Source organism: Gambusia affinis, linkage group LG20 (genome assembly GCF_019740435.1).
Source record: "Gambusia affinis linkage group LG20, SWU_Gaff_1.0, whole genome shotgun sequence".
Taxonomy (NCBI): Eukaryota; Metazoa; Chordata; class Actinopteri; order Cyprinodontiformes; family Poeciliidae; genus Gambusia; species Gambusia affinis.
Window position 1 is genome coordinate 13428539 of NC_057887.1, and position 139841 is coordinate 13568379.

General features: G+C 37.8%; 14 protein-coding genes across 37 annotated transcripts; 9 read left to right on the forward strand and 5 right to left on the reverse strand.

Annotated features, from left to right (window-relative positions):
• Nucleotides 1–1399: 1399 nt before the first annotated feature.
• LOC122822694 (receptor activity-modifying protein 1-like) lies at nucleotides 1400–7883 on the forward strand. The gene is made up of 5 exons (XM_044101509.1): nucleotides 1400–1511; nucleotides 1690–1722; nucleotides 2542–2652; nucleotides 2868–3021; nucleotides 5365–7883. Exons 1-5 carry the CDS (start codon nucleotides 1475–1477, stop codon nucleotides 5597–5599), a joined length of 570 nt encoding a protein of 189 aa, XP_043957444.1. The 5' UTR covers nucleotides 1400–1474; the 3' UTR covers nucleotides 5600–7883.
• Nucleotides 7884–8616: 733 nt separating this feature from the next.
• LOC122822693 (UDP-glucuronosyltransferase 2A3-like) lies at nucleotides 8617–13418 on the reverse strand. Its single transcript, XM_044101508.1, has 2 exons — nucleotides 13279–13418; nucleotides 8617–11834 (listed from the first exon to the last, which is right to left on the reverse strand). The coding sequence occupies exon 2, from the start codon at nucleotides 11823–11825 to the stop codon at nucleotides 10227–10229; it is 1599 nt and encodes a 532-aa protein (XP_043957443.1). The 5' UTR covers nucleotides 11826–11834; nucleotides 13279–13418; the 3' UTR covers nucleotides 8617–10226.
• Nucleotides 13419–13956: 538 nt separating this feature from the next.
• LOC122822695 (endonuclease domain-containing 1 protein-like) lies at nucleotides 13957–18219 on the forward strand. Of its 9 annotated transcripts, none has more exons than XM_044101515.1 (4): nucleotides 13958–14213; nucleotides 15074–15149; nucleotides 15258–15412; nucleotides 16849–18219. In XM_044101515.1, exons 2-4 carry the CDS (start codon nucleotides 15137–15139, stop codon nucleotides 17455–17457), a joined length of 777 nt encoding a protein of 258 aa, XP_043957450.1. In that variant the 5' UTR covers nucleotides 13958–14213; nucleotides 15074–15136; the 3' UTR covers nucleotides 17458–18219. The 9 variants fall into 9 exon arrangements, with proteins under 9 accessions (XP_043957446.1, XP_043957450.1, XP_043957453.1 ...); XM_044101516.1 differs by having other exon boundaries at nucleotides 13974–14053; XM_044101511.1 differs by having other exon boundaries at nucleotides 13957–14213; nucleotides 15074–15412.
• Nucleotides 18220–18663: 444 nt separating this feature from the next.
• Nucleotides 18664–19679, reverse strand: LOC122822696 (DELTA-stichotoxin-Hcr4a-like). The gene is made up of 3 exons (XM_044101521.1): nucleotides 19530–19679; nucleotides 19311–19436; nucleotides 18664–19212 (listed from the first exon to the last, which is right to left on the reverse strand). The coding sequence occupies exons 2-3, from the start codon at nucleotides 19412–19414 to the stop codon at nucleotides 18762–18764; spliced, it is 555 nt and encodes a 184-aa protein (XP_043957456.1). The 5' UTR covers nucleotides 19415–19436; nucleotides 19530–19679; the 3' UTR covers nucleotides 18664–18761.
• A 351-nt stretch (nucleotides 19680–20030) lies between these two features.
• On the reverse strand, nucleotides 20031–21541 carry LOC122822697 (DELTA-stichotoxin-Hmg2b-like). The gene is made up of 3 exons (XM_044101522.1): nucleotides 21427–21541; nucleotides 21116–21227; nucleotides 20031–20584 (listed from the first exon to the last, which is right to left on the reverse strand). The coding sequence occupies exons 2-3, from the start codon at nucleotides 21217–21219 to the stop codon at nucleotides 20155–20157; spliced, it is 534 nt and encodes a 177-aa protein (XP_043957457.1). The 5' UTR covers nucleotides 21220–21227; nucleotides 21427–21541; the 3' UTR covers nucleotides 20031–20154.
• A 2951-nt stretch (nucleotides 21542–24492) lies between these two features.
• plaub (plasminogen activator, urokinase b) lies at nucleotides 24493–29387 on the reverse strand. The gene is made up of 11 exons (XM_044101959.1): nucleotides 29259–29387; nucleotides 29122–29182; nucleotides 28946–29050; nucleotides 28717–28876; nucleotides 27154–27251; nucleotides 26922–26963; nucleotides 26624–26822; nucleotides 26392–26543; nucleotides 26118–26258; nucleotides 25301–25449; nucleotides 24493–25216 (listed from the first exon to the last, which is right to left on the reverse strand). Exons 1-11 carry the CDS (start codon nucleotides 29364–29366, stop codon nucleotides 25022–25024), a joined length of 1410 nt encoding a protein of 469 aa, XP_043957894.1. The 5' UTR covers nucleotides 29367–29387; the 3' UTR covers nucleotides 24493–25021.
• Nucleotides 29388–32699: 3312 nt separating this feature from the next.
• Nucleotides 32700–44635, forward strand: hid1b (HID1 domain containing b). Of its 2 annotated transcripts, none has more exons than XM_044103705.1 (19): nucleotides 32700–32827; nucleotides 33844–33993; nucleotides 35343–35513; nucleotides 36863–36985; nucleotides 39675–39781; nucleotides 40229–40345; nucleotides 40801–41029; nucleotides 41314–41370; nucleotides 41455–41595; nucleotides 41676–41766; nucleotides 41893–42044; nucleotides 42310–42388; nucleotides 42459–42623; nucleotides 42700–42924; nucleotides 43577–43725; nucleotides 43798–43878; nucleotides 43968–44059; nucleotides 44237–44395; nucleotides 44481–44635. In XM_044103705.1, exons 1-19 carry the CDS (start codon nucleotides 32798–32800, stop codon nucleotides 44542–44544), a joined length of 2382 nt encoding a protein of 793 aa, XP_043959640.1. In that variant the 5' UTR covers nucleotides 32700–32797; the 3' UTR covers nucleotides 44545–44635. The 2 variants fall into 2 exon arrangements, with proteins under 2 accessions (XP_043959640.1, XP_043959639.1); XM_044103704.1 differs by having other exon boundaries at nucleotides 32811–32926.
• Nucleotides 44636–45532: 897 nt separating this feature from the next.
• Nucleotides 45533–53857, forward strand: LOC122823754 (Usher syndrome type-1G protein homolog). 3 transcript variants are annotated; one of them, XM_044103707.1, is made up of 4 exons: nucleotides 45533–45603; nucleotides 46321–46629; nucleotides 50058–50505; nucleotides 51666–53857. In XM_044103707.1, exons 2-4 carry the CDS (start codon nucleotides 46466–46468, stop codon nucleotides 52485–52487), a joined length of 1434 nt encoding a protein of 477 aa, XP_043959642.1. In that variant the 5' UTR covers nucleotides 45533–45603; nucleotides 46321–46465; the 3' UTR covers nucleotides 52488–53857. The 3 variants fall into 3 exon arrangements, with proteins under 3 accessions (XP_043959642.1, XP_043959643.1, XP_043959641.1); XM_044103708.1 differs by having other exon boundaries at nucleotides 45535–45603; nucleotides 46354–46629; XM_044103706.1 differs by having other exon boundaries at nucleotides 45543–45603; nucleotides 45727–46629.
• A 496-nt stretch (nucleotides 53858–54353) lies between these two features.
• On the forward strand, nucleotides 54354–65487 carry fads6 (fatty acid desaturase 6). Its single transcript, XM_044103709.1, has 6 exons — nucleotides 54354–54646; nucleotides 57693–57859; nucleotides 59254–59434; nucleotides 59593–59780; nucleotides 63357–63536; nucleotides 63743–65487. Exons 1-6 carry the CDS (start codon nucleotides 54391–54393, stop codon nucleotides 63890–63892), a joined length of 1122 nt encoding a protein of 373 aa, XP_043959644.1. The 5' UTR covers nucleotides 54354–54390; the 3' UTR covers nucleotides 63893–65487.
• A 1485-nt stretch (nucleotides 65488–66972) lies between these two features.
• Nucleotides 66973–72987, forward strand: trim16 (tripartite motif containing 16). Its single transcript, XM_044103710.1, has 6 exons — nucleotides 66973–67820; nucleotides 69456–69551; nucleotides 69824–70057; nucleotides 70996–71167; nucleotides 71412–71507; nucleotides 72189–72987. Exons 1-6 carry the CDS (start codon nucleotides 67137–67139, stop codon nucleotides 72797–72799), a joined length of 1893 nt encoding a protein of 630 aa, XP_043959645.1. The 5' UTR covers nucleotides 66973–67136; the 3' UTR covers nucleotides 72800–72987.
• Nucleotides 72988–74221: 1234 nt separating this feature from the next.
• tvp23b (trans-golgi network vesicle protein 23 homolog B (S. cerevisiae)) lies at nucleotides 74222–79874 on the forward strand. The gene is made up of 7 exons (XM_044103711.1): nucleotides 74222–74319; nucleotides 75292–75365; nucleotides 76295–76439; nucleotides 77330–77419; nucleotides 77593–77718; nucleotides 79083–79211; nucleotides 79297–79874. Exons 1-7 carry the CDS (start codon nucleotides 74308–74310, stop codon nucleotides 79321–79323), a joined length of 603 nt encoding a protein of 200 aa, XP_043959646.1. The 5' UTR covers nucleotides 74222–74307; the 3' UTR covers nucleotides 79324–79874.
• A 1251-nt stretch (nucleotides 79875–81125) lies between these two features.
• Nucleotides 81126–103456, forward strand: exoc7 (exocyst complex component 7). 12 transcript variants are annotated; one of them, XM_044103712.1, is made up of 22 exons: nucleotides 81143–81359; nucleotides 81512–81577; nucleotides 82356–82540; nucleotides 82614–82719; nucleotides 83230–83452; nucleotides 85410–85577; nucleotides 85861–85872; nucleotides 88242–88334; nucleotides 90069–90137; nucleotides 96920–97065; nucleotides 97821–97973; nucleotides 98045–98143; nucleotides 98243–98305; nucleotides 99027–99093; nucleotides 100312–100350; nucleotides 100474–100536; nucleotides 100614–100734; nucleotides 100844–100939; nucleotides 101023–101086; nucleotides 102342–102383; nucleotides 102472–102605; nucleotides 103204–103456. In XM_044103712.1, the coding sequence occupies exons 1-22, from the start codon at nucleotides 81282–81284 to the stop codon at nucleotides 103304–103306; spliced, it is 2190 nt and encodes a 729-aa protein (XP_043959647.1). In that variant the 5' UTR covers nucleotides 81143–81281; the 3' UTR covers nucleotides 103307–103456. The 12 variants fall into 12 exon arrangements, with proteins under 12 accessions (XP_043959658.1, XP_043959647.1, XP_043959649.1 ...); XM_044103714.1 differs by lacking the exon at nucleotides 100312–100350; XM_044103715.1 differs by lacking the exon at nucleotides 90069–90137.
• A 6899-nt stretch (nucleotides 103457–110355) lies between these two features.
• Nucleotides 110356–113809, reverse strand: LOC122823760 (galanin receptor 2a). Its single transcript, XM_044103725.1, has 2 exons — nucleotides 113384–113809; nucleotides 110356–111679 (listed from the first exon to the last, which is right to left on the reverse strand). Exons 1-2 carry the CDS (start codon nucleotides 113722–113724, stop codon nucleotides 111010–111012), a joined length of 1011 nt encoding a protein of 336 aa, XP_043959660.1. The 5' UTR covers nucleotides 113725–113809; the 3' UTR covers nucleotides 110356–111009.
• Nucleotides 113810–134195: 20386 nt separating this feature from the next.
• Nucleotides 134196–137794, forward strand: LOC122823761. 2 transcript variants are annotated; one of them, XM_044103726.1, is made up of 7 exons: nucleotides 134196–134238; nucleotides 134482–134639; nucleotides 135569–135654; nucleotides 135788–136113; nucleotides 136186–136351; nucleotides 136431–136555; nucleotides 136932–137794. In XM_044103726.1, exons 4-7 carry the CDS (start codon nucleotides 135964–135966, stop codon nucleotides 137178–137180), a joined length of 690 nt encoding a protein of 229 aa, XP_043959661.1. In that variant the 5' UTR covers nucleotides 134196–134238; nucleotides 134482–134639; nucleotides 135569–135654; nucleotides 135788–135963; the 3' UTR covers nucleotides 137181–137794. The 2 variants fall into 2 exon arrangements, with proteins under 2 accessions (XP_043959661.1, XP_043959662.1); XM_044103727.1 differs by lacking the exon at nucleotides 134196–134238 and having other exon boundaries at nucleotides 134347–134643.
• Nucleotides 137795–139841: the final 2047 nt, after the last annotated feature.

A 139841-nucleotide genomic window follows, 5' to 3' on the forward strand; every position in this document is an offset into this window, starting at 1 on the left:
AATTTGCCAGATGTTCACAAACCAACCTTAGTGTGAACAAATTCTCATTCTATTTTTGTGCATCATTACCACATTTTGTGAGAACAAACTCAGCTAATAGTAAACAACAGATTGTAGCTAGGATACTATTGTCAACACTCTTTGTGTCCGTAAACATCTGTCAGCAAGCTGTGAACCAGTGAGTGGCAGAGAGCAGTTTCCTGTCTCATGGGCAGACATGAAAATAGAGGCCTTTACAATAGGCTTTGACGTGCTGTGCATTAAAAACCGCAAAGCACAGGAAGTTGTCGTACTTCTGGCACAGAGAAGAGGCATATGATTTTGTAAACATATGATTTACAAAATTATAACTTTCAATAAAATTGTAATTTTTTGCAAATCCACAAAATGAGCCTGCGCTGATAAAACTCCGTCATGCATGTTCTGCTGCAGATGTCCACACAAAAACTGTTTTGTGCTAGATGTTTGTGATAAACCAGCTGCAGGTTTGAGTCTCTTCTTCTTCACGTCGCAGGGAAATAAAAAAGGAAACTAATTAGGAGAACTTTCAGTAAGAATTTTAGAAGCGGCAGGAAATTGCAGTTTCGGCTGTAATTTACGGAAACATCAAGATAACAGCAACATCACTTGTGTATATCAGAACTCTTTGATGTACTGGTGTATAAACAAAGAAGCTCTCTTGTGTTTGCTAAGCAAAACTATAAAGGTTGTGTTATAAATCATCCAGTCATATGCTCTGGAAAATTGCATTTATTGATTTGAATTTGCTGGCAAAGCAAAGAGAAAGTGATTACCTCCAAACCCCTTGAATATTAACCCTTTAACTGCCGGTGCCCCGATTGACAGAGGGTAAGTCACCATTACCCATTGGCCTGCATGTGACAGTATTTGAGGTGACAATTAAAGGGTTAACTGTTTCTGTCATAAGTAGAGGTTTGAATTTTAGGAGGTGGAGACCAGACTTCAATGGACACTTCTCAGACTGCAAGAAGATTTCAACAACTGATAAAAATGGAATATTTTAGCATTAGTTTTTCTTATGTGTACATATTTAGGTTGAGGTTAAGCAAGCATTTATTTGGTTTATGAGTTGGGAGCACAAAAAGAAACTACAAGTTTAATAAATTGGTTAGTGTTGACATAACTTTATGGTTACCTAACTATTTTAGTTGCCATATTTGCAGCTGTAATTCAGAGAAAGCATTCAGGTTTTTGGGTAACTAGTCATGTTGTTTTGGTTCTGCTACCAGTGTCAACATCTTTTATTTATTCTTTAATTTTGTCTGTTTATTGGTATTTTTCCAAAAACAAGGCTATGGCATGCTTGTGTACACCAGCAGCGAGCAGAGCCAAGATAAAGGGGGCTGGGTTGTTTGACAAACATACCAAAGGACTGAGGCATTTAGCCTCAGTGTCTCCTTAGGTCACAGATCGACCTCAAAGATTCTTGCTGCTTGGATCATCTCTGGCCACCATGATCTCCTACCTTCTCTTACCTGTCGTCATTCTCCGTAAGCGTATGATTTAACAACACTGGTTAGGATTGCATACCCTGATTTTTTTGCATGTTTGTTTAGCTTCTTATAACAGGAGTTAGTTGGGGTTTTTTTCTCCCTTTGGGGTAGGCACTTATAAAAGGTAAAAATATTAATATGGATGATGTTTAGAACTTAACTTGTGTGTTTGCAGGTGTTGCCGTGTCACAACAAGTCACCATTACCGGTGAGCTGAATAACCAAACATTCAGTGTCTTCACACATTGCCTTCTATGCTTTGGTTTGAATTGCTCAAAGATTTTTCAATATGCTATTAATTATATTGATTAACTGCTGTTTCCATCTGAGAACAGCAGATGAAGTTTCTATTTTTTTTTTGTCTTGGAAACAATAAATAAATTGGATCATTAGCTGCTTAATATAATGAAAGCAGTTAATGATTCTAATAATTGTGAATCAATTCCCTTTTTTTCCTTTATAAAATAAAGTAAGTTGGTTTAATGTGCTGGTAGAACATTACAACGTTCTGTTTCTAATGGACTGTGGAAAATTTATCTTAATCAAGGCAATTCAATTTTGACTCAGATTTCAACAGCACAGATTGGAATATTATCTAAAAATGAATATTGGAAAAAAAATGAAAAAGAAAAAGATGGCAAAAAAATGCATTAGGAAATTCAATTTGTTCAGACACTGCTATTGAAACTATTCGTTTTCTTTATTACTCAGAGCTTATGAGCATTTTGCTTTATCAAATAAGTTGACAAAATATGCTGATTATTATAAAAATGAAACTTCTCCATCTCTAGTTAGTGAGTTTAATTTACAAAAAGGTCACAGAAGAAAAAGTATTTCTCTGAACGTTTATCTTCAGTAAAGTTAGATAAAGAAAAATCTCCTTGCAAAAGCAAGGAAAATGACTGTGATCAGCCTAAAGAAGATACATTTTAAAGATAAGCCAAAGAAAGCCCAGACAAAGAGCAAAGCAAATTATTTTAGCAAGACATATAATTACTGCTCAGTAAAGCAAAATTATTTCTTTCAGGTACAACAAACCCAAACAATAAGGCAACGGATTTGTACAAAGACAAGCTGAAAGACATTGAGGATGAACTGGAAAAGACCAACACATCTTTAATTATCACAGAGGATAATGGTGAGTAGAGGACCGTTAAGGACAATCTCACTTTAATGAATTAAAATATTAGCAATAAAAGGTCACCAAGCTTGACCTTTCAAAAGACTGCAGGATATCCTCCAAATCATCCAGCAAAATGTTCATTCTTTGGTGCAGTTTTGAGCACTTTAAATTAACCTATGGCTATCTGATTGGCAAGAGTATGTCTGTAATAGTTTTTTGTTTTCCTGCAGAACATTTCCAGGACCAAGAGAATGAAATGCCATTTAAACACTGCCACCGGGGTGAGCTGATACAGCTCTTTCACCAGTACTGTGGTAAACGTTTTCATGCAGAAATGCATGGTATCCACAAAAATGACTGGTGTGTCCTGAAACACATTATCAGGTATGTCAAAAGAGTTTTGAGTCCTTTCATAGATATTTATTTCCACCTACTCAATGACACCTATGTCGGTCCATGCCATGGAGACTAAACAAAAACAATGCTTGAACATTGTTTTTTGTTGTTGTTGTTGTTGTTGTTATTTTTGCAAAAAAATTGTAATATTTTGTTGTTAAAATTGGCTTTAATTCTCAGTTTATTTTATGTAATTTTCTAGGTGAATACACAATTGGCAATTACAAAATGGTTTTGTTGTTTGTATTTTTGAATTTACCCCTTCCTCATATAAACAACAGAAAATCTTGAAATGTCTTTGTCCATGCAAAAGTAAGAAGACATGTCATAGTGACTGCCAAATTTGTATATATCTGTGTATCTGCAGATGCTGAATTTGGCATAGTCAATTTGACTATCTCAAATTTGCACATATACAGTACAGTATATGGGTTTGGATCATATTTCACAACCACAACAAGCACTCAAACCTCCTACATCTTATGAGTTGTTCCACGGAGATTATGTGCCTCGTATGCTTTCAGGTCTGCACCTAATTCTGCTGATCGACATATTTCTCAGCTCTGACATGCAGCATAGAAGGATAGTATTTCTTCACCTGGTGTTCACCAGCAGGCTTGCTGCAGCAGCTACTGTTTGTTGTGCTTTGTATTACGTCACAGTTGGTGTGAAATCTCTTGTTACTCCTAGCAGGTGACAGTTTTATTGGTCCGAGGAGGATCAGGATTGTAATACTGATAAATTGACTTTGATCCCCCACACATTTTGTGTCTGGACCTTTCAATTGATTGCGTAAAAAAAACAACAAAAAAAACATGTGTAAATCACAGAATTTAAAGATGATCCCAAAGGGATCTACTACAAAATAACACAGATATGGACCATACATTTGAAGTTGATGTTCATCTAACTTCAGCATCTTTATACTCTAAGAGCACCACAATCTTATTCACCCCCACCTCAGCATTCGGCCATGCAGTTTCTGCTCCAATTCAAGCTGTCTACCATCCTTTATAATTTGTTAGCAGCATTTTTGGCCCCTTCAAAAATCACAACAACAAAACACTTCACTGTTCAAAGTTACAATAAACTGAAGTAAGAGAGGTAACTGCAAACAGGCATGCTCATTATATGCAAAAAAACATTGACTGTGGTTTTGCTAGATATTTCCAGTATTTACACCTTTTTAAATTCACAAATATATTCAAATTTATTGAAACTGAAAAGCGTAGAGTAGCTACATGTTGAGAGACAAACACTCAAACTCAAGACATCGTGAACTGCAAAATCCTTCTCAGTTTATTCACAGCTGGTTTGTGGAAAGAGCTAACAACTATGCAATTCAACCATAATTCAAATTTGTTGGAACTTTTACCCAGGAATTGTGAAAGGACTGGACACTCATAAAGTGGACTGAAAGTACTGGTGTGGGTGTTCATGGAGCTTTGGTTTGTTGGTTCAGTTCTACTGGGAAATATCCATCATTAGAACTGAGTCTAAGGAAGTTCCTCCTCTTCCTGCTTAACAAATAGTTTCCTCCTTCAGTCACCCAGCCCCCAGTTTCAATCTTCTGCTCTGTTTATGCACCATCAGGAAATAGCTTAACCACAGCAGTTTTAGTTATGCTTGCTGTGCCACAATATCATAGAGCTTCATGGTTTAGTTGAGAAGTTTCAGTTGTTGAGATATAACATAAGTGTCTCAACAGAAAGCTAAATCAGTCCAAGTAGTCAGAAAAGCATCTATGAGGGTTAATGTTAATTTAGTGCTGTCCCAAAACAGACACAGTATCCATTCATTGTCCATCGCTGCATAGACCATTCATACACTCAGGCCCAAGGATAATTTAGAGGAGCCAATTCACTTAACGGTCTCATTTTAAATCTGTGGAAGGAAGGTGCCTTACCCAAAAAGTAAACAACTTTCTCCATGCAACCGCTTAATGAATACATGCATATATAAATACGTTTTAATTCTGATGGCCTTTCCAGTTTATAGAAATAAACTGGAAAGTTTCTAAAAATAAACTGGAGAAAAAAAAAATCACGTTTTCTACAGCAAAAACTTTTTTGTTTTTTGCGGTGCTCTGTCATTTCTATTTGTGCCATGTCTTTTCTTTAAATTTTGGTTTGTCTTTTTGAATATTTTGGTATATAACCATCATATGTTCTTCTGTTCTACTTTTTTGTAGCTAAACATGCAACACCTGCTGGAAAGCAACAAGCCTGTTTTTTTCCTGTCACACCATGGACACAGAGAATTTCTATTCTGTTCCCTTATTATTAATAAAATACCCATCTAACACAATAATTAATTTTTTATCTGCTGCAGAATCTACAACAATTTGACGGTATGTGTGGAGCTTGTGACTGGGTTATCTGACTGCTATTTTCCAAATACTGATGTCCAAGACTTCTTCGTCTACATCCACTCCACCTACTTCCAGAACTGCACGGAGATAGAAGAGCTGCTCAAAGATGCCCCTACCAGCCTGGTGGTGGCACTCACCATCATCGAAGTGAGCTTTATCCCTGTCCTGGTTTGTCTGGTACTTTGGAAAAGTTAGGAACTTACTGGCCCATATTAATAAAAAAATGACTTAGCTTTGAACATTTTGGCCACCAAAGCTTTAGGCTGAAGATTCTTTGATTCATGGATTCATTTCTGCAAAAAAGTGTGCTGTGTAAAATGTCTTACAGGAGCAGATGGATGAAAAGAAAAAAGAATACTTTAGCTCTCCTGGTTTTATCTAAAACATAATTACTTTCTGCTTTTTAAAAAGTATATGAAGCAACATCTCAGAATCTGTTTTGCTTTTAAGGCTGAATGATTAACGTGATGCATAAGTATTATTTTTAAAACAGTCTTATTGAAGTATCAAGACCACACACTAAGCAATAAAAGCAACATTAAAAATACTAATTCTCATAAACAAATACTTTCTGAAAATGATGAAAAATTTTAAATTTTTGATTTATAAAAAACAAGTAAAGACTGATATTTTCTATATGTATCACTAGAGGGTGCTCACTCACTTATTTGAGTCCATGCTATACAGTTTTAACAGTTTTAAAGCTACATATACAAGTCCATTTAAGCATTATTGACATGTCTGAATTTATGTTGACAAAAACAATACAAAAGCTGTAAAAAAAAAAAAAAATCCAGTTATGGAGAAAATATCCCTAACTTACCATGTGTGAAGCATTCAATAGCAGATATGTAAAGGTTCTCCAAGTAATTTTCAATTTCTCATTTTATTTACAAATTTTTTTATTTTTTTTGTTTTTCTGAGTAGCTTTTAAAACTTGAACCTGATGTTCCTGTGCAATTTATTCTAAATAATTTGGAAAGGCTCAATCTTCCCCACCCTAGAGAGAAAATAAAGAGGATAGTCAAAGTCTAATTCAGCTTTTTTGTCAATGTGCTTTACATGCTGGACAAACAGCCAAATTAAAATTTTGATGCTAATGGACGATTGGTGTAACAAACATCAATGATATCTGAAATAAAGCACCATAGCAACAAATAGGAAGTAAGGGTTAAAATCAGAACAGTAATAATCAGAGGAAATTCTGCAGTTGTTGTCAGGCAGTATTTATATTTAGGTCGGTTTAGACTGCTCTTTGAATTTAAAGGTCAGGAAACAACCTGAACCATATATTCTTAACCTCAAAAACCCGACGGACCCACCGGTGGAACCTCTAGGGTTCTAGAGGTTAAGCCCGAGGAGTAACATGAGTAAACGCAAAAAATACAAACACTGTAAAACTCATTAAACAAACATTTGTATGTTTAATGAGTTGTCCTCTTGAAAATATTCTCCAATTTGTGGCTATCAGGGAAAAGGATATCTGTGTTTTAGTGCCCTCTCTTGTTTTCTGCTTTAGTGAACAATAACGAAGTATAATGAAGTATGCATTGCAAAAATCCTCTAAATCTTTTGGACTTCTTTATATTTTTTTGCTGTTTATGTAATGTCAAGGGTAAATGATACATATTTCTTTTAATTCTTTACAAATGACAATTTGAAAAGTGTGGCAAGCATTTGTATTAAACCCTGTTTACTATGATATCTCTGAATAAAATCCAGTGCATTCCCAAACGTACGGTTTAGGAATGTGTTTATTTCAGCAGACACATGTAATTTGGTAGGATAGATGGCTGGTATAAATAGGAAAAGACAACCAGAGATGATGTTCATTTTTCAGCAGGGCAGAGCTCCTGAACACATAGCCCGGGGTACAACTGAGCTTAATGATGAAGTCTTAATCATTAGCTAGAATGGCCACATCAAAGTTCAGGCTTAAATCTGACGGAGGTCATGCTGTTTCGCAATGAAAAAAAAATGGGTGAAAGATTTCTGTATCAACTGTATTACTTTCTACAAAGTTTTGACTTGGAAGCCCAAATGCCACACTTTTTTTGTGTACATAATCAACTGGAAAGTCTTGTAATTTAGATTGTTTTGTTCCCTGAAATAAGTTCAGTCTATTGAAACTATGATAACTCCATGTTACTCCAAATTAGTGTTTTACACATGTATTTTTACCTACCTAAAAGCTCCGATTAAAGTCTAAGTATTCGACTAATCTTTTTAGTTAAAAAGAAAAACTTAGAAGCAAAAAGAGACAAACGTAAATGCATACAAACAAATTAGCATGGCAGAATAGTGTTGATCAATTTCTTCTCTGAACCAGAAACAGTACAGTCACACACTGACAACCTCAGCCTTGCTAAACAACACTGTAAGTAAATCTTGCATCAAATCTTTGAAAGTCGAATGTAAAAAGACAAATTCATTGTAAACTATTGCTGTTTTCTTTTTGAAAATAAAACATACAAAATTATTTCATTTTGTTTTATTGTTGATGTGCAATGTGAAAATTGTGTCAAGTTCCTGCTGGTGACAAAAGATGAAACTGATCAAATGAGCACACTCTAAATCTGATAAATAAAATTATATTTATTATATTAAAGCAGGTCAGGTTCAAACAACCACAATTTCCATTTTCACACCTATGCTTCTCTGAGATGCACTGTCCATCAAAGCTTTGGATTTCTGGTGGCTAAAAATTTATCGAGTCATCAGGGACACATAGCTGACCAAGATAAGAACCTTTCATCAATAGTGTTTTTTTGTTTATGTAGACGATATGTAACAACAGCAGTTGTTGCTTGAACAGCACCTAGCCCCTGTTTCAGCTCTCCCAAAACAACCTAATTTGATCTATTTACACTCTATCTTGAAAATGTGTTTTGGTGGGTTTTCCAAAAATATATACTAATATGCTGAGGAGGTAATTCGGTCAGGTAAACAAGGTGTAATGGAGCAGGAGCACATCTAAAAGAACTCAGTTTTGATGACACCTGATGTGAAATGGGACACTGCCACCTTCTGGATAAAATTAATAAAACGTACTTCAAAATTAAAGGCAGAGAAGCAGGTGCTCTTATTAATACTATAAAAATGACAGTTTATTTCAACATTAACGTGATTGAACTTTTTGATACCTAAAGTTACAACAGGACTAAAAACATTAGGAATTAAATAGATATATAAATAAAGACACAGACAGCAAATCTGATTTGTTTCTGTTTTATGTCAATGCTTAAATGTCAGGCATATATTGTTGATGGTGAGTATGCTGTAAAACAGTTACAAAATTACACTATAAAGAATTGCACAGTTTTTATTTAATGAATGTATTAAGTATTACCAGCTTGCTCACAATTTGATTAATAAAGTAAATCACTTAAAACATCAAGGCAGCTGTGACTGTACAATAATACTGTCATTGATTGTAAAGCAAATGTTTCTAACACAGAATTAAGTAGCATTTGTTAGTGGATTGTTATGGAACTGCATCAGTAGTTACAGTTCCATAACTTATGGTCAGTAGTTATGGACAGTAGTCCATATAGTTACAGTTTCATAACTGCAACTACTGTTGCGAAAGAGTTTCTGCAACAGCAGTTATATAATAACTAGTGTTGTAGTTATGGAACTGCAACAGTAGTTCCATACTACTGTTGCAGTACTGGACATGACATTTCCCCATGACACTGTAGTAAAATGTCAGTACAAGACATTCTAATGCAGGGAAAATTTGTCAGTTTTAGGTGTTTACAATTCAGGAGATAGCTGGTCATTCAAGTTTGTTCAAGTTCAGTGTACAAAAAGAAAAGAACACAACAGATTAAATTCTGCCCGTGTTTGTAAAACACTGGTCCAGAAGTGTTGTAGTTCAAATTGGTGCAACTTGTTCGACGATGTTCTCTTCTAAGAGAAAAGGTTTTCTCTTTCAACCAATTCAAACAAGTCGTAGTTCTTCAATGTTTTTCTTTTTGTCCTCTCATGAAATCCATTATTTAATATGCTAAACAAAGCCTGCAAGAGGTTTTGAGTGCTTTCTAAATTTCCTGAACATTTCACAGTCTAAACGTTTGACAAATTCGCTGAGATCTGACAGTATTTTTTCTGATGAACATTTGATTCCAATTTTTATAACACCATAGCGATATCAAACAGCAGTTACATTGGCCCAACAATGAAGCAGTGGGGAACAGGCACTAATAGTAGACAAAATTGGAGAGGGCTGACAGGAAGTGGAAAAAAGTAAAATGAATGAATAAATGGGTGGGGGGATCCTGTTCACTTACTTGCCAGTTTTTATTTGTGTGGGGCATAGAAGATATCGCACTCATTGCTGCCCAATCAAACCTCACTGGAGATTTGTGCGAGCTCTGCCAACTTTGGAATAATTATTCTGGAAATTGCCCTACAAGTCTTCATTATTGGGCATAAACAATTGCTTCTCCAAGGTCATTGTTCTTTTCTACCTTGCCTATGTTAAAACTCCCTGGATGCTCTAGAGCAGCAAAATGCCACATTTTTGGCTGTCAATAAGATGATAACTGACTACAGAAGTTCATTTCATTTCTATGATGTTCTACTGCTTCTCTCCCTACAATAAGAAACAATAAATAATGACATTCTTGGATCTATTGTGAGATTTTGCATATTTGAGAATTGATTCAATCATTTTAGTATTTGCCTAAAATACTAAAATAATTTTTAGTAGATAATTTTTATATGGGAAACCTGGAAATGCAAAAGTGTATTCTTACGTTAGTTACATCACTGATCCAAGTCAAGTTAAATAAACAGCCTTCTGTTTCAGACCTCTGACTTACTCTTGCTTAGATTTTCTCTTCCTGCTCAACTGAAAGCAGAGGAATCGTATGAAACCTACCACAGCAGCTGTCAGCATCATAAAAATTGCCAACAAGAAGACAAAAACATCCACAGAATAATAAGAATACCAAGGCATCTTATAAGACTCTGTTCGTAAATGTGCCGCTCCTTTGTGCCTCATAACAAACTCTATCCAGTACACTGCAGTATCCAAAGGATGCATTGGCTTATCCCGATGAAGTGTGGACAGGCGCTTCATGTTCTTTCTGTAGGAGGGATTGTTAATGACATTTTGCACTGCTTCCAGGAAGTTCTGTCGCGTGAGCTGTGTTGCATCCACCATCCTCGCTGCTCCTCGCGCTTCCAGTCTCAGGATGTTTTCAAACTGGTCAAACAGAAGGGGGATGCCGATGATGGGCACTCCATGGTAGATGGACTCGTAGACACCGTTAGTGCCGCCGTGGGCCACAAAAGCTTTAGTCTTTGGATGACCCAACAGGTCGTTCTGTGGCATCCACTTAACCAAAAGGGTATTGTTGCCTAAGTTGCTGGGTCGCTCACCAACATGCCTCCATATGACTTTCTGAGGAAGCTGGGCAAAAGCAGCAGCTATTTCTGAGGTGATGTCTGTTGGCAGACCTTTAACCAGTGTACCCAGAGACATCAGGAGAACACCATGCTCACCTGAACTCTGAACAAACTCTTCCAGCTCTTTGGATAAAGGCTTGGATGGCTTGCACTGAAATCCACCAATGTAGGCAATATTTGGCATAGTAGGCCTGGGGAATTCAAAGACAAAGTCTACCCTCATGAGCCAGATGTCTGCACCTTGAAGAAGGTGATAAAACTTCACGTCAGGACCAAAGTACTTGTACACCAGTCTATCATAGTGAGGGCACACAATAAACTTGTCAATGCATGTGTTTAGGAAATAGAACAATGTATTTTTGGTTCTTTCGATAAATGTCATCTTGTCGGTCACAGCGTGTGCGGAAGTTGGAACATATGAAGTTGGAGAAGGAGCCACAACAAAATGGCCTTCTCCACTGGTGATCCATCTCACATTATAAACTATTGGCAGCTTTAGTTCATGAGCCACCAGAACTCCAACAGGTAAACCTGGATCAACCAGGACCACATCAAACTGAGTATCCCGAATACTCTGCATGAGAGTCTTGTTTTCAAACATTTCCACTCCCAATAAGCTGGCCTGTTTGTGAATGTCTGACAGTGCATTCAGCATCTCCCAGTAAAACTTAACAAAACCAGTTAATGAACCTTCCTTCTTTATTTCCAGCATTTTTATGAGAAAGTTCACAAAGAAGTCCTCCTTTTCAATGACGATGGCCTGTGGCAGTGTGACAGTAATGGTGCGATAATGTGGCGCTGATTCTTTGACATACCAACTAGTCGCTGTTCGAACAACAGTGACCTCATGGCCCTTAGCATGAAGGTTTTGGATCAGTAGGTTCATGTTGACCCAGTGGCTGCCATCCACTGGGAACACCATAATCTTCCCTGCCTGGACACTGGTACCAGTGAGGAGGAGCACACTCAGCACCAGAAAAAGAGACACTCCTTGAAGACTCCCCATTGAAAAGCCCTGAAGAAGATAGTCACATATTAGAATTTAGAGAAAGCATACCACAGTGAATGTACAGTTTTAAACATTAATCCTTTAGCAAAGAAGACAGAAGAAGACGTTCCTTCTGTTTGTGCTACTTGAAAGTGTTAAGGTAAAAAGAGAAAGACATTTAAGGGTGTTTGACTAACCAGCCTCAAAGTGTTACAGCAAAGATGTCTTTGTGCTTATCAATTATTCTATAATCACTAATGTATTTATATTTGTATAAAATGTGATAGATCAACACAAAATATTACATAACTGAAGTTGAACAAAAAGAATTAATCATTTTTCATTTTTTCCCAAGACAAAAAAAGTGGCAAGAGTGTGTCTCTAGTCCTATTTACTCTAATACCTCCAAATACAATTGCATACAATTACATCTGTGCAATTATATCAGTAATAATTCAGCTGTTCAATGAGTGCTTCAGATGTGTAGAGAACACTTGTGAACAAACAGCATCATGTGGCCCTTTTCCACTAGCCCCTAGTCAGTGTAGCTCAACTCAGCTCTCTATGGGTTAAAGGGGTTTTCCATTAATAATGTCTACATGTCACCGGCTTTTTTTAGAACCTGCTTCGCTGCAGAGTTCATGCAGAGTCGGGCTGAAAAGGTGGCATCAGAAGACTGTCAGTCACTGATTGGCCAGGTGTGCAAAGGTGATAGAAACATTCCCCCACAGACCATCAGACAAAAAGTCTAGGGGGCTGAATACAAATAGAAACCAACTTTTTAGACCGTAATCCCACTGAAATACATTAAAGCTTTTGGTGTTTGGTATAATAAAATACGGAAAATTTCAAGTGGTATGAATACGGTACTTTTTAAAAGCACTGCACAAATTAGTCAAAACTAACAGTGTATAATATATTAAATGAACAATTACACTGTAGAACTGAGAAAGATCAATGGACATCTGGAAATTATTAGAATGCTTTTTTTTTTTTTTTGCTGTGCATGAGAAACATTTTAGTAGTGTAGGAATGCATGGTTTTCCTTAACCTTGACTCCTACGTACAAAGCTCAGCTGCAGTTTTTCAAACCCTTCAGACATACTTGTACCAAGAAAGTTGCAGTTCTAATTTTGTTTCAGTGTGAGTTTCAAAATCCGGATTTTTACACAAAACAGACATAGCTTTGAGGTTGTATGTGGCACATAATCTAAGGAAACACACAATAGTTGCTCAATAAATCAAAGTCCAGTGGAACACATGTTCTCACTAATGCTTGGTGTTAGTTTAGTCTCTAATCTCAAAATCTGTCCTCAAGAAACTTGATATGAAACTATTACATTTAAAACAATTAGATTTTTTCTGTGTGCAGGTCTGATCTTCAGAAAGTTAGAAAGAGGAAACTCTATCCTGAATCTCATCTGTTGTAGGAGTAATGTTAACATGCTGTAAAGAAAGTGTTGTATCCTACCTCGCAGCTTTAAAACACCAGAGGAAATGTACGTGTTGTTCTCTCAGGACAAAAAGGTCTCAGAGCCTGTGTTATGCAGAATTTAAGTCCTGATTATTGTGTTACATAAGAAATGTGGGAGGGGTATGTGAGGACTGGACTTCAAGTTCATCTCTGTGAGTTTGAATTCGAGGAAAAGAAAACATTCCGCCAAGAGCAACCGCCCACCAAGTATCAAAGGCTCACAAAAAAAGCAGATTCCATAATAATGCTATGGTTTTCCTTATTGAAAAATTCCCTTTTTCAAAAAAGGAAATTATTCTTCAGTTGGTAACAAAATGTTCCCAGAATATTTCTGAAAGTTGCTAACGTTATGGAACTTTAATTATTAACAGATGCTAGCATAGTTCCATACCGTATGAGAAAGAAATGTCCTTCTTTTTTTTCCTTTTTTTTTAGTAAACTACTATTTATTTAGAAAATACAGAAAATAATAGCCACCACATTGATTTTGTCACAGTAAAACCAATAATTCTACATTTTATCCAACTGATTACAGGATATTTTAAAACCTGAAATTATATGATACATCTTATCTTTTAATTCTAGGAAAGTTTGGGTGAATGTGGGGGAAAAAACAGTGTTAGGTTATTTTCAGGACACCAGAGGGCACTGTGAACCAATTAGGGATGAGTGTTTTCACCTGAATAGAAAATGGAAAATAGAAAATAGAAAATGCTTAGTGGTGTGTTAGATGAACAAATTTGACTCTTGGAGTTGCAAAGTAATTAGAATGGTGAGTAAAGGTAGAGAACTCCCAACACTCAGTACCTGTACAGTATAACAGTCTTAAAGGAATAGATCGTCCAAGTCACAGACTGTCACTAGGTACACCAGGATAGCAAGAGTTAGAAAGGGGTGGATTTCCATTACGACAGGTGGTCATAGCATTCAAGGTATGTTTAAATCCACATCTCCCGAACAAATTACACCTACATCCAATCAGTCTGGGTGCCAAACTGTTTTAACAACATATTTGACTTGTCCGTGTACACTGTCAGGTGCTCACTATGTTCCTTTCACAAAGCATTTCAGTACAGGCACAAAGTGCTACTTTATAGCACAATTTCAGTACAGGCACAAAGTGCTACTTTATAGCACAATCAGCTAACTATGTATGGAGGACCAAAACTGAAATGCTATATATATTTGACTTTGTAATCCAATGTCTTAAAATTGGGCCTCTGTCTCTTTAAAAACTCCTGCTCCTCCTGAAACTCTGCCTTCAGGAAGTCATCATAACATTGCTCCTCTATTGATCTTTTAACAACGTTTTTACCAGCGTTGTGCTGAGAAGTAGCGCATATAATGAGATTAGCGGGTGTGTAGTTGCGTCAGGTACTCGCTAATTGCTGCTGACTAGAGTCTGAACGGGCTGTGTGGAGTCGCGAGGATGCATGCTCTGTGAGGCGGAAACTGCCGCTCAGAGGAGGAGCTGCACCTCAAAGCAGCCCAAGGTCCGAATTGAAAAATTTCTTAAGCATTGAAGGAAGAATCAAAGCAACATCACAGGTAGATTTTTGGTGAGAGAATAACATTATAACGTAATTTAAAGCTCAAAAAAAGTTGATTTTACAAAATACTACCCTTATAAGGCACCTTCTTGGAGTCTCCATATATATATTTTTTTAACGTCCTTACTAATAACATTTTATTATTGTGGAAAGTGACATTTGCACAAATAACTTTCACAACTGTTCAAATAAAAAGGCATTTGGAGAAAGTCATTTTGAAACTTGTTTCTGCTTTCATTCAGGGGTCATGTGTTTGTAAAACAGGAACATGCTCTTAGTTGATTCCTGACTCTGTGTGAAAGCACATGAAAATGACAGGTTTGTGCACATCTCTGCTTCTTCTGGCCTCCATCTCTGCCTCTGTAGCTGATGTTGGGGAATTCACACCCTGCTTGCAATTTTTCTACAAATCCTGGCCCCCCAAAGGCCTGGCTGGGACTCCGATCTGCCAACGTTACAACAACATGTACCAGTTTGCCACGTTATACAGTCGACCTCGCCGTTCAGCGTGGTTTTCAGCTTATTTGTACTCTGTCCCAACTGGGAAAAGGCCCAAAGCTTCCTGGAAATATGAACCACAGGTAAGTAAGTTCAAACTCACATTTTCAGTTCTCTGATTTTGATAGGATGAGAAGTTGTATACTGTACAAGAAGTGGTGTCCCTAAGTATCAAAGATTTTATTTACAGGAGAAACGGGTGCCTCCTGGTTTACTAGTTTAAAACTCGTATCTGAAAAGCCAAAAAAATTCTCTTTTTAGTTTCTAAAGGTCCAATTCTAGTACACTTAGCTAATAATTTTCAGTGTTTTTCAGAATCTAAAGAGATATAAGACATGCATCTGGAAAAGGAGAAGTGATAGCTGTGTTTTCACAGTCAGCAAGTTTATGCAAATAAGCCTGTACTATTTTTCTTTCTGTTAAACAGCTGTACTGAATGTTTAGTTCTTTTATCTACAATGGCCCTAAACTCTGTCATAGAATGCTACTAGTCTTTCCTTTAAAAATTCTAACTTTTTAATAAATTAAAGCTTTCTGCTTCAGTTTATTAGCTTCTTTTTAGATTTTTCTTAAAATTTCAACTATAACACTTTCATTTTGTGAAATGGCACATTATTTTGAGGTTTAGTAATCTCAGAAATTATTACCAAACATAAAAGTTATTTTTCCAAATAATAAAAATATTCTAAAACAGAAAACAGACAAGTGAGTTACTGAGATACTTTATACAAAAACCCTGATCAGCAAAAAACACTAGTGTGGTGCCATTTCCTTTTTTAACAAAATAAATACGATGCTGGAATCGATAAATCATTTGGATAATAAAATCAAATAACAAAAAGACAAATTCAAATAAGTACCTTTAGACAAAAAACCTGATTTTAAAAAGGGAAAGTGGACTTTTTGTTGGTCAGTGAATGGTAAAAAAAAAAAATAAACTTTTACTTTATTTTTATTTTTCTTGTTTTAAACTGTTGTTTTATATCAACCATTCTGAGAAGTTGAATCTAGACCATGGAATAAGTCAATCCAGACATTGTGAGCAATGCAAAAATGCAGATGTAATTGCAAAACTGAACATAAAAATTTTGAATTTTGTCTCACTTGGTGATTTGTGCTGATCAACTTGGTGTTTTCAACAATATTATGGTCACTTCTGAAAGGATCTGTGCATTTTTTGACTCACAATCAAAAAAATGGTCCTGACAAAGAATGAGAGGGTTGAAGTCAACCCATCAACATCCCACCAATGATCCATCTCTAGAGGTAGTAGCAAACATGTATCTACCCTTAACAGTAAGAGGTAATATGGAGCTGCAGAAAGTGTGACATTGTCATATGATACAAAGCAAAGACAGAAACAAGATGAGAAGCATCTCCAACAGTCCCTATTAATGGATCATCAGGGAGTAAAGCAGATAAAGAAAATTCAGCTTCACTTACATTTGAATTACACATTCAAATATGTCTTATTCATGTAATTTTTCTGAAACATTTTCCCCTTTTGGTTCATGAACAGTTAGCCTACCCTTCAGCAGATGGTAACATGGTCCCCTTCTTGCCTGGACCAGTTGACATGAACATCGTGGAGAGCCAAGCAGTGGACCTGGACTACATTAACTCCAGCTTCTCTCGTGGCCACCTAAACCCTAGTCTTCATCACCAGACCTACCAGTGCCGGTCTGCCACATTCACCCTCACCAATGTGGTTCCTCAGAAGAAATGGTCTAATGATGGACCCTGGGAAGTTCTAGAACTTACTGTCAACAAGACCTTGGCAACCTACTGCCTTGGAGAAGCCTACATAGTGACAGGCATCATGCCCTATCAGAAAGAAGAGCACTGGATGAAGAATCGAGTGGCAGTGCCAGAATACCTCTGGTCTGCATACTGCTGCCCAAATTACAACCAGAGTATTCCTGACACACTGAAAGATGTCTTTCCGACCTTCGCTGCTATTGGACGCAATGACCCCAACAGCACAGAGGAGATTGTTCCAATAGACGAGACGGTTAAGAAAGAGTACAGGGGATATGATGTGAAACAGATGTCTCTAAACTCACTTGAGATGTACCTGAAGGACAGATTCAATACAGTCATCAGTGTTTTTAATGAACAATGTGGTTAATCAGATTACATGCTAGTAAAAATTATTGTTCTGATCTGAATTTTATTTAACTGAAGACCTCAAACTGATATGCCTCATATTAGCTCATGTTAATATGACATTTTTTGATTCTGTCTTGTAACTTAAACTCACTGTTAACTGAGTGTCAGGAACTCCATCAACTGCCTGTGACACTGTGGCTCCACCTGTAATGATGCCACAAAGTCCTTCAGACAAGGAGCTGGGATGTCCCAACCATCCAAGCTCCTTGTCAGATGTTTAATTTGCTGCAGTTTGTTTTCTTACGGAAAATTGCTGCCTTATAAACGACTTCTGCAAACTTACCACTAGATGGAGTCTCGGAGCTGTATGTGTGACAGCATTCTCACTCAGATTTGTTTTTTTATATAATTCTGTAGTTTACTATACCTTACCTATAAAATGAATAGTTGAATGAATAAACTTTCTGTTTAAAAAAAAAAAGTCCACTTCATTATCTGTGAGCCTTTTTTCTACATTATGAGTTTTGTGTTTTTCTTTTTCTTTATTGGAAGAGAGGCACATATGAGTGCATTCAAAATAAAACATGCACCATTCAAAGTTCAGTATGGTAGCACTGAGGTGTTACTTAAAGGAAATTATAAAGCAGGAGTATCCTGACATTTTTATTGTTCTTGAAATACAAAGGGGTAATTTAGTCACAGACAGGCAGCAAATATTTGAAGAGGTAATGGATGATAGTTTTTTGTTTGTTTGTTTTTAAGCATTTGGCGTTAAAATGATAAATTCTGACCTTGAACAGTCATCCATGTTTTAAACTGCATACTCCAAACCAAAACTAAAGTTTTTTTGTTTTTGCTTGTTTTAGCCCCAAAATTTGCACGTTTATTAAAATTATGATCATGCAACCATTTCTTGGCATGTCTGGATGCAGCTACAACATCGTAACATTCAAATTGATGGCACCTTATTATTTACCTTCAATTGACTCTTCTGACTGTCTTATTAAAAGGGCTTTATTTTATTTTATTTTAGTTTATTTTTTTAAAAAAGAACACAACTGGAGGAAATGTACTTTCACACTGAAAGTATTTGTTTATTTGATTGTTTATATATTTTTAAATATACTGGAGAGAACTATGTTGACAGAAACAAACCTGTTAAACTTGATTTTTTGTTTATTTGTTTGTTTCTTTCTCCTGTTGACAGCAATAAATACAACTGATGCTTTGAGTAATTATTCTTTTATTGCAATGAACAGGTATAATATTAGCACAGGTTTACACAGAGCTGACCACGTCTAACATTAACTATTTTTAATACAATCAGTAAGGACACTGTGCCATTTGATTGAAAAGCTTGTCCCAGATCTCCAACTTCATTATGGCCCTGCCCATGGGGGACATGGTGGCCTTGATGTCCACGTTGCTGCCCTCAAAGGTGATCCCACTGCCATTGGACTCCTGCCGGACAAAGCCTTTCTGCTCCTTGTTGTAGTACATCTCTTTGAAGAGGCTCTCATTGCATTCTTTACCCACATTGTAAATTCCCACAGCCACCCAGTTTTTGTAGATGTTGTAGTCGTATGGCACAGAGAACATTATTGCTATAACCTCTTTGGCACTGTTGACTGATCGGCTAAACAGCTCATAGGTCAGCACGCCTACAGCACCTGTTGCTTTTCCACTGTCTTTGGAGAAGTTGCAGACTTCTGTCTTCTGTGGGCGAACAGTGGGCTGGGGAGGGCTGTGGACGCTGCCATTGTCTAAGAAAACCCTTTGCAGAAACAAAAGTCATAAAAAAATCTGTTTTTAAAAAAAAACATTATTATTATTTTAGGGGTAGGAAGCTAAATGTACCTACTATGCACTTACTTGGGGTTAACAAGGCAGTAATTGTTGCTAAGGTTGGTGATCTCTATGGTGACATTTCTTCTGCTTTTGAGGTTGGCAGCCAAAGCCTCTGCTGATTCACTCATTGTTTTGTTTTCAAGTGTTTAACTACAGATTAAACAGACATGCAGCTACTAATAATCAATGCACTGACCAGAAAAAACAACTTCTCAGTAAGTTCAAGAAACAAAAAGGGCTTACCTGTCTGTGCCACTGGTGTGTTGTTCGCTTGTGCGATGCCGTATTTGAATCCCAGACTCCAGTGTTCAGGTAAATCTTACAGGGGAATGTGAGACAACCCACAGTGTCTCCACCCACAGCAGATTCCCAACTGTGTTCCACCCTATCTTCAGATTTCATCAATCAAGTATTTCTAACGATGCACACAGAAAATTGGTGCAGCTGAATGTAGTCTTTCTTGTTTTAACTGTATTTCTTGGCAAGGTACTAGACTGTTGATTTTGCCTCACAGTGACTCCCTCTCAGACTAGAAAACCACACCCTTTTCTTTTGTGTCTTACTTTGTTTTTCTTTGCTTTGTTTTGTTTTCATGGTGATCACCTTATAATACATTGCAGTCATCCTGTCAAACAACTGTGTTGCACACTGCTTCTGATTTTAACGTACTACCTTGCATTTGTTTAGCAATTTTTTGTCAAAGAAGAAAGGACTGTCGACAAAGCAAAGTAGACAAGAAGTAGATAAGGTTATGTTTTACTTTTATTTTTATAAAGCACTCATAATGACAGGAATAAACAATCAGGAATGTCAACTATAATGCTTTCAAATGATGTGAGCTGTTCATTTTGACAGCATTGCAAACAGTTCATCTGCCCATTTTGTCATACAGCTCTAGTTTGACGATCGCCTTTCCAATATCAGACATGCAGGCCCTCACATCCAGATCCTTGCCCTGGAAGGCAATTCCGGAGCCATTGGCTTCTTGACGCAAAAAGTTGGTGAAATCCTTTCCATTGTACATCGTATCAAACAGCTTCTTATCGCAGGTGCGCGTGTGCTCGAAGATGCCCACGCTCAGCCAGTTCTTGTAGAAGTTGTAGTCGAATGGCACAGAGAACATGATGGCCATCAGCTCGCTGCAGCGGTGGTCACGCATGTTAAACAGCTCGTAGGTCAGGACGCCCGCGGCTCCGGTCGCTGTGTTGTCGTCCTTGATGAAGGAGCACACCTCGGTCTTGGTGGTGCGCACAGTGGGCTGCGGGGGGTTGAATGGGAAGCCACTTTCCATGTGAACCCTAAAAGGGATAGAAAAGAAGTCATGAGCCATTTCATCAAGAGTAATAGGAAAACTATTCTAGCTCTTTAAGTTGGAAACGTGACCACTCACACCTCAAAGAGAAATTGGAGTTAAACTCGGTGAGATTATAACATTGAAGGCAAAAACTGGAAATGAAATCCAGCAAAGAATGTAACTGAAAAATGAAAGGTAAATCCTAAATTCTCATTATATATATATATATATATATATATATATATATATATATATATATATATATAAAACAAGACAATCACAAATTCACTTACTAATCAAAAATAGATACAAAAAATAAACATGCACAAATATATGAAAAACTGAGAAAACACCCCAGATTTGTAAATCAACAGACAGTTGAAACAAAGAAGGAATGCAAAATAAATTGCAAAAAGAAAAAAAAAGCGGAAAAACCCAAGAAATGAGACATCCAATGAGCCATGAACAAATGTTTGGTTGTATTTAAGATGCAGATCATGAAGGAAACTACTGGCTGTCTTTAAGAGGTTCTTACTTTGGATTGACGAGACAGTAAATAGCACTGATGTTGGTGATCTCGATGGTGCAGTTACGGTTAGTGGTGAGGGTCACGGAGTGGGACTCTGCAGTCTCAGGCATGGTGGTGGCTGCCAAGGAATGACAAGGAAACAATTCAGATGAGAAGCTGAAGCAGAGAGCAGCCAGGACACCATACATTACAGAAAGCTATTCACAAAGAGCCACAAAAAACTCCACCAGGTATTACCACTAGAGCATATTTAGTGTTTGATAAACATGATACATAAAAAAAAGATGGAAGAAATGTTTTAAAATAAAAGCACTTACTTCAGGTAATATGGCAATCGTGTGATGGCAGAGAGTCCTCTGAAAAGAGATTCAAGCTTGGTTTAGAAACGAGTTTGAAGTCACACCCACTTAGACACACCTCATCTGCAGCAAGGTGTATTTCTGTTGTCCTGCACTGCAACACCAGGAATGTCACTCCCAGTCTTACTTCTGGGGAGTCTTGAAAATAACAAGTACATCCAAAATAACTAGAAAACCAAAATCAAGTTAAGGACAAGAATGCATTTTAATTATTGGGACCTTGCAGGATATCTTTTTATGTTGAATGCAGATGGAGCAAAATTTTAAAAGAGGGGAGAGTATTTGTCATAAAAAATATATATATGTGAAAGGAAAACATTATTAAAAACAACAATTCTACCATTTTAAGGAAATAAAGGTAAAAATGTTTGTCCCAATGGATGGGAGCAACTGAACAAAACAGTCTGAGCCCCACCCAAAGTATTCAGTGACAAAGTTAGACTGTAGTCACTCAGACAAGTTTGTCTGGATAACAATCAAACAACCGGTGATGAATATTAGTTTTCAGTGTGTTCTTTCCCCCTTGGATTAACTTTGTTTAACCAAAAATGAATCATAATGCATACACAAACTATGAATCATGAAAACAACAACAGTTTTTTAAAACATCGAATGTATGAACTGATTATGTTGGGTGGGCGCAGCAGCCTGTCCCTGCTTGCAAAATCTAGAAATCAGCTAGGAGTCATGAGTTCATCTGTCCAGCAAACTTGTTCTGAAACTTTTTCTGAGCTCATGGAAACTTTTAGACTCCTCTGCAAGCACCACAACTATAGAGTCTTGAAAATGTCAGGTATATTCAAAATAACTAGAAAAGCAAAACAGCGGAAGAAACAAGTATTACAACTGATGCAAAAATAAACATGGAAAAATACAAAACCTGACAAACTATAAATCTCCATAAAAATATTCAAAAATACACAAACAGGAATAACGCATGCACAAAGAGACAAAAATATGAGATACTTTTAAAAGGGAAAAGACACAGAGGGATGCAAAAAAGCTAGCAGAAAACACGTAGAGAAAAGCAATATAAAAAGAAGCAAAATTTGTAAATGTCACAGTATGTAGTAAAGCCATGACATAAAACAAACCTTTAAGAGAAGAAATGTATCAGGTAAAATATTTGATTTTGGCAGAAATGATGACAGGAGATTTAAAATGGTCAGAAAGACAAAACAAAAAAACAACAACAAAAAATACATAGGGTCAAATAAACTACAAGCAGGAATTCACAGCTACAGACACACAGTAGAACTGTAAAAAACAAACGATAAAACCTCAATGTGATGGAAATAAAACTAAAATTATATGGCAATGTGTGAATACATTAAATATCTTGGTGTGAAATGTATCCACCTATTCTGCACACATAGGTGACAACAGCTAAACCTGGTGACAGACATAAAGTGTAGCAACCAAATCTGTGGATAATTTGGATATAATAAACATAAAATACAATTCCGAGAAAATAATACTTCTGATGTAGCTTAAATATTTGCCATGAAATTGTTAATTTGACACAAAACTACTGCAATATTTGTAATTTTTATTTTTTTTTTTCAACAACTGGATTAAAGTTGTTTCTTATTGTGGGCTTCTGCTCAAACTGTATTACATCCTGGCATTTTGTGTGTATTTTGTTACAACTTTAGCACCATCTTGTGGCGCTATTTTTCTTCTTGTCAATTCAAAAAAGGTAAAACGTTATATCCTGGTTGTGGTTCTGTTCAAAGGGAGTCGTGACCCTTGACTGTTAACATCCTCTTGCACTAGAGTGCATAAAGCTGAAGAATCACACAACACGGTTTACCCCGGATAACTTGCTGTGTCCGGTGGTAGCAGCCTACTGTGCTTTTGAGTTATAGATTTTAAAAGATGACAGAAAATTTGAGAATATGCTATTGGAAGAAATTGTTAACACTACCTAAAAATCAACTTTAAAGTCTTTAAAAAAGGAAAAATAAATAAATACACATTTTTTTGTACTTCAGTTGTTTCATCCTTATTTAAGTGTCACTTAATTTACTGGAGTTGTTGGTGTGTAAACTGGTAAAGATGGCCAATAAAAAAAATACACCTCCCTATGTAATTATAAACTAACCATTCTATTTTGCTATTGTGCTTCCAACCAGGAGACTCTTTAATACTGTTACCGGTGTAGATAAAATTATTTCATAAATAAACAAATTATGCTCAGCTTGATGAGGAGTGGGGGGCAAGTAAAGCCTGGTGGCCCACCAGGCTAATGACACTCTGAGGGAAACCCTGCACAATGTGCTGGCCTTCCAAGACAGAAAACTTTCTATCAGTCTATTTAATTTAATTCCTTGAACTGTCTGCAGGAGATGTCCTTGAAAAATCTCTGTGTATTTAACTGCTGTCAGCTCTATGTAAACCAGTTGCCCAGAGAACTGGACTTTATCGCACAGAAGGAGCAGTTCTTTGTGAGTGAGGAAGAGAACCAGAGAAGTTTATTTAGGTTTGAGATGGCCAAGGTGATAAATTTATCGCAGATGGATTCCATCCCGTTGCAGAAAACTCTGAAGGATGATTTGATGTATCTTTCTTATTTTCTCATATTTTATTGAATAAATAATTTACCCCTTTATTAGTAGATATTTTTTCTTTATATATATATTAGTGTTTTGAACCAAGCATTGTACATATTGGAAGTACATTAATAAAAGGCTCGGGCAAAATGAATCATTAATTAAAAGGGTTCTTCTTGTCAAAATATGAACATTTCATTTAAAAATGCTTGTTGCTTCAGGTTCAGTTTTAAAGTTTAAAATCCCCTCTCTTACCTCTGACCTTTCAGCTGTCCCTCTGTCCTGACGACTGTTTTAATATGAAGCCACTTTCATTCTGTTTTTGATGACCTGCTATGCTTCATTTTGACCACCGGGTGGCAAAGTTGTGTAACGAATCATTACAATAACAAACACTGATTCCTTGATGAAGACACTAAAGAAGATGTTTTGCTTTCATTGTGTTTTTAAGAAGACAGAAACAGTAACTCAATTTATTTCAATTCAACTTTATTAAAGCTACAGTACCCTGATTCATTTACAGACATAGACAACAGCAAATTATAAGTGAAAAAACTGCATTTGCTTAAAAAATGATCATACCATAAAGTAAAATTACAGGCACAATTAAGAAAAATTTAATGCACAACTTTTATTCCTCAGCAGAGGTTTAGAAGTTAACACCAACACGTTTTTTCACAGGTTTGTTTGTAGCTTTTCATGTATCGGGAGAGAATTTCCTCTCGCTTTGTTTCTATTTTACCTGAACTATATAAAAGACAGAGAAAAGCAATACACAACACTCGGTGAACTGAGTCATACAAGTGATGATTAGATGGAATAATAAAAACTGATTAATATAAACAGAAGTGTAAAAGTATTTGCTATTTCTTTCAGTCAAGCTTATAAAGTAGTTCAGCTTAAGTTGTTTTACAGCTCAGAAATCCCTAACAGTTGTCATTATGCCTTATCAATAACAACTTCTTAGTTTTCTCCAAACAACTTGTGGCCTGAGCTTTAAATCATTTCTGAGGGAACAAGGTTCCAGTAGTGATGGTAGACAGATTTGTCTTTTCTTCTATCCATTTGTTATAATTGGTAACTCTGGTGTAAACACCAGGTTTATTTTCCTTTGCACATCCGTCTCCCCAGCTAATAATTCCAAAGAGGAAGAGCGTGTTGTTGACTTCGCAGACCAGTGGTCCTCCTGAGTCACCCTGTCAGACAGAGGCAGACAGCTTTAATGGGAACAAATATGTGTGGGTGAAATTCTCAAGTCATCCATGGACACGTTCAAATACCTGACAGGCATCCTGGCTCCAGTCGGGACGTGCAGCACAAAACATGTTGTTGTTGATCATATTTCCATAATAATGCTTCTGTCGACACACATCATCAGCGAGGAGGTTCACCTGAGCCTCCCTGAGGTATTGAGAATTATACCATAACCCTGCAAAGAAAAGGAACAGATAAGACATTGCACAATAAAAACGGTATATTTTTACAACAGTACATCAATCTTGTATCTTTGTTTTAACATGCAGCCATCCAAAAAATAGCATTTCCATGACTATCAACATAATCTGAAGAAATATTAAGTTCATTCAAGGATGCAATTGCTTTAAAAAAAAAAACCCCTAAAGAACAATACTACTGATGTATTTTTCAAATAACAACTTTATACTTGGACAAAATTACAATTGATCACTTAAAAAAATAGTAATAATAATAATAATAAAAAAAGTTTTCATAAAAAAGAAATTCTACCTTTTTTATGCCCTAAGAAAATAAAAATAAAATTTTTGAAAAAATCCTGACAAAAAGGATCATAATCATGCACGAAAGGGTTAAAATCCTTTCCCAAATTGATGAACAACAAAAATGTCTTGTTCAGACGGTTTCTGATCTTGGCATGATGCACCAAATAAGTAAAACTGATGAGAATGACAAAATGCCTGTTGTTATAGAGGTGATTGGACTCAAGATGACCAACCAATTAAGTGCTGATTGACTTTTCAAGAAGAAAAAGCAAAGATTGTTTTTCCATGGCTGTTCTCACAGCCTTGCAATAGTTAGTCTTTACACATAAAAGAACAAGGTATATCAAACTCTCTTCACCAGAATTCTCCTTCCCATATCCAGCAATCTCGCAAGTGATCCCTGGTGGGAGGCTTTGCAGAGGCGGTGGGAGGCAGACAGTCTTTACCGAGTTAGTCTCTTCAGCACACTTTCCATGTATGGCCACCAACTTCAGTAAAGCTGAGAGAAATCAGCACCAAAAAGACACAGTTTGTTTTATTTAAGATGGCAAGCTTTCTTTAGTTAAGTCAGAACTTATGTTATTGGCTGTTTTTCTTTAGGAGGTTTTTGTAGCAAATAGATCCGTTCATACCAATGTCATTGTTATAGTTTTGATCAGTGTGGTTGAATAGTTCATGGATGAAGATTTGTTCCACTCTGAAGGTTTGCTCCACTGTTGAGTCACTCTCGTTGATTGCATTTTTTCCCAGCGTGACAGAGAAGTCTCGATGCCTCATCTGAGAGCTAAAACACGAACATACAACAGAAAAATCTGTCATTTCTTGGCACCGGCTCTGTTTATAGTAACTGACACAATTTCCTACCCTTCAGGGAAGCAGTGGGCAGCTGTGATGACCCAGCAGGCAGATATCAGACTCCCCCCACAGCGGAAAACTTTCTGATTCGATTTGCTACGCCAGAATATAGCAGCGATCCAGGGGTGAGATTCCACAGTAGAAACTGTTCCACCCACAATCTTTGTCTGTTTTTGTATAGTCCGCTGGCCACATGTCAGCTCTGCAGCTGGAAAGGAAGCCAAATTCAAAACTGTTGTTGGAAAACACATACATGACCAGAAAAAAAAAACAAAAACAAAAAAAAACATTTGTATTAGGAGCTTACATGCTTGTGGCATGGTGGGTGAAGTTGAAGGTGCAGGTGTGACTGTAAGATTGAAAAGATTTTTTTTATGCACCTTATATACCTGAAACATCCCTAATTTAATAAGGTATTTTCCAAATCTTTCTTAGAAAAAAAAAAGATCTGAACTTGTCTAAGAGACTCAAGACCTACATGAAATCTGATGCATGTGAATAGAAAAAAATTATCATTCTCCCAGGAAGAACATACTTACAGGATTCAACGTTACAACGTGGGATATCACAATATTCCTGGACCACCTGGTGGTTTATTTGAACGTTACACCATGGGCGTAGTCTGTACTGTATATTTCTGAAAGAAAAACACTGTCAAGAACCAACAAACAATAAGTATCTTTGGCTTAAAATGTACAATTTGACTGAAAAGGCCATGTGAACATTTGAAAAAGTATGCATCATCAGTAAGTGTTTGGATGCTAAGATCTTCTTATGAAGTTTCTAAGTTCTTATTGAATATGTCAAGTAATGTGGAGTTTGGCCTCCCTCCCATGGAAGTTCAGAAAGTAATTAGCACTACAATATAATCACAGTAATATGCAACAGATTTGTCAGCCTAAAGCAGGTAGGCAAACACAAAGCAGTTATTAGATGAGTAAACTATTTCATAAAATAAACCAGTAATTGCCATAAAATTGGCAATAGATTGAAAATTTGTCTTTCGAAAGACTCATGAGTTGATAGTTAATCATTTGAGTTACTAAAGTAATGACAATAACATATTTACAAAATAAAATTAAACCAGGCTGAAACTGAGTCATAAATACCACTACTCGTTGATTAAAAAAATTGTTAAAGACCAATATGCAACTTAGTTGACACGAATGCAAAAGCTGGAACTTGCATACAAAAGTGTGTTGTTATTCTGATGTAAAATCTACAAAACATCTATGGGAAATAGATTTAAAATTATTAAAAGTAACTAAAAGCAGGTATTGGTTTACAACCATTCTGATTTTGACCTACTCTACATTCACAAACATTGTTCTTAGGGATCCTAGATTAAGGTATTTGGATGGTTTAGATCATTTTTGTCTGACAAATTCCAGTTTATTCATGTTAACACTAATCCCAGTGAGGTATGTCGAGCACTGCAAATTCTCCAAACTATACATGCCTCTACTTGATAAAATTGTGTTCCATTATTTCTGTGATGGTACTCAGATGTATTAATCAGGTATATGGTGATATATACAAATATATTAATCCATAAAGCCTAATCCAAACATCCACTCTCACCTGATACTTGCTCTAGAGAAGGGATTGCTGCAAATTTATATTGTTTGACTGCAATTGACCTAACTTCCAAAGATAGATAACCTTTTTATCACCCGGCATTACAAACACAACTGATTTGCTTCGTATTATTATGTAGGACCGAACTGGAATGTCTAGAACTGAATTTAAATCTGTTTCATTGGATTGCATTAATTTTATGAAATTAAACAGCATATTTCTGGATATGACCTATCTGTGTGTTTTGTGAGGTGTCTTCTTGACATGACATTTATTATTAATTAATGCTAAATATGTGAACTGAACTAAAACATTAAATGTTTCAAGTAAAGCCAGCCTGCTGTGTTAGACCTGTATTTTACCAAAAGTGATTTAGTGAATCATGACAATCCTTCCTTTTTGTTAGATATATGACTAAATGCATTACAAAGACCTGTAGCACACAATTTTCTTGTAAGATATTAATTGTTTTGCTATTTGTATGAGAATAGAGACAGATATTTAACATTCAAGCCATAGACCACCTGCAGTAGTTGTGTCTTCCAGAGTGAAGGTCTGAGGACAGGTAATGCTTCCTGGTGTGTAAATCCCAGATCTTGCATGTTTTTCCACTGACTGATTTTGAAACAGTCCCTTTGTAGGTTACCCCGATCCCTTCATAGCAGCTGTCACCTTTCGCTATAACTACAGACACAAGTGATTAAAATGGGAACTGGCATCACTGAAGTTTAGCTTAAAAAATCAGCTTCTCACCTGTTTCACAGTGTCTCCCTGAAAAACCATAAGGGCACGTGCAAAACAAGTGTTCACCAGTGATCAATGAAGGGACAGACATCCCACCGTTGAGACAGATCCCATCTGCAAGATGAAATGACACACTTAATGCTCAGTAAGCAAAATCAGGAAATCTTAATAAAAGATCTATTTACTGGAACTGTCAGAGGAAGGCAGGAAAGCAGCAATGTTTCTTCTTCCATGCCTCAATTTGCCCTGAAAATATTTCCAATCAGTCAATGCAGAAAAAATAAGTAAAATTTGACTTCAGATAAGTTAAAAATGTCCTCACCTCTTTAGCTAAAGAAAGGGCTATCAGCAAGGTTAAGAAAACACCTGGGATCCTTGTGTTTATCATGGTTCTTGAGGGCAGTTGGTGAAATCCAAACAGACTCTGCATGTGTGTTCTTGCGGAAGGTTTTGTGTGAGGCTTTGGTATTCTCTATTTTATGCCTGAGAGAGACTGCACTCTGATTGGCTGACAGCTGTTAAACAGCTGGCTGGCCCACTACATTTTCTGGCGAAGAAATCACAGTTTAGTTTTGAATGAGTCACCAGAGTTCACCCACATAGTTTCTTCTCAAAATGGATGTTAATAACTATAATATGACCGAAACAATCCAGCACCTGGATTGTTAAATGACTAATGAACAAATTGTGGGTGAAGATAGGTTGGTAATTAGAAAATCACAAAGTATGATTTTATTCATTAAGGTATGATTAGTCTACTGAATGTAGGTTTTTATGCAATGTACAAACAATATGTTAGGTAACTGTGACTACTCTGTACACTTCTAATGACTACATAAGAAATAAATAGTTTTGGTCTTCTGCAATGGGTGTGCACTATCCGTCCACTGACACAGATTACAATCAGAGAGGGATTGATAAAGATTTCTTATTAAACTAGTGCTGCTTCGTTAAGCAGTGTTAGTGTAGTTGACGTGAAAGAAGTGAATGTGTGAGGCCATTAAATATACATTTAATATCAGTCACACTCATAACCCAATATAGTTACAAAATATTGCATAATTATTCACTCCCTTTTCTCTTCCACATTTTGTCTGGTTACAACTTGCAATCACAAACCTTAATGCCACGCACTGACTGTCTGAGTTTTTAAAAAATAGAAGAACACATAATAAAATCTGACTGTGATTTGGGAGAAAAACCTGAGTTTTCAACATATTAAAAAAAATAATAAAACACTGAAAGGTGGGTCCAGCATTTATCTCAATTGTAACCACTGTACCTCCTTCAAAATCCAAACCTTATTTGAAGGCCTCAGAGGGGTTTTAGAAAACATTAGTGAACAAACAGCATCATGTAGACTAAAGAATGCAGCAGACAGATCATTGATGAAGTTATGGAGAAGTTTAAAACACAGCTGGGTAGTAAACCAACCCAAAAAGTACTGTTCAGTCTATCATCTGAAAATGTAATGAGTGGTACACAACTAGAAACCTACCAAGATATGGTAGGCCAGATAAAAACAGTACTTTAATCAGTGGTGGTTTCTGATATGGGTGACATTTTATGGGGGATGGCATGAGACACCCCTGTCCTCTTTGGTTCTCTAATCAACCACCTGCCATTCCCCCATCAACAAATTCTGCCTGGGAATGGATTGCGGGGTAGTGAGGAATGCAGCACTGCTTGGAATGTTTGCTCAGAGCACCAAGCGCCTCCTACTCTAATCATAAAAGGAGCAAGAAAGGATGTGGGGATGCTGGTGAAGATACATAGATCCACAGTTTAGCTGATTTAATCTAACAGTTTAACAGTCATGCACTAAGTCGCATCCATTTAGTCACATAAACTGATTGGACCGCATTCCTTAATTAATTGCTAAAACTCACCTTCTGCAGTAACAGTCATAGGAGGTCACATTGCTCTGTGATAGGCTGAGATTTAGCTGCATTGTGGTTCATGCTGATTCTTTCTTGTTCTTAATTACAGTGGTTAATCAGTTGAAGTTATGTTTAAGTATTCCATTTTACTTATCTTGTAAAACTTACTTATCCTTCATTAATTTGATTTCATCCTTTACTTATTCAAGTCTTTTCCTTTGTAGATTCTATGTAGGTAGCTTGATGCAGTCCACAGAAAGTCTAATTTGCAGCATCCTATAAGCCATACAGAGAGACACAGCCAACATGTGGAAGATCATCTGATAAGAAGTGACTAAAATTAAGCCTTTTGGTTGACAATAAAAACGCTATGTGTGGTGGATTACACAACAACAATCTCATGACAAAACATGGTAGTGGCAGCATCAAGCTGTGGCAAAACTTTTCTTCAGCAGGGAAGAAAATTTAATTTAAATTAAATTTAAATTTAACAACTTTAATTTTAATTGCAAATTGATTGGGAGTCTGGATCAATATCTTCAAGTGTTGTTTTAGAAAAGCATGGAAAATATTTACTTACTCACTTTCTATAGAATTTGTGATCGTATTAAACTTACAATAGTTACTTCAACACATAAAGTGTATTGGTAAACCACAGTGTATTGTTGTACTTATAGATCAAAAGTCAGAACTTGTAGGTTGTAATGTCATCCTATCAAGTTTATATGTATAGCAGATTTCAGCAGCAATGCAGTTCAAAGTGCTTTACGTCATAAAAACATAAAAAAGTCATAAATACATCAATTATATACGGGGGGCTGGACATCAGTGTTATTTATTTATTTATTTATTTATTTATTTATTTATTTATTTATTTATTTATTTATTTATTTATTTATTTATTTATTTTTTGGCTTGTTTCAGTGCTGATTCTTTCTACTAACTGTACTGCTTGGTGACCTTATGGTTCCATCTAGCGGCCACTTCATAAATGTATTCACCTGCAGTTGAACTGACAAGGAGAGGGAAAAATCTCTCTGTATTGTTACGTTCAGAGATGATCGTGCAGACAATGATTATATAGGTCATCATGACGTAAATCTTATCTGTAGCGAGTTTACCAGGAGAGTCACATGGTAACACGGGAAGATAAATATGTACATGAAGTATCCCGGAAGTTTGCTCATTTGGATCCTGCTCAGCATGTGCTGCTTTCAGGGTCAGTCAGAATTATCCCAACAAAATAATGACTGATTCAGGTTTGTCATTGAAGCAACAACGGTTTGTTATCAATTCAGTGAATATATTTAGAAGAAATATCATTACTTTTGATTCAAGTGTCACACATTTTTGTTATTTAGCTCAGGCATTTCCTATCCGTTTTACATTCACTGTATGATTTGTATTATTTATTATTCATTTCTTTCATTTTTAATTGTTTTTATTTCGTCTACTGTTTATAGTTTAAATATATTTCTATTTGTAGTTTAGATTTTTTGAGAACATGGCTGATATTGATGTGTATGATAGTTTTTACTTCAATCAAAATATTTAATTATGAATGGTTTTTATTTATCAGGAAGAAGGATTCTCAACATAAAATTGATGTCCCGTTTCTGGCTAAAATCTTTTGTGTTTTGGTTTTTGTCTTTTTAAAATATATATTATGTTTTTTATTGTTATTATTTCCGAAGATAATCAGTAAGATTACAATTTTTGCTGTCAAATTTATATCCTGAATATTTTTGTGTTTGCAAAGTTATAATATTTATCTTAGCACAGGTAAGTTAGTCTTTGTTCCAATATAATTTCTCGTCTTCCCTTTTACAATTTTACACGGACTTGTAAAACATTTTTGAATATTTTTTTGTTGTAATTAAGTTGGGGGAGGGGGTTTCAGCCTGATGGTTCCAACACAAATCCCACCATGAGTTATCCGAGTTTTCCTGAACGCACCAGCTGCGCTGCGCTCTGAGTTGAGATGAGGAGAAATTATCAGCAGAATCCGCAGGTAGGAGGACGCGGCTGTTGGAAACCGAAAAAAATGGGAAACGCTGACACTAAACTTCACTTTAGGAAAGCGGTAATCCAGCTTACGACCAAAACTCAGGTCTGTTTTTGTTTTCTGCGTAATAAAGCTCTTGAACGTGGAAGGATAAAAATTGAATTTTGAACGATATTTGTTTGCGATGATAAAGGTTGGTGTGCCAGATGGTAGCGTCAGGTGCAGGTCGGATTGTAATAAGTGGAGTGAAAACAAACCCTTAGTAACTACACTTTTAGATTTGAAATAAGGACAGGAAGTTAAGACAAGGCGCATTTATGGTTTTATTATTTGTACTGTTTTTCGGAAGAAAAACCATCATTCTGCCAGTTTTGCATCAATTGTTTGTTTAATGCTACTTTAACATATGAAAATGTGTTTACCTAGGGACTTAGCTAGTCTACATAAATTGTACGTTGACCATTTCGTATTTTATGGTAGAATGTAAACCTGAGAAAAATAAAATGTTTTGGTAATTTCATGGAAATATCATTAAAATCATCCTAATTGCTGTTATCTGTTAATTATTTATCATTTATTATTTATCATCTGGTTTTTGCCTATTTCCAACACATTTCACCTAGAAATTAAACCAGTCATACACATAAAAAAGTATAGCGGTTTATCCTATTTTTAATTGATGTGTTTCAACCTGCCCCTCTGACTCCTCAATAACAAAAACGTGAATCTCTCTTAAATTAAATAATTAAAGTTCCAGTGAAAGCATGCTTGGTCATGAATTCTATGAATAGTTTTTATTGCTGCAATACTAGCAGGACTTTTTGAACGTTTTGTCAGAAACAAACGTCTTAGTTGAATGAAAATTACTTCAATCTAACTGGGCTTATAGGTGTGTGTTTTTATTTAATGGTGCCAGTTCTGTGAATAACGTCTGCAGGATTGCTGGTGCATAGCCGGTGAACATTTTTATAAAAATGAAAACTTGGGTACACAAAGACTTTACAATGTTTCCTCTACTGCAGCCTGTTGAAGCCACAGACAATGTGTTCTGGGATCAATTCTGGACCGAGTGCTCCATCGCCGTCCAGGATGTTTTTGCTCTGGTGCCCGCAGCAGAAATCCGAGCTGTCAGAGAGGAGTCTCCATCCAACCTAGCAACCCTGTGTTACAAGGTAACCTGTCTTCCTTGGAATTAGTGTCTTATTTAGATCATGTTTATTAAAATCACATGGTTAGATTTAAGTGAATTTCTGTTTTGCAAACATTTAATGGAATCCTTCTTCAAAATGGGAAAGACAAGTGGTCATTTTACTGTTAATCTTCAGAAGTCAAAAAATTATTTCCTGAAAATAATTAATACCTACTTTTTTTTCTTTGTAAAATTATAATTTCAAATGTCTGAAACACCTCCAACTGTGACAAACAAGGTTTAATGAGAGCAAAAATTCATATTCTCAACATACAAAGAGAAAAACTTACAGGAGGTAGAAAAATCTCTAAAACTTGCTGTTGGAGCACTGCTGCAAAATCTGACAACCTTGTGGTTACCAAGTCTTAATAGTGATTCATTTTGTTATTTTTTTTTTCATTTTAACATTTAAATCAGGGGACGCCAGTAACTATGGAAGTCTATGCAGTCTATCGGACAAGCACTCTACGGTAATTTAGGAGTCTGCGCCACTAAAATGCAAATACTGTATTTCTAATTACAAAGCATGTTGTTTCTTATGCTATTTAACAGAGCAACAGTATCACAAGGGTTAGTACCAATAGCTTAGTTGGTTTGTTGTGAATATGATGCCCCTTTTGCATGATCACATCTGCAGACACTGCAGCCAACTCTCCCTTGTTAATCATCCAACCTCTAATCTGATCTTCCCACTGAAATATTTGAGCTCTGGCTGAAGCTGAAGGATGAGGTTTACATCTAAACACCTTTTACTCCATGTAAATCTGCAATAAAATGAAAATCTTCTCTGCTTTCTCAGAGACTCAGACTGAAAATAATGCATTGAGTTTTGTCATAAATGAGTTAGTCATCAAAACACAGAGAATTGATTTATAAGGTAGTTCCTACAGACAGCAAGGATTCCCGTGTTTTACTTGACTGCTTGTTTTGTTCATCCTGGATACAGTCAGAAACAAAGGAATGCAGGCATTTGTTATTCCCACACTCGGAGTACAAAAGGTCAGTCTAAAAGAGCAAAAAAAAAAAAAAAAAAAAAAAACAGATGAGAGGAGGAGAAGCCACTCGTTAATCAACAAAACAAATTCTGAATAAAATTAGAAAAATACAGATAATGATCTAAGAAGCCATTTATTACTGTTTGTTTGGGTTTTTTTTTCTTCAAACCTTAGCTTGTTTTGAAGAATCCATGATTATTTATCACATATTTATGTTTTTCTGTTACAGTGAGTAATCTAAATGTTTTGCCATCTTTTTAATAAAATAACTTAAATTAACTCTTCCAATTGATGACTTTACAGCTTAATTTACATGTTTGACATGGTTTGTTCCCAGGCCGTGGAAAGGCTGGTTCAGTGTGCCGACTCTGGCTGCCCCTCGGAGAAGGAGCGTCAGATCGTACTGAACTGCACCCGCCTTCTCACCCGGGTCCTGCCGTACATTTTTGAGGATGCTGACTGGAGGGGCTTCTTCTGGTCCACCATTCCTGGCACAAAAAAATCTGGGGTATGACACGTAGCCTGAGAGAGCTGACACTCTGACAGTTTACCTTTCTTTGGACTCTTTAAATTTTTATCAGTTATACTCAAGTTGAAGGAAGAGCTAAAGAACATTTTCTGTATATTTTAGTTTTAATAACCTTAAATATAGTTAACTCTTGGTATGTAATCTGTGGAAGCTGCTGCTGGAGAAATCTGTTCTGTCTGCTGACAGGAGTGCCATCTTTTAGCTATCGTTCCATCACACAGTTTGTAACCCTTTGATTACTTCAGCCGTAATAATCTGCTCTTGCTAGAAAAGTTGCTGCGCTTTGATTTTCAGAGCAGATTCTGCAGTTTAAGATAAAACCACTGCTGATGTGGATGGTCTCCATCCAAAGCTGGACTCTCTCTTCTTCTCCTCTCAGCCGACCTGCTGCTGAGTCTCTGGTTACCTGGTCGACTGGGGACCATGGTGCAAACACTGCCCACATTGTATCTGTCACCGTCTACCCACCAATGGTTGAGTTAAGGAGGGATTGAATGTCTGTTAATGAAAGTATGGGACTGAGGAGAAAGAGGGCTGCTGCAGGTGGAAAAGGCTGATGGGCTCTTTGTAATGAATTCAGTTATGCATAAAAAGTCTTTATTTTCAAGAAACAAAATCAATTAAACCTTAAATTAAATGTTTGCCTGGTGAGTGTGAAACTACATTTTGGGATGGAGATTTGTAAATACAAGGAGTAAAAAATGAGTCAGAATAAGAGATGCTTTAATTGGTCAGTAAACCACATAGAATAATTATTTTTTGTTACAAATATTCCTAATTATTCTTTTTTTCTAAGTAGTCATTGGAGTGACTTCTAGGATTTGCTTGTTGCTGTACTCAATGACAAGGCTTCCTGATATTAGCAATAAAAGCTAAAATGCACTTATCTGTATTTTATGTGTTTAAACATATTAGTAATGAGCTCACTTATAGTTTGTACATTGCTGTGTGCTTGCGATCAGCAGAAAGGCAAGCAGCAGTTCATCACTGCAGTTGTCACCAACATTTATGGCAGCCATATTGGATTTCAAAAGGATTCTGAAGATTCTCAGTACATAGTACATGGTAACTGGGAGTTCAGAGGATGTTGCAAGCTTTTTTTGTCTGGTACAACTGAGTCCTCTTTACTCTGCAAACACAACCACACCAAAGAGTGATGTTGTGTTGAGTATGGCACATTCACTGATCAGAAAAACGTATGATTCTTTAGTTTCTGACCAGTCGGAGGGAAAAAAGGATGAAAATTGTTCAGTCACCAGAACATTTCTTGGTTTATGTCTTTGTAAAACCTGTGAGATTTGTTTTCAAATGATGCTGTCATGTTGCAGAGTTTGGACGAAGATGTTGTTGAGAACGAAGCTCGGCCGCTGGCTGAATCCTTGCTGCTCACCATTGCTGACCTGCTCTTCTGTCCAGATTTTACTGTCCAGAGTCACAAGAAGAACAACCCGGTCAGTGAGTTGAAAGAAGAACATTTATAGCTGGTCATTACAGATTAATGCAGAGTTGAACATTCTTTTAAGTCCTTGGTAACATTAAGTGTGCTACTGTGCTGTGTCCAACTAAGGCTGGTACGTCTATTGCTCCAAACTGGTTTGATGGACAAATTTAACATTTAACTTGCGCACACACAGAAATAAAATAATCTCAAACATGTTGTCCTGAACTCTTTGGTAATTAATTAAAGGACATCATTCCTATAAAATGTACTATAAAAGGTAGGAAAACAGAGCTAGCCAGCCTTTTCTCTAATGAAAGGTTTCAGGTCTTGTTTTCTTAACGTTCTGGTGGTTCAAGTCTGTGCCGTTATCTCCTTCATGCAACCCTCTCAGGTGGTTTGCTGGAGTTAATGAGTGACTCCATGGCGCAGAGGGAGGAAGAACTGGCCGTATTTGAGCTGGGTGGACGCATCTTAACTGAGCTCTGCAAACAGTTTAGAAACTGGGGAGGTGATCTGTGCTGCCATCAGAGGAAGTGGTCATTGTTTATTCCCACCTGCCTCTGTGGCCAATCAAGCATGAACAATAGCTGGAAAGAAGCTGGGGGGAGCAAATAAAGTTTTCACTTTTCCGTCAGTGTTTGTTCACCTGGAGGTCAGATTTTTTTTTTTTCTGAACAAAAAAAAAACTACGTAAATTAGATTCATTGTTCAATTTGCCTTCCAGTGTTCAAACCCTCATCTAATTTCTTGAAAAGTGGTCTTGGTCAAGATTTCTCAAGGATTCAAGCAAAGTGTTTAAACATTTGGTTTGGACTTTGGCCAGCTTTTTTAGCCAGCTTCTGTCCAGTATCTCAGGATCAATAAATAATGTTATCTACCAGCAGAAGGTTATGTCATAGATATTTCAGTTTGATCAGGTGTCATTTTATAAGAGTCGGTTGGACTGTGTGGGAGATCAGAACCACTATCAGTATAAAAAAAAGTCTAATATTTAGTCTTAAAATTACAGTAACTTTAGATACACACTTTTGGTCAAAATTTTACCTTGTTGTGGTTATCTATATGTATTATTTTATCAATAATACTAAACCATCAAAGGAAATAAACTGATATGCAATTGGAGTAGAAAATGTTTTGTTTTGGATTTAACATGGAAGGAAGTGGAAAAGAAATAACACCTGTATAAAAAATTCTGGTTTGAGTTGATGAAGGGTTGAATTAATATTTTACCTGAAAATAAATGAGAATATAATTCTAACAAGGCATATTAGCTTTAGAGGTATATTAGCTTAAATGTTGCCATTCTGAACATCTAAATGAATTGAATCAACTAAAGTACAGGTCATGTGTCAGGTCATTGTGTTTTTGGTATAAAAATTAACTTATTTTTATAACAAAAATAAGTAAATTTTTGGTAAAAAATTAACTTATTTTTAATTTAGTATTTATTTTTTATTTAATGTTTTTGTTTTCATACGGAGAGATTTTGTAGACTGATTATCTCTTCTATAGTCCACTTTTGTATCCATGGCTCTGTGCTGATATTTGTCCAATTTTGGCATGTTGGATGTTGGAGTTGGTATAATAGAATTTTATCAAATTGAATGTCTAAGAATGTATTTTTAAAAATTATAGTTCAATTTTGAGGGTCACTGGTAGTTAGAAATTAAATATTAAATTTATTTTCCTCTCATTTTTTTATATGTGTTAAAATATTCTACTCTACATTTCCTTGTGTACAGCAGTTAACAAAACTTGACACTATTCTATTAACTATATCAAAGTTAATAGAACTTTGACATTGTTCTATTAACTATAGAATTATATCTATAGTTAATAGATCCATATCCAATAGACCCCATCCATATTGTGATGGGGTAGAATTTAATAAATGACTCCATCCCACATGTTATGTAAAATAGTAAAATATTTTCTTCAAAATTTTGTTTGTTTGATTTTGCTTTCTATGACCTATTAAAAAACATGTTTGAACTAGCTAATTCATAATGTTTAGATGTATTCACTGAACATTTTCAGATCTTCCTTTCCAAATCTGCTGCTTTGACAAGTATTACCAGAGCTTTATTACTAGCAGCTTTATTTACGTTTAAGCCAATTAAAGTATTAAAATTTGCTTTGAATCCATTAATATTTGTTTTTTTTTAGGTTTCACTTATTGGACAGCGTGTTTCGGTTATGCCACTGGAGAAGTTTAATACAGCATGTTATCTGCCCTTTAGTCAGATAACTTACAGAAACACCTCATCACTTCTATTCTTAAAGCTGCAGTTATCTGTGCCGAGGTGTCAAAGCCAGATAATGTCAGCAGAGTACTCGGCTCATTCTGCTTGCTGATTAGCCATGATTAACATGGTCTAAGTGTCCAAATGCAGAACTTTTTTAGACCTTCTTTATTTTTTGCCTTTAACAATAAGGAATATTTCATGTTGTGTTCTGTGCTGTTTGTACCACAGTTTAAGATTATGACTGAGTATGACAGAAAGATGATACCACAATTATTTATCATAACAGAACTTATACCAAATACAGTAATATGTTTCAAATGCCAATGACAAAATTTCTCTTCTCAGCCTTTTCTGACGTCACAAGTAACACTACCTGTGTTAGAAAATCATCTTCCACATATCAATTCAGTATGTCTCAAACTATAATTTTTTTAAACTCTTGTTTTGCTTTAGGATGCCTCAGAGGAAATGCGAGCCATAGATAGCTGTGAGTACATCTGGGAGGCCGGGGTGGGCTTTGCTCAGTCGCCTCCCCCGAATTACATCCATGACCGGAACAGGTGAGACTGCAAGCTGGATTTTATCTGTTTAGCTGCTTTCCTATAAAGGTGATGGACATATTTTACTTTAAACCAGGGGAAAATAAGGCACTAAAACTTTGCTTTGTGATAATTTGGGTAAGATGAACCCACACAGTCAGTATAAACTCATAAGTAAGATGAGGGCAGTTTGTAAGAAATCAGTTTAGAGAGGGAGCCAAATTAAATTATTCTATGTGGTTTACTGACCAATTAAAGAATCTTTTATTCTGACTCATTTTGTACTCCTTGTATTTAGCCATTTACCATTTAATTGATTGCTTTCATATAAATCTGCTACATTGCTCACCACTACAGGGATTTATTGAGTTTAGTAACATGTTATTTAATTAACAGTGCTTTTTTTGCCCACTTTGAAATTTTTTTGACTGCTGTTGTTTTGACAGTAGATTCATTGTGTGATTGCAGGATAGAGCTGCTGAAGCTGCTTCTAACTTGCTTCTCTGAAGCCATGTATCTTTCTCCTTCGTCTGAAAGCCAACTCCTTAACCCCTGGATCTCCTTCTTCTGTTCTGCAGAAAACAGGTTCGCATGGCTCAAAAAAGCCACATTAAGAGAGTATATGTCTAAATCTGTGCTTTTTGAGCATTTACCATTTACTTTATTTGACTGCAGCCCAGAAGAAGACTGACTGCTTTTTTTATTTTGTGCTAGTGGATTATTTTTGCATGTGCTATGAAAACAGTAAGCAGTGTAAAAATGCAAAGAATTTTCAATTCCTCTTGAAAAATGTCCTCCAATTCCTTTATATTCTTAGCTTTTCTTGCATGAACTGAATGTTTAAGATATCCACAAATTGGCTCAATAATGTTAAGGTCCAGAAGCAGAGATTGCCACTCCAGAACCCTCACCGTTTTTCTCCTGTATCCCAAAACAACTTATCTTGTTCTTGTATTATTTTCAGTTTCCATCTCTAAACATCTTCAGTTTATAGATGCTCTGTTATGAAAACCAGGATTATCTGTGTGCCATTGCTTCAGACATGCCTTGCCGCTCTTCACATCCCTATTGAACGTGGTCTGTTCCTACGACCCAGTGGGATACGGTATCCCGTACAACCATCTGCTGTTCTCAGACTACCGAGAGCAGCTAGTGGAGCAGGCACTGCAGGTCCTGATCGTCACCCTGGAGCACGAGACTGGGTCGGCTGTGAGCGCTGCCCTCCAGGCGCTGGATTCCTCCTCGTCCAATCCACCTGAGGAATTAGAGGTATCATGGATAAATTTTATTGTTGCCATTTTGCTGGAAAAAAGTTACACTCTCAACTATACAGCAAACAATGTGAAAGAAACATGTTAAAGGTACACTAAAGAAGTATCAACACAGCTAAAAAAAAAAGATTATGACTTAACTAATTTAATTTTAGTTCCTAATAGTACCCATTTCTGCAAGTGCATGGTCAAGCTCTCAAAACCTTTAACATAAGTCAAACAGAAAATCATGTAAATAAGTATATATGTTGAAATGAAGAATTAAAATGTTTTAATATACAGCCAGCTGGACCTGACAACCTCTTTGTGAATTACCTCTCGAGGATCCACAGGGAGGAGGTACCAAACTGTAAACCTTCAATTTCATTCTATTTGTGGATGATTTTTTTATATTTTAGCATATTCTCTGTATTGGTTCAACAGGATTTGAGTTTCGTCCTCCGAGGTTTTGCTCAACTGCTCAACAATCCTCTGATCCAGACGTACCTTCCACGATCCACCAAGAAGATCCATTTCCACCAGGAGCTACTAATTCTGTTCTGGAAGTTCTGTGATTTTAACAAAGTGCGAGGCACCTTGCATTTTTTAATTGTTCTTTTCACTTGTCTTTTACTCACTAACATGACTGTTTCTGCATGTTGCAGAAATTCCTGTTCTTCGTCCTAAAGAGCAGTGATGTCTTGGAGATGCTGGTTCCCATCCTATTCTACCTGAACGATGCCAGAGCAGATCAGTGTGAGACACTTTTTGTGACATCTGAGCAAAAAAAGAACAAAAACATACATCTCTATACACAGACATTGAGGCAACGGTAAACTGCACAAACTTCTAAAAGCCCTTCATGTGTGTGTGTGTGTGCAGCTCGGGTGGGCCTCATGCACATTGGCGTGTTCATCCTGCTGCTGCTGAGCGGAGAGAGAAACTTTGGTGTTCGACTGAATAAACCGTACACGCTCCGGGTCCCCATGGACATTCCTGTTTTTACAGGAACCCACGCTGACTTACTAATAGTGGTGAGAGACCTACTTTACTTGACTAAGAGATTATAAATCTGCTAAAGCTTAACAACCTGTGCTTTATAAACATTTCACAAGATTAAAACAGAAAATATAAGAAAATTCTTAAAAGGTTGGTTTTCTTTTCAAATCTGAAAGCTTACAGAAGCTGCACACAAACTGGCAGATTCTACAAATTATTATTTTTTTGTATTTTTAAGTTTTAGATTATAATATGCTCTCAGTAGTACAAAGAGTCATATTTATGTTCCTTCTTGTTTAGATTTTTCACAAAATAATTACCTGTGGACACCAGCGTCTTCATCCACTGTTTGACTGCCTGCTCACCATAATTGTAAACAGTAAGTATGCCTGTAGACAATGCTGCCCCTTGGTGGAGAGTTGACGTAAGCACATTTTCTACCTCTGTAGTTTCACCCTACCTAAAGAGCCTGTCAATGGTGGCTGCCAACAAGTTGCTCCACCTGCTGGAGGCCTTCTCCATGCCCTGGTACCTCCTATCTGCACCTCAGAACCACAACCTGGTCTTCTTCCTGCTGGAGGTCTTCAACAACATCATCCAGTATCAGTTTGATGGTTAGAACAACAATGGGATCTTATGAGTGCTGCTGCATTTGGGGCACCCTTTTGACATCTGAAACCTTCCCCACAGGTAACTTCAACCTAGTGTACGCCATCATTCGTAAGAGGAACGTTTTCCACCAGCTAGCCAACCTCCCCACGGATGAGGCATCCATTCAGAAAACTTTGCAGAAGAAGAAGAAGAAGTCTGGGATCTCCCACCTAAGCTCCACAGATGGCGAGTACATGGAGGGCTCCAGACCTGCTGCACCTGCTGAGCCCGGGACACTCAAAGCCACCTTAGAGGCCACTCCAGGTGGGGAAGAAACTGCCAAGAATAAATATATAATAAGTTAAGTTCTAAAATACTCTTTTTTTTTTTTTTTTTTTTTTTTGCTACTTTGACAAATGAGAACGTGAATTAAAATGCTAAAAAAACAAAGAAAAGCTCCAGTGACAGAAATTTGCTTAAAGACAAGAAAACACCAAATAAGTTTATAATGGAAAGCTTAAAAATGCTATGCTGGGGACCTGTAATCTGAAAAGAACAAAATTATAAGCCAACCATAAAAGTGTAAATTAAAATGTGACCAAGCCAACTTGAGTCTGAAAAAGAATGTGAAAGAATGGACACATTTTAAAGTAATATGACCAGAAAGAGGTAAGTTACTGCACTAGAAGCAACAAATTAAAGTGAACATTGGAAGATTAGTGAGACATGAGTTTTAAACTTTTTTTGTGTGTCTGAAAAGTGGCTTAGAAACTCTGCAAACATCTTCAAGGTCATTGGTTTGTCTTCTACAAACTTTACATATCTACTGAAATGTTTGTACCCTCTTTTTTGCAAAATTTTGCAAAATATTGGTCAGATTTGTTGGAGAAATTCAATTTTCACGTCAGGCCACATATTTCCAGTCAGGTATCCTTGTTTTTCTCTCAGCGGGAAGTAACAGCTCATGTTGTTTCAGGAATTGATAAGATTACAGAGAAATCACAGGTAAGCGAAGATGGAACATTGGTTGCCTTGCCTCGTTCAAGCTCTCCGGCAACTCCACCTCACCGTGGTGCCATCAACGGAGCCAGCGACACAGAGTCCAACTCAGAAAGAGACCACGAGGTACGGCAGATACCTCGCTGCTCGCACTCTGTTTATTTTTTTGCTTTCTCACAGTTTCATCCTGTCATCCAGGTCTTCACAAGGTCACAGACGTCAAGAAGTCGAATGTCGAGCGTCTCATCTACTGCCGCCTGGACTGCTAATTCAGACTGGGTGAGAGAAGGGGGGTTTTTTAGGTTTATTTCTGCTGCTTGTTGGTTTTTGCCATGAGATTTTATGCTTTATTTACCCTTTCCTGTTAGATGTTGTCATGGAAATCTAGACTTCCTCTGCAAACCATTATGCGGCTTCTGCAAGTCTTGGTCCCTCAGGTGGAGAAGATCTGCATTGACAAGTAGGAGAAAAGTTTTAATTAGAAGCCAGATGGATTTAATAGTTTAACTGATTTACAAGAGATTGCTGTAAGTTACAAATAAGCAAAAATTTATTTTTTGGGAATTGTATTCTTAAATCTGAGATCTTCCAATTGTTTAGAGCTGGATCAAATGAGGAGGTTTTGTTTTATCTTCAGGGGTTTAACAGATGAGTCAGAGATCTTGAGGTTCCTGCAGCACGGCACACTGGTGGGCCTCCTCCCAGTCCCTCACCCCATCCTGATCAGGAAGTACCAGGCCAACACTGGCACTGCCATGTGGTTCCGGACCTACATGTGGGGAGTCATCTACCTACGGTAAACATGCCGGATGTAGATTCATAGTGGATTTCAGTTTGGCTGCTGAAACAGTTTTTTTCACTCTTCCTTCTGATCTTTGAAGGAATGTGGATCCTCCAATTTGGTACGACACGGACATAAGGCTTTTTGAGATCCAGAGGATTTAGAGGAACTGCTGGAGTTGACATCAGTAACAAGCTTCTGCCAGATGATCTTTGACCAACTTACTCAAAAAAAATAAAGATTCTCTAAACATGCCCTGAGAGTTTTTCATTATGCAATAAATCCAACATGAAATCATTGGTTGAATATAATGTTCTTAACTCATCAAAAGTACTTAGAAATATTTTTCCCGTACACACCTAAAAGTGTTCTTCACTCACTTAAATACTAAGAACCACTTAACCTCTTACACCCTAAGCGAGCCAAGGTAACATGGCAGCTGGACCCACCAGTGGGTCCGTCGGGTTCTAGAGGTTAAGAACCAATTGGAATGCACTGCAGAAGATTTAGTACACACAGTAAAACACAGCTGAAGCAAAGATTTATGCTGCAGCTAGATAAACTCTAACTCAAATTGTCAAAAATATGTATGTCCTTTAGAAAATAAATAAAAATTTTATTTATTTTTAAATGGATATTTTTTTGTATTTCATTTCTTAAAATATAAAAGGAACTGTACATAATTGTAGCAATACAAACAATCTACAGCTTTAAAAATAAATCAAATATAAATATTTGTATATGACAGCGGAAAAAGTTATTGGCTCAGAGTGGATGGATCTGGCTAAACTGGATTTACCAAATGATACCTTTTGAAATAATAAAAAGTATGAAGAATGGATAAAATGCATAAGTTTGTCAACTTTCTGAATCAATTTGTGACAGTCAAACTAAAATGGAAAAAATAATTTCTGTACCTACTGGATGTGTAACTGTGAGGGCATTTGGTCAAATATACTATAAATTAGTTTATAGTGAAAATAAGTTCGTAATTGTGTGACTATTCAGAATATTTTTTTAAAATTTGGGGTTTGGAATTTGATCCGAGTAGGACATCTGTGCTACAATCTTCATATCTTTGTAGAAACATGACCGAGTGAGCACTCTTAGGAGCAAACAATATCTAACGTATTTTTCTTCAGTAACCTTGGCAACAAGAATTTAGACAGGAGAGCGGGAAACGTTTATACGCTTTGTACGTACCTTGGAAAACTTTCGTCTTTGTAAGTATTTATGTGTTTGTAAAGCGCCTGTTGTTTTATTTGGGTGATAAAATGTAGAGCAGTGAGCATCTTTGAGTGTGGATTTAAGAGGAGTGATGCATTTTTTCTTTGTTATATTTTCAGTTACAAAATAATTTTGAATGTAGTAAGATGAGTGCATTACCTAACAATGTATTCAGTGACCCCCTGGTGAACCCAACAAGGTGATCTCTGACAAGGAAGGGATATAAAGTAAAATGTTTGAGAACATACTGAATATGACTGCATGTGACTGAATCAGACTTTCAACCATTTTTTTAAGGAATCTCACTGGCCTAAAAGAAAATACATGGTCAGAACTGAAAAGTTGTGTGCAGCAGACGGCAACCTGTTTCACCCAAATTATATAATGTGAAAGGTAATTCTACCAAATAATACTAAGGACAAATACTGTTTGTCCTTGTTCCATTTCTTGTTAATTGAACAAGAAAAGATCATTCGAGCAGTCGGGCTGTTTTTGATTTTAATGTTTGATCATTGTACACCTCAACAACGCTTAAAAGTTGGGGGGGACTAAAAACATCTATGTCAAAACAATGACATTAAAGAGGATGCTTAAATTTAACTTGTCGGGATTCGAAATTATCTTCAAAACTGAAGGATGCTCCAGGTTTGACTTATACGTGAAGCGGGGCGCGTCTTTACTTGGCGAAAACTCCGCCCATTCCTGACTTATAGCAGGCCGACGTCTCTAAGCAACCAGCTGCCCAGCAATGGGCTCTGCAGGCCGCAGGACTAACAGCGTCCCGGACAGAACCAAGAAGTCAGCTCTTCAAAGGGACTAAAGGTTATGGACTGGAGCTGAAACTGATAAAAGGCCGCCATGAATGACCGGTACCACCGGGCGGCCCGGGACGGCTACCTGGACATCCTGAAGGAAGCCACTCGGAAGGAGCTGAACGCCCCGGACGAAGATGGGATGACGCCGACCTTATGGGCCGCTTACCACGGCAACCTGGAGGCTCTCCGGCTCATCGTTGGCAGAGGGTGAGTCCGTAAAAAAATGTTGTTGTTTTTTTAAAAATAAATAAATATGTTATAGAGTTTGAAACGTGAAATAGAAACTATATTTAACCAAATCAAAGTCTAGTTTAAGATCGAATTATTATTATTGAAAAAACCAAACTCATAATAAATAAAATATTTAGAATAAATGTTATTTCCTTCCTTAGCAGTTAATCAGTGTAGGGACACATAGAAGATTTTACAGCCCCACTACATAGAAAGGTCAGGTTAAACAAGTGAATGCACACTGTGACAGCTTCATGTTCAGTTGTGATCAATTTTAGAACATACCAGCCTGGTCTGCAGGCTAGCACTCTAAATCATATCCAGAAGCAATCAGTAATAATTTCACTCAACTACGGTAGATTAAAAATAATCGGAGGATGAAAATCCATTGTGTTTGGCTGAATGTTTATGTTGTGATGGTTTTAGGATCAACCTCTGCTAAGGTTTTCTAGCTACAATCAAAGCAGGATGCTGATCAAAGTGGCTCCTTGTTATTTGTTGAAGCAGAATGAAACAGTCTGGGTGCCCTTTATTGTGCAGCTGACTGCAGGTTTATAAGGCATGCAGTGATGCCACGGACAGCTGACTCCTGGAAAGGTCACAGAGATTGATTGATAGAAACAGACCAGAAGAAAGACATACACAAATTGTTGCAATGAATGTGTCAATAACACAGGAATTCCTGGAAAACTTGTATAGTTGCTTTTTTACGACAGTGGCCAACATTTCCGTATAGCAAAGAATCTTCTTTATTTTTATACTACAGTTAGAATGTATTAAGCCATGTCTCCAAATTTTCATTTATTTATTTTTGCCCATTAGAATCTACTTTAAGCCAAGAAACAACATATTAACAAAGAATGTAGATACATATGTATGAAAAGAGAAACAATTTGAATTTATTGATGAAAAACGTTAACACTGCTAAATGTGTAGGGCCCTGGAAAAATATTTATATGCCATTAACCTTTCCACCTTTTGTCACCTTGCAATTTAATCTCAGTGTTTACTTTATGTTATTGGGATTTTATTTTATAGACTGGAGTACCCGGAGAGAACCCGCGCATTCACATGGAGAACATTCAAACTCCATACAGATAGACCCCAGGCTGGGAAACCGTTTTTCTACAAGGCAACAGTGCTACCAACTGTTCCACTGTGCAGCCCTTCAGCTTAACCTCTTGTATTTTAATTTACATTTACATAGTAGCATTTGCACAGTGAAAGTCATAGAATTCAAAGGGGAAGCTCATGATGATTGTATACCTACATGTCTTAAGTCAAAATATTTATCGGTCACCGCAGTGATGGATAATTTCATCATTTGGAATACCAGAAAGGTGACTTAAATTAACATAAAGAATCTAATGTTTTGCTGTCTTAAACAATCTATTTTAAGTCCAAAGCACCATAATTAACAATATTATTTGTTAATGAGCCCCAGTGTTTTTTATGACTGACCACACCAGCAGGGAAAAGCTATGTGGACCCCTGAGCTACATTTAGCTTAGCTACCATTACCTTTAGGAAAGGGGACATTTCAGGATGCTTTTAGGGTAGTTTTATCTAGCTTAGTGTCTAGAAATAAAGGAAAAATACCTCTTAAATAAGCAGATGGTACTAAGGCCTGCTCCGTTTTAACAATTCTAAATAAATGAAGAAGAAGCACAATAATTCAGATTATTCAGATTATGTAATGTCCTCCCTGGTATTTCCCTCATTATTGATGCATGAAAGAAAGCATATTTATCCTGGTCATGGGCACATGATCTCTAATTGACATGCAGAATTTCCTTCCTGAAACAATTCCTCTTCCTGCTGCTCGAACCAAAGTGGGTTAATGTAGTGCATTGATGAATCAATAGTTATACCAGTTCCTTTAATTAGTCTATCATAGTTGAAGGTTCAAGACTGGTTTGTTTTTATAACGCAATCTGTGAATATCAAAATACATCTTGTATTGGTACATAAAAATAAAGAACAATGGTACAGCAACATATGTTCTTACTTGAGGAACTATTTGCCAACAAACAACACAGACTCCACCACAGTCATTGTCATGGCAAGATATTACCCAAATATATTTTTCTGCATTGGAGAATCTCTGAGGAAATATGAACCCAATTCTCTTGTGTTGTGAATAAAGAGCTACATATATTCCGGTTAGCAAAGTGTTTTTTGTCAAGAAAACAGTCATCCTCTGTTTACAATTATAGACGGTCACACTCCACTGTAACATACATTATATTCTCACTTTGTATATGGCAATGGTGTTTACGTTTTAGAGGTTAAATCATTTTAATTACATTTAATTACACTTAGAATAATAACGAGCAAACACCTAAACTATTCTGTTGCATTTCATATCCAATACTTTTCTTTAGATTAAAGGAAAAATGAGTGCCAAAAACAACTCAACTGATTTTAAATGACTTACAAATGAAGTCTCAGTCAGAGCTTCCTTAGAACAATTGCTCTTGACAGCAGCCACATTTTTTCATGTTTCAAGAAAACAGATTTGTTTTTTGTTTATCTCGGCTTTATCACCTCTAAACAGGAGCTACATGTGATCAGATTACTGTCTGAGCTACGTAGGTGTGATTCCTGGTGCATGTTACTACAGTGATACATTTCCCACCTCTGCAACTGGATCTGCATTACAACTTTTAAACCAACAGCAGAATGAAGAACTGTAAAAAGGTCCATCAGGGTCACAGGCTGTAAATAAAGTCAGAGGTGATGCTGATGAGGCCGGTGGCCCTGTTGTGGTGACTGCATGTTCGTGTGTGAAAAAAAGACATTGGGTGTGTGGGATGAATAATGCAACATCACCTCTGTCATGTTTAACCTGCAGAGCTTCAATTATTGATTATGGACTTAATGTGTAAGAGGAGGGAAAAAAAGAAAGAAAGTTTGTTGCTGCTGCAGCTGAATGCTCCTGTTTATGTTCTTGATAATGATACATTAACACCTGGGGGAATAAACTGCATATTGGGGCTTCTACTTATAATTCATTAATATCAGGAGGAAGGAGAAAAAAACTGGATTTTTATGAAATTCAGCTTTCCGGACTGCCTGTAATTATTTTAAAATTAGAATTTACTCTTGTGAGAAGATAAAGGCTGTTTCTATTCTAACTTTAAAATTAAGTTAATCAAAGAACAAGTGTTAGTTTATATTAGCCAGTTCTGATCCTCCTAATGATCATTTGTAGATATCTAATTAATTTTGAAGAAAAAATCTTCCCCTAGCTGACTAAATTAATTCATACACACAGTTAAAGTTGATTCTTGCCTTTTCTACAAGAAATCTCCCAGTGTGTACAGCCGAAAAGAAAACCTTTAAGATTAGCAATAGAATCAGTTCAATAAATTTAATTAGACATCTCCTCTCCTGTTTCTTAGAGGTGATCCAGACAAATGTGATATCTGGGGGAACACGCCACTCCACCTGGCAGCTGCCAACGGCCACCTCAGTTCGCTCTCCTTCCTGGTAGCTTTCGGTGCCAACCTTTGGTGTCTGGACAATGACTATCACACACCTCTGGACATGGCAGCCACCAAGGGCCACATGGATTGTGTTCGATATCTGGACTCTACCGCCTCCAGGCAGATCACCCTCAACCCAAAACTGGTCAGTAAGCTGAAGGACCGAGCATTTCGGGCTGCAGAGCGTCGCATCAAAGACTGTGAGAAGCTCCAAATGAGGCACCGGGAGCGCATGGAGAGGAAGTTCATGAAGGAGTCAGTGGCTCTGGACAACCTGGATGCTATTAGCTTCTCCAGCTACACCAGCAGCAGCACGCTAAGCCGCAAGTTCAACACAGTCACCTCCAACATGCCATATTCACAGGTGGTTATGAGTCAGATATAAACAAGCATAATATTATACATCTTCTATATGCTAATAATGGTTTTTATGAGAAAAATTGAGATTACAATCAATTCCCTGCATTGTTACTACATAACACCAATGTTAAGAACTTGATGAAGACTTAGCCCACAAACCCAAGGTTTTGTTTAAGCATAGAAACTGGTTGTTTTTGACTGGTTAGTTTCACCTTTAACATTTCACTCTAAATCCTCCTAGTAAGGTTAGTTGTTGATTACATAGAAGTGCTAAGTTTTGAACCACAGGAGTAAGGAAAAGAGGCAGAAAGCTTACCCAAGGGTGTTGGAAAGGAGGCTCTGAATGATTGTCAAACATCGATCCTCGATCCAAAGCATCAGTGTAAGTTTTGCTCTGGTCATTGAACAGAGGAACAGAAACTTACCCTTGTAGAGTTTGTGAGAAAATTATTGTAGTATGGTTGTCCAGGCAGTGTTTTGTGGATTTAGGGAAGTACTTGGTGTGGTGTTCAACAGTAATATAGCAGGAGGATGGTAAATTGAAATGAGCCCTTATATGTAGTAATCTATGCCCTACTCTGCTCTGCTCTAGTGTGGACTCAGTCTTACAGACACAGTAAGGAGCTCCTACAATAGACGCAAACTGATAGTAGGATGGTTACTCCTCTGCATCAAAGGTGTTTAGATGTGTGGTCAGGTTGTCAACCGGATATCTCGTATCAGAGGTTTTCTGAGAACATCTCGGAGCAGGCTAAACACTCACTGGGGGGATTTTTTAGAAAGAATGTGAGGAATCTTGTTCTTGGATAAACAGAAGACATAAAATGGATAGATAATACCTCGTGATGGCAGAATGGATCAGAAGATAGATGGCTTGGGTACTCATCTGGTCTATTGTGGTAATAAATACCTGAGCATAAACAAAACCTTCTGCAATCTAATGGCCAGACATACTTTCTGTATTCTCACTGTCAGATTGAAGTATAAAAATAAACCTCAGAGGTTGTGAAGTGGAGTCTTTGAGGTCTTTGTCAACAGTGTTTTCTATTGGTAGAGTTTTTATTGATGTCTTTCAAAACAAAAGTTATTTTGAAAAATGTGCCCATGTTTGTTTTTGTTTTAAGACCTTAAATTTTGTTTCAAGCGAGCTGGTTTTATTTCCAGGCTACGCTGCATTCAACAGCCAAGGGGAAGGCCAAGATTCAGAAGAAACTGGAAAAGAAGAAGCAGGTTGATGGAACGTTCAAAATCTACGAAGATGGGAGAAAAAGTATCCGCTCGCTCACTGGCTTGCAGCTTGGTAGCGACGTCTTGTTCCTCAAACAAGGTACCTATGCCATCCCCAAAGAGCGGGCCCGTCTCAACATCCGGGACATGTTCCCCCGGGAAAATGATGATGATGTTGACACAGTTTCTCATGCCATGAGTGACCCAGGCCTCTATGAAGCTGCCTATTCAGAAATCAGTGCAGACTCTGGGCGGGACTCCCTTTTCACACGGCCTGGGCTTGGCACCATGGTGTTTAGAAGGAACTATATGACAGGTGGCATGTTTGGGAATGGAGGACGAGATGAAGGAAGTGTTGTAGGAAGTGAACCTGTTGGTCGAGCACCTAATGTCCGTCTGCGTGGACGCCTGCCTCAGCGCTCTCCTAGCTTTGATGAAGACAGTATCGGCAGCGCATTTAGCCTACAGGAGAGGAACCTGCAAGAATTACCTTGGGAAGAGGTTGACATCGGATTGGATGAGGATATGGAGCCAGAGAATAACCCTCTGGAAACTTTTCTTGCCTCTCAGGGCCTGAGTGAATTCTTGCCGATCCTCAGTCGGGAAAAGATTGACTTGGAAGCACTGTTACTATGTTCAGATCAGGACCTCAGTAGCATTCATATCCCATTAGGCCCTAGAAAAAAGATGCTAGATGCCTGCAAGAGGCGTCTTGATGTTCTTGAAGAACCAGAAGCTATTGAGGACTCTGCACTTTGAGACTTTATCTGTTTTATAGCAAGAGTATCACCTTACATCTTCATTCTCAACAGATAGATTCATGACATATTATGGCTCATATTGCATATTATATAATCATGGGGCAAAACAGAACATGTATTGTCTTTGATCATTTTAATTACTAATCAGCAGCAAATACTCTTTTTGGTTACAATTCAAAATCATCAAGGGTAAAGCATGTCAAGATACTCGATTATGGCCCTTTAATGGTTCAATCACTGGTGTGGATTTGTTTATCTCCAAAAGACCATTGCCACCATCTTGTGGCCACCATGTGTAACTGCACTCAATTTCATGTAGGTTCTCCTACCTAAGAATTGTCAAGAACATAGTTTATTTGTATTTTGTGACATGCTATTATATATATTTACATAAATCTAAATATGTCTCCATCTACACACATAAATATCAACAAACTAATTACAAACTTTACAATAAGATACAGGTTTTGGTTTTAATAATTTTCTACAAACAGGTAAGTTTCTATTGATTCACCTCCAATAAATTCTGCTTTATTGTTACTGTACTTTTCTATTGCTCCATTGAAGAAAAAAATCTAAATTCAAATATTGTACTTTAAAACAAAATATTTTTGTTTAGCTTATGTACATTATTGACCATACTGTATGTTTGTGATAGAAACTAACCTGAAACTGTTGCAGACATGGTGGTAACAGTTAGACGATGTGGTGTCAGGACTAAGTTACGTGAGTTTGCGTAAGATAAAGCTGCAGTTTCAGGTTGCTGCATGTCGCATCACCTTTCAGCTCTGGATGTATCTGCGCCAGAGGGCATGACCCTGCATGTATGATCATTTTTATTTTTTTGTAATAACTGCATGAAAATGTTCACACAAACATTATATCTTTTCTTAAAATAAAGTAAAGAAAGAATTCATTGTGAGCTTGTTGTACTTATACATTGGCATGAATGCATTAAGGTTGTTAAAATTCGATTTATCTTAAATTTTGTTACATTTATGTAATTCTGGTTACCTCCTCTTTTGGGGTAGAATTTTCTGTGTTTTTATCTTTTTTCTTAGAAGCCATTTTCCACTATTTTCTTTTTTTTATTTATCTGCATTAACATTAGCAAGCTGTTCTGATATTTTATGTTTTTTTTCTCCCTCTTCTTTGTTGCATTTAGATATTTCTTAGTTTTAGGTATTTATTTATTTATTTATTTATTTATTTATGGGCACATCATTCCCTGTACCTGGACCTCACTGTTTTGTAACACTTCTTCAACGTTTTTGTATGGTTATTGAACCCAGCCTGAAAAATACAATTCAGTTTAGAAAAATACAAGGACAATTCTAATTTCCACTTTTTCCCTTTCCGAGTCAGATCCTGTTTATCCAGTCATCCAGATTCCAGAGGGATGCAGATTAATGTGAATGAATTTCTAAAAGAAAAAGCTATCTTCCTACTTTGAAAAAACAGAAGTGGATGCTGTTGCTCAGCCTTCGTCTTTCCCAGGATGTTTGCCAAGGTTACAGCAGCAGAGGGGAGGGAGAAGAGGAGAGCACACAAAGGCAGAGGAACAACGAAGGGGAGAGCGTCATGCAGAATGCATGAGACACCAGAGAGGGGGAACTGAAGCAGATGCATTTTTTTTTCTGCAGGATTTCTGAATCCATCTTGTTAAATCTTCAGCCAGTGCCTCATTAGATTCAAAGTCAAGGCGAGGAGGAGGAATGACATAAAAAGGAGGTGGGACGGGAGGATACAGAACGGCTACAGGAAGTGGGTCGGGCTTCTCTGACAATGATCCTCACCAACAGGGAGTTTGTCAGTGTTGACTTTCCTCAGTGGACTTTGCAGTGTTTGGCGCCGGCTGCTCTCAAGGGGAGACTGTGACTCTGCCTGAGCCGGTCTTCAGCATGCAGAGCATACAGGATGAGTGCCGAGAAATTCCTGAAATCCAGAATGACCGAGGATGGGGTGGTGTGCTAAAACTGAGAACCGGAGTGCTTTCGGAGGTCACAAATGGAGGAGGAGAGGAGGATGTGGGGAAAGAGTCTCTGATGATGGAGCTGACCAGGCTGGTGCAGAAGGTGATGAAAGAGAGCAGCTGGTGGGAGAAGAGGGGAGTGGACTGCAGCATCCTGACTGCAGCATTCCTGTGCCTGGTACCTGGTAAGAAATAAGTTGACAGGATGATTGGTATCATAAGAAGATAGCAATCTGAGGTTCAGAAACATTTCAAACTGACTAAAATGACTCATAGTGTTCAAAATGTTGATAAATGACATAGAACTTTATAAGCTTTAATGTTTCATTACAATTGTGTTGTCACTTTACAACCCCTGAACACAGCATTTTCACATCATGCTGTGAGGAAGCTGGTAGGAGTTAAATGGATCATGGTCGGAGTTAAATGTAGGACAATTATGGGGGAACAGCTGTAGTAGCAAATGTTAAAATGGCTTAGTTAAAGTCCAGTCCTGCTTCCAAGCTGACTTACCTTGAACTATTTTTGCCATGAATGTGTAAGGCTGTTAGAGACCTGGCCTTTTTTTTGTAAATTGCCTTAAGATGACATGTTGCAATTTGACACAAATTAAATAAACTGAAATTAATACACCAAAAGATTTTCTCATTTGTAAAAGAATTTGTAAATTGTACATTCTACTTTTATCTGAATCAGTGGGGTCTGAAATCTGAAACCAAGCTGATTAGCACAGGTTTATAGATTTAGAAATTGCGGGGGCCGGAGACGTTAATGAAGTTTAACAATCCCATGTGACTGTGTGTATATATGACCAAGAGCACACACTGCAGTCTGGATTTTAGATCAAACAAAATAAAAAAAAAAAACATTAATATACTTTTTACTTCATGCACATAATGAGCTGCTGAATCTTCCTATATAATGGAGATGTGTAAATTTATATTTAGATCAAAGGATGACTTTTAATCTACATGTGAAGTGATGTAAGGAATGTTGTATGTGATGAAAAGGTGTCAGATACGAGCAGCCCTGCTGTCTCTGGTGACGAATAAGGTTTCATTTTACCAGATCTGCCTGCTAATTTACCTCAAGCTGGAGATGCTCCTAACTATCCACTACTTCTTCTTCTTTGTTACTAAGTAAGGAAAAAAATTATCTTTAAACCGAAACTTGATTATTTGTTCTCCAAGTTTTCTATAACTTATTTGAAGCTTTCCTTTAGACTTTAGCAGATTTTTTCCCCATTTTGTTTCTAGTTTCTGTAGTTCTTAGTCAACAAAATGAGGGTACAGGGCAAGAGGAGAACAAAAGGGGAAGATTGAGAACTTAAAAAAGCTAGCTGGAGCGAATTAACAGAATCTGACAGCAAAGACCCACTGGAGGACCTTTGTGATTTATCATCTTTCAGTTGATCTTCTACTTTGTGTTAAGTTCTTGTCTATTATTTAAGGATCATCTTGTAACTTTTTTTTGCCTATTGAACAATATTATCTCTGGACTGAATTATGTTATATCTGCAGCTATTTCAATAAAGCAATTGGAAATGATTGTGTCTTTTTGGCAGGCTGCTGTTAAGATTTATGATCACTGTCCTGCTTTGACACAGCAACACTAAAGTTTAGGAGTACTGCCATGGTTGAGGTTATCATATATCAGAGTTGGCTTAATTAAAGCATATGTAAAAAAAAACTACCAAGTATTAGACTGAAAAAGTGAATCAAATAACATCCAGATTGTACTTCTCTTACCATATATGCACACAGACCCATTTGATACATTTGATTAATTTATTGCTGATGCTATCTGCCAATCACTTAGGAACAATTCAGTTCATTTAGGGATCTAGATGTGGTGAAGGCGACTTGCCGTAGTTTAAACAAAGCTTCTAAGCTTTTCATCCAGACTCTCCATGGGCCTCTTGGCTCCATCTCTGATCAGTGTTCTCCTTGCTCGGCCTTTAAGTTTAGGTGGGCAGCCTTTTCTTGGTAGGTACCTGTACTCTTTCCATTTCTGGAAAGACTGGACTGAGCAGTGTTCAGTGAGAAATTTTCAAAGCTTGGTCAATCTTTTTATAACCTAAGGCTGCTTTAAACTTTTGCACAACTTTATTCCTGACCTGTCTGCTGCACTCCTTTTATGATGCTGTTTGCTCCCCAATATCCTCCTAACACACCTCTCAAGCTGTCACAGAGCAGCTGTATTTGTACAGAGATTAGATTACACACAGACTGACTCTATTTAGCAGTTATTATGCAACTTCTGAGGGCAATTTGTTGCACTGGGAGAAACTGAAAGGTACACACTGCACTTTTCAGTTTTTTATTTGTAAAAGAAAAAAGAACTGTTTTAAATCATGTATATCTTTTTTTCTAGTTCTCAATTGTATATCACTTTGTATGTTGGTCTTTCACATTACATCCAATAAAATATATAGTTATGTTTGTGATTGTAATATGAAAAATATGGAAAGGTTCAAAGGATATGAATACTTTTGGAAGCCACTATATGTTAATTTTTGAAGCTAAAGACAACATATTTTAATTTTAAAGTTTAATCAGTCAGGACCGATTTCTATATCCAACTTTAGTTAGTTAAGTTTGTTAGTTTTTCGACATTTGTTTCTTTACAGCACTCCCACATTGTTTGAGTCAGCACTGTACTTTGACTGGACTCTTGATGCACCTGGCTTCATTTCTTTTTCAGCCATTCTGTTGAGGATTTCCTGCAGTGTTTGGGATCATTGTCCTGTCGATGGCCCAGTTTGGGCCAGATCTCAGCTTGGTTCATTCAGATGCATATTTGCAAACCTAAACCATGCTGCCATGTTCTCTTAGGAGAGAAGAGGCTTTCTCCTTCAGCCCTTCTGAACAAGCCACACTTGTTCAAGCTTTTTCTAATCATCCTATCACAAACTTTAACATTTGACATTCTAACTGAGGCCTCTGGTGTCTGAGGTTGAGCTCTTAGACTTGCTAGAAAACTACCAGAACAAAGATTAAGACTGACCATCATTTTGTTTTCTTTCGTCCTTCTTCTTTAGGTATTTAGTCTATCAGAAGTTGTTTCAGCCTTTTAGTACAGAAACTGTTAAACTAATGTGGCACAGCATGGATAACATTTTTTCATTAAAATCTAGTTTAAAGCAATGTTAAGAAACAGAGAGTCGAGAGTTTTAAGTTAATGTAAAAAAAAATCTATAGCCAAATTTATCTCTTGTTATCTGTCTTCCAGCCTTCCTGCTGCTAGGCTCATCTCAGCTGCTATGGTTTTCCTTGGGGATGCTGTTGATGGGTTTGGGTCATGCTGTCATCACCGTCAAAGGGACACATCTGGCCAGTCACGGGGCGCTCTGTGAGTCGCACACCTGGGCAAAGTTCTGGGCCATCTTCTTCATCGAGGTATGCAGAAAATAAAACAATCTGCTGCCATATCAAAATTTAAAACAAAAATAACTTTTTGTGCTGGATATTCTTACTCACTTCTTTGGCAAAGCTAACGCTAAAGAAGTGAGAGTAAAAAACATCAACTTTGAAGGGCCTTATTGATTCATTTCTTTGTCTATGCTTTTCACACAATCATTTTCTTCCCGACAGAGACATGCTTCCACAGAACCCTCTCAAAGGCCCACCAGCTCCTGATTGCTCAATCTGAAAAGCCTTCCATCTGAAATTTAGCATTTAAAATTGCTTTAAAGTTGGCATAGAAATCAAGAGCTTCCTGATCATTTTCCATTAAACCACAAACTGGAATATTAGTAACTGTCTGCGATGATTCTTCTTTATTCAATTTGACTTTTAAGAAGCTCAAAAGACACACATATGATTGATTAAGTGTTCAGTTGAGCTCAGAATGCTAGCTCAATATCAATTTGTTTTTATAACTTTTTACTTTACTCAGTTGAATGAAAAACATTTTTCATACCAGTTTAAACGTTACAAAAGTTATAATTCAACTATTACCCAATGACATCAATATTTTTGGAGTGACCATCACAAAGCCCGAAAAAAAATGGTTAGATTTTCTAAGGTGTAAACAAGATGGCCTACAAGCCTGACCAATTTCACACCAGTTCCTTTAGGAGGAATGGACCAAAGTGCTGTCAAACTACTGGGAGCACCTCATAGAAAAATAGATAGGGCCTTTGACAAAAAAAGTCATACATTTTAAAAAGGTGATTGGTTAAACAGCATGGAAATTGGAAAACATCTGATTTTGAAGAAAATTAAAACAAACACTATATCTCTCATTATCCTGCCATTTAGCAACTATAATTAATTTTAGTTATTCTAACTGAACTTTTACCAATGCATGCAAATATTTAGTTTCAGAGGTTATTGGACTGAACGTGTATCACACTATTCTAGATGCACTCATTACTCCAGTGATCATAACAAAAACTTGGCAAAAACCCTCACAACCACAGAAAGAGCAAGATACGTTCCAAATTAGATTTAAACAGCTTATCTTTCTGTGCTGCAAACACAGAACATGTTTTTGCTTAAACCATTCAGTAACCTCAAACAACCCAAGCATCCAGAAACTCAGTACACTGACCTTGCCTAATTAAACATGGATATTTATTGAATGTGCTGGTATTTACATAAGCAAAACATTTGTATCATTGTTTTTACTCTCTATTAACCTTAAACCAGATACCTCAAAATGTAAACAAAAAATATAATAGATTCATAGCCTGCATCCAATTTCTTCCTTAACACATGTGCGTTGACTGAGAAATATGTGTAGTTTTAACGTCTGTTTTTTATTTTATAAATTTTTTTGGTCTGCTCAGATCTGTGGCTCATTCTCAGCTCAAGCAGGCATACATGGTCACATTAAGATGCATCACGCCCACACCAACGTCATTGGACTCGGCGATTCCAGCGTCTGGAAGATTCCCTTTCTGCCTCGCATTATCTACTTGTTTATGGCCCCCCTATCTGTGCCGGTCATCACTCCACTCGTTGCTCTAGGTTAGAAAGTTTTTTTGGGTTTTTTTCACTGTAGGTTAATTTGTAGAGTTTCTGAAATGACTACCAGCATAAAGTTGAGATAGTTTTCTAACTCTTTGGTGTCCTACATGTGTCTCTCATCAGTGTTGATTTAATGTGAGTGATATATTTGTTTTCAGCTCATCTTAAAGGAAATTCTTTAGGCATGGTGGTCCGGACGGTCCTGATGATTGCACTGGGCCTGTATTCACAGTATTGGCTCCTCATAAACGTGTCCGGGTTCAGGTCGATGCCCGGGGCCTTGTTATGCATGCTGGTGTGCAGAGCCATGTTCTCCATTCCGTACATCCATGTCAACATTTTCCAGGTGACAACACAGTGCCTGCATTTGCATACATGCAAATCTTGTGGAGATAAATTGTCTTCTTTTAAGAAGGACTGGTTTCAAAACTAACATATGAAAAAACATTTTTAAAACAGATAAAAATCCATACAATGCATAAAACAAATTGATTGAAACGACCAAATAAGAAAAGGTGTCAAATGTGAGTAATTAATAAAATCGGAAACAACATACACATTTTAAGTGTCATTTTGCTGAATTGAGTTGTAAAACTTCAAATCCAGCTTTAGTTTGTATTAAGTGAAATAGTTATTAAAAAGATGCATTTTTTCTTAAGTTGTGTACATATTAGAGGAACAGTTAAAAAAAATGGTCCAATTGAAGAGTGCAGGTGCTTTGTTAAATTAACTTTTAGGGATTTGCTACAGAGATAGCAACTAAGTTATTGCTCAGGACAACTGCTAAGTTGTCCTTTTACTGTTGAACAAAAAAATGACAAATTTCTAGATCCATAGCTCTTATGCTGCCTTTTTAAAATATATTTCCTAAAGAGGGACTTAAGAGAAGGTTTGTATGAAAATATTGCACCAATAGTAAAAAATTTTCAGGATTTAGCAGTTTGAGAAGGAACAAATTTTACTGAATAACATCAAATGCAAACAACTGAAAAACAACTGGGCAACAATTTTTGCATGACATTAAATGTGTGCCATTAATATCAAAATAGAGACAGACACCTTTCAAATTCTGACCTATATTACATGTATAAATTGGACCAAAAAATCGGATCCTAATTCAGAACCTTGAGGAATAACAAGAAGAAAGACCACAGATTTTACCACTGACCAGTAAGTTAACCATTTACATTTTTCTTTAAAGTAATAAAGGATAACACAAAAATGAATTAAAATGAACAGTTACATTGGAAATACTTCAAAACTACACAAGAGTAATGATATTTTAGGGTAAAATCATATTTGAATAAACTACATTATAATACAACAGAGTTAATCGTTTTGTGTTTATACGTGTTTTGTCTACATGTTTATGGACATTTTTGTTTCAAACTTGTCAACTTGTTCATTTTTTTTTTGTTTGTTTGTTTGTTTAGTTTTTGACGTAAGTGGGCCATTTGGAAAAAATACTCCACTCACAAACCAGCTTCTTTTCATTTCATGCTAAACATTCACCAGGGAGCTTTTTATTACAGGCTCTGTGGGAAACTAACAGACACCTGTATGGACCTTACCAGAGGGGCCGCTTTTCATTGGCTGATGCTCATTCTACGTGGTCACGTGGGTGGCAGTCTCACAAACACGAGCTTTTCGTTAGCTAAGTACAGCATAATAGCAGTTCTGATACAACTTCTACACCTTGAAGCCTGTCTGCTACACAGTCTAACGTTAGCTAAACAGATCAATATGCAACGTGTACTGTATCTGACACACACTAAAGATTTTATTTTAGCAGAAAAGGCTTTGGACTAAATTGTTACTCGTGTTAGCCACTCTAGCACGAAGTACAGCTGGTCAATCAACCATCGCTGTGTTCAGGGAAGCGCTGATTAATAATCCAGAAATAAATATCAAGCCTGGAAACTTGATATCGTAACGGACTGGATGTTATGTTTTTAACGTAATCTTTGCTCGTCTTGCGGGGCGCAGGCGGTTGATACGGTAACAAGTGTGCTTAAACTACAAAGAGAGACAGACTAAAAAGGTACGAATGGTTTTGAGTTGATCACCTGTTCGGGTTATTTTACCTTTGTTTACATTTGCTGTGGCTCATTACAGCCGCTGTAGTTTCTAAACGTTGGACCAATTACCCTGTTTGTGATTATACGTCATTCATAACAAACATCAAAAAGAACAAATAGATTTCATAAAATTTTAACAAACAAATGGCTTCTTTACCGTAACAGAGCTCTTTGGTTCCTCTTATCAGTCTGTAGCTTCTCATATTGAGGTCATCAAACCAAATTTCAGATCTACCATAACTGACCGACTGACACCTGCTGGCCTCAGGTTTGCAACCAGCTTGTGACTGAGAAACCAGTAACCTCCTCCCAGATGATGACATGAACTTGTTATTTCCTCTGTCCATTGTAGTAGCTGATATATTGTGAAAATCAGGTAGAAATGATGCACTAATGGAGTCATGTTTACATAGAAACAATGCGCTACGAGGCTTTGCTTGTGAGACTTGCGGTCACGTGGGTCGGTTGTGGGCGGAGCTTGGTAAGGTCCATTGTGTTGCAGTCAGAGAACTACAGGGATAACAAGAACAATGCAGGCAGGATTTCCCAAGAAAAGACAATGTTCTGTACATTGTTCAGAACAAAGGGTGTGAAGGTGGATTAGAGAATGCAGGTTTCAGATGTTTGTTCTAACTCAGAGCTCAGACTGGAGACCTTCTCTCCAGCATCTCCTGGGTCTGTGGATGCTGTTGTTGGCTGGTTTCGCCTCACCTCCCACCTCCCTGGGTTCAAAGCTGTTCAGCTAAGGTTGACCTCTGATTTTAGTGGGTTCGTCATACTGAGATTGTACTGAAGGTATTCTGTAAATTTTATATTTTTCGGTCAATAAGTAAAATCTTAAAACCAGCAACAAAAATATGTTGGAATTTACGGAATTTATTTGCACGATCTCCACAGCTCCAGGATCAATTCACTCGACCCTCTTTTGAGTAAATTTAAACAGTGACACACCTGTAAGGATAAACCACAGTTTCTGATGCAAGTTAAATAACTACAGGAATTTTCTGTCCCTTCTGTGGACCCTGTGGGTTAGAGAAATTACACAAAAAATTCAAACTTGTGCACCCAGTTGTTCGTTTTATAAACCACAGAAGATGTTTGTAAAATTGTTCCACTCTTTAAAAGTGAAATTCTAAAATTAACATAAAATTATAGAGATTGTGACTGTGTGTAATTTTTGAACTGGGTCTTTACATAATTAATTTTTCCTGTAAGCAGAAGATTGTGTAGTTCTGCACAATCAAAAAAATGTCTTGCTTAATTGGGGTTCATATCCTTAAGTCTGGCACTATTTGTAGGTAATTCCAATTTGTTTCAACACTTAACCTAATTTTTTACCTTCTATTTTTAATGGAGTGAAACAGCCAAACATTCCATGCATAGTAAAGTTTAACCCTTTCACAGACTTGAGAGATGAAATCACAAGCTTTTTACCCAGTGCACAGTCCTGTGCGCTTTTACAAGGGTTTTTTTCCTGTGGTTTTAGGAACTCACTGATGGAACACCCGCCCTTCCAATCCCTCCATGCTCCTACTTCCACACTTTCTGACCATGACATCTGCAAGGCACATCTTGAGCATTGTGCTAAGACTGAGGGAGGTTAAAGGCTAAAAATACAAAACCATCTCAAATTGTTCAAAGTTAGGAATTTTGTAATCATTTAAAAAATTTTCCTGGCAACATTTAGTGATTAAGGGGTAAAGATAAGTATATAATTTTAAGCAAGCACCTAACTAGAGAGTCATCAGGTCAAAACACCTGTTCCATTGATCAACTGCATCTCAAAATACAAAGTGGTTGAATCATATTGACCTGAAATGTAATTAAAAAATGTCTTGTTGCAGCACATTGGTCTACCAATGTTCTCTCCAACAAAACGGCCGAAGAGGATTTACCAGATGACCCATGGAGTTCTGAACCTGCCCCGCAACCCTATGCTTGACTGGACGTTTGGACACTCTCTGATCAGCTGCCATGTGGAACATCACCTCTTCCCCTTTCTGTCAGACAACATGTGCTTAAAGGTGGAGTTACCATTACTGCCTCATGCCATTTTTTTTCTCACCATTTCTACTGTTTGGAAACATTGCCCTGTTAGAGATCTAATTTGGGGCAAGCTTCAGCTGTCTCACAGATGGCCTCACATATGACTGTAGAAACGTTTGGCATACTGAGGAGTTTTATGGTCCTGTGATCATGCATAACCCCTGTCTTGCTTCATTCTGTTCAGGTGAAGCCTGTTGTGTCCAAGTACCTGACTGAAAAGAAGCTTCCTTACCAGGAGGACACCTACCTGTCCCGTCTTCACCTGTTCTTTACCAAATACCAGGAGTTGATGGTGTTCGCTCCACCCATCACAGAGCTGGTGGGAGTGCAATGACTAAGGAAGGATGATGTCATCTTTACTTAGGACTTATGACATGCTTCAACTTATATTGTGCTGATTAAAACAGCCTTTAAAACACAAGAAAGGTATTAAAAAATATGTACTGTAGATAGCTTAAATTATGAGAATTTTTTAAACACTAACAGACTTGAAGCGTTACAGTTTAGCTGTTGATTTAATCAAAGACACCTAGATTTAACCCCAAACATTTTCTCTAATCTGCAGCATTGCTCTAAGACTTATGTTCCAACTTGGTGTCTGTCTTATACAGATTCTGTCCATCATCATCCTGATTTACCTCGAACATGTACCATCTACTACCTCAGCTAAAGTTAGGAAATAACATTTCCACTTTGACAAAGCTGCTAAAGGTGGTGAATCTTTAGTTACTTGGCAATGATGGAAGATTGCTGCATAAAGAGTTGGCATGGTGTAAACGGGATAGGTTTCTGTGTCCAAAAGCACAAATCTTTTCACAATGCAGGTATCAAATTGTGAAATTGTGGTACATGCCTTATTTAAAGGCATGTACCATATGGCCTATATGGATTTGTGCCTCTGTGTGAGGTCCTTATTTAAAGGCATGTACCAGTGCTCCAATGGTCAAAAACATAATAGAATATTCAATTAGCTAATTTTAAGTAGAATATAACGAGTTTGGCAAAAAGTGACCAATGATGTAATATTATTTTGGAGCCAATAATGTAACATTCTGGCCATAGTATAATAAGTTGCTATGGTATGGCGGTGAACCATAAGAAAAAATGCAATAACTGCGTTGGGTCATCCTGAAACAAACTAACAAATATACTCTTTTGCAAATAATTTAACATTCTTTCATAGATGAAAGTATTTGCAAATAATATTCTAGTTAAACATGTTGTACTAAAGGTAATCATCAGGTTGTGCCTTACAGTAATATTTTAGGTTAGGATCACTGCAAAATGTGTATCTTCGATGATGGCTAACTGTGGCTCAGTAGATTGAATAGTTAGTTGTCTTGCAACCTGAAAGTTATGGTTTACATTCTGGCTTCCTCCTGCTACATGTCAAAGATTCTTTTATTGCCATGTCATTAATATTTTTCTTACAATATTGGACAAATGTTATGTTATATAATCCAAAAGTTTATTACATTATTGGCAAGTCATTTGATTTATTTGATTCAAAATTCTTTTGTTATCAGATAATAGACTCCACCTCCAGAAATAGTGGCTACATCTATTCTTTAGCCACCACACTTTCTGTTGAAACCAATTAATCCCATCTCTCTTTATCCTTTAAATCTTTAAAGCACAAACCTTCTGTAAAAATCCCTGGAATGTGAGATCATGGAACCTTATTTCAGAGGATTAAGCCTTATACTCAGGCTTTTAACCAGTCATATGCTAAAACTTAAAAGTTTTAATCCAATTCTGCAGATGTCTGACATGGTGCATAGTACTGCCGTGATTTAGTTTCTTTATGTCTGTTATGCTGTGTGGTGTTTGTTTGCACTATTTCCATGACTTTCATAAGCTTTTGCTTTGTTCGATCATCTGTAATTAGGTCTTTTATCTTTGGATTAAAATGTAATAAACTAAAAGCTTCATTTCTGTCTGTATCTTTGTTCACGTCTTTTCACTTCTCACTGAGTAAAACTTAGTTGAACATAAAAATCAAACATTTATTGTTCTTACTGTTACATGATAACAACAAAAAGCCATGTTATCATGTAACTGCGGCTTCTTGCTGGGACTGTGCCACAGTGCCAAGCTGTTGTATTCCTTTACTCTTATCCAACACTGAAAGCCTATATGGATTTGTGCCTCTGTGTGAGGTCCTACATGCATACTGCAGGAGCACCCAACAATGGACTGAGTCCAGATCTCAACTTTTAGACAGCAGACAAGAAAAGAGACAAGAGCACAACTTTGGGACATTTTGTTACCTACAGCTTAATCTTCTCTTGCTTATCAAATTAAAAGCTGAAATTGTCAGAAGTTGTCAGAGTTTTAGTGTATCCATATGGTCTGAACTATATATATAAACTTTCAGAAATAGAATAAAGACATAGCATAACATGACAATCAGATTATTAAAGTCACACCTTATAGCAACATTTTCCACCATACTGTTTCAGATCATTTTTGAAAATAGGACGGCGTACAAGAGCACTTCAAAAGGGAATCAGTTCGGTTTAATTCACAGTAAAAGTCAAAGGTTTCTTTCAGGAGCTGATTCAGTGATTTAGTCAGCTGTGTTGGAGCAGGAACACATTTCACACCCCCCGGACACCGACCCTTGGAGACTGGAGTTGATCAACAATTACATAAGTGAACACAAAGTAGTTCACAAACACAATTATGTCATCTATCAATTACATTTATTTCCTCTGGATAAAAAAATTACAAATTAACATGATCTTGTTCATTATGAGACTATGGTTTTAGATCAGTAATTGACTTGGGAAAAATCCTGGCTACACCACTGCTGGACACTTGGTGGCAGCACAGATCAACTCAAATTCCTGAGAGACTCAGTATTTGCGTCTGCTCTTGATCTTTAAGCAACAGATATTTGCTCCGGTAAATTCCTCAGCAGGCCCAGTAAAACATTGCACATCAGTCACATTTTTTAGTTGAGTAATTTCATAAGTCCCTAGTCAATTTGACCATACTCTTTGATAAAAGTCCAAGGTTTTTATTTTATGTATCACAACAATAATCTGCCCTGAGACAGACTGGCGACCTGTCCAGGGTGTACCCCGCCTCTCGCCCGGAACGCAGCTGGAGTAGGCACCAACAACCCTCCCGACCCTATTAGGGACAAGGGTGTAAGAAAATGGATGGATGGATGGAATTGTTTGGTCACAATAGGGTGACCAAACGTCCGTATTTCCCGGGACATGTCCCTATTTCACGTCCTGTCCCGGGCGTCCCGGGATATTTTTAGAAAGTGAGGAAATGTCCCCCCCTAGACAACAATAATCTTTTTCTTCAAAGCTAAAAGATGCTCTCAGATGTTTTGGAGCTTCTGTTGCTAGTTTGTGAGCTCCACCCACTGAAAAAGGGGAGGGCTGCGGGTTTAAGTTTGCATGAGAGTGTTGCATATGAGGTTTTTTTTAGACTGAAACTATGAGCCCTGAATGAAGGTGTGGTTTTCACGTTCTTTAGTTTGAACCGGGGACTGAGAGCTGATAAAAGCGGCTCAGCCTGTTATTTGCAGAGGGTTGGGAGAGAAGCAGGCAGGGAGAGACATGGCAGAACCAGCAGCGGTGGAAGCAGCTCCCAAACAGCAGAACCTGTGCGGGGTCTGCTCAGGTGAAGTGAGCGAATGTAAGCCCACAGCTTGTGGTCACTCCGTCTGCGTTTCCTGTCAAGGAGACAAAACTAAAGGATGTCCAAAGTGCCTTCAGAGTCCTGCTGTCAAACCAGCTCCTGACAATGGGCCTCAGCAAAATGGAACAGCTGCTGCTTCTCTTGAGAAAACCAAAGAAGAACAAAGTCAAGACCCAAAGCCTGTGGTGGAAGTTAAAGTACAAGGAGAGCTGAAAGCCCCAGTAGAGAGTGAGACAAAGCCAGAGCCACAGACAGACCAGGGCCCAGAACCAGAGGAAGCAAAGGAGGAGCCATTGGGTCCCGATGATGTGGTGTGTGACTCCTGCATCGAAACCCCCTGCAGGGCCTTGAAGTCCTGTCTCACCTGTATGGTGTCTTACTGTGAGACCCACCTCCGGCCTCACCTGGAGAACCCAAAGTTTCAGAACCACAGGTTGGTGGAGCCGCTCAGGGACATTGAGAGGCGTACCTGTGAGGGTCACAAGTGGCCCTTGGAGCTTTTCTGCTTTGCTGATTCCTGCTGCATCTGTCAAGACTGTTTAAAAGAGGAGCACCGAGGTCACAAGACAGCCCCTGTGGAGGAGGCTCGGAGACAGATAGAGGCAAGTAACTATTTTTAAATCTCCAGGATTTGTTACTAAATTAAGATGAAATTCTACATAACTTTACAAATCAATTCTCAATAAACCATGGCCGTTTAAATGGACTCATTCCAATTGTTAAAAAACAAACAAACAAAAAAACAAACAAGCTTTGTTGTATCTTAGTGTGTTAGATTTTTCATTGTAATTTGGGAAATTAAAATGAAAACTTTAAATACAGGAACTGAAAAATTCTTTGAAGAGGAAGTAGGATTTAACTTCACAACTGTTTCTAACCTTCCCCATTCATCATGGAACACTTGTTCTAATCACAACAGTAATTCTATCTCACTGTCCACTATTAAGGCCATAAAATATCTATGTCCGACCCTCAGCTTAAGTCATATTCCTAGAGGGACACCTGTTATTCTCACATGTCGGTGCTGCAAAACCTCAAGCTGTTTATTAGCTGTAAAGGAAGAAAGAACAATCACATTTCCCGTTTGAGAAACGGGGAAAAAAACTGATGATACAGTTATCAGTAGATACGAAAAAAGATACTTTTTATTCTCAATGTTCTGCATGGATTTTTACCAGAATAAGGTGTCTGAAATCTGCGCAGCCTCACCTCCCACACCATACCTTAAAATCTCTCTGAGTAGGGGGTAGAGTCACACAAAAGAGACTCCTTGTTGTTTTCTTGTGCACAGCCAGAAGAAATCCAAGGACTTGAACTCCTTTATCCAGATCAGGCTCCAGGAGAGGCCCTTGGTTTCATTTTTCTAGGCACAGTGTGAAGTTTTCTCTGGTCCTCTGACTTTAAAGTCTATGATTGCTTCCCAGAGTCAAGTTGGTCCGTCTCTGCATTAGCGAACTTATCTCAACTGACCTCTGGTGTACCTATGTTACTGAATAGGTCAGAGGTCCCAGTACAACCATTGGCCTCTTCAGTGAGCTCAATTGTGGTTAGACATTTCCTGTTGCCGCAGCCTCAGCAGGCAACCAGCTCGTCACACAAAAACTGCAGTTAGTATCACAGCAAACTGTGACCTCTACTGCATTGGATATATATAATATACATGAGTAAATTAATAAAAGTATTCAAACCCTTTATGAAATAATAGTCATTAATAATCCATTTCGACAGTTGGAACTTCTGTGTTCCTCAAATCAGGACTAAAACCGAATTTAATAAACGCATCAGAACCCTTTCAGACTTCTGCCTGCAGTGTCACTGCCATGTCATCCTGTGTTGGACCCCTTTTTACGAACAAATTCCACAGGCAATGAATTTCTGCACTCATTTAATAAGTTTTTGACCTATAAAGGCATGCCTACTCAAGAAAAGAAAACTGAGCCATGTTTCCCTCGGGGTCTGAATCTGATTGGAGATGAATCTTTGAGTAACATTATCTCTTCCGAGTTGTCTGGACCTGCCTGAGGAATTTCGACCTGTCTTGCTAGATTGGCAGTGAATGAAAGTTTTGATAGAAATGTGTATTAAAGAAATGTTATCTGAAGTTACACCGCAACTAAATGGAGGAAACCAGAATGAAATGTCTACATGTTTACTTCTGCATATTTTCAGTATAATTGCTTGTGACATGATTTCAATGAGACTTGTTCAGATCTCTGTTTTCCTTCTTATGATCACAGAAAGAGCTGAGAGAGAAACAGACACAAATGGTGAAGATGGTTACGGCAGGAGACAACTCCATCAACAAACTCCAAGACAACAGAGTTTCTATCGAGGTAAACATAAGAGGTGACTAATCTGTAAAATGATTCACAGGGTGTATGACGAAAACATGTCACAATAGTTTGTTAAATATATGGGGGAAGCAGCTATTTTTGGTGTAAATGTTTCGAAGCCACCCTGGAAAAACAGGTTTCTCTGTGAGGTCAGAGTAATACTGTAGTAGCCATACAGCAGTGAGGTAACAAATACTTGTCTTCTGAGGTTGGGTCGGTATGTCACATCACCGTGTTGCTTTACTGCACTCTCGGCATGTTATATTTCACAGCAATCAGTGACAAAGGTACGGTCTGTGATCGAGAGCCAGTTCCAGGAGCTTCAAGTGATGGTGGAGAAGGCCAAGAAGGAGGTGACGGAGATCCTGGAGGCTGAGGAGAGCCAGGCGCTGAAGCAAGCTGATGGCATCCAGGTTCACCTGGAGCAGAGGTGCACAGAGCTGAAAAAAGCTCAAGCCCAAACGGAGAAGCTGTCCAAAAATAAAAATGATGTAGATTTCCTGCAGGTAAGGTCAAGCACCTTTTTACAAAAATAAAAAAAATAAAAAATCCGATTCATGTAGGCCTACAGAAAAACTTTGTAATTCCAGTCATATAGAAAGATTCAAAATCAATTACTTTTGTTCCAATTTGACTTATACTTATAAAACGGTGCCACAGACTGTTTTAATTTCAGACTTCATCAATTACTGTCCCTGAATTAACGCGTAGCCACAGTGGATAATTGACTGAATTGTGTACAGTTACCCAAATAACAATTATTCATTAGCAATATCAATTCAAATGAACTGAGAAGTAATTTCTTCATGAAGCATGACACACTCTAAACAAAGTACCAGAAGGACATTTATTTTAACCTAGAAAACATTTTGCATAAACGGCAGCGAATAAAATCACACTGTAGAACACAGATGCTAATAAAAATGTTGTCACTATTGTAGATGTCAATTATGGAAAAAAATACAGCTGTTGCTGAATCCCTGGATATAGTTTCTCTAAACAAACAAGATAGAGTTGGCACTGTAGCACAGCTAGTTGCAACAGGGAGTTAGATGGCAGCATTTTAAATGACAAAAAAGGATGGCAAGGTGGAATAAGCAAATTGAATTGAATTTCAGTGACATATATTTATACATACAGCACACCACCAAGACAGACAAGTTTTCCTGTATGTTTGGGCAATAAACAAAAGTAAATCTTAAACCTTACAAAACTTTGACCATGTACCTTGAAAGATTTTGAGGATTGCTTTAAATGTCAGAGTGAATTGGCCTTTAAAGTCAACAGAAATCATTTAAAATTTTAGGTGATATTTACACAAAATTTGTTGTTATAGTCTTTGAATTCCTGCTTTGTCACTAATCTTCATGGTTGAAACCTTGAAGACAGATGTCCTCAACATCTAAAGACCTTTTTCATTTCTGAAATGTTCTTTGTTTTTCAGGAATATGCTGAGTGGAAGAAAGAAGCCACTGATAATTCTCTATCTGGTATCTATATTGGCCTGGAGGATCGTTTGGACTCCTTCAGTCAGGTGATCCAGGAGTCCACAAGCAATCTTTGTGACATGCTGGTCTCTACATACATTCAGAAGATCAAGGACAAGTGCAACAATGGTGGGTAAACCTAAAGTTAACACCAAAGACATCACAGTCCTATCAGATGCTTATTTGGTTGCTTGAGCATGTTCACACATGCAAAGAATTTCTAGCTAAGGAATGCCTTGGTGCATGCTTGAGTGCAAGATGCATGACAACTCAGTCACTGGCTTTTGCATGCCATTTAAATAAGATCATCTTCAGAAGCATCGAAGTTTTGAATACTTCCTTAAATTGAATGTTTTTGGTTGTTCTGTTTCAGATGAAATAGGAATAAAGATAGCAGTTCAAACGAATACTGCAGCCAAGCATGATGTATCCAAACCCGATCCACAGACACATGCTGACTTTCTCCAGTGTAAGTGACATTTAGTCAGAGTACATAGGTATGATTACATACACCACATTAGCATTAAGAAATTCACTTTCTCCAAAATCCAACTCTCTACCCACTGTCCAGTAACATTCAATTTAGAACTGACTACTCCAAATTGTCCTTCAGTGTAAGTGTGTACATCTTCTGTGGTCTTTCCTGTGTGTCCCTGGGATGATCTGGCAATCTTTCCAGAATGTACTGTACATAATGTCTTGCACTTTAGGGGACCAGCCCCCACTGACCATGCAAGTATAATAAAAAATGAATGGACAAATATGTAAGAACCTTATACCGTTTTAAAGCACAAAATATCCTGTGCTTGATCTCTCAAAATAGTATTCCTGCTTACATTTATATGCAGCATGAATGAGATTATAAATTCTAACTTTAGAACAGACTGTGGTTAGCTAGTTGTACCTTTTAAACTGTCATTCAAACTTTTATAACTGTTCATGGTGGTGTAGTTTGGTTGAATATTTTGGGAGGGCAGATCTCCATTTGTGAACACTTTGAGAACTGGTAGGACTTGTAAACTCTGGCTTGCACATATTTTGTACATGCAAATAATCCATGAATTTACCCATGAGTGTAAGCTCTGTTCTGTCAGCACCTTTTTCTCAATTATTTTGCAACACAGCTAACTTGTTAAATGCTTCTTTCTAGATGCCGCTCAAGTAAGTTTTGATGCTAACACAGCTCACAAGTTCCTCCGCCTGACTGAGGAGAACAAGAAGGTGACCAACACCACGCCCTGGCAGCATCCTTATCCCGATGTTCCTGAACGCTTTGAGAACCATCGGCAGGTCCTGGCTGCTGAAAGCTTCTATGTAGGTCGCCACTACTTTGAGGCCGATCTTAGTGGTGAAGGCACTCATGTCGGGGTCACATACAAGAGCATTGACCGGAAGGGGGAGGAGAGCAGCAGCTGCATTACAGGAAACAAATTCTCTTGGTGTCTCCAGTGGAATGGGCGAACTTACTCAGCGTGGCACAACGATGAGGAGACACCACTGAACGTGGAGAAGTTCACTCGAATTGGTGTTTATGTTGACTATTCCCATGGCCTTCTTTCTTTCTATGGGGTGGCCGATACCATGACACTCCTTCACCAGTATCAGGCCCAGTTTCTAGAGCCACTTTATCCAGCTTTCTTCCTGCCCAAGAAAGAGAATATTGTAGTTCTGGTGGCTCCTGGGGAACCATTACTGCTGAAAAGCCCCTCTCCCCCTACTTCACCAGAAGAGGACCCTTTGTTTCACAATCCTAATCAATGAGAGCTTAAAAAACTGAACTGCTACATGATTACATATGAAAGAGGGAAATGTGGAAACTTTTGACATGTTCAACTTGTTTGCTTAGTTGGAAGCAATGTGCTTATGAATTATATTTATGGCTTTGGGACTACCGTTACTGGAAAATTTTCTGTTACTGTTCTGCATGGAAATAAAAATGTGTATCAGTTTGTAGTAAAGTAAGTCTTTGTTCACAGAGATCAGTTTTTCAGCTCAACTTGTTTATATCTAATAACAAACCTTCCTTCACATCATGTTCCACTAACATGATAAAAACTGGTCTGAACCATCTCAGCTTTGATACAATACACCACAGTGGTTATCACTACAATGTTGTGAACCTTTCTTTTAGTTCTTCTGTCACAAATCATCCTTAATCATCATCCTACTTGTCTCCATCCACACCACTTTGCCCTCATTTTCTCCTCATTCAAACTCAATCAATCAATCCATCAAATTTTATTTGTATAGAACATTTCAGCAGCAAGGCATTTCAAAGTGTTTTAGATCATATCAAACACAGAAACACAAAGTCATCAAGTGGGGGGTTCTTGCTTTTGTATTCATAAAAGGTTTACCGGTTACACTCCTACTGTGTTCTGTGGAACGAAATACTGGTATTTTTATTCCCACTCACGCTCTTTCATCTTCAGTACATGTGCTCATTGTAGCTTCACTGTTCCACTTGTTTCTCTCTTTCTCATATTCTCTGTCTTGCTCCATGCTGTTTCTGATCTTTATTCTCAGTATTCCTCTACCTCTCCAAATTTCTACAGCTGCATCACTGAAAGCATGCTGACCAACTGCAGCGCAGCTACAGATACACCACTAACATCACAAATGAATGTAAGATTGATGTCAAAGGTATTGCATGGCTAAAATAAATATTTTTCTTCTTTTAAAATGGTATGTAATACAAATTTTTTACATTTAGAATATTTTCAAAGTTCTAGCATCAATTTCAATCTTGTTGTGGAGAAGTGAAGAGAACAAAAACAGTTATATTGTAATAGTTCATAAGAGGAGGCAGGTAAAACAGTTTTCTGTACAAAGGACTGCGGGCTGCTCCATTGTAAAGTTTTCATATAATCCCAAATGGGTATGTTTTGTATTGATCACTGTGAACAAATTGCACATGCCTTTCACGTAGTATGTTGCTTTTTTAAAAGCTTTCATCTACTGTAAAATTAAATTGTAAACTTAGTAGCTTATTAAAAGCTAGTGAGTCCTGTTGAAATCTTGTACAGATGGGAGGAGAGGAAAATTATCAGTCAGAAAGAGAAACACTATTTATTACTAACTGTTAATTAACTATTAACAAATAATTTACCCGATTTTGACTTTATATGCAGAACACATTCCACAAGGGGCTTTCGCCCGCAATTTATAACCACCATACTGACGTAGTGGCGTCTGTCACGTGACTAACGCATCACAAAATGTGACGTGTCACATAGTATGTAACCAGGAAGAGTGAGCTAAACTTCATCATGCTAACAGGAGTAAGTGGAAAATACTCATTTATTTTATTTAAATTTAGACATATCATACAGTTTATGCTGGTTCTATGATGTTGTGAATAAAACTGTTGATGAAAGTTTTTTATTTCTTATTTCCAGTGAAGGCGAACAGCTGATTTGCTAATAGTGTTAGCATGCTAAACACAGCAGCTACATGTTAAGTTCCGAAAACATTTGTCTGAAATCTACAGCTTCCTTGTATTTTGTATGAAGGCCACCAATTGCGTTCTTTTCGTCTGTATACTTTATAATGTACTCGACGTTTATGTTTAGTAATGTCTTAAAACTAGAGTCTGTATTTCAGCTAAAGGTGGCTAACCTTAGCTTCACATTTTCTGCCAACAAACAAACAAACAAAAAAAACATTCTCCTATATTACACTGACAACGACTTCCAAACTGAAGTGTATTTGTTCTGTATTTTAAATTGCGGTTAACGGAAGCATAAAAAAATGCTGTTAAAGCCTCCAATATTGCTATCATTCGCTTAAAAGCACAAAGTTACGTTAGGAGACTGGCACGTCGTGTTTTTATTAAAGGGCTTTGTTAATTCTAAAGCTAATTTACAATATTGAAGCAGTTTTTTTGCAAAAATCTTGGAATCCCTCCAGTTTCTTTGTGTCTAAAGTAGTTTTGATCAGCATTTTTCAGATTATACTGATCAAAGTTATTATTTACATTAACTGTATGCAGGAGTATTTACAGAAAACAACTCGTTTAATAAGATGATAAATGTAACAGTTGATTTCTGACCTTTTTTCAACACAAGGCTAAAGTTTTAGGTGCTATTACAAGCAGCAGAAAGTTCAACCATGTGTGTTAAAGGTAAAGCTCCAACAGGGCTTAAACTCAAACTCTTGTGACCTCTGATCATTCCATATGGACATGTCTGAGTTTTATTTAGAATTAACTCTGTGCCTCTGGGAATAAAGCCTCTTCCTTATTGATCCCGCAGGATACCAACAATGAAGACGTGTCTCTGTTTGACGCCGAGGAGGATGCAGGGAAAAGGTCAAAGAAGAATATCAAGTAAGTTTACAGAGTCCTGATGGGATTAACTTTCTGTGTGTGTTTTTGAGTGTACATAGCAAATATTGTCATAGTTTTTTATTTCAATTTATACAGCATTCAGGCAAATGAATCAGATGTTTACCATTTTATGGAGACGAAAAAAAAAAAAAACTCACATTTTTATTTCTACTGTGCTGTGGAGTAGAAGAATAAAAACATATTCCACACTACTTATGGTAATTTATCAAACAGGTGATCATTCTGGTTTACTTACACAGAGCTTATGAAGTGTAATAAAATAGTTGTTAGAGATTTGATTTGTTTTTCCGTATCAAGAAGAAGAAAAAAAATTAGTCAAACAGGAGAACAATTTTTTTGTGTCATTTACATCTTGACTCTTTGAGTCACAAACAGTCTTTTCAATAAGCTTTTCAGGATGGATCATGGATCTTTTTCTGTATTTACCATCATCAAAAATTATTCAAACGAGTCTTTCCTTGCCTTGGTTGATGAAAAAGTGTTACACAAGTTTAATTCACAGTCAATGACTGCTTCTTCTTAATGTCTAGCGATGGTTCTAGTGCGGCTTTTCTTTCAGCTGATTTCTAAACAGATCACTCACGAATACCACCTTCTGCTTCTATCATTTTTTTTATCTGCAAAAGTATTATCCTACATTTTTTTAGGTTGTATTGCTTTGAGTTTTCTCTGCAGACACTGGCTTGCTGAATTCCACTTCTGCATCTTTGTTGTTAGGTTATTAATAATTTTACCTACATGGTCACATTATTGAGCTTAGAAATAAAATAGTTTTTAGCCATGTCTTGTCTAGATTATTATCTTGATTTTTATTTTTTTTTTCCAAAACAAATAATCTTCTTCTGTAACTGGCAGTAATAACGGGTGGAGTGAGTAGATTCTCTAATCGTGCTATAAATCTGTGGCAGGCATCCTGTGGCGTCCTTCTTCCACCTCTTCTTCAGAGTCAGCGCTACGCTCGTCTACATATTGTGTGAGCTCGTCAGCAGCAGTTTCATCGCCTCCATGGTCACAATCATCCTTCTGCTCTCCTGTGACTTCTGGACTGTAAAGGTGGGCATTATTTTACTGTCCTAGGGTTATACTTTAAAGTAATTAAAGAAAGTGTTCTGTGTGTGTGATCAATAAGGATAAACATTCCCCTCTACATGGTCTAGATGTCAGAAACGCTTTTTTTGTTTTTGTCACTTTGCACAGAGGCTTTGAATAAATAGCTTGGTGGTAAATCTCATTCTCTTTTATCAAATTAGAGAAAATTAGCATTTGTTAAGTTGTCAAAAATGATCAATAATTGAATTGATATCTATGCTAAGGTGAACCACAATAGTTGCTGTGCATGGCTGTCCAGGAATGTGACGGCTGCAGTTCAATTCAAAAGTACTTTATTGTTCATAAAGCGAAATTAAGTAGCATGTTAGACTTGTTTAGTATGTATATATGTATTTATATGTATTTTACCCTTGGCAAAAGAGAAAGCAAGACATGCTTAAAATGGGTTAAGGCTTCTAATTGTCTTCAACATTATGGGTCTTATTTTCAGCAGATACTTTGGCAGAGTTGTAGGTTTTGCACTGTTGTAATGAGGGCTGCATTCCACTGCTGTAGTCAAGCATGCTTTTATCTGTATCGAAAGAGAATGAAGTTTTTATATCTCACCTGAGTTTTAACCTAAATGATCAGCTGTAATTAATGAATTCATTTGCTTGTAATTGTAGAACTGAAAACAAGGATTAAGAATGATAAACTATCAGTCACAAAGAAAGGCTTAGATTCACTTTGATAAGAGTTATCTCAGTTTCTACGGAGTTAGATTTCTAAGAAAGACTAAAGTTACATCAAGAACTTCAGCTTCAAAGTTAATATAGCAGTGGAGACACACCAACAGAAGAGTGTGTTTTCTCTTTCACCGTGTTAAAATGTCTGTGTGAAATGTTGGTCTCCAGAACATCACAGGTAGATTGATGGTTGGTCTGCGGTGGTGGAATCAGGTGGATGATGACGGGCAAAGCCGCTGGGTGTTTGAGTCGCGGAAGGTATGAGGTTTCTCTTCTTTCTGCTGTTTTGCCCAATTCACTTCCAGGCTTTTAACCTCTCATGATGCTGACATCTGGGGCTACATGAGTTTGATAAATGCATCCGTTTACTATCAGTGACCCTTATGGTATTCACAGATGGTGTAACTGTGAGAATATCCTGTTTCCTTCAGGGTACTGGGAAGCAGCAAGCGTCGGATTCAGAGTCCCGAATTTTCTGGCTTGGACTGATAGTTTGCCCGTTCATCTGGGGAATCTTCGCCTTTAGCACACTATTTTCATTTAACATTAAATGGATGGTAAGTTGCTTCATGGAGTAGATACAGACCTGTTCAAAGTTCACAGCCACCCATCATGTATGAATGTCATAGTAATTTTTTCCCTTTAGGATTGATTGAAGCCATTATTTTTGGAATGGAATGATTATATAACACACAACTGCAATTCTTAAGTGTGTATGTTTTTTACAGACCTAGTAATATTCGGATAAATGTCTGTTAGGAAGTTGCATCTCAACCACAACATGTTTTGATTACTACAGACCAGGTCGTGAATGAATTCTGGCTTGATATTTGACCACCACTCTTTTAAACACAATTGGTAGAGCTCATTTAAATCCAGTCATTAAATAGTTGGTTTTGTGCCATTTAATCATAGTGTATACCTTTTCAATAAGCTTGTGGTCAGGGTTTTAGAGATGCCATTCAGGAGGTTTAATAAAGGCCTCCTAAAACCAGTTTGGATATGTGTTTTGAGTTCATTATCCTGTTGGAACACCAAACTGTGTCCAAGTTTTTAACAATTTGACCCAAACTGTCTCCCTAGGATGAAAGGAAATTGGTAGAGAGGCCATCAATCAGGACTTTTAGATGTCCTGGATCTAAAAGCTGCAGGACACCAGACCCTCAAGGACTGGAGTTTTGACACTTTTGACTCAGACTATTCAGGAAACACTCTGGAAAGTCGTCAGTTCATACTGATCTTAAACTTGAAGCCAATGAAACAGTGATGTCAGTTTAATATAACCATGGACTCAACTAGATCGTTAAACTTTTACATAATTGGTTGTTCCAACATGAGAAACTTCCAAGAACAGTTCAGATGTACATCAAATGAATAATAACACTTGAACTTAAAATTTTATGAACTGATATTTAAAGTTGATCTGTGTCATAAAACCAATAGTTTGTTAGAACTTTGTCAATTTTGCAAAGAAGAGAGGTCTGTTATCCATCCAGAATGATGCCAGATGCTTGTTGATGGCTAAGAAAAGTGTGTATTTGAAGCATCAGTGCAATTTAAGGACTATGCAACTAAATATTACTGGGAGTGAACATATATATTTGAATCTGCTGCTACAGTTCTGAACTTGTATTATTGAGAGAAAACTTGGATTGAACTGAAACATATGAACCAAATTTCATAATACAACCATTAATGCAACCTGAAAAAGTCAACTACAAGTAAATCATTTAAAACCCAGAATTAATTACTTTCATGCCCATTATGAGTGAATGTAAACCTCTGACCTACACTGTACAAAATGATCACTGTATAAAGTACAAGTTGCAATGTTTTGATACATTTTTTAGTGTCAAAGGGTGAAATAATGCGGATATTAACACTGTAAGACCGTTAGTGACAGTACTGTATTCTTCTTCAGCCTGTAGTGATCATGGGTTTGGTGCTGCAAGGAGCTAATCTGTACGGATATGTGCGGTGTAAAGTGGGAGCAAAGACCAGCCTAAAGAACATGGCCACTAATTATCTTGGCCGACAGTTCCTGAAACAGGTGAGGGGACGTCAGATCAGATGACTGAAGATTTTCTTTCTCTGTTGTTTTTCTAAAGGAGCACTGATATTTTTGTCATCCACAGACGCTGTCTAAAGAAGAGGAATCGTAGAGTTTTGCACATCTTCAATTTTCCTAATCTCACAGAATAAGTAGAGACAAGAACCTTTCCAACATGGACTAAAGACATTGGTTTTGTTTTTAATTTAATGTTCAAATCCTCTTGAGTTATTTTCATGTTTTATTCAGAGGTTGCTGTTTTTCAGTAACTGAACCTGCGCAATAAGCACTCTTTACTAACACCTCAGACATGAGTAACAAAAGCCTGCAATGTTAACCTGACTAGTTTGTGTTGTAGTCTCATAAATATATCTTTAGTTTGTGTTTCTGTTTCTTTGTTCAATAATTGAATGCAATTTTAAGCAGCTTTTCAGATGCTTTGTAAAGAAGTGTTCTTGCACAACAGGCTGTGTAAAGTATTCCTTGTAAATATGTAAGTAAAACAAACTGTGGAATATTTTGTGTGCAAATGCATTAGGGACTTTTTTCTGACTAGTTTCCTGTTTTTATTTATGCTAATTCAGTATCCAGAAACAAAAGTAAACATGCTTTTAGTTCAGGTATATGCATGTCAGGAAAGAATAAAAAAAAAGATTCATTGAATGTTCTAAACCCTAAATTTAAATCTGATACTAAAACACACAAGGTCAAGGTTTGCATCTTCACTTCTTTTTTATGGCCCACCACTTTAAAGGTACCACCACAGAATCATTTATGTTGAGGTCTGTGCTTTGACTGGGCCACTGTAACACCTGGTCTCTTCTTTTTCAGTTATTTATTTTTGCTGTGTGTTTGATCATGATTTTGATGATCCAGCAAGGTTCTTAAAAGGGTCAACGGCAACACCTGTTTGTTACTTCTTACTTCATGGAAACTTCAAAGGTGAATGTTTTAAAGATTAATGTTTTTCTTCACAATCCAATGCCATAAAAACCACATAATGTTTTTCTACACTTAAGGTTAGATTTAAATAATGAACCTAATGAAGATAATATCATTTTTATTAGGTTCTCATGTGTATTTTTATTGAGGGTGTACTTTCTTTTTTGTGTTTTTAGTTTAATGTTTTCCTTAAGCAAATACTCATTGTTTGCAAAATGCATATGACTCCACCTGGTTTGATTTACGTTGTGAAACCTTGACTTAATTTTCTCCTCTTGGGTAATGGCTTCCATATGTAATAAAACGTCGCCCTCTCGCGTCTATTTTAGCATATTACATGGTTTTTAATATATATATATATATATATAAATATATATATATATATATATATATATATATATATATATATATATATATATATATAAAAATTTTTTTTAAATATTTCCAAAATTGTATTTGAGACTATACGAACTCGGGGGTATACATCGGTACACATCTCGATAGAAGGTCAGTAAATTCACTTTTCAAAATTAAAGCACGAATCATCATAGTTGCAGGAAACTAAAGAATGTCACATCAAGGAATGTACATCAAAACAGCATGTTTTTGTTATTTTTTTCTGAGTTGATGTGGTAACTTAGATAAACAATACTGCTGAAAGTTTTTCAACAATAAGCACGGCAACTTAGGGGAAGAAAATGTCTTGTGCAGTCGCCCATGTGAATATCGTGTGCGGGCTGGCTTTTCGAAGAGGCGGCTAGCTTTGCTGCGGTCCTAGAAAACGTCTAAGGACAAATTTCCAATGGCGCTACTGTGATCTACATAGGTATGTCTGTTTTGATCAGTCATGGCAGTAAGAAATAGAAAACATGACTAAGTCCAAATTGATGGCTAACTTTTTTTTAGTTAATGTACTTCAGAATCGTACTCAAAATGTTTCTTTTAAGTTAATTTATTATTTTATTCTGAAACTCCGCCGGAAGCTACTGTTTTTTTTTTCATAACGGCATACCAACCTAGCTTATAGTAGCGTCCTTTAGCTCCTAGAAACAGCAGCTTTGGTTGATTGTTTTTATGATTTAAACAGTCCAGATAATTTGTTTTTCATCCTCTGGAGACCGTCCTTTGATGGGAATTACATCCAGGATGATTCCTACTGAGGATGCGTCCGCCAGGAAGCGAGAGATCGAGGAGAAACTGAAGCAGGTCAGTTTGGCTGGACAGGAAGTGGAGATCTATGCTAAATTCACGGTTTAGCTGACAAACAGGATGTTTAAATACATGCAGACTGTAAACTATAAAGTTGTGTTGTCCGATGATGTGTGACGACGGGATTATTTACTGTGGGAATTTTACAGGAACAGGAGACGCTGTCATTCATCCGGGAGAACCTGGAGAAGAGCGATCAGCTGACCAAAGGCATGGTGAGAAGATCTGTTTACTGCTGCCCAAAACATAACAGACTGCTACTTCTACTAAGCACTACTACTAATATAACTAACAATAATACCTTGATCTTGCTTTTGCTATGGAAAAGTGGAAGGATTATTATTTTATTTTCAGTCTCTGAGTTTGGTCTATTAGAATTTGATTTACTTATATGTAAACATTTAAACGAAGAAAGAAAACTAAAACATCTTTACAGGGAGGTCTATCCAAACATATCAATGAAAAGTTGTGTTGAAGACAAACCGGTGAACGAAAACGGTTGACAAGCAGCTTTAAGAGATTAAGCATAGCTCTTGTTTGTTTTCCATATATGGGAGAGATTTACAAGTTAAGTCAAGTTAAAGTTCATTCATAGAGCACTTTAAAAACAACTGAAGCTAACCAAACGGTTGAACAAGTCAGCAGTGGCTAATAAATGCACAAAATATAGAAAAAGTACAATATTGGTAAGATATGGTCACACCCCCAGGATATGGGCAACAACTATCTCATGCCATGTGTTTAGCCAATCCTGAACTGGAGGTAAACCAGAATTACTTTACCTAAATTAAGAAGAAAGGTGACTGAATTGTCTCTCAGTGGTCCAAAGTTTGAAATCATGCTACTGCAGTAAAATAAGACATTTCATGGCCGTTTTACACATCTATATCATGGGTTCCTGTATGCGTGCCGTATGTTGGCTCCATATTTTATACACATAAACTTCAGTTGAAGGTCTGTTTTTGACCTAGTCTGTTGTTCTCATTTTGTAAGGTTTCCATCCTGTCTTCGTTCGAGAGTCGGCTGATGCAGCTGGAGAACTCCATCATCCCGGTCCACAAGCAGACGGAGAACCTGCAGAGGCTGCAGGAGAATGTGGACAAAACTCTGTCCTGCTTGGACCATGTCATCAGCTACTACCACGTGGCCAAAGATACCGACAGGATAATCAGAGAGGGGTAAGGATTAGCTCCACCTTTTAAATTCTGCTGTAAGCAGTTACTGGGATATCATGTACTTGCTTTTTCTCAGACCTTCAGGCAGACTGGATGAATACCTCGCCTGCATTGCAAGGATCCAGAAAGCTGTGGAATACTTTCAGGACAACAACCCCGACAGCCCGGAACTTAACACAGTGGTAACTATCTTCTGAAATCTTTAATTGTAATTTTTTAAAATTTGTTTTTAAATCAGTTCAACAGTTTGAATCATACCCATCACACAAATCCCACACAGTCTTCAAAAGTCTGTGAAGATTTGATTTGGTTGAAGTGTTTTTTCAAGAATGGGTTAGTATGATAAAATAAACCGCAAATGTAAAACAATTGCAGTTTATTTTATTTTATGTTTTATCCGTTTTGCCGAAATGGTAAATATTTGAACAAGTTATTTCTGCCATATTATCTATCCATTCATCCATCTGTTCCTCCATCCATCTATTTTTTCACCTTCCATATTAGATCTTGCCTACTCTATATATAGATAGGATGCATGGGGGAGATTTTTATATTTCTTTGAAAATTTATCCAAATTGATCATAAACTGTGTAAAATTTAGTTTAGAAAGGTAATTGAAAAAAAAAAAATGTTATGACCTCTGTGTCCATTTCCTTTTAAATCGCCCTGATTAGTATTTTTTCTCTCTTCAGAAAGCTCGCTTTGAGAAAGGGAAAGAGCTGCTGGAGGCGGAGTTCCGGAGCCTCTTGACCCGCTACAGTAAACCCGTTCCCCCCATTCTGATCTTGGACGCCATCAGTGTGGACGAAGACATAGAGCTGCAGGAGGAGGTGGTCCTGGAACACCTGCCTGAAGCCGTATTGCAGGACATCATCTGTATTTCCGGCTGGCTGGTGGAATACGGACGCAACCAGGGTACGGCAGTTTGTCTTAGTTTGTCTGCTGTTTTTATGTCACTTCCACCCCAGGTCTCCCAACTTCTTCTTAAATTAGATTTAATCCTTTAGAAGATTTATTCAGCTGTTCTCTCATTCTAACGTAATATAGCTACGATTACATAATGTTTTCTTTCCTTTAATATAAATGCGTTGTATGTGATCTTATAAATAAGCATCTCTCATTAAATGTGCAGCTGTAATGCAAATAAATTAGAGCCAATTTGGGCCTTCCTAATATGTGCTTCTTGTTCAAAAGATGCAGAGAAGTTTCATTTTCTTGACTGATGATCAGCAAGGAGGCTAAACTATATTTAGCTTCTGTGTTTCATTACAACATCCATCAAAATATGTGTCATAACATACAAAAGTGTGTTCCTGTTTTGTGCTCTAACAGATTTATTACAATCCACATGATTGGAAGGTAAAGTTATTAAAGGTTAAGGGTTTAATTCAATTTAGTTTGAAGACTTTATCCAACAAGCCTTGCTGTTGTATGTATTCTCAGCAGGCGTTACTTCATGAAGTCCTTCTAAACATAAGATTTTTGAAGTCAGTTAAACAGCCGGTAGCTGAAGATAAGTGAACAAATACAGGGAAAGCAGAAGTAGCCCACCTAAAGTTGCCACCAGGGGGCAGTGTAGCATTAACAGGAGAGCTCAGCTGTTTCCGAAGCAACATAATGATTTTCTGCAAAAAGTCAAGCAATTAGCAGAACTAGTCTGGATACTTCAAGAATTTATTTTGGAGACAGACCAAGAGCAATTAAGAAGATGTGAATGCTTTTGCCTGTATGCATGAATTGTTTTATGAGCCACAAAACTGGAAAGATTGAGCTGACTGAGCAGCCAAATGATAAGCTGCCTCCTGGCAGTTGATACAGTTTGCCATTTATAGTAATTGTGGTTGTTATGTGAGATAAAATAAGTGATTTCTAGGTTTTTAGGAAAGAATTGAATTTAAATGGTACCTTTATGGTTAGAGACTTCATTATTATTTATATTTGATCATTTGGTCACTCTGTCTTTTATGACTACAAGTTTAACAAGAACTGGATGAGAGCATTTATTGTCCTTCAGTTTTGTCTTTTTTTTTTAGTAAGGGTGTTAATGACGTTAATGGATAACATTAAGTTAGCTAGACAGGTTGGAGCACAAACCTAATCTCTCTGTCCATTCCTACGCAATGTTTCCGGTTGAGGATAACATCACAGATTATTTATAGTTGCAGGTATACTTGTAGCATATTTATTTACATGGATTTGTAGCTGCTCTGTGAGCTGAATCTGGAGTTGACACTGAGAGTGGCGGAGTGTTGGTTCAGGCGCAGGAGAAGTGACAGATACTGATCAGTTGGTTTATATTCAAGCTGTTGTTTAATCTTCACACAAAGATTGGTAGCACAATGATTTGTCATTTTTTCATTAAAAACAAACAGCCATAGCAAGAAAAAAAGTTTTTCTTGTGGATGGTAATATCTCTGTTTATACAAAAGTCTGTTTTATTTTGCTATATCATTTTCTATAAATGGTAAGTATGGGCATTTTCACTATCCGACACAAAACACTATTAAAAACGTAGTTTTGAAAGACTTATCTTTGTCCAAAATGTTCATTTGATTTGTTCCTGATCACTTGTAATTGTTTTGTGGTGAAAAAAAACAACCTTTAATCTAGGAATTGTCTAAAAAATGAACACCTAACAGCCTGACCTGCTGATTTCATAACAAATCCAACCATATTTGTGTAAGCTTTAACACAAACATGACACATAGAGGAAGAAATGTTCTGCAGGTTCCTTGTCAGAGGTTAGAATTTTGAATTGGAGATGAACCAGTTAGAGTTGTTTGCTTATTTTCTTAATCTCCTACATGTAAGTAAAGACGGTGAGAGATTTGTTTTTAAGTCAAGGTGTAATCTTGAAAATGTTTTTCTGCAGATTTCATGAACGTCTACTTCCAGATCCGGTCCAGCCAGCTGGACCGCTCCATCAAAGGCCTGAAGGAACATTTCCGCAAGAACAGCGCCTCCTCTGGTATCCTGTACTCACCGGCAGTCCAAACCAAACGCAAGGACACGCCCACCAAAAAGGCTCCCAAGAGACCAGGTCAGCAGCAGACGGACCTGCTTCCAAACATAATCTGTTAACGTTCCTCTTCATTCGGCAACCACAGCTTCTGCCTTACAGATTACTGTAACAAACACATCCGAATCTGTGAATAATGACGCTTGCATTCAGTCTTCGTCGGTTACCATCCAGCCACATTATTCTTAATCTCTTTTAAATCATTCCTCGGCACATGGTGTGATTTTTTTTTTTCTTTTTTCTTTAAATGCTCTAACCATTCTTCATCCTTTCCTCCTCCATAATCCCTGTGTTGTGATGACAGTCTACATCCCAGGTAAACACAATGCTTCTGTGTGTGTGTCGTGCTTGCTGGTGTCCGTTTGGTGCCACGTGTCAGAGCAGGAGGAGAGACTCTGTTAGGGTTTATGTCTCGAGGTTCAGTGTTTGATCAGATGTAGTCGGTTAGCTCCAGCGTGTTGGCCTTCAGTTTCACGGCGAAGCGGCAGTAATGGCGTGAGTCAGCCGCTCTAAAGGTGGAACTGATTAAAAATAATAAGCACTGCGCTGCGGATTGTTGCTGTTCCGCACAGACGACCTCATAAACCCCATTTCAGTTCGCACACCTTCGTCAGATCCTTGGTGTTCTGTGTTCAGACAGAAACACTTTTGCAGAAAAGAAAGCAGAACATTTATGTAATTATCTCTGCAGATGAAACTGAAGGCTGTGTCGACTATTCGGTTTGTGACTAGAGCAGCTTGCCACCGACAAACAGCTTAACTGATTTGTCACACAATGTGTGCAGATAATTGGAAAACCAGTCTTTGTAGGGGATTCATTCACTGTGCGGTGTGACTGATAACCAGTTTGTCCTTCTAATTAATGCTAGGAGAACAAAAAGACATGAAAACTAAATAAAACTTTTATTAACCATTTCGGAACAAGGATAAATTCATTCTTATGTACGAATTGGGAACCTTTCTTTTGCCTGTTTAAACATTTGTTAGATTAAGTTTTCTTTGCTTTCACTGTTCAACATGTTTCTGTAATGAGGCAGAGATGAGTTTTGATTTCTGAGTATTCAAAATGTCATTGAAGTGTGCTGCTGTTTGCAAAACTGCCTAGAGGTGGAAGTAATGAGTTGTAGATCATCAGCAAGATACTTTTACAGCCACAATTCTCGGTTCATTACAGCTTTGGAGTAATTTTGCTTATCTTTTCAATGTAACCCCATAAATGAATCACAAGTAAATGAGAAGAAGACATGGTTGAAATCTCATCCGCAGCAGCCGTCGTAACTGAATGTCTGTGAAATTTATTTTACATTACTTAACCTTGCTGTAAAAATATGTCCACTTTTGGCTCTTTTCTTGGCCTTTTCTTGGTTGACTTACATGAATTATTAAACATTGGAGCAACACATTTATAGGGGAGGCATCAAAAGTTTGACTCTACTTGGTTCTCAGTGAATTTCTGGTAAGAATGTTGCTAAAAGCGATGCTGCGACAAGGTCCTGAAGGCGGAGTTTTGGAAAGAGGAGGAGATTTTAAAGAGACGGAGACCCAATCTCAAAGCTATTTCTTTTGACATATTTTATATATATATATGTATATATAGTATTTTTATAGCGACTGAAGGTAACACAGTTATTTTATTATACTTTAAAATGATGCTATATGCCATGAAAATACATAATACTGCCCCTTTAAATCTTTTCTCAATTAGTTTATTTCTAATTAAAACAGGTAAATTAGTTGTGCATTTCTTTTATGTTTTTTTCATGTTTATCTGCGTTTTTCCCCACTTTGTCCACTTTGCCTTATATTCCGCTCTAGCCACAAATCATAAAGTATTTATTTCTGCTTCTTTTGGTTCTGAATATGAGCATTGATTGGCTGGAACCACCAAACAATAAAGAAAAAAAACCCACAATATTCTACTAATGTCCACCATCCTCTTATTGTTAAGGTGCTGCTGTTTTCTTACCTCACTGATGGTTCTGCAATGGCCGGTCAACATTAAAACCTTAAGCATTGGTTCAAAGCTTTTCCGTACAAGCAAGAGTGTTGGTCTATGCGGAGACTCGTAGTGTGTGTTCTGTCGCCGGTGATGTAGGCTGAGCGGATGTTGAAGTTGGCATGTTGTTGGACGTGGCTGCGGCGCTGCGACCTTGTCTCTGTGTTCGTTGCATGTGTGATTCTGTTGATGTTCTAACCATCCCAGCTTTGTACGGTTTGTTTTGCAAATGTGCCACACGCTCACTAACCCAAGCCAACACATCACGTTTAATTCTAAAACCTGTTGAACATGTTTCATCTGTGTATCTTTAGACTTTTTTTTTATCAGTAATAATAATAATAATGATGCTGACTGTATTAATTATGAAGGCTGTGTACCTAACCTGTGTATTCTCTTCCATGACCCTGGCGCTGTGTGTTTCAGCACAGCTGTCCTGTCAGTGCTTTAGTTTGTCTTTCACCTGGTTGTTCTGTTGTGTAGCTGTGGTGGTGGGCTGCTCCCACCCCTCCATAGATACCTCTGCTGGCCGTCTTGTGGTGGAGGGATGTGCTGTCTGCTTTTCAACACTCACTTCCTAGCTCTCCTATCTTTTCTCCTTCTCCCTTCTCGTGTTTCTTGGCTGTCTGGACCTCGCTGCCTCCCCCGCCCCACTCCTCTGGACTCTTTCTGTCTGTCTATGGGACCAGGGACCATTCGCAAGGCCCAGAACCTTCTGAAACAGTACTCACAGCATGGGCTGGATGGGAAAAAAGGGGGTTCTAACCTCACTCCTTTGGAAGGTAAAGCACCTCGGTCTTCTCTTCGCTCCGTTTTCCTTCAGCTGTTTCACTCGCAGAAAAACAGGCCTGTCACAATAGCTCTGAAGGTCTTGATTAGCCGTGTTTGATTGAAGAATAATCAGGTTCCACCCAGAAACATGTTTCCACTGTTAAGAAGTCTATCAGCTTAGCACAGACTTGAATGGAAATTTTAATGAACTAATGTCTCGTGGTCTCCATGACCTTCACAAATGAATGTTTGAATGTTCCTAGATTGCTGCAGATTTTAATATTCTCCTTTACTAAGAATGCAGTCATACTTTGCTGCACTCTTCATTTGCTCCATCACATATTTTTTTTACTGAATTCCTCTCTTTCCTAACCAGGCTGCCAGTGGCAGTCAAATAGAACGTCTGCCACTTTAAACCTAGAACTGGAGAAGCAAACATGCTGTGAGACACTCGGGCAAATTGATGTAGTGTATTTAATTATAAATAGTTAACTTTTTCACCATAAAACATTTAATGCTATCATTTATTTCATTTTTTTCTGCTTGGTCGTTTTAGACTGGTGGCTAGACTGTCTAAAATGCAATCTTTCTGTTGAGATCTGTTAAACTCTATAACTTGATTCTTTAAAGAAAAAAAATCTATTAACAGCAACTCCTTTGTCATGCAGTCGCCATTTCCTCCTGATATGAATAATTAATGACTTTTTCCGGCAGGAAGTCTAGATTGGTCACTAAAGCCCCTCCTGTCAGAGCACCTTTGGGTTGAAAATGGATAGACAAATGGTTTTAGTTGAGGCTGGAGCAGCTGGCAGAGAAAGCCTTGCTGTAACTTCACACTGCCTTATAAATTATTTGTAATTCTTGAATCAGTTATGTCGATATGAGGTTTTAAGTTTGGCCACAACAATGCAGGTTAATACCCCCAAAACTTTTTAATTCTTATATTCCTAGAAATTCACCTTTTCCCTGATTTAGACAGATGTTCATCTTTTCTACATGTGGCCCCATCTTTAATTAAACCTTCAGTCAAGTGTTTTATTTTTTTATTTTTAACATAATTCCACTAATTTACAGACACAATTAGCTTCATAACTGGTGTTTTATTATTAATACCAACATTTTTGCACTGCTTCTAATTTCAGTTTGATCTTACATTAGAAACATTACTTCTCATTCTGAGTGGTTTTCCATTCACCCTTCCTATACCTTAGATTTCAATATAACAAAGCTATCAATGATTCAGAAGATTTTTAATTACATTAAAATATTAGAACATTGTTCTAAGAGCTATAGATTATTTTTAATATTATTGTGCGGTATTAAAATAATCCCAAATGACTGACCTAAAGAGATGAAACAAACAAAAGAGATCATATGAAAATATATTTTACTTCAATGCGAGACGGTGCTGTTTTTCCAGAGTAGCGATAACCTGCAGTGGAAACATGTGCCAGGATGTGGTTTTTAAAAGGTGAGACCAATCTAAAGCTGTTGTGAAACTTGAAGCCTGTTTCTGCCTTGTAGCTTAACACACTCATTTAGACAACATGAACCTGTGGGCCCCTCTACCCCCACCCTACCTATCAATGGGTCTCCCCTGCTTCTTTTCTGGCCCCTGTGGTGGTGCTTGGTGGTGGTCGGAACAGCTGATCCAGGGTCAGGTTTGTCTCCCCTTTCCCCCTCAGTCTGGTCAGAGCCCAGGTGGTTTTGACCAGTCTTCCTGCTGTCCCATCCCCACCCACCAGGTTACGATAATGACCTGCGGGTCAAACTCCACTCTGAAGCCCTGAACGAGAAGCACGGGGCCACCGCAGGTGAGTTATGAGAAAAAGCGGGGAAGAGAAAGAAAAACAGGTGGACCTCGGATTAAATATCATTGTTTTGTTTTTGTTTTGAATTGTTTCGGCCTCCAGATGCAACACTTATTGTCGCTATACATCAACATGGACTGCTTCATTACACTTTTCTTCCAAAATGGCAGACATGCTCCATTGTGGAGCGACAATTCTCCCACTTTTCTTTTTAGTGTATCAGCTGGTATTACAGGGTATAGTATTCTATGATGGCAAAAACAGAAGTAGAAAAAAAATGCACAAATGTCTCAGTTTGTTTAAAAGACAAATGTTGCATCATGTACAACAGTGCAGCCATAATATTTACACTTACCTATTTAATTATATAGAATCAAGTCAAGTTTAAAGTAGTCCACTTTCTATTGCCAGATTCAGTTTTAATGATATGCTTATGAGTAACTTATTATAATACAGTGCAGACAAATTCAGGTCATCATTTAATGGCTGTTGGTATAATACTATTTATAATGATAACATAAATTGTATGCAAATCCAAAATAAAAGCGTTACAGCTTTCTTTTCTCTCAGCACAAAGTACTGCAGCCAGCTACTGTTCCTTCTTCTACTCCTATTTTACTCTACTGTCTAAAACTGAGTGTAAACTCACAAGCCACCTACTTTCGGTTTCTGGTAGGAAAAGAAAACCCTAAATTAAAATTTGATTTGCTGGTGTATTAAATTACAAAACAAAATCCAATACAAATAAAATATAAAATACTACTAACAATAATATTACGCGCATATATGGGGGTTACACAACATTCAGTCTGTTACAGTGGTATGGTTTTAGGCTTGATGTTTATTTTGCGATTATTAATAAGCTATTGCTGTGGTAAGAGGAGAAAACTATAAATATATCGCTGCACTTTACTGTATGGCTAGCTCCATGGCTAGCTCGCTGTTACTGTCTCTTACTCTGCAGTTGTGGAGTCACAATATCTGGGATCATGAGCGCCCCCTGCCGTGAGGCAAGAGAACTGCCTGCCTCACCTCGAATCTGTTCTCTGCCGTTTCTGATCGCTTCTCAGCCACGAAACACGTTACACACACAGCTGGCGACAGAAAACACTGTACATTATATACATAAGCTAAATTATGGAAAATCAGTTCAGATATTAAATGTTTTTTAACCATTTTATTGGTGACGTACAGACAGGAGGAGCTTGCTCTCATAGAATGGCAGTTAGCGAGAGGTTGATCAATCAGGTGAGGCTCAGCTGCTGCTGCCTCACTTCACTTCCGAGCATTTGAATGGGAAAATGCGAAACTTCTGCAATTTTGAAGAAAAAATTAATCATAATTGGTTAAGCTAAATAAAAAAGAATTACTCCACAGTACTGGCTCACTTGCGTCCCCTGACCGCACGTCACTGGTAACTATGGCAACCAGTGACAGTTTAAAAGCCCACTGACTCTTTCTGCAGTCAGGTTGCGCGCGCATCCGTCCTGTAAATAAAAAAAATCCATCAGACAAGCCCGCTCTGAATATCAAACGACACTGTGACATCACAACGTGACTCCAAAGGCAGAATTCTGACATCACCAGCTATTATATAAGCTCCTCACATCATCAACTTTCATCACAGCCTTTAGAAGCCTTGTTGATACATACAGAATATCTTTAGCAGTTTACAGATTTACAACTTTGTTTGGTGCAAATTTCCTTTGGTGATTTACATCAAACTTACAGTGAAATCTAAACTGAAATTCTAGAGATTTGATTTTTGCTTAGAACTTGAAAGAAGCAAAGCTTACGATGGAGATCAACCAACGTAGCATCGAAGAGACTGAACTCGAGATCATTGAAAGGGAATTGCAGATACCCAACCGACCCAAGCGCAAGAGGAAGAAGGTGCCTTTTGCTGTCTGGTTGGAGCAGCAAGAGATGAAAACTTCTGCTGAGAATATTGAACAGCAGGAGGTTTCATCTGTGATGGAAAATGGATCGATCGCCCAACCTCTGGAGGTAGTCGATCAGAAAGGGGATAGACCGACACCTGACAGTGAGCCCATTGTGGAGAACCTGGTACCGACTAAAACCTGCTCAGAGGAACACGCCCCAGCTGACCAAGAGATTTCTGCTGGAAACATTGAGAAGCAGAACAAATCCCTGGTCAGCGGAGAAGAGTCCACCGTTGGAGGTCAGGAGAAAATAGAAACAGCAGAGAGGGAACAGCCACCAAGGACCAGGCGTAATAAAAAGAAGAAGATCCCGTTCAGTGTCTGGTTGGAGACACACGCCCCTGTTGACCAACGGATTTCCTCTGAGATTACTGGAATGGAAGAAACTTCACTGGATACAGAACAAGAATTGATCTCTGTACCTCAGGAAACAACAGAGAAGGAACAGCCCCTTAAGTCTGACACTGAAGATGTTGAAAAGGTGGAGACTTCTCTGCCTGAAGAAGGAGATCAGGACAATTCTTTAAATATAGATATTTATACAGAAGAACCTGTGATTTCTGTAACACAACTGGTGACTGAAAACAACGACATCTCCAAACCAGACAGCAAACTGGATCAGAAAGGGGAGAAACAATCAAAGCCTAAACCCATCAATAAGACGCCACTGTTGTGGAAATTTTTTCCCGAGCCTGATGCCACCATAGATCTGTCATTTTTCACTGGAAACACTGACATTAATGATGGACCTCTGCTGGAAAACCAAAGTCTTCAGGCAGCTTCGCCCAGCAGGGGAAATAAGACGGTTTGGAAAACGCTGCCCAAATCAGAACCTCATGTTGATATAACTTTTATTGCTGGGAATATTGAAACGGAAAATGTTTCAATGGCGGCACAAAAAATTAATGAGGAAGCTTCCTTGGCAACAAGTCAACCAAAGTGTACATGTGCTGCTAAATTTAAGGAAACTGAACTGGAACACATCAAATTTAGGAAATATTTAATGAATCAGCTCGACGAAATGTTTGATACGAATAAAAAACTGAGTGCAAAACTAAAACAGCAGAAAGATCTGCTGAGCAAAGTCCTCTCAGAGAGACAACAACGCAGGAAAACAACAGTTTCTGTTCAAACTCAGACTGATTCAGAGGAAAACCTAAAGCAGAAACCAGTCAGTTTTCAATCAGCTTCAACTCAGACAGAAACGGAGGAACCAGAAACCAGTTCCCAGTTGAAACCAGTCCTGAAAACTGTTTCAACACAAACAGAGACCGAGGAACCAGAAACCAGTTCCCAGTTGAAACCAGTCCTGAAAACTGTTTCAACACAAACAGAGACCGAGGAACCAGAAACCAGTTCCCATTTGAAACCAGTCCTTCAAACGGTTTCAACACAGACAGAGACGGAGGAACCAGAAACCAGTTCCCAGTTGAAACCAGTCCTTCAAACGGTTTCAACTCAAACAGAGACAGAGGAACCAGAAACCATCTCCCAGTTGAAACCAGTCCTGACAACTGTTTCAACTCAAACAGAGACGGAGGAACCAGAAACCAGTTCTCAGTTGAAACCAGTCCTTCAAACTGTTTCAACTCAGACAGAGACGGAGGAACCAGAAACCAGTTCCCAGTTGAAACCAGTCCTGAAAACCGTTTCAACACAAACGGAGACGGAGGAACCAGAAACCAGTTCCCAGTTGAAACCAGTCCTTCAAACTGTTTCAACTCAAACGGAGACGGAAGAACCAGAAACCAGTTCCCTGTTGAAACCAGTTCTTCAAACTGTTTCAACACAAACAGAGACGAAGGAACCAGAAACCAGTTCCCAGTTGAAACCAGTCCTTCTAACTGTTTCAACACAGACAGAGACGGATGAGCTGGATACCAGAAGTCACTGGAAACCAGTTTGTGGAACGGTTTCAACTCAAACTGAGGTAGATCTGTTGGAATCCGGATGCCAGTTGAAACCAGTTTATGAAACGATCTCGACACAAACTGAGCTCCCTTTACTGATCCAAGAACAGTCGTCTGAGACACAACAGGATGGACATCAGGATGGGCAGACCAAGGGATTAAAGAGATCAGCAGGTAAGAAGAGGAGAGAGTCATCAAAGAAAGCTGCCTCTGAATTAGAAACAGTCAACAATGAGAAAGTTTCTGTAAAAAACAAGGAAGAAGAAGAAGTTTCAATGCCGGGAATCATCAAGGATCAGAGAGCCACCATCATTATCGAGATTCATAAAAATAACAAAGTGATTGATAAACTGCAGCAGGTGACTGAAGATAAAATGGTCCCTGGAAACAACCAATTGGGGATCATCAGGTTGAGAAAAGACCAAAGATCAAATCAAAATCTAAGAAAAGGAGAAAGACAGCAGGAAATCTGAACTGGAAAACAATTCAAACCCAGTAGTGACTCATCAAAACTTGGTCCAAAACACGGAGACACCAAAACCTGATTTAGAATCAGCACCAGAGATCCCACAGACAGCTTTAGAGGAAACAGAGATAAAACCAGTCATAGTGTCAGAAGATGGAACAGATCAGGATCCTGTAGTTCTTACAGAAAAACTAAGAACATCGCCTCCACAGACAGAGGTTACTGTAAATGATGATCTAATCCAGAGACCTCAGCAATCAGAGACTCAACCATCTGAAGAGTCAGATGAACAGAACAAAGTCTCTGAAGAAGAAGAGAGCCCAAAGACAAAGATTTCTCTGTGGAGGCGATTCAAAAAGGCTGTGACTCCATCCTGTCTGCGCCAGTTTAAAGACAGAAGAAAAGGCCAAACAGCGTAGACACTTTATGTCTCCAGATGATCAGGTTTAAAAGAGGGAGGGGCCAGGTGTGGGTTGGGTGATTGGTGGGATTTGGGAAAAGAGCTACAGTTGTTGTTAATTGGACATTTCAATATTAAAAAGCCAGGACTGCACGGTGGGAAAGCGTCTCCTGTGTAGCTGTGGGTTCACTCCGGTGCTCCGGCTTCCCCACGTTCAACAACATCAGTACTCATGTTCATCCATTGGAAGAGTTTTATTTCTAATTCTAAACAGAAAACAAGAAAACCACATTTAATAATTAATGGGAGATTTGGAAAATGAAAATTTAAAAAACATGGAACAAAAAGAGACTTTTAGAAGTTTAAACTTATACAAATTTGAAAGAAATTAAAAACTAGTTATGTTTCTGGGCAAGATATAAATATATATATATATATCTAAATTCATATATATATATATATATATATATACATATATATATATATATATATATATATATATATATATATATATATATATATATATGTATTTGTATATATATTTATAAATAAATAGACATCTTTATAAATATAGATATAGATATTTAGAAATATATATAAATATAAAATATCTAGATCTATAGATCTAGATCTATATAGATCTATATATACATAGATATGTATATATGTATATACATATCTATATATATCTATAGATATATAGATCTAGGTCTATGTAGATATACAAATGTATATCTATCTATATAGATATACATATATAGATAGATATGTATCTATCTATATCAGTGACGTGCGGTGAGGTTAATAGCTGGTGAGGCACTGACGTCATCAGAATCAGATTTGCAAATAGATGCATAGATTGACAGCAGTTTACAGGTTATGTTTCACTTCTGCATCCTTACACATACAAACTGTAGCTCACAAAACACACATTTCCTTAAAAAACAAAACAAAATAAATGTCAAAAGTTGGGATAAGCGAGAGGGAAAAAAATCACTATCTCTATTACAATCTACCGCTGCACTTGACTTGCTTCCCGAATCGTTTAGCCTAGCTCGCTGTCACTTACTCGGCAGTTGAGGAGTGAACAAGACGAACGTCTGGGATCTTGAGCACCCCCTGCCATGAGGCAAGAGAACTGCCTGCCTCACCTCGAACCTGTTCTCTGCCGTTTATAATCGCTCATTACACGAAACACGTTACACAAACACAGTTGGTGACAAAAAGCACTGTACATTATATATATAAGCTAAATTATTGGAAATAAGTTCACATTAAATTTGTTTAAACCATTTTACATGCTGTCTCCGCTTAGCAGCCAGCGCAGAGCCAGAGGTTGCGCAATCCACGGTGAGGCAGAGCTCGCTGCTGCCTCACCGGCATCGCTTCCAAGCATTTGAATGAGAAAATAAGAAAATTCAGCGATTTTGAACAAATAAAAATCGAAATTGGTGAAGCTACATGAATAATAAATATTTTTTAGTACAAACCACCGGATGAATATAACAATTTAAATTACTTTATGATTATATATTTTCTTTCTTTCCATGATGGCTGGTGAGGCACTGCCTCACCTGCCTCCCCTGACCGCACGTCACTGGCGATATCATAACAATTACCAAATTGTAAAAATATGGATTAAGGTAATAAATGTTATGTAAGACTATGCTTATTTTGTGTGGTAATAAAACTACTACCAAAATGAGTGTTTATAATAATAACACTTAACTTTTTTTTTTTTTTGCTATCATAAACATTATGTTATCTCATTAGAAATGATTTCTCTGAGGGCATTTTAAAGTTTAAAGTCTTTTTTTATGGCTCTTAATTATTTTTCTGGAGTTAAAATCACCCAGCTGAAATAATAGGAACAGTCCATATACACATACATATATATATATATATATATATATGTATGTATGTGTATATGGTCTGTTATATAAAAGACCTGCAGAAATCAGAATTTTTAATGTATGGGAGAAAAGCATACAGTAAAAAGGGGCAGCTAAAATGCTCAGTATTGTAAACGAGACATTTTACTAGAACTGTTGTTTTTCATCTCTCAGGGAAAGACGATGTCCTGGACATCGAGATCGACTCTTACATCCACTGTATCAGTGCCTTCGTTAAGCTGGCTCAGAGTGAGTATGCCCTTCTGACTGAAATCATCCCTGAGCATCACCAGAAGAAGACCTTCGACTCCCTGATTCAGGTCAGAGACGCTGAGATTTGATCCTTTTGTTGCAGCTTTGGTTTCTTAAAAGTGGCAAAGGTTTTCTTCTCAGTAAAATCAGCGCACTGAAATGAAACTCAAAAGCAGAAAAACATATTAGTGACTGCAGAACAGAAAATGTGGAAAAAAAATACACAATTGGAAATTAGTTTATGTTTACCATTTTGCATTGAATATTTTTTAGTTAATATGCTTTCTATAATTGTATTTACATTATAACATATAAATACCTATTTTGTCAATAATTTATTTATAGTTATATTCGCTTGGTTTAAGGACCACAACCACTGCAAATAGCTGAAATCTGTGAATACTTGAGGCCCCCTCTAAAAACACTGACAGCTGCTTGTTTTAATATTTCAAAGACAAAATATGCCTCAGTTTGCATTAAGACACACAGAGGAAACAATCTTCACACTACTACTCTTGGGGGTCAGCCAATCAGTGCAAAGGAAAACGAATGGCTGCTTTATAAATGGCAGTAGTGTATCAAATAGCATTGTGCCTCTGTATTTCAGCTCTCCAAGCTGCATTTTCTTTCAAGTATTTTTTTCTATGTGAGAAAATTGCTAATAGGCAAGTTTTGCGTAAATAATTGTAGCTGCATTCCATAGGAAAAATCTGTGAATTTATGAATTCACAAAATGTGGGTTTCCACTGCATTGGATTGCGATCCATTTACTGTTGATGGGAGTCAGTAACATCCCTCCGGGTTTTCTCTCATCTGTCCACAGGAGGCTCTGGACAACCTCATGCTGGAGGGGGACAACATTGTGTCTGCGGCTCGCCGGGCCATCATGCGCCACGACTACTCAGCCGTCCTGACCATTTTCCCCATCCTCAGACACCTGAAGATGAACAAGTCCGAGTTTGACTCAACACTGCAGGTTGGAGCCGTTGCTGGAGGAAAATAATGTGTTTCTTGAGTTGGATTAATTTTACACCCCTGTGTGTGCAGGGTACGGCTGCAAGCACCAAGAACAAGCTGCCCACGCTCATCACCTCCATGGAGACAATCGGAGCCAAAGCGCTGGAAGAGTTTGCAGACAGCATTAAGGCACGACGATCAGATTATTTCCATTTAATCAGCAACCCCTGATTGATTGACTGATCGACCAATCTTTATTCGCTCTCCTTTCTTGTTTCCTAACAACAGAATGATCCTGATAAAGAGTACAACATGCCCAAAGATGGAACAGTCCACGAACTGACCAGCAATGTGAGTAGTGACTTTTTTTTTTTTCCAGTACAGATCGAAATGTTGCAAGTCTGACCTGTTCATTCTAAATGAGCCAGAAGCTCTTAACAGATTTTTGTTGAAATTTTAAAATTTTAGCAACAAGTTCTCCTGATTAGACACTGGTGTCAGAATGAGATTCATTAAATTGTTGCTGCACAGAAATCATTGTGGCATAATTTCTGGACTGTTCGGTGGGCCTGAATATAAGTTGCATCACTAAATTTAAAAATAAAATAAAATTGCATATTTATAAGCCGTAGGTGTCCACATTTTAACACGAGGCATTTTACAGGAAGATTCTTTTAAAACTTTTAATGAAATATGTACGGTAAATAAATTTTTCTAACAGTGCCTGTAACACAGCTGCTTCAAAAAAACTAGGAAAAGTCATAGATCGCTATCTTCAACTTCATCCTGCGCTTTAAGACCAGTGAAGCCTTTTCAATGTTGGAATTAAGCAACTTAAAAATTACTTAGTCACATATTTCCTTACTCTCTCTTTCACTGTCATTTTCACTTGTACTTCTTTTTTTGAGGCAAATTCGCCCAAGCTCGTTAGCTCGTTAACATCCTTACATTAACTGCATCATTGTTTCAGCGGCAGTCATCAACGCGTGTGGAAACAATTAACGACTTATTGTCCTGAAACTACGGTAAACTTCCATAAAGCGGTGCTGGTGCTCTTCTTCTCCATCTGCAGGCCATCCTGTTTCTGCAGCAGCTGCTCGACTTTCATGAGACAGCCGGAGCCATGTTGGCCTCCCAAGGTACCGTCACTATGACGACACGGACAACTAACTGACTTTCATCTTTCTGCTTTGCTGAAACAACTGACCCCTCTGCCGGACAGTGTTTGGATACTGATGTGTTTCACCTATGAGTCTGTTTTCAATAAATCACTCTGAACGACAGCCTGTAAATGTAGCCAGTAAGATTAAAAAGGAGTTATAGTTGCATCTGTCTGCAATACTTCTTCCAACCTTGCTTATTTTAAATTAAATATTAAGTTGTTTATATATTTATTATATTACCCTTAATTTGAAGTTCTTAAATCTTAAGTTAACGGGATGTTAAGCTTTCTTTAAATTCCAACATGTAACATTCTTAAGTGGAGCTTTAGAGCAAGCAATTAGTTAATTTAAATTTATTTTAAAAATGTTTGTTAATATTCATTTTATTTAGTTTCTTTCCTTCACACAATTTCCTTGAAATTATTTTTTTTATAGATTTATGTATTTTTTGTTGCTTTAATTTCATTTTCATATTTCTAACTCTGTCTCACATTAGGTTTCACACATGCTTTTCTAGTCATATTGACCAAAAAATATTTTATCATTATGCAACTTTTTAAAATTTTAACAATACAATAAATTTTCTACAATGCTTTTTTAAGGGTATTAAAAATATATATATATTTTTTTACATCTATTCAAAATGAAGTTAGAATACTAATGTTGAGTTATTTGTAAAAACGTTTTAGCTTTGTTTGTCAGTGAATAATGCCTGCTTTAATGGAGTTCCTCAGCTAAGGCAGTTTAAATGTAGCATCTGACTAAATATAAACTAGAGGTCTGTCCTCTTTGACTGGGAAGGTTTGACTCATCACACACATTCAACATATTAGCTTAATACATCTGACCTTTTCAGTGTGTTTCGGAGCTAAACGCACAATGATTAAGAGTTCTTAACCAAACAGAAACCGGAGGGGCGACATCATTCTCCAAACACCTGTCCTGTGATTAAATGTGAAACCAGTTAAGACAGTCTGGTTAACAGGCCGGTTTCCCAGTTTCTGCTTGTTTTTGTGCTACTCTGTGCGGCTGCCTCATAAATCTCAGATAAAACGGTGGAAATGTTCCTCTTTAAACCCTCACTGCCTGGCTGACGGCTGTTTGCTTTTTCTGCTCTAACAAATCTCTTCTAACCTTGTTGCTCCTGCCTCTTTTTCTGTCTCTTCTCTTTTTGCCTTGCCTCGGCCTTTGTAGTTCTGGGGGACACTTACAATATCCCCTTAGACCCCCGAGGTAAGCCGGAGACTGTCCGTGTGTGTAGGCTTGATGTCTTCTGTCTTTACTCTTGCTTTTCTTATTTGTGTGGGATCATTTAGCTCTAAAACCATTGGTTAAATATTTCCGCTGTTTTTCCAGAGACGAGTTCAGCGAGCAGCTCCACCTCAGACTTCAACAAACGGCTGCTGAGTTCGTACATCTGTAAGGACACACTTTCGCCTGTTTAGTGTGACAGCTCTTTTTGTGCTGACTCATAATCATCTTCTGTTTTTCTTCAGGTAAAGTTTTAGGAAACCTGCAGTTGAACCTGCTCAGTAAATCCAAGGTTTACGAGGACTCGGCTCTCAGCGCTATTTTCCTGCACAACAACTACAACTATATCCTCAAGTCTCTGGAGAAGTCAGCGTCTTTCCTGTCGTTCTTTCACTGCCTCATTTGTCAGACACTTTGCACTTCATTTCACCACTGACATGTGAATGTTTGTCCATGTCATTTTGGATGACTGCAGGTCCGAGCTGATCCAGCTGGTCACGGTCACTCAGAGGAAGGCAGAGAGTTCTTACAGAGAGCTGATCAAGCAGCAGATCGATATTTATCAGCGCAGGTAAGTGATAGTTTCATGAAAAACTCGAGGACATTTAATAATTTTTATTTACTTTCTGCTGAAGTTGTTTCTTTCTGCTGCAGCTGGCTGAAGGTTTTGGAGCACCTGACAGACAAGAACATGCCTATTTTCCAACCAGGTGCCAAGGTCAGGACTTCATAATCTGTCGCTCAGAACACAGTTCAAAGCATTTGTGTGATCTGTAGTATTGAAAGTTCAACACAGTTTCCAACAGCAACTGAAACAGCACATCGATGTGATGGGACGGAAATAACCCATAGCCTCATTGCAAGCAGTGCCATCCACAATCCTCATTTGCTATTTGCTCTTCGTGTTCAGTAAAAGACAAAAAAAAAAAAAGCTTTTACTTGATTAGCTTTCGAAAAAAACTCAATTTAAATTGAGTTTCTAGTCGTCAAAAGTGGCTAAGTATAAAACTTGACTTGGTTTTAAAATTTTAAAGAAATAAAATCACAGGCAAAAAGAATTTTCTTTTACATTCCTGCACAGGCAGTCATTGTAAATTGTGACTGTAGGTGCTATTAATCTGTCGTCTCCTCACCACAAAACAAATCACGTTGGACAAGGTCATACAAGAAAAAGCATTAGAAAAAAATTCTCTTTGCTGTCGATTTTGGGTTTTTATTATTTTAGATATGAGAAGACAAATCAACCTTTAAATTTCTGCTTATCTGATTAAAACTCAAAAAGGAATTATTTCAGTTTAATATGTCAGACTAAAACAACCAAAAATGACTTGCTTGTTCATCGTTTGTTTCTGATGAAAAACTCTAATTACCAAAACTTACACTAACCCTGATAGCGTTGATATGTTCCTTATTCTGCTTGATGATTTAAAGGTGGACTACCATCCTGCCCCTGCTTCAATCTGCTAGAATCTCTGTTTTCTAAATTAATACACATTCATGCACCACATGAACAGAAATGGGAATCAGCTGTGTCTTCTGCCTGACAAAAGCTTGCAGCTGAGGAGGAGCGCACACACCTCCACGTTGCACCCAGGTTCTGTTGTGCTGGTTGCTAGGACACTACAATGTGTGGCTTTAAAGCTGGAGTTTACGTGCAGTATATAAAATTTGGGTTGTTTAAAAATATGTTCAACTAAGAATTATCATTAGTGATGAGATAGAGGATGAGTTTTGACTCCCCTGCATCCTGAAGGAAGAGGAAACTGATGATGGAAATAGTGAAACCTCCATAGCTAGATGTATGGAAAGGAATTTCACAGAAACAAAAATCCTAGTACAAATGTGATACTTGTGCTACAGTGGCAAGTAGAAAAAAAACTGAGGAGTTTACTGTCAAACTGAAAACTTTGGGAGTGAATTTTTGTAGTTTTATATGTAACTTAATGTTGTTTGAAATTGTTTTTCTCTATTAGCTGAAAGACAAAGAGCGACAGGTGATTAAAGACAAATTTAAGGTGAGCCACAAAGAAAATACAAACCTTTGGTGTGAACATATTAAAGCAGATATTTTAACTGCAGTCGTTACCTGTGTGTCTCTCTCAGGGGTTCAATGATGGCTTGGAGGAGCTGTGCAAGATCCAGAAAGGCTGGGCCATTCCAGATAAGGAGCAGAGAGACTACATCCGACAGTCCCAGAGGAAAATTGTCTCAGATGCTTACAGAGCCTTCGTTCAGAGGTGAGACACATCCATTTTATCTCCTCTGGTAATTTTGATATGGGGACGTGATCTGTTTGAATTCAGAAAACTAAAAGAAACTAAATTGTCATGTTCCGAAATGGAGGAGCTAAGTATGGAAAAACAGTAGACCGTCATCCCTCTCTTTGCAGAGCCAGCTTTAGGCCCGCTATCTCTCAGTAGCCACTTTTTATCTGACTTTATCGGGGAGGTGTTTGTTTCCCCCACTCTCATTTCCAACGTCGCACAGCAGCCAAGCTAAATCTTTTCAGACCTCACTGTAATATGTCATTCAGGTAGAAGGGTCTACACTTTGACTGGCCCATTGCAGGACCTTCAGACCGTTGGTTTTAGTTGTTTGTGCCAAAGCACTGCATTTAGTTTTCTCCTAAAATGATGATGAGGATATTGGCCTACAGAGTACTGATGTGAAACTTCTAAGTTCCTGTGATTTCCCTGACATTGCATCAACTCATGAAAGATTTGCAGCCGTTTTCTGAATGATGGACTTCAAACAGTGTGCCATGGCATAGTGTTAAGATTCCTGAATCGGTTTCTTATGGTAGAAAATGTTTCACTCCTTTGGTTTCACTTGCAGGTGTGCCAACATCTCCTTCACTAAGAACCCTGAGAAGTATCACAAGTATCGGCCGGAGGAGGTGGAGGAGATGATCGAGAAGCTTTTCGACACGTCAGCCTGATGTACAGCTTGTCTCCCTCATGCAGAAACACGCCCTCTGCACACCACCTCCTCCCTTTCTGCATCTAAATGTTTTCCATCATATATTTATCTAACTTTGCCTCTCTAATGTCAAGTTTCTGATTAATAAACACTAAATCATCCTGCTTTATTAGTTTGTCTAATTATGTTCATTACAGATAATTAAAACAAACAAATATGGTGACAGATGATGGAAAACATCCAGAAGCTGCCACTTAAAGAACATTCAACAATTAGAGAAACCCCACAGAGAGATTGCCCCCTAATGAGATGAAGAGGCTGCATACAGGAAGACGTTCAGACCCTGTTTTCAGTTCCACAGCTGTGTGTGGCGCCAACACACTCGTTGGCGTGTTTTCCGCTAAACAGGCCAGAATAGGTTTGTAGAAGTTTAAGATTTGTTTGTTTAAAGAATAATTTCTCACAGACTAAATTGGATTTACACAATTAAATCATATTTATAAAACTCATTGTTAATGTTCAGTACAGAGAAGTTAAGTTTTTTGTTTTTTTTAAAAAGTGCCTTTTCTTTAATATTACCTGACCAAACATCCGCGCTATTAACTTCTTCAAATTCGACTGAAATTTGAATCTGGCCACATGGACAAGCTAAATGTCTTCAGCTTATGACCAGAAAGGAAAAAAGTGTTTGAGCTCAGCGCAGAGATGTACTATAAGCTTGGATGATTCAAAGAGAGGCTTTTAAACACAAGCATGCTGTTCCACTTTCAAAGCATGGTAGTGGCAGGAGCATCCTTAGGGCTGTGTGACTGCCAGTGGTGCTGGGGCCCCTCATGGCGACTGTTGAGATTCATCAACATCAGGTGTTCAAGTCAGATCGGGTCCATATTAAACATGCTTTTGTGGCATAAATAAAAAATCACATTTCTTCATCTGTTCAGAGTCTACAGTCTTTTATATCAGCTTCAACATACAAGATAATTGTTCAGAAATTTTTCTCAAAGCACCACAACTGTTTACTTACAATTTTCAAAATCCGCAGTCCTCATTTACATTGCAGCCCAAATCAAGGTGAGCTTCCGCTTTAAAAATGTGCTGAACATTATTTTCGTCACAGAGGTGATGAAGTAAGATTTCAGGCTTACAGGTTGACAGACAGAGGGGTTTAAAAAGTGCCAAATTTAGAGTAAGTGAGTAAACGAAGCTTAACACATTTGGCTATAAAGACCCTTTTTCTTAATGTGTCCTCCAGGTGATGATGACACTGATGCAGCCCTGGAGCTGTAAAGTCTACTGAGCTGTTTTTATGTCTCTCCATGTCATTGAAATCATCCTGTGGGTCACTGCAAAGGGTGAAGATGTTGCCTCTTATCACCAAGACAACTAGACCACCTCGGAATCGGCTGGTTTCCATAGCGACAAAGCAATGCAGATCGATCCCAGTTGCTTGGTTCTTTCCTGTCAGGGTTTCATTAAAAGGTGAAACAAAAGATCAAGTCTTTCTCTAAATAACATAATTTAGTTTGAACATCACTGTTGCCTTCAGCTGGAAAATACAATGGCTACAGCCTAGGAATAAATATGATGCATGGAAAATGCATCCTCATTTTCTAATTTCTAAAACAAATGCTATTCTTAAAAAAAATATAATTTGAGTAAAAGAAAAGTGTAAAAAAAAAAAAAAAAAAAAAAAAAGCAGTGTTCAATGATGATTTTATTTTGTTGAGAGAAAAGACGCCCAACTTGTAGCTATGTGAGAAACTAATTAGCCCTTAAATAGATTACAAAAACTCTGATTAAGAATTTATTTGATTCATTTTAATTAGGTCTTATTATTGATGAACTGTATAATCAAGTACCTGTCTGACAATGTAGCTCTTGGACTAAAAGATCTACAAAAAGCAACATGTCTGGAAAGAGTTAGAAAACCTATTTCTAAGGCTTTTGGACACAAATGAACAAAAATGAAAGTCATTATTCATGAATAGAGAACATCTGAAACTGACAAATCTTCCCAGCAGTGTCTGGCTTACCAAAACATCTGTGGAAGATGTATCCAGGAGTCTCTAAAGTGGCGCAGACCTCATTTACCTTGGCTAAGGTTAGTGTTCATAATTTAACAACAAGAAAGAGATTGGGGGAAAATGGCCTCGGTGGGAGAGTCTGAAAATCACTGCTGACCAAAAATAGCAGCTAGGCCTGTCTTACGTTTGTCATAATCGTTGATGATCCTCAGGACTCTCACAGTGCTGTAGGGCTGCCTTTGTAACCAGCTAAAGCAGTTTAAACAGATCAAAACACCCACAGAACAGCAGATGAGAGAAAAACATCTGCAGCTGGTACAGCTGTCCTGATTCTTTCATGTAATCTCCTCATCTCCTCAACCAGTCTTTAGGGGAAAATATATATTAAATTCACTTAAAAACATAATGATAAAGTCTGAGAACTTTGATGGAAAATTCAAAGAAATCAGAGACCTTTTGAATAGGTGAAGTTTTTATTTGTTCATCTCCCAGCATGTGTTTTTGAAAGGAGAATTACGGTGGCCGACTACAGTTTTTTCTTGAAATATGCTCAGTCTTCAGACAAAAGAAATGCTGTCCAACTAGCTCTGAGAGTTCTGAATCTAACCTTAAATTCAGCACTTTTTCAAACCCCAATTACAACCCTAATTCAAATCCAAAGACCTTAACCGTAACGCCTACAATGGTTTGGGGTAGGGTCCTTCTGAATCTAATTCCAACATCTATTTATCGAAAAAAAGAGCGGTTGTTCTTCAGGAGTCTATATCTGGGAAAGAAATACAAATAAATTGGTACTCTGTCAAGGATGAAAAACAGAGTACATACAGTTAGTGGTAGCAGTGGATACATTGCTTGACTTAAAACGGAAATGCGTCCAGATTTACAATTTTTAATAAGAGAAGATAAAGTTATTGGCTCCGTAGGCCAGGAGAGGAATTGGTTAACACAAAAACACAGTCAGGTGTGGCTTCTAGGAAGGGGAATAAAACCCAACGCTGTTGTATTGAACACAACTGTATTATCTCCATTAGTTCAACAAAACATGTATTTTTAAAGTTGTAATATAAAAACTGATCAAGTTAAACATTAAATAAACATAAATCTTATTCTGACGTATCTGACCTTATTCTGAGTCTCTTCTTCACCAAACAGGAACTAATTAAGGCTCACAAGTCTGAAATAAAAAACACATTTACACATAACATGATTTGTTTCTAATTTTATCCATTGATGCTCTCCAGCCCACCATAACAGCGGTCCAGATTACGGTTTCTCCTCTTCGGTTGTTCCACCTGAATGTAATAAACTATGTTCCTTTACTATTTCATGTTTAAAATTCTCTTCTTAGGTAAACTCAGGTTTAAGTCTGAACATTTGATGCGTTAGTCAAGGCTTTATGGTTAAAACACCACATGAAAAACAACAAACCCCTTTTGGGCATGATCTTCTAATTATTAGAAAATCAGAACAATAACACAGGTGGAAAATACAATAAAATAATTCAATCAAATGATTCCTAAAGAGCTGAAAAATGAAAACCTGGCATAAAATAGATGATCAGCTAAAGAATAGGGTGTCTTTTCCTGTTAAATACTTACTTTAAATACTTCACTTTCACATATTGCTCTAGCATTTTATTGTTCCATCAATTTTTAGGAGCACGCAGGGACACTAATAACAGCAGCAATATCATGGAGACACTTTACAATTAGACAGCTTTAGAGGCCCACTCGCAACAGGCTGATCACAGCAGATGTTTGGACATGAACATACAAGGAAATCTGTCCAATTACATAACTTTATGTAACTGGACCACCTACGTCTACCATCGACCCTCCTGATGTCAAACGCATCTAAATTCTCTCAAGATAGATCAAGAAAAGCTTTACAAGGTATGGATGACAGATGAATGAAATCCAATATGTAGTGTATTGGTCAGTCAGTAGTGAAAGCTGGTCCATATAGGCATTATTTATACTTATAACTGCTTTGATGTTCAGGAGAATGGACCAGCAGTGGATGTCAGGATTTCTGACCACAATCAGAGAATTATTTTTACCGATCAGTTACTCACAACAATCAGAATATCCTGTTTGCAGCAGTGACCAATTGAACACACACTGTAAAAAGTAATAAGTTCACTTTACTTAAAAAAAGTTAGGAAACCGATTGCCTCAAAATCTTCAAGTAAAGTAGCTAATTCATTTTAAGGTGTTATTGCTAAAAATAACTATGTTTAGACCACTCAGATAAAGGCAGTAAACCTGAGTGCCGTTAACTCAAAATCATTAATTGGGTTAACTGTAAAATATTCATTCAGACAACTCATGCAATGGCAGTAAACTTGAGTGCCGTTAACTCAAAATCCATTAGTAAAGTTGACTATAAAATGTCAATTATGACTACTTGAAATTGTGAGTTATGTCAATTAAGCAGTACTCATAAAAATAAGTTATACTTACACGTTTAAGAGTTCACATTACTTGCAAAATATCAGGAAACCAATTGCCTTGATATGTTCAAGTAAGATGAACCAAAAGTGTTAAGTTATTGGAACGAAGAGCCAACAGACAACAGTTTGAATGGAAAAAAATGTTTAATAATTAAACAAGTTTACCTTAAATACAAGGTTCTCAAGTGTGGTTACATACACACTAACCTGGAAACAAAGTTTTCCATAGACTTTTTTTAGGGGAAAAAAATGACACGACTTTTTTTCTAGGGTAGCCTTCAATCTAATATTGAATCCTTCAAATGGCCCTCAGTCTTTAAAACTTTGAGAATTCCTGCTTAAATGTCTTTGTTGACTGGTGTGAAACAAAAACTCAATTCTCAATACTAGAGCCCAACATTTATCATAACATTGATAAAGTAAATAATGAAGTAGTGAAGTGAAGTAATGTTTCTCCTCATTAACATAAAACCATTTAGTAGTCTGCAAATGCAATGATGCTCTCTCCAACAAAAAAAGAATCAAACAAGAAATAAAAATCACTTTTCCAATAAGGGTAAAGGTATCAACGTTGATCCATAATGTCACATCACATTCACTCATTGCATCAGAAGATTTTTGAGTGATTGTATTTTTGGTTTTAGGGATTTATGTCCAAGTGACAGAAGCACCGGTTGGATGAAGTCAAAGGTGTACTTCAGTTGTTGAGGGTACTCCAAATTCAGAGAATAAATAAGTCCAAAGAGCAAGCACATGGCATGTGGAAGATTCCCAAGATCATTCATGACAAGACTTCCTTCCAAAATGATGGCAGTACTTGAAGACTGGAGGTGCAGTGAGTCAGTGGAGGCCTGCCTGTCCTCAGGAATGATGGTCAGGATCCCAATGGGGGTGTGAGACACGTCTGGGTCTTCGCAGTCCTAACAACAATAGAAGCAACACCACAATTACATATCAACGTAACACTTCTTTAGGGTGACCAGATGTCCTCTTTACCCGGATATGTCCTACTTTTCAGACCTAAAAAAATGTCCAGGGGGAATTTAAAAATCGTTAGGGATTTTGGTCAACTGCCTCAAAACACATTACATAGCTTACAGTGCATTGTGATTACATTGCCACTCCGTTCCACTACTCCATTCCAGGTTTCTTTGTATGGAAAAGAAATCGGTAGCACATGTACACACGATTTCTTGTGCTACCGCTGGTTCTCCCCCCCGTCTCCCCCATCTCCACCCCCCGTTGGCGCATGTGTGTCCGCCGATTCTACCCCCCCGCCAACAAAAAAAGAAGTGTCCTCCTTTTCAGAAACCCAAATCTGGTGACCCTACACTTCTTCATCATGGCTGCTTCTCCTACAGTTTACAGCTGTCCTACCTATGGCAGTCTACTCATCATAAGCCTTCTATAACAGTACAGCGGCTTTTTTAACCCGCCAACATCTTTATCCTTATCCCTTTTCCTTTTTTTGTTTTGCGCCCCGGACAGCTTTTTTGCTCTGCCGCTCCATCTTGTTGCCACTACATAAACATGATATTTTCGACTAACGTTGGTCCCAGGCATCGCTAAATCATTACACATAAAGTTAACCTCAAAACCTGGACTTACGGATGAATTTTACGGCCGAGATAACGAATATAAGTTTGCTAAAAAACAGTGGGACTTACCGTGACAAAACTTAGCTGCAGCAACCGCCGTATTCTTCTTCTTCTTCTTCTTCTTCTTTTCTATTATGGCGGATCACAAGCAACTTTAAGGTGCATACCGCCACCTCAACCGCCGTATTGTTGACAGTTTGGCGTTTCTTTCAAACACGTCGTCACTCGTCAGTGTCCAATGCGCATGTGCGTTCAACGAGAGCTGCCGAATGATGCCGAGTTTTTTGCTGGTTATGCAGATGCGTTTTGTTCACTCATAACTCCAAGTTCGGGTTACTTGCTGCTGATGAGTTTGATTACTTGCCTCAGTAGAAAGTTGTCTTTGCTAAGTTTAAGTTAGTATAGTCAACAGACTAAGCTGGAATGAGTTCAGGTCACTTTTCTTTTTGAGTACACTTTACTTTTACATTTTACAGTGCATGACTCACAGAGAGGCTCAGCATGAATGACTGGATTACAAATATTTAAAGCCCAACTGCAGGTGAAGGAAACACTGAGTGTGTGTATGTGTGTGTTAATGTGTTTTATTCCCCACAATGATGATGGATAATATGCTTAGAGAGATGTCATTTGTTTCCTATATTTAAGTCACAGTGAGAGGTTTCACAGTAATCACCGTTTTCTTTTGACCACAGTATTTTTCAGATATTTTAGGCTCTCAGAAAACTGTCAAGAGTAAATTACTATTAGATCTGCACTCCACTGGGCAGCAGGGGGCGACTCCCCTGGTTATGCACTGCAGAGGTCTGAAAATGTGACTGTATTATAACTGTATGTCACAGTTATTGGGCTCAGAACTTGAAAACTTGTATTACTTTGAAATATGTGTAAAAAGACTTCAATTTTTTACTGAAATGTTTTGAAAAATCAAACATTTAATTTATCAACACATCAATACTTTGCACAGCCTCATTTACCAGTAGTGTCCCTAATATTTCACAAGATTGGAGCAATACATAGAAAGATATGGGCATTTCATTCACATCTTCATCTTATGGACCCTGTTATATATAGTTGAAACCAGACATTTAAACACACACTGTCAAAAGACAATCATTCTAATGGAATGGACTGTCTTTAGGTACAATTTCCAGGTACCTGAATGTGCCACATTTGTCTTTTCAAATATTTATGCACAAGAATATCAGCATGGTAATTTTCCACCATACTGTTTGGAAAATAGACACAGCCAGTGTGTGTAGAACCAAAAGAAAAAAAAAATTACAACAGAAACTAAAGGCTTCATCAGTTCTGAACAAGGATGAGAGATTAAACAGAAGCAAGAAAGAAGTCCAGTTACCTTCTTAAGTACTTAGGACTGTCATGCCCTGTGTGACTGAGACGAAGCTGGTATTTGTTAAATGGAAAAAACTACATTTGGATAGGAACAACATTTTAGTCTTTAGTCTAACACCTAAGGTTATGCCAACACAAAGAATAATTTCAACAACAATAATAAATAAAAACAGTTTGCATCTTCCTTCAAAGTTTCTTTTTCACTTATTTTTACCAATTATTAATAGCAGCGAAATCAAATATTTACAGAATTTGTCATTTTTAAGAGATGTTTCTCAGAGTTTCTCTTCTGTCAGGTTGCAGTGGAAGCTGCTTCTTCCTCTGAGGGTCTCGTCTCAATATTGCTGACTGTGTTTACTGCCTGGATGACGTGCACCCTGTTCTCCTCCCTCCTCTTCCTCGAGCAGCTGAAGACCTTCTGGAAACCTTTGCGGAAATGCTTGGAGACGAGTGCGTAGACGATGGGATTGAGGCATGAGTTGGCGTAGGCTACCAAATGGGAGAGGATGCGTAGGGCATATGTTGTGTGGTTGAGGGGGAATTGTCCGAACCACATGCAGAGGATGACGAGGTGATGAGGGAGCCAGCAGAGACAGAATAGAGCTGCCACAATCAGGATCATTTTGGTGACTTTCCGCTTGGAACGCCTTGACTCTGACTTGTCTTTGGCAGGATCTACGCTGGTCCACAGGTAGCGGATGGTGCGAGCGTATGTGAGGCTGAGCACCAGGACGGGGATGAGGTATCCAAAGATGAAGGTCCACAGGTCCATTATGAAGCGAGGTCTGGGCTCCCAGGCAGGAATACACAGCAAGGTGCCGTCAAGGTCCATCTGAGAGAAGTAGCTAAGGTATGGTGTGGAGAAAACAAAAGCCAAAGACCAAACCAGGCAGATGGAGATGAGAGCGTTCTTTGGAGTCCTCATCTGCCGGGAGCGAAGTGGGTAACATATGGCTAAATACCTGTAGAAACAGAAGAAACAACTTCTGAAACGGAAGAATAACTAAGTTGGTTGAGAGGTTAAAGTTTGTGTTGTTTTCAGAAACCTCAAAGTCAATCATTGGGTCAATAAAGAGTGACCAAGTCTGAGCTGCTGGAGCCAGATCAGATGTGACGGACAATGCCTCTGGCTAACACACAACCACAAACCTCAATATTAAACATTTCTTATTAAACTGAAGTACATCTCACAATTAGCCATCTGTTTGGGAGGAACAGACTCAGTCTTATGTTGAATCATTATAAGAGATGCTTTCAAAGTCCTAATGAGCCAAATCCACCAAGTAGTAAGGAATTGAAATGAACTATAATTCAATTCAGTTCTATTTATTTATGTAGCACCAATTGAAAACAAATGTCTCAAATATAAAAAAAATAAATAAAGAAAATTACAGGTAGTCTTAAAATTAAAATAAAATCCCAATTGCTGTAGTGACTAAATCTCATAAAAAAAGATTAGGTTAGTCTTTCAAAATAAAGTTCGACGATACACGTCCTAGTAAAATTCTCAATATTTTCTGCATAAGATGGAAATAAAAAGAAATCATTTTTGTTGCTGCTTAGAAATTAAACCCATATTCTCAAAAATAAAAGTTTAAAGATTTTATATAGAAAATTATTACAAAAGGGAATTCAATATTGATGATGGAAGCAGTCATTAAAAATCGTATAACACTTAAAATATAGTTTCAAGTTACAGTTGCAATAAAAGCTTTAAAATATATTATTTCAACCAGAGATAACACATGAACAGTAAGCTAAAAGAGACATTTACTAGCCTAGCCATTGCATCCTATTCCGTTCGATTCAAATCTCGCTTACAGCACTTCGAAACAAAGTGGGCTGGTTTTTATCAGGTTAGACTTTTGCATGAACTATAGCTCTTTGGATGGGCTTCCTTTCACACTGATAAAAAACGAATTATGACAGACCTTTAAAATCAAGGTTGCTTCTTAAGGATAACGTTGTTTTAAAGTACACACAAAAGAACAGAGGTGATCGTCGTCTTTGGATGTTGTTTGTTTTTCATAATTTGCCAATTTGTCAAGCAAAAAAAAAAATAATAATTCCAAAAAATTAAAATAAAAATAAAAACTCTCCTCGGAATGCCAGACTACAGGCAGTAGCATAAAAATTTCTATCGGAGCTTTTTGAAATGAACTTTCATGTCTCACAAACTGAAAACACAAACTTTTACTGATGATTAACAACGGAAAACTCACATTTTTATTCTTAGACTGCAATTTGGTTTTATTATTTCTAGGAACTCTGATGTTCTGCTTCTCCATCCCAGCTGGCTGTGGTATATCTGACCTGAAGACTTTGAACATTTCCCTCTTTGATGCCAGCTCTCACGCAGGAAGTGAAGGTAATCTGATGCTGTGTAGTGCTGAGCTGCATACCGGGAGTAAAACCGAGCGTCACGGCGTTTGAGAGTTGGCAGTAGATAGTTTAAGAACACATTTTTATTTTATTTTATTTTTTTGCATTGTACTTCCACGCCATGTATTTTACTTAACTTTGTAGTTTTCTGGACTTATGCACGATTAGTACGTTTTATTTTTATTTTTTGTATCTGACGTGCTAAAACTAAAACAGTATTTTACTAACTTGCTAAAATCTAACATTTACAAGAGAATGTGTGAAATGTGATACGAGTTGCGCACCTGTCCAGGGAAACGGCGGTCAGTGTGAAGATGCTGGCGTACATGGTGAGGAAGATGATGAAGTGCACGGCTCTGCAAAGCACCGGACCAAAGACCCACTGATCTAGGGTGTAGATAGTCGCTTGGAACGGCACGCAGAAAACAATGAAGCAGAGGTCGGCCATCCCCAGACTGAAAATGAACATGTTGGTGGTCTTGGTGCTCATCTGTCCGTTGCGACAAAGAACTGCAAGGACCAGAGAGTTCCCCGCGATGCCAAGCAGAAAGATGAGCGAAAATCCCACCGAAATCAGCACGGACTCCGCTTTCCACGCAGAGGAGTTCGTGGAGGACAGATTCATGTTTCTCTACTATTTTGGTTCAGTTGGTTTGATTTGCGCACAGCAGCGTCGATGCGCGGCTCCTGGAGGCGCACAGCTCATTACGCACTGCACCCAGACCACAGATCCGACTGGATCTAGCTATGATATGCCGTATACCGCAGAGAGAGAGGCTCCCATCTTCTGATGTTCCCAAACTGAAGATGTCTGAAAGTTGCGGCGAATGAAAAAGTTAAGTTCAGTCAGATAGTGCTCAAACAAACAAAAAATGGGTTTTATTAGAAGAAAAGTGTTTAGAACATACAAACATGTCTAAAATAATATTGAAAAGACAGACATAATGTTATACCAACTGAAATTAATGTTAATTAGTCACTTTACTCAAAGAGGTTCAATGAGCAGGTTTTGCTTTGAAGAAAATTGAGAAATCTGCGGCGCCAGCCTGAATTGATAAATGAGGTAATGCTGCCCTCTTGTGGACAGATTGTACCTCTGCACAAACAGGAGGGAAATCAAACGTTCCAAACTTTGTGAGACGTTTACAGATATTTGGAAGTATATTGACAATAAGGTAAAGACAAAATTATTTAGAAAAAAAATAAATAAAATAAAATAAGGAAGAACACTTTATTTTATTTAAACAATTATTTTTGACCAATTTCTATTAAAATAAACTAAAACGCACTAACTATACATATTTAAAAATGAGAAAATTTATCAGTTTACATTTATCTGAGTCAAAGACTTTCTACATCACCAGAAAAGTGATACGTGATAAAAACAAAAGAAAAATCAAGAAATATATTCTTAATGACACAAGTTATCACAGGTTTCACAGTTGTAATATTACTCTTAAAAATGTGAACTTTCTCTTTCCCCTCGCGTCTGAATGTCACAAGTATTCAAGTTCAAAGAATTAAAATAGAAATGCAGTCTTGTAAAATTTAGAGTTGTCATTATTTTTTAGGGTTGAGAACAAAAACAACAACAAAAAAAACCCCAAAACAATAAAAGGGCACAGACTTAAATTATTTGGAGTGGAATTTGAAAATTAAATGCATACAAATTTAAGGTGTTTGACAGAAGTTTGCATGATGTCTCCTTGATATTCCTTAGAACATTTATCAGTCTAAAAACTTGCAGTGTAAAGAACTTTGAAAAGCCATTTGCCCCTAAAATAAATGTTCTAAATTTGTCTTTTTATCAAACTGAAATATTTCAGATCATCAGAAATCAGTAAGTCAGTATCTGGATTTAAACAAAGGTGCTGTGGCATGACCTGAAGCAGGCTATTCACGCTTGAAAACGCTTAACTTTAATCAGTGATCTGAAACTGTTTCAGTGAAGCAAACGGCAACGCTCAGGTAATAAAATTAAACAACAATATAAAATATTTTACTTGCCATTTGATTTTGGATGGAATGTGAATGATGTGGCAGAGGTTAACTGATGGGATTAATTTAACATACGCCTTTTATTTTTATAAATTGAACTGAAATGAAGCATTACGAGGAACCCAGGTTCTGTTCCTATGCTTCTTATAGTTGTGAGTGAAAAAGTGAATCATTCTTCAGTGAAGAAATGTGATGAGCTCATTGTGCAGAGCTGCCAATAGTCATGAGTAGAGTTTTTGCTTACTAACATCACAGCAACTCTTTAATGGGACTTCCATGATGTTCCATCAGACTAATTCAGACTCTCAGAGGAGGAAACAGAGGGGTTGGTGCAGACGCTTCTTTCTGGTGTTAAAAAAAAAAAGAAAAGCAACTGCAAAATTTTAGGTTGTTTTAGGTTGTTTCCATTTGTGCAGCTGTTTGGGTTATTGTGTCCTCATCTGTATGTGTTGGTTTTCTGTAAAGAAATTAGGTCATAGTGGGTCTTTTGGATGGAAACAACAGAGATAGACAACCAGCTGCCGAAGTGCAGCTGCTAGTGACAGAGCAGCCAAACTGCTGACTATATTTACCTGTTTTTTTTTTTAATAGTTAAAAAAAGTACAACTCAATTATATTCATTCATAAAGAACTGCTCATTTAAGCCACGGGTTCCTGTTAATCAGCTGGTGATCAGCAGGTGGCAGCAGTAGCTCACACTGGTAGGCTTGAAACTGCTCCCACCACCAGGTGTTTGAGTGCATGTCATCTGATGGTACTCAGAGTTCATTCCCATCTCAGCATCCTCAAACCCGAACATGAGCAGCAGCAGCATCAGCAGCCCGTCTGAGGTTCGTTGAGTCACTGGGTTCGTCCGTGTGTTGGGCCTGCAGCGTAAAGTTACAGAGTTTTCGCCATAAAGAAATGCAAACAAATAAAAGCCTGGACCAGTTTGCAATTGTTACAACATTTTGTGAATCGTGTTGTTCATCACTGTGTGGTTTTACACCATTCAAAGGCTTTTTGTGATTCCTCTGTAGCAGGACGTAAATCATTCAGGGGAATAAGATCTAACCTGAGTCATGTCACCTCCTGTGACTACCAATAGAAGGAGACCCGAGGGAAGGAAATGACATAATTGGTGCGTGGCGATTGGCTTGCAGTTTAGGAATGCTGAAAGCAGCCTGCTGGGTGAGACTGTGAAGCAGACGCTGCAGATTGGAAGTGAGCACATGTGGGAGTATTTGAACCTTCATCTGAAGAAATCGTTAGCGTGCATGTAGCAGCAGGTGGAGGCAATGGGCTCTGACCGGGAATCAAGATCATGGACAGACTGAATGCACCATTACCTGCAGCTTCTCCAGGGAAGTGGAAATGTCACCAGTGTGCAGTAGAAGAAAAAGAAAGATTAGCTTGCAGGGAGCTGTTAAAACTAATCCCGAAAGCATGAGAACATGAACAGTGACGGTGTTTGATGTGTCTTTCCTACAGGCTACAGCTTACACTTCATGATTCCCTCATCAAGCACGACTCCAAACCACAAGTGTCGACACTTCCAAGGAGGCGGGTCAAGACGTGTTGACCTCAGAACATCTGGGGCCTGAGTGGCTAAGACGACCAAACACCACAGTGTTAAAAAAAAAAAAAATGCTGATAAACCTCCTGTGATCTCACACACACACGCACACACACACACTGCTTTGTTTCGCTGATGGCCCCACACTTTATAAATAGCTTTTAAAATGAGTGTGTGTCCACTGGATAACGTCAGCGCTTTGGGAGAGGAGTGTTTCATTATGAACTCGTACCATTAAAACTTGCTGGCTGGGACAGAGTTTTGGCTCGTGCGTTCCCTCTCAAACTTTTATGAGGCCGGTTATGATCCTAAATCGATGCAGGAAACCGAGGTGGAGGATTTGGGCTCGGTGAGCAGTGCCATGACCTCAGGAATAAAAGGTACTGCTGGGGATGGAGCTCATTTTCTTACACGGAACGTGAGACCACACCCCAATAATGTTTTATGCTTCAATAATGGAAAAAATGTGCTAAATTAACATTGGAACGGACAATAAAGAAAAATGGAAGCCTAAAATTGATTAAGTCTAGGAAGCTGTAACAAAATAAAATAAAAAATGAAAGGACAAAACAAAAACTCTGTTTCCTAAATTATTTTGTCATAGAATTGAGATTTTAATTAGAATAAAGAATCTGCACCATCATCTGGTTATTTCAACAGGATGTAAAAAAAATGGAGAATTAAAGCTATGCAGGGATTATTTTCACCAGGACTATGAAAAGGTTGTTAATAAGGTTCCTACTCAATCTGGATTTCTACATGAAAAAAATTCTGAGAAGAAAACACCACACATCCATCTGTCCATCTCTCCATCTGTCCATCCATCCATCCATCCATCCATAGGTCTTCCCAAACTACCAATCGGTCGTGGAAGATTATTGCTCATGCTGAGCCCTGTTCTGCTAGAGGTTTCTTCCTGTTAAAGAAGAGTTTTTCCTTTCTATAAAGTCAATGACACAACGCATGCTGTCACTACATGCTTGTTCAGGAGAAGTGAATACTGCAAGTCAATAACTTGATGCAATCTGATGGATTTCCTTAAATGGAAACTTTTAAGACAATTTGAATAATCAACTGAACTTGATGAACTCTTTGTGATAACTACAATCAATTAGAATCTATGTTTGATTTAACTGAAATCACTTTTTTTTTTTGCCAATTTATTGTGAATTGGTGCTCCAAAATTACCCACCTTCTTTCATTCCTGTTTTTTGTTTATATGTTTCATCTTCAATCTCACTATAGATATATCTTCAACAGTTCACAGTTCAAGAATCAAAGTGAGTTTGCAACATTATGAAATTTTGACATGCACATGAGTAGGAAACTTGCAACACCCTTAAAGTTTACTGTCCTTAAACTGTAACATTAAGATCCTGAAGCCTAGCCAAAAGAAAAAACTCAAAGCTTTTTCCAACCATCCAGCTGTTTGCAGGTCAAACCTGTCAGCTCAGATAAGATCGCAGCAGAAGATGAGAGTGTCTGCAGCAGAGCTTTGAGGTCAAAAAGTCCAAATCTGCAGGTGCTTCACTGATCTGGGATAGGACGTTAGAAAGGAAAAGCAGAGAAAAAGCTCTGAGCGAACCACAATCACGCAAGCTGCGTGTGGTTTCCAGCTTCTTGCCTCGACCTCTCACTCTCTGCATCCCAGACTTTCTCCATGAGGTATCCAATCCCCCTGTCATCTCCCTACTCCCACTCTCGACCGCACACAAATGGTTTGAATAAGAGGTCTGCATGACTGGGTTGTGGCTGCAGATGAAATCCTGAAGAGTGATAGTTTACTTAGCCTAAATACCCGCGATTAGACAAATTGAAACATTGTTGTTATGCGGTGGAAACTCAAGGACACGGTGGCCAAGTGTGTTCGACCCCGTTCCGGAGAGGGCTGCACGGCGTGGACTTTCGTCATGAGAAAACCACAGACACTGGCACAAACGGAAACAAAACAGAAAGGAAAATAAAAAATAAAAAAACACAAAACAAACCAAAATTCATCTACTAAAACAGAAATTGTAAAACAGAAAACGAACACCGATGATTCATAAAGGAGGCCGGCACACGCAACTCCAGCTTCTGTAACTACTGAAAAACATGTCCAACCACAAACTGAGTTATGGTGTGCCTCATGATGTCACATTTTCCTCTCATTTTGAATGTCTCCGGGATCACAAACATGGATCACATCAACTGAACGGATCACAAACAACCTCTCTGGAAAATAAAGAAATCAATCACAGTGCCATATTTAATGAAGAAATCATTCAGATATGATTTAAATGATTCGACTTCCGAGTCTTGCGGGCGCTCAGAGTCAGCCAGATGTCATCCCATTAAAAACTGTAATCTATAAGGCCTTTGAGACCTTTTTTTTCCCCCCTTATTTTGCTACTTGAATGCAACAGCAGAGACATGCACAGCACATGCACACTGTTGGTAACAATACACCAAAATGATTCTAGCAGACTGGAGCTGAACAGCAGCAGAGTCTCATAAAAACAGGCGGTAGCAGCTTCAGCCGCCAGCCGACTCTGTCTGGACGGGCAGTCTGGTGTCAGCGCTCAGCAGCTGGACTGGAAACAGAACTGCAACAATCTGCATCGCCATCACAGCTACTTGCGTCGGTGCAGAGAGACAAAAAGATAAAAAATGTGTGAAAACCGATTAAAAAGGTTGATAATACACTAAATATAAACAATGCAATCCAGAAGTATTCATACAGTTTTTTTTGTAGTTTTTTTTTTTACATTTTGTCACATTACAACCAAAATCTTCAAGGGGTTTCATTTGGATTTTGGCTGAATGATCAACACAAATCACCTTAAAAAAATTCTTTTTATTATTACTCTGCAAGAGAACATGTGGATGTAAAGAGTCTAATGGTTAATCACCAAAAAGATCACCAACTTTGGTTTTTCTGTGAAAATTGAAGCCACTTGTCCTTGCAGGGTGCAGATCTCCAGAGGTCATTGGGGTAGATACAACAAGGACAAGTCAGATTAAGTTCATGAAAGCTTCTTGGGTATGCTCACCTTAGTTTTTAACAAACTACTAACCTGATAATGTTGCAACTCTCATAGCATACCAATTAGAACAGAATTAATCTAATAAAATTTTTCAATAAAATAAAAAAAAAAAAGATTTTGTGAAAATGGGAAGTGGCTTCCTGGCATCTTCACAATGTCTCTTAATAATTTGGGCTACAAATGAAAAAGAACCAACTAATGTTTTGAAATGTAGATACAAAACCAAATGCATAATACAATTTTCCAACAATATCAATATGCAAGGTTTTATGTTTGCTCTTTAAATGTTTTTACATGCTTTTTTTCAGAGGTTCCCTTAGCTTTAGCCCTGGAAACACTTATTTGCAATTCAATGGGTTCATGTCTTTAGGACAGTAAAGGGGTTAAACCTAAACCTGACTGATTTTAAGGTTAAACCTTATAGAAATGAGCCAGTCGTCCTGCAGTGTGAAGAACACTTCTCAAATCTCTGCTACCTCACACGTTTCCCCGTCAGAAACCAGAGAAAACAAACTCACTTGCTCGCATTATGTCACTTTCTTTGCACCTGAGGCTGACATTTGGGAAGTCTGGAATTACACTGCTGCGATTTTGGAGCATTTACGGCACTAGAGGCATTTACAGCACTAGAGACCTTTTATTCAAGTCTGAATGCCTGCGTACATCTATGGGATCATTTTGGAAGTAAAAAGAGAAAAGAAACAAAAAAAATAATAATTCACTACATTGGATAATGAGTCAGGAGTGCCGTCATACCTCAAGAATGCTGCTTCACCTGACAAAGAAACTTTGATAGATAGAAGTGAAGATGATGCAAACACTGTGACTACACAGAAATCCCCAGGCAAAGGATAGATTTGGGAAAATTGAGGCCTAATGATCAAGATGTCCTCATACAGGAAGCGTGAGCAGCCGCAGTTACCTCAGTTTCTCTAAATTGCTTTTCATTAACTAAAATTTTAGCATCAATTGATTCTCACAGATACTGACATGTTTAACTAAGAAATAAATTCAGGAGCAGTGTCTGGCTAAAACAAGAAGCTGCTTAAAACATGTAGTTAAGTGTATATATATATATATATATATATATGTATATATATATATATATATATATATATATATAATAGCATTATATTTTCTTTGATCAGAGATTCTGTCACTGTTTTAGTTTCTCCATCATCTTCAACAACCAGTTCACATCGATGCAAACACAGGGGAACTGTTACAAAACTCCTCTCGTGGGATAAAGTTTGAGGAAAGTTCAATGCAGCCACACAGAGGACAGCCAGAAGTGAGGAAGAGGGAAAGAGATTTTCTCAGATGGGGATTTCGTGTGGACTCTGCACCGTCTCTCTCAAACACGGAAACCACAAGACCTGCTGAGGAGCAGCGCCGTTGAGCCTTGACGTCAGAAAAATGCGCTAAACCTCATATCACCGGGGCGGATCCATCCGTCTCCTTTTTGCATTATTACCGTCTCATATCCACAACTTCCATCTTGCTCTCCAGCTTGATGGCTTGATGATGTGCTATCAGTTGTTTGTTGTGTGCATGTGTTATTGTGTCCATATGTCTCCAGATTCAGGAGACGGTCTGACCCGAGTCAGACATTTCTGTTGCCTGGCCCATAAAAATACTTCCAGCCTGTGAATACCTTTTGGTTGAAAAATGACACAAACCATAATGTTTTACCAGAACTCTGACAATCCAGTTATCTGAACTTCCTCCATCTACTATATGACAGATTTTCAGCTATATACTGAAATGAGAAGAACAAAGGCATCTATTGTGTGTTAGCCAGTGAGAACGATTTTATTGTTTAAGTAAAATATATTTATGGTGATTGTAAGTCAATATGTATGGAAAAGCATGGTAAAAGTACCTACTGGGCAGTGTTTTCTGCTGGTCTCAGGTAGGTATTGTTTGAAAATTGTAGACTCTGCGACTCAGGATTACAGAAGCTTGTTATCATACCACCAGACTCATTTACTGTGGCTAAAACACGATGAAAAGAAACATTTTCTCAAACTTAACCTCAAAAGTCCATCTCTTAATCTGGTTTCAATGATAGTCCACAACTCCTACAAGTTTAACAAAGGCAAATTTTAACAGAAATATGAAGTATTATTACTCACTTCAAAATACCTTCCAACTTTATTTTGTTCTATAAACTATTAAATTCAACTGCAAATGTCCATGAGAAAAAGCCAAAATAGCTACAACAGCATTGCTGATTTAGTGTGCAAAAAATAATACTTCGGCAAAGTATCTTTTGACTCAATTACAGCAACATTTACAAGAGTTGAGATTAGACCGTGGTCTCACTGGAAATAAGAAAATCATTGTTAAAAGAAAATAGGAGACAGGAAGAAGAAGACAATGCACTCAGATGATAGCTACGTTTTCTGTTTACATGCTATTTGTTATGTGTTTTTCCTTGAAGACACCTTGATAAGTAAAACCAGGTTGATTTTTGACATTTAAGTCCATCCAAAGCACATTCTTTTAACTAGATATAAAATAATAAATAAACAAGATTAGTCATCTAACATATCTTAATTCAGAACTGAATATCTGATGGAGTTGTCCTAGTTCTCTCATGTTTCTGAACAAGCTAGGACTGAAACCTCCAGCAATAATTCACAATTAAAAAACACCTAAGATGATGCCAATGACATCTTAACAGCTTATTTATTTTCACAGATATGTGACACCAAGTGACTCTTTTTTATGAAAACAAAGTGTCCTGAAAATATTTTTTGGTGAAAAATGAAGAAGAAGAAATGCTTGATGAGCCCAGTTGCAACGCCAGAATGTTAACGTCAAATCCCAAATCAATAGAGTCCTCCTCACTAAAAGATCTGATAGTTGCAGTCAACGATTTAAAATTCTCATTGAGATATAAGTTGCTGACTTATCCATTAACGCAAAGGCTAAGTTCAGCAGAAGCACCTTTGTTCCATCAGATGATTGTCTTCATGGGATTTAGGTATTTGTATTTGAATGATTTATTTCTATTTTATTCTTGTTTTATTTTCACTCTGTGGTCTGTATTGTTGCTAAATGGGGTTATTATCTTTTCTTGTGGGGCAGTCTGTCCCTCCAGTGCTGCCACCCAGTTTGTGCCCTGTTGGAAGCCATGGAGAAAAAAAAAAAAAAAAGCAAGGGGCCCTCAGTTCCACGCAAAGTGGGCAGATTTTCCACTGGTTTAATGAGAATCGCAGAACGGAAATTTGCAGGGTATTTATAGAAAAACGAAAGGAATGCAAGCCCGTAATTGTGCTTAGTCTGTCTGTGTGCTGCTCACCACTGCTTGCCCTGATTTTCTCTATGCATTCAAAGGAAAAACAGGAAAAATGGTCCCTGCGATAAATTAGGGAATGGAAACTCCATAGTATGAATATTGCTTTCTATTTTACAGTTTGAGGCTGAAGAAGCTACACTGTGTAACAAAACAAATAACCATTTTTTTTCTTGGGCCGACATCATATTGCATTAAAGTGTTCTTGTTTCAGGTCAGTTAGAATCTCCAAAATTATTGATATCCTAAATGCTTTAGATCATTTTTCAGTGTGGCATCTGCCTAAGAAAATCTGGTCCTTTAAATACCACTCCCTGATTATGTCTAATGATCACCAGCAGGAGGCTTCACCTGCTGGTCACACCCTGAGGAGGAGTAAGGTAGAAAAAGAGCACTCACACTGTCTCAACCCAGCACACACGCCTGTTGATTCATTCTCATTCTGGCCTCTTTGACTTTATCTCTAAAACATTTTACATGAGCTGTGCTTCTGAGGCAGTCATTTCTGATACTATCCATCCTCCTCATTACCAAAGAGAAACTCAGCATGTCGAGCGCTGCGACATCTAATTCTACTCGTCTTTTCGTCTGCATGTTATCATAGGATATCTACTTTTTCTCATCTAATCACTGTGGTAGCAGTCACTGACGCTGTTTCTAACTGATCACAAATATTTTAAATTCGGAGATAAGTTGATGTTAAGCTAAAGTGTTTTTCTTATATTTTAACAGGGCGGGAGTGAAGAGAATCAGGTGTTGAGATGAACTCAGTGACCTTGAGATGAATCAGTCAAACAGGCTTTGATGGGAAACGTAACCAATTATCCCAAACCGATTTGTGAAGCCTGGCTGTCCATGTGGCTCTATTAAATTTTATGTTTCAGTCATAAATTTGCAATTAAAAGAGAGACTTCAGTGAGAAAATGTATTTCTGTTAACAAACAGGATTTTTCAAAGTTTACACATGTTTCTCCTCATAAGTATTGTATGTAGGGATGCAGAATCATGTTGGGCTTCTTTCTGATCCACCCCAAAGCTACATGGGTCAGCCTTGAAGAATCAAAAACATTTTAACCCAAAATAAATACAAATAATACTCCATATTTGCTTTCACTGATTGGACCTAAACAACATGCTCTTTCAGTAATTCATTTTTTAAGCAATTTGTGTTCCACTTCTGAAAGGTACATTCAGGGAAGAAAAAAAAAACTCAGCTCAACTTCAAAGTGCATTTCAAGCACAAGTTACCCTAAAAAATGCAAAGTGGAGTCAGACTTAAGTCAGTGATTAAATACATTAAACAAGTTGAATTAGGAGGGTAATACATCAACAGGATGAGCAGCATGGAAAATTAGGGTAATCTACTTCAGTGAAAAGCACTCCTAAACACTGGAACGGGACGTAAGAGCATGTGTCGTCAATGTTATGTCATTTTGCATGCAAGCGGGCGCTCACAGCTCACACATCTGCAAATTTAGGACTGGCGGTGTAAAAACACCAAAACATTGGGTGTTTGACTGTTTGGATTTCTTCACAATGAGAAGGGATGACAGAGTCAGTGAGGACCATCGATCAATTGGAGTGCTTGCGTTACGCTCACTGCAGCAGTGCCGCTCCATTCTGCAGAACCACATGGTGGTATTTACCCTCAAACAGTCAGCGGGATAGGAAGAGGCATCAGATTGGATCTCACTGTTTACCAAACAACTTGGTAATACACCTGTTTTTACCCTAAATCTCAGTCTGACCCTGTGTTGTCCTTTTATCTTTCTTGTTTTTGTCAGACTGCTGGACCTAAACTGAGGTAAGATGTTTTCCCCTCGTTAAAGATCAAAGATCCATGTCAGAGACAAAAGACATGCACGTGAGCAAAAAGAAACACGAAGTTGTAGACTGACGAAGAAAAGTCTCTTTGCTCACACAGTCTACCTAAACAAAACATGTTTCAGTCTGAAGGCGTCAAAACAGAAAGTTGGAGACGTGCACTTAATTTTTTACCTTTTCTTCCATTTAGTTTTTTCAAGCCTTCATTCAGAGAATTCACTTTGAAAACTCAGGAAGTCAGCAAGTCACACAGAAGAACAGGTAAAAAAAGCAGCAGCTATATTGGAGTAATTAGGTCAGTCTGGGTCAGAGGTGGGTTTTATTATGTCAAATGTGGCTCCACTGAAAATAAGCTTAGATGTACAGAATGAAACTTAAATAACAGAAAACAGAAATAATGTAGACTATTTTTCAGTCAACAACATCTGATTTTGACAGCTGAGGCAAATGCAGTAGGAACCAGATATTTGCATACACTGCATAAAGATGGACTGATGACTTGTCCAAGGTGTACCCTGTCTCTCGTTCCATGACTGCTGGAGATAGACAACAGGTCAAGACAGTCAGGTTCACCTATAGGTGACACAACTGATGGCATGATCAAGAGCAGAAAAACTGACATGTTTAGGGCTACATTCACACAGCATGCAAATGAGCCCCTAAGAAACCCATAGCCAAATTTTTCAAGGCTGTCTCGACGATCCGATTCCAAACTTTTCATCCACCCCAACAAATATGGTTTGTACCGCTTTCACATTTTGTGCAAAATTGTTTTTTTATCAAATAGTTTTCAAAGCGCCTGCAGTCATGTTTCACTTTATCCAGCTTTTATGTGACTAATGTGAGCCATGCATCATAATTTTGCAACAGAGAAAGCTAGATGTGGTAAATACGAACAAAAACAATGGCTGAAAATTCTAATTCTGAAAATTATGAAAGAAATTTGTCAGTAAAGAACATCACACCACAATCCCACCACTCCTGGTTCAAATTCTAAAACTTATCTACTAAAGTTTCAGCCAGTGCTCCACAAAAGACCATGGCTATTAGTTGTGCTTTCTTTTTATTGCTGTAATTTCCTTCATCTTGTTATGATCTTGTGACAATACTCCTATTGCTGAACAACTTTAAAATCATCCCACAGATGATGGCATCCATTATTACTCCCGTAAACAGTGTACTGCTCTGTGACATCTAAGTTCTTCTTCTAGACATGTGAGTCATGTAAACCGTTCACACGGAAATTTGATTGTGGTCACATTTAATTAGTTGTATGAAAAACAATTTTTATAAAAGGTCTTCATCTGAAGGTCAGTGCCTAGCTGCTCATGTGTTTTCTCAATACTGTCATCATCAAAGTATGGATCTTCTTTGACAGCAAAGGTAAAACACTATTTTGTTAAAGCTGTTTGTGTGGGTTACTTAAACAACCAGTCATGTTTCCACCCTTAAGTAAAATGTTCCAGAATTTACCCCCAAACATCTCTGTGGTAAGTTGTTGGGTCTATTTTTGCACAAAGCTGAGGTTTGACCTGAAACATTAGTAGTACTGCAGCCTCTGTGAAGTTTTGACAGGTTGGTTTTCCATCCACAAACCACTTCCAACCTGCACTTTGACTCAAAAACTCACCCAAGCACCCCAATAGCTGGACAAATTTATGAGAAAATGTTTGATTGTAGGATGTGGAAAAAAAGGTTAAAAAAAATTCATATTTGGAAAAAAGTATGAAAATGTTCCTGAATTCTCCATAAATGGGTTACTGTAAGTAACCAAGACAGACATGTATTTCTGCACCACCCTAAACTGATTTTCTCAAACGCTTGTATAACTCCTGCAAGGTTAGTATGAACAGAATATATAGTTTTCATGAGATTCTTATTCAGGGTGTTGTCTTAATCATGTTAATGCTGGAAATATTGCAGTGTGTGTGTAAATGTTTTGTCTGTGAACTGCTGCCAAACAAAGATCTGAGCTCTGGCCAGGTGTCTGTCATGTCCAGGACAGGCGATGGGAAGTCATAAAATAAGCAGAGAATTTGAGCCATCGCATGTAGAAAAGCCTTGAAAGAGCAAAACAAGCCTTTGTCTGAGATCATAAGAAATAAAATACTTAGACGAGAATGTTTCTGGGGTCTTTTGGCCTGTGAGGTTCTGTTATTCAACACATTTTCTCCAGAACTCACAGCTGCGCAGGTCATTAGCAAACGGTTGCACGGGAACCTAAGAACTGGCCAAAACCTCAGCTGAAAGTCTTGTTTTACATCCTGAGGTCACGACAGGCCTTATACTCCATTGCAAATCAGTTAAACCTACAAGGGACTATTCCTATTTCAACTGTTTTGGAGAAGTAGCACCAGTGACTCTAAACTACAGAGGTAAACTGATCACACATAGAAAAAGGCTTCTGAACTCAAGGGGCAACTTCATAAGCAACCAATATTAGAACACCTTCTGGCACCTTGTTATTAGCATCCCATTTTGTTAGCTCAATTATTTTAAAAAAATCCCACAGATAGGAAGTGCGGACAGAAGACAGGATTAGCACCAATGAGGTATTAGCTCAAACCTGTGATAAAGGTGAAGATTCATTGAAGGGTAATTCACCTGTCAGGCCCATTATATATGTTGTTCTTTCAGACTTCCCTCCATGGGGTAGCTACAACTCGCCTGCCTCCCCCACTCCACAGCTGCGTGTGCACAGACTTGGCACAGGTTTTTATACCGGATGCTGTTCTTGACGCAACCCTTCGATCATCCTCAGGAAGGGAGGGAGCGGGATTTGAGCCGAGTACCTGCGATAATCCTGGTCTACCATTCCATTGTACAGAGATGCATATGGATGGAAAGTGTAGGGTAATGTTACTCCATAATGCATTAAAAACAGACAGATTACAATTTGCACTTAAATTCAAGAAGGGTTTGGCTATAATGAACATTTGAAGAAAAAACACCATCTTAACTGTAAGTACATGGGAGGCAACATCTTGTTGTGTATCATCACAAATGAACTCTGTGTGGAAATATTCAACCTTTGGCACAAATTAGTCTTCCAATAGACAGTGACCGTGAGTAAAGTACATGTACAATTCAAGATGTTCATCTGTGTGTTGCCACTGTACACACAAAGTGTGTCGTGTCCCTATTGTATTAAACAAAAGCCAACATGGCACTTGTGCTACAACAGAAACACTATGACTTGCTGACCATGTTTCAAAAACAGACATTCTTGAACAAAGGAGCATTCTTGGGGTGATAAATCAGATGGATATATAGATATTTGGAGTTCCTTGAAAACGCAACACTGTACTGCTGTGTGTAGCACTAAAATAAGGAAATGAGCACAGCTTAAGCCAAAGATCTCTGCATGAAAAAATGAAGAACCTTCTTCATTTTTTTTCTTTCTTTGTCATTAAATGATTTAGAAGAGTAGAAAGCAGCTAGGCGACACCAATTTATGCAGGAGTTTCAGCATTTCGGTATGTATGAGTTAGATTTGCAAAAATGCATCTGAATGAACCCCAGGACATCTAGAACAATGTCTTTAGATAAATGGAAATATAGAAGTGCTTGGACGAAATTCATGTTTTCAGAATACCAAAGATACCATGCCAGAGCAAACACATACTGGCTATCAAGCACTGTGGTGGAAGGGGTCGTCCTATAGCTTCTTTGGCAGTCACGTGACTTGGCCTTGTATGCAATTACTGAATCCACCATGAACTTCTCTGTATACCAAAGTATACTATAGTAAAATGTGAGACAATTTGTTCAACAGCTGTCATCAACAGGACAATGATCCCAAACTAAAATACTGACAATATGTTATTTTTAAGAACTTTCTGATAACATCTACGTGAAGCACTTTGCTTCAGCTCCTGCATTTCTTAGGCATTACTCTCTTTATTTGGACTGTGCAAAATGAGCCACAAAACAAAGGTGTTGTATGGTGATGTCATTAGGTTTTGGCTTCAAATGGGATCTGAGTCATCTTAAAATTGTCTTCACTTTAAGCTTGACTTGTTTTGCTTTTTAGTTGCAGGTGTTGAAAGTGAATAAACAATAAAATGAGCACATTTTAATCTGTATATTTAATACATCAAGTTAATTTAGTCATGTTAAATTGTATTTGAACTAATGCCAAAAGCCCCCATGTGTGCACATGTGCAAGGCTACGCTGCCTGGATTTGAAGCATTCTTTCCACCATTTATGAACTCCATCCACAACCCTAAAACGCTGCTCCCCGAGTGCGAGAATTATTCAACTTCTGCTGTTCTTCCCCGTATTTACTCCATGCGCACTGCTGGCTTCGGTGACCACTCAGAGGGGTCCGGTTGAACTTGGCCACATGAAGCCTCAGATTGTGTTGATACAGTTGCCTACCCTGAGGCTTGATAACAGCCCATGAAGAGAGGGGGCCAGAGAAATGGATTGGGCCCCCGGCGCTGACTCCCACCACTCCCCGGACCGGAGAGGTTGCGACCCTCACAGCTGAGCTCTGAGTCCGGTCCCAGTATTGCTGGTCACTCTTGGCCTGCAGTCTCCAAATGGTCGGTGATTGTTTTATCTGTCGTCGCTGAAGGGGTCGTCCCATTTATGTGACCGGACCAGCGGAGGGACGTCACCTGAAATGTGCAGAACATCTTGTTTTGCTCTTGCTGAGAGGACTTCTGATGAAATGTTTGAATGGTAGGATTGATACACCTGGGTGGGTGCCATGGAACGTTTTCACCAATCAACTGGAATTACACAACTCATAGACCACCCTCCTGCAGATATCTCACACAAGAAGGAAAATCTGAGTCACTTCTAATAAATCTGTGAAAGAAAAAAAAAATCACATCAAAGTCCAGGTCCATTCCCACTGTTATGATGGAGAATTTAGCTCAATTTCATGAGTAAATATCTAAAAAAAACACTGAGAATATTGAGTCATAAAGAGACAACAGAGTGATAATCTAACTTAAAAAGTGAGAAAGTAGTTAGAAAGTACTCTTAGCTTACTGATCAGCTGAAACTTGTCAGTCTCATATCCAAACAACATGTGAAGTCAAAGCTACCAGGAGTTAAAGTCTTCCAGCTTCTTACAGTCTGTTCTCCCCATTAAACTCATCTAATAAGAGCTCTGGCTGCTTGTAACAGACTTTCTGCTTCTCCGTGTTGGCGCTCTGCAGTTCATATGTCTCCAAAACAGATGAGGTGATTGCAACAAGAACGGTCAGTTAATGAATAACAGTTGATTACTGTGATTTATCTGCATAAAACTATGTTTTAACTCATGGAGGAAGCCATATATCAAGTCTGCAAAGAAATTCGGCCAATTTCAAAGCTTTGCTGTATTTACAGACTCATAAAGACAAAAGCTGATAACAAGGACCTGAGTATATACACACAAGTATTACATATTAACTATCATGAGACTCTTTTATATGTTTGGCTCTGTCAAGATGAATTGCTTTAGTTTATTCTAACATTTCTCATCAGAAAATAGTATTTTTAAACATATTTAGTCTATGTTTAACAGAAGAGCCAATGTTTTTTGCCTTTTACGGAAAACACATGGCCACTATAAACATTGCTATATGTTGCTAAAGAAAAACCCTGCCAGGAAGTTGTTGCATTCATAAATATACACTTATTTAACCTCATGTCAATCATTTGTTGGCCTTTTCTTGTTTTACAGCTATTCTCTTTTGGATTTCCTGCCATGTTTTGACCCCTATTGGACCCTGTTTTGATTCTAGAATATGTTGTTGTACAGAAATACTCATGGTCAAGTTAAAGAATGTAAGGTACAAAGGTCCTGACTCTAAAATAGACCAAAATCACCAGTCCTTCAATACTATGCTTGACAGCTGGTACGAGGTTGAACTGATGTGGTTATGGCCAAACATTCCCACATTGGTCACAACCATCCAAAGGAAGTTGTTCTCAAAGTCTTGTGGTTCAGTCAGATGTAACCTTACAAACATAAGTCATGCCGTCATATTTTTTATAAAGGGAACCCCATATCATGACCCCTCTATAACCCTTAACAATTAACAATTAGTATAACATGTTGAGGTATTATCGCTAAATATCTCTTCTTCATGACTTCTAGTTCATTTTGATGCAGCTGTGCCTATACATACTGTTCAGGAACAAAAAAATATATATTTTTCTCAAGGTGGCAACAATTTTCAGATATTTCTTTCTGGCCACATTTCTTGCTCCATAAGGACTCTATTGCTGAACTCCTTGAAAGTCCCTGCAGTTTAGGAACCATGTTCACTTCAAATTCTTTACTAATATTTCTCAAACAGTGCAAACAGAACAAGCTCTACCCCAAATGTGCCAAGAACAAGATACAAGGACAGAATGGCGTCACTGAGATTTTGTAGCTGTGAAAAAGAGAACAACTTTCTCTGTTCTCACTGAGCATGTACAGTCATACTCAATAAATTAGAATATTATGGAAATAATTATCATCACTTCAGTAACTAATTTCTCTAGGTAAAACTAATTATTCAGATTAATTACACAAAGAGAACTGTTTTAAATTCAATTATGATGATTTTCCCTTACAACCTACGAAAAGCCACCAATTAATTTCTTAGAAAATTAGTCCTACATCAGATCAAAAACTAAAAAAAAAAATTATGAAAAATATGTTAATCAACCGCCAAAAGGTTATTTTCAAATGTTTTTTTTAATCTGACAAGCGAGACTCATCGAAGCCCGTATTCTATTCTAATGAACAGGACTGTAAAGTTCTTTAGTTGTGGGGCTTCAATACCTTTTCCTTCAACCCTCATTCTTTGCAAAAATTCCAAACTTGGTCAGACTTTTTCAATTTTCTATCATGAACTTCGACATTTAACAAGGTGATGAAGACACACTCTGAGATGAGGGTGCGAGGTTTTTTAATTTATTATGGAGCAACAGTGGCAATGGTGGGAGGAGTCTGTCTTTAACCGGTGGGTTGAACTTTTGCTTCATCTGTCTCACTCTGTTTTTTTGGGCAGGACATTTCACTCATTTCACTGGTCATCTAAAAACTCTTTTAATTTCTGAGTTACATCCCCGAGAATGTTCATTCCTAGAAAGTTTGGGAGCTATTTCGAAAATGTTCCTCTTTTTTTGTAGAAAGATCACTTACTGGGCAAAGCAAAAGCAACATTGCGATAAATCTGCAGCAGTAGTAAAATAAAGTATACAAATTTATGTGAAATTACTTTCTTGATGAGCTTGTGCGATGCTCTCTTACAGACAATCATTACCTAACTGGAGCAAATTTCAGTCAAACGATGTTTATGATGTTTGAGCCAATGTTTCCTTTCAAAACTTCAACCTGCCAACAGCAATAACTCAGCACATTGATAATAGTGATGGTCACTTTGTTTGATGTATGAAACTTCTAAGTTTAGCACAAAAATAATTATTAATCCAGGAGTTGGACCTCAGTTTCTGCTTTTACAAGCAGCCAAACATCACAAACCGCAAGTTTGTCTTATTGGGTTGAAACAATCTGCTCAGAGAATACAATCCTTCATTCTTAGAGCTTCAGCTCAGATAGAGAAGAGCTCTCCAAACAAAACGAAGTACTCAGTCAAGGTATTGGAACTGTTTCCAAATCAAATCTGCAGCCTTTGTTTTTCTTTCCACTAATTATCTCCATTACACCGTATTAGTATGACAAATAAAGACAAATCCACCCAAAGTGTGATGAGCTGATGCTATTCTTGACTTAAAAAACCAAAAAGCCAATCTTATTTTATCAGTCCACCCTGTAAAAGAGCTAAAAAGGTTTCCACAACACCTTTAAAGGCTGAGAACAGCTCTGTGTGGCGATGTCGTAACATCTGAGGTCACAAGTCACTGTTACTACAGTTGTGGCTTTGTTTATTTGCGTTCTTTGTCTTCTGCTCGTCTTTATTTTCTTTCCCTCCGCTGCTCAAGGTCACAGGTTGATTTCCTATTTCGATCAGGAAAACAAGGGCAGCATTTTCCACTACTGCTGCGTGTCGTTAACTCTGAGTCAACAGGAATCGTGTTTATGATACCTCGGAGCTGCTTCGGACGACTCGACTCTTTCACATCTACATCGTTTATTGAAAACAGCTCGGCAGGTGGTTGTGGAGAGCGTCGGCCAGGCTGAAGCTCCAGTGAGTCTGAAACAGAAATGCTTTTTTACAGGCTTACATTTTAACCTTTTTCTGTGGCTCACAGGCTCCTCACACTTACTGTTTAACTGTCAAGGCCTCATGCTACAAATAAACCAGTTTGTAAAAGTTTATAAAGGTATAAAGCCTCAAAGTCTACAGTGAAAACTTACCATCAAACCTGCATTTCAAACTTTTGAACAGTCTCTTGCAAAAGTATTCACATCTTTAAAACTCTTTCATGGCACAGCGACAAAACATCAATGTATTCATTAGGAGAATAGACCAACACAAAGTCATGCATAATTTTGAATTGGAAGGAAAATGATGTTTAATGCCAGATGGTCAAAAGGCCAGAGCAACTTCAGAAGTAGGAGAAATTCACCTCATTCCAACTGCTAAGCAAGGTGATGGATGGGTAATGATTTGGGCTGGCTAAGATGCCACAATGTCCATATCAATCAAAAATGTATTTAATGATAGCAAAGTGCACCACGAATGCTAAGGCCAGTTATCATGGTCACCGATGATGCAGATAGAGGATTTCCTTGTGACAGTAAACTGTTTCCCCACCATTAGCACATTGAGCACCATTGAGTGACAGTGCTATGACCTTCCTCTTGACTGATTGGTTGTTTTTGACAGGGAGCTGTACATTTCTTCAGATGACAATAGTAACAAAGGGAGAAAGTGGAGGAGCTCAATCTTTTCAGAGATTATCTGTCACATATTATACTGTCACAACATAGTGAGAGTACTGCAATAATATATATATATATATATATATATATATATATATATATATATATATATATATATATATATATATATATATATATATATATATATATATATATATATATATATATATATATAAGTCACATACTGCAGATTTAAGGTTTCCTGCTTGTTTGTTGTTTCAAGTTTTCCTCATTTAAAGCCCTTCAAAATAAAGTGTTGCTGAAATGTCAAAAACTTGGTCCGGTCGCTCACATTTGCAGCTCAGTCCAAATAGGGTGATTAATTATCTCAAACTCTAGTCTTCATTTTGATAGAAAATGTGACAAAATAGAGACATTTAAAAACAAAAGGTGTCTATTCTACAGACACGTGCCCTGAGTAGCACATGCTATGCTTGTCCCGGGATGTCACAAAGCCCCTGATCAGATTCTTCCTCTAGTAGATGGCACAGTAGGTCAATGACCCAATCCCTGCAGCCAAAAGCAAATGTGCTTTGTAGCCAGTAAACACCACTCACCTCGATTTCCAAACAGCTGTGGTGCAGAGAAGCTCCAGGTTGGTCTGTTTAGCTCCTCATTGGTTTCAACTCTTTAACTAGAGGGCGACCACGTTGGCAGTATTGATGAACTTTAAAAGCTTGTAAATGATCTGCATTTTGTCCGGGCCGGCCTAATCAGTCAGTCTTCACACTTCTAGGGAAGACAATGGCAAACACTACACCTGTCTTATCAAAGAATGTGTTCATTTCAATTTTATTTATGATCTCATTGGCAACTATTGCACATTGTTCTCTGTAAGGTGAGTTTCAGCAGCCTGCCTTTCAGCTCAGCTCTCCACCCAGGGAGTGAATGAGGTCATGGTGTTCAGGAATCGACTCATCTATTGGGACAACGGAATACTCGGGACTTCCCAGCATGCACTGTTGTGGCGCACCAATCTGATGCCTGGGAATCTGAGTTAGTTGGGTTTTTTTTGTTTTATTTCCTAAACAGTTATAAGGCTAGAACTAACCTTCTGAATTACTGTAACTGCTTCCTTTGTTGATGAGTGCACAGTAAAAATGCCAGTGTTAAAATCTCAGGAGTAGTGTTAACTAAAGAGTGTGAGTGTTTTGCCACCACACAGCTTTAAAAAACACCGCCAGTGTAAATTCCGTAATATTTACGTTGTTAAATTCCAGTGTTAATTGGTTGGTGTTGCTTAAGCCCCGCCTTCGCGCAACGGCTGCAGAGTACGTTCTACTTTCTGTCTTCACGCCAGCAGTCAGTTGATCGGTAGGCTACGGGTTCATTTCGCATAAGCTAAATATTCATACATGACCATTGTTTTTTTGTTTTGTTTTTAAATTCCATGGCGAAGTTGTTCGCTACGTCAAGAAAGCAGTTAATTTTCCGTAAAATAAAATAAAAAACGTTTTTAATCCAACATAATTGTCGAATGTGTTCAACTCTTTATATAATTTATGGACTCATTGTGGCTGTTGTCTGGTTCATCAATTTTGCAAATTTACTTTTGAGAGGGAACGCATAAGAGCGAAAAAAAAAAAAAATCCCCATGTGCACTAGAGGGCTTCGTAGATTATACCAGTAGCAAAGCAAGAGTATAAAATGCCACGTTACGGCTAGCCGATATGGTTGCAGATTCTGACTAGCTAGCTATCTCAACACTCTAGCTTGGATGAAGTTTATATAGTTGACAGAGCTGACGTGTTCAAAGTGATAGTGGTAGTGATATTTCTGAAAAAACATAATTATTAACATAATGTTTATTCAGATAATTAGTAATTGCTGAGAATGGATTTTCTATTCATAACCTTTGCTTAATTGGTGTGAGTTTGTTTAACCCCTATGTGAAACAGATATATTCTTATTGAATTGTTTTTTAGGAGATTCCCTCCTGTCAATGTCCGCATCACCTATGCCCTGGAAATTGTCACCCTCGTTCCCAGTTTGAAAGATACCAACTGGCTATGTGAGTACCTGAAGATTCTCTTCTTGGTCATAATTTGGTTGGATTTCTTTCTTTTTTACAATGTGGATTAACCATGTAACTGTCCTTTTGAATACAATGTAATTGACATTTTGTGGTTTCTGTTCTGGGATAGGAGCATTTCTACAATCCTCAAAGTGGACAGGGCTACTTGGCCTATCGAAAACCGTTCAGCGTAACACTGCAAGTGACTTTAAGAGGAACTCCCTGTCTGCTCATCAAGGCAGCCCGAGAACTCATAGGGAGACCTCAACATCTGAACAGCTGTTTGGTGATGGATGCAAAGAAGCAATGTCCATAATGAAGCATGCATCAGACCAGGACGTTGTTAAGGGGAAAATGAAGGCAACATCTAAGCATAGACAGAATATGCTACATGATCTGGACCAGTCATCACTCATCTTGGATCACTTCCCAAGATTCTTGGATACACCAGGCTTGGTGAGAAACTCCCAGATTTGATTAACTGAATTTTTGAATTGGGTTTTTTGATGGTATTTTTTCTTCTGTTAGATTGAGCAGGACTTCATCATGCTCTTTGGAGAAGACATCTTGGGGAAGCTCATTGCAAGATGGCCAACGTTCTACAAACCGAAGGTCATCACTGTCAGCAAAAGCCTTGGACAGAGCGTTCACCTGGATGACCTTCTGTCTGCTCAGGAGGAATTAAGTCATTATGGTATGTATTGATAGATAAATATGTTCAACAGTCTTTTCTATGTATGCATTCTAAACATGGCTTGTTATAATTTTATCAGAATGGGACAACGACTTGGTAGCCATTCTCCTGCTGGTTCATCTCTTGCCTCCAACCGCCAAAGGGAAGAAACATGTAAAAATTAGAGCAACTGAGGCAGCTGATCATGTTGTGAAGTTCATGAAGGTATGTTTTTGACATGAATTATTGTGCTTCACTTACTGTAAATTGATCTAATTTTTACAAGACTGTAAAATGTAAAGTCATTATTTGGCGTTATTTGTATTATAAATTTATAGTTACTTTTGGAGGGGATGGGAGAGATCAGGGTTAATTTTATGACAAAATGGAACAAAAATTGGTTATGGGAAAATAATGGCGCAAAGAATTGTGTGAGCCCATTAGAACTGATTTTTTTCACTTAAGCTCACAGGAGTTTCCTTGCAAGTCAGATCCCCTTTTGTGGCATGTTCACATCTAAAGGAAGGTGGAAAATGTTCTTAATTTGTTGCTAGTGAGGGACTAAAACCATTATTTCTAATGTGCTGTCTTTTAATCTTAGGTGGGGACAAGCATGGTGACATTCCTTGGCAAAGTTGGATCTGCACAGCCCTTCCTCCTCTGGGTTGGAGAGAAGAGCAGTATTCAGAAGTTCTACATCGTCCTGGATCACAAGCCTTCCTTGTGTGGCACAGACTGCAGTGGCTGCCTTCGACGAACTTTTTATGGCGCACTTTGTGTTTGCTGCGTCCTTCGATGCAACCCTTCTCAACTTCTACACATTCATCCAAACAACAGTTTATGGGATTGATGCGGCAACAACAAAGGAGAGCCCCAAAGTCAAGGAAATCAGAGTGAGAATTAACAACACTTAAATATGCCCGCATGCTACATTTGTAAGGTTTAGCAGAGAAATTCTTCAACTCTTTTTCAGCATTTGAAATTTAGTCATGCTTTGTATCCAGGGCACAAATTGCATTTGAAATGTGGAGAACATAGCTGTTCATCTGTTTTTTCACATGTATTCTGGGTTCAAAAAGCACTTGATGAAAGCACCTGGAGACACTATTGTCATAGATTCTGTTTATGTGGACAATGTTGGAACAGATAATGCTGAGATCGATGATGTTTGTGCTGATGACACATTGAGTAGTACTTCTGTTAGTCAACAAAGTCTTCCTACAAAGAGGCAGTTAATGCACATGTGTAGCTCTGTTATTGCCCAAGTTCAAGCAGCTGGAGTTTCTGAAAATATTGTGCAGTCTTTAACTTGTTCAATGGAAGAGGTTGTTAATGATGTTCATATTCATTGCTGTTCTTACATATCTTTCATCTGAAGTGAATGAGCAAACCTTAAACAAAGTCAAAGAATGTTTTGAGAACATGGAAAATCCATTCACACAGCTTAACACTGTTTTACATGAGCTGTGCATTGAAGGTCTGTAATACTGAAATGGGTTTAATAAAAGTTGAACTTTCCATTTCTGTGTATTGTTTTGAATATTTTTTTATCACTGGATTTGGTTGATATTGACAGCCTGTGGGGTCAGTTATTTACCTTTTTAACACGACATTATGTTTTGAGGTTAACACTACACTGGTGTTACTTTTGACATTTTAACACTAACACCGTTGTAATGTTTATGTGACACTCGGTATTGTTGAATACTAACAATATCTGGTGCTAATTTAACAAAAAATGGGTGTCAACCTTTTAACACTTTGAAAAGTATTACTTTAACACTAGCTGACTTGGACACATATAGACACTTTGTGGGTGTTAAATTTAACTCTGTGGGTGTTAATCCACCATTGGCATTTTTACTGTGTGTTGATGGGAGACCAAAAGAGAAAACACTCAAAAGTATGCTGTGCCTCAGCACTCCAAAAATGGACCTTACTATTATTCATATGTGTATGTTCTCAGAGGCGACTTATTAATAAGTACACACACTTCACAGTTAACATTTGATTCCTATCTAGAAAACTTTAAAATGTGTTTTTTTTTTCTTGTGATGCCAGGCTCAAACTCCTCATCAGAGCATCAAATCACTTGGTTGTTCACTCGTCTTCAGTCATGGTTTGAATACATTATTCAAAACTTAGAAAATATAAAAAGTATTCATATCCTCAAACTTATTTACATTATGCCAAGCTGCAATGCATAGAAGTAATGATTATGATAGAAATAGATAAAAATCATAAGTGAGAACAAACAACACAAAAAGAAATCTGAAAGCTTCTGCTGCTGAACACAGGCCAGTAAATTTCCTTTGTTATGATCATCTCCCTAACATCTCTTGCAGACAATAGGCAATCATTCAAATCTGCATAATGAGATCATTGGCACCGAAGGTTTTACAAAGAGCCAGACACCACCTTCATAGCCAGAGTACAGGCAGGCAGCGGCCAACTCTTAAGTTAATCAACAACATTCCAGCTACAGTATTTTGTAAATGTATTATTATTATTATTATTATTATTATTATTATTATTATTAGATTTTATCATAACCATTTCCTGTTGCAGTTATGCTATTATCTAGAAATGCATTCAAGCAGCCTCTGATCACTCCACAGTGTTTGTCCGGTGTGTGATTAGGGGGGCCAGGCCACCCTGGAGTCCAGGCTTACTGCGTGGGTAGAATCAGACGGCAGCAGTGGCAAAACCTTCCAGGAAAATCTCACATAAATCAGGTGTGATAGCTGAACGGAAAAACAGCCCCTTCTCCAAGCCCGCTTCCCAAACATCTCTCCTACCAGGAAATCCAAAGTTTAACACCTTTTGAGAATGAGGGGGGAAAAATGGTCCTTGAGGATAAACAATATTTTTCCAAGCATTTGTTGTATTGTCCCAGGCAACAAGAGAATCATCCATTTATGCTTCTCTGTCATGCTTTCATTTTTCACTCCCAAAGCTTTTCCAATACATTCTCAACAACACTTGGAGTAATTGTAGTGGTCAACAAGGCAGGCCAGATCTCCAAACAGGAAACATGGGAAAAGGGGCTGAAATTATTCTGATCAAATAAGACTGGGTTATGGAAAATAACGTTAGATGGAGGTTGGAAAGTTCACTCCGGAGCCTTTCCACACACTCACACTGCGGCTTGTTGTGATTTCATTGATTAAAAGTGGACAGCTGAAGACGTCCCCAAACATCCAGACTCATCTTGATTTAATCACAACACCGATGTATCTCTCTGGAGTTATTTTTAGCCAAGTTTCCCAGTGACAGCATTCAGCTGGGTGGAATTATGTTTGGGGTGAGAAACGGAGCTGTTTGCATGCAGACGTCAGGTCATGCAGAGGTCGGTTTTCCTACACTAGGGCTGCGGCTAATGAATCGTGCTCACATCTAAAAAATGTCCATAAAAAAGTATGTTTTGTGATTATGAAACTATGTTGTTTCTCCTTTTATCATCTGTTGCCTGTAAACTAGGTCTGGAAATTGCTCAATATTGAGTTGGGAA

Excerpts from the sequence above, each read along its gene's own strand:
- LOC122823761 (XM_044103726.1), top strand. The coding sequence starts at position 135,964 with ATGTCCATAATGAAGCATGCATCAGACCAGGACGTTGTTAAGGGGAAA. Across the intron at positions 136,114-136,185 it reads TCTTGGATACACCAGGCTTG|ATTGAGCAGGACTTCATCAT; the intron begins GTGAGAAACTCC and ends TTCTTCTGTTAG. Across the intron at positions 136,556-136,931 it reads ATGTTGTGAAGTTCATGAAG|GTGGGGACAAGCATGGTGAC; the intron begins GTATGTTTTTGA and ends TTTTAATCTTAG.
- trim16 (XM_044103710.1), top strand. The coding sequence starts at position 67,137 with ATGGCAGAACCAGCAGCGGTGGAAGCAGCTCCCAAACAGCAGAACCTG. Across the intron at positions 69,552-69,823 it reads ACAACAGAGTTTCTATCGAG|CAATCAGTGACAAAGGTACG; the intron begins GTAAACATAAGA and ends TATATTTCACAG. Across the intron at positions 70,058-70,995 it reads ATGATGTAGATTTCCTGCAG|GAATATGCTGAGTGGAAGAA; the intron begins GTAAGGTCAAGC and ends TTTGTTTTTCAG.
- LOC122822693 (XM_044101508.1), bottom strand. The coding sequence starts at position 11,825 with ATGGGGAGTCTTCAAGGAGTGTCTCTTTTTCTGGTGCTGAGTGTGCTC.
- fads6 (XM_044103709.1), top strand. The coding sequence starts at position 54,391 with ATGCAGAGCATACAGGATGAGTGCCGAGAAATTCCTGAAATCCAGAAT. Across the intron at positions 54,647-57,692 it reads ATTCCTGTGCCTGGTACCTG|CCTTCCTGCTGCTAGGCTCA; the intron begins GTAAGAAATAAG and ends TCTGTCTTCCAG. Across the intron at positions 59,435-59,592 it reads CACTCCACTCGTTGCTCTAG|CTCATCTTAAAGGAAATTCT; the intron begins GTTAGAAAGTTT and ends ATTTGTTTTCAG.
- exoc7 (XM_044103712.1), top strand. The coding sequence starts at position 81,282 with ATGGGAATTACATCCAGGATGATTCCTACTGAGGATGCGTCCGCCAGG. Across the intron at positions 97,066-97,820 it reads CCTTCGACTCCCTGATTCAG|GAGGCTCTGGACAACCTCAT; the intron begins GTCAGAGACGCT and ends ATCTGTCCACAG. Across the intron at positions 101,087-102,341 it reads TTTTCCAACCAGGTGCCAAG|CTGAAAGACAAAGAGCGACA; the intron begins GTCAGGACTTCA and ends TTTCTCTATTAG.
- plaub (XM_044101959.1), bottom strand. The coding sequence starts at position 29,366 with ATGCAGAGTCTGTTTGGATTTCACCAACTGCCCTCAAGAACCATGATA. Across the intron at positions 26,964-27,153 it reads ACGTTGTAACGTTGAATCCT|TCACACCTGCACCTTCAACT; the intron begins GTAAGTATGTTC and ends TCAATCTTACAG. Across the intron at positions 26,823-26,921 it reads ACCCACCATGCCACAAGCAT|CTGCAGAGCTGACATGTGGC; the intron begins GTAAGCTCCTAA and ends CTTCCTTTCCAG.
- hid1b (XM_044103704.1), top strand. The coding sequence starts at position 32,861 with ATGGGAAACGCTGACACTAAACTTCACTTTAGGAAAGCGGTAATCCAG. Across the intron at positions 42,045-42,309 it reads ACGCTGACTTACTAATAGTG|ATTTTTCACAAAATAATTAC; the intron begins GTGAGAGACCTA and ends CTTCTTGTTTAG. Across the intron at positions 44,060-44,236 it reads GAGAAGATCTGCATTGACAA|GGGTTTAACAGATGAGTCAG; the intron begins GTAGGAGAAAAG and ends TTTTATCTTCAG.
- tvp23b (XM_044103711.1), top strand. Across the intron at positions 75,366-76,294 it reads AGGTCAAAGAAGAATATCAA|GCATCCTGTGGCGTCCTTCT; the intron begins GTAAGTTTACAG and ends AATCTGTGGCAG. Across the intron at positions 77,719-79,082 it reads CATTTAACATTAAATGGATG|CCTGTAGTGATCATGGGTTT; the intron begins GTAAGTTGCTTC and ends ATTCTTCTTCAG.
- LOC122822694 (XM_044101509.1), top strand. The coding sequence starts at position 1,475 with ATGATCTCCTACCTTCTCTTACCTGTCGTCATTCTCC. Across the intron at positions 1,723-2,541 it reads ACAACAAGTCACCATTACCG|GTACAACAAACCCAAACAAT; the intron begins GTGAGCTGAATA and ends TATTTCTTTCAG. Across the intron at positions 3,022-5,364 it reads GTCCTGAAACACATTATCAG|AATCTACAACAATTTGACGG; the intron begins GTATGTCAAAAG and ends TATCTGCTGCAG.
- LOC122822696 (XM_044101521.1), bottom strand. The coding sequence starts at position 19,414 with ATGAGTGAATCAGCAGAGGCTTTGGCTGCCAACCTCAAAAGCAGAAGA. Across the intron at positions 19,213-19,310 it reads TACTGCCTTGTTAACCCCAA|GGTTTTCTTAGACAATGGCA; the intron begins GTAAGTGCATAG and ends GTTTCTGCAAAG.
- LOC122822697 (XM_044101522.1), bottom strand. The coding sequence starts at position 21,219 with ATGCCTGAGACTGCAGAGTCCCACTCCGTGACCCTCACCACTAACCGT. Across the intron at positions 20,585-21,115 it reads TACTGTCTCGTCAATCCAAA|GGTTCACATGGAAAGTGGCT; the intron begins GTAAGAACCTCT and ends TATCCCTTTTAG.
- LOC122823760 (XM_044103725.1), bottom strand. The coding sequence starts at position 113,724 with ATGAATCTGTCCTCCACGAACTCCTCTGCGTGGAAAGCGGAGTCCGTG. Across the intron at positions 111,680-113,383 it reads ACCGCCGTTTCCCTGGACAG|GTATTTAGCCATATGTTACC; the intron begins GTGCGCAACTCG and ends CTGTTTCTACAG.
- LOC122823754 (XM_044103707.1), top strand. The coding sequence starts at position 46,466 with ATGAATGACCGGTACCACCGGGCGGCCCGGGACGGCTACCTGGACATC. Across the intron at positions 46,630-50,057 it reads CGGCTCATCGTTGGCAGAGG|AGGTGATCCAGACAAATGTG; the intron begins GTGAGTCCGTAA and ends CCTGTTTCTTAG. Across the intron at positions 50,506-51,665 it reads CCAACATGCCATATTCACAG|GCTACGCTGCATTCAACAGC; the intron begins GTGGTTATGAGT and ends TTTTATTTCCAG.
- LOC122822695 (XM_044101511.1), top strand. The coding sequence starts at position 15,137 with ATGAAAATGACAGGTTTGTGCACATCTCTGCTTCTTCTGGCCTCCATC. Across the intron at positions 15,413-16,848 it reads CCTGGAAATATGAACCACAG|TTAGCCTACCCTTCAGCAGA; the intron begins GTAAGTAAGTTC and ends GTTCATGAACAG.